Raw genomic sequence first — 121,896 nt, 5'->3', positions numbered from 1 at the left:
TTTTTGTTTAAATCAGAGTATTTTTTTTACAATGTACAATTTATCCCTCCATAAGACAAGATATTTGTATCTACGATGGCCTTTTTTTTTTATGAAACAAAGCAGAACCAACTATTTTAATTTGTCTTTTAGTTTGGAATAGGGATTACTTGTGTTAAGTGTAGAAAAGTCAAATGTTTTAATACTATTGCAAGATGAAAGAGTCTTGGGTTGTATGTACTATTAAAGATCTTTGGAAGTTTTTAGTACCCACATCTGATTCACGCCACCTCTAAAATAGGTAGTTTCACGATAACTTTGAAGTTCGGCTTTGATTGCTGATAAAATTGCTGTTAATAATTTAGAAATAGGTTTCATGGAGCACTTGGAAGACCCAGCGATATAACGTTGTTTGTTAGGACACTGATGTAGTTTAGGTATCTAATACAGAGAAGGAAGATCTAGTTCTTCATCATTGGTTGAAATTCCAAAGGATCATAGAACAGACCTATGAGAATCCAGGATTTCCTCCTTGGTAAGTGTCGTGGGGGTATTATGTTTCGTACTACTATGAGTGTCTTGTAAATGAATTAAGAATTAATGAGCACTCAGGTAATCCCACATACAAAAACATATTATTTGACAAAGGATGAGATTTTGGCGAATCACAAGTCCTTCATGGCTTCAATGAACATTACATTGAGCAGCAAATCTGAGGACTTACCTTGTTTGTTTTGGATACCTAAGCTTTACAAAATTCCGTACAAACAACGGTACATTGCGGGCTCATCTGCATGTTCTACAAAGGAATTGTCCATTAGATTGACAAAAATTCGGGTCGCAGTGAAAGAGGCTCTTCAGAAATACTGTTTACTCACGTAGTGGTATTAACCATATTTGTTTTTTAAAAAACTCTAAAGAACTTCTTGATAATTTTAAATCTCGATCGTTCTTTGAAAATAATTCTATCAAAACTTTTGATTTTTCAACCCTGTATACCACCATTCCCCCTGTAAAATTGGAAAATCGTATAAAAGAATTAATCCACAATGCTTTTCAATATAAAAATGGCAGCATACGCTATAAATTTATTGCTTTGGGATACCATACGGCATATTTTGTTAATAGTGAACAAAAAGGTAAAACATGCTACACAGAGGGACAAGTGATCAGTATGCTGGAGTTTCTCATTGACAACATATTTGTTACATTTGGAGGTAGACCTTTTTAGCAAGTTGTCGGCATTCCTATGGAAACGAACTGTGCGCCTCTTCTTGCCGACCCCTTCTTATTTTCATATGAGTCGGAGTTCCTTCAGACACTTGTTAAAAACAAGAAGAAGCCCGATCATTCAATTTTACATTCATTTATATTGATGATGTTCTTTCCATTAACAATCCAAACTTTTCAGATTGGGTTCCATTAATATATCCTCTAGAACTAGAAATTAAAGAAACAACAGATACGGCTTCCTCCGCCTCATTTTTAGACTTGTACCTCGAATTTGACATAAGCGGTCATCTCAATACAAGAATCTATGACAAACGAGACGATTTTAATTTTGAAATTATAGATTTTCCACCATCTTAGCAGCAATATACCAACTTCACCTGTGTATGGGATATACATTTCCCAACTCATTGGGTATTCAAGAGTCTGCTACTCAGACTTTATAAAACGTCACCAGTGTCTGAGTAGAAAGTTGATGAGCCAAGGTTATGTCAAAGAACGTGTCGTCCTGTTTCTTAAAAAGTTCATTGGAAGATACCAAGACCTTGTTGATAAATATTCCGTATAAACTTCACAAATAATACATTATGGGCTTGATTTATGGATTCTAGGCACTGACGTTGTTTCTCATCTTAGTTACGTGTTAAATTTCCCTTTGTTTGTCCTTGTATATTTTTAACCTTTACTGTTTAGTCCATTTTTGATTATATATATACTTATGACATGACTCTGTACTTATACATCCCGCCATTGTTTTATTGTGCTATGGTCAATTTTGAACTCTTGTCTTTCATTTTTGCTTATGTACTTTGTGTATATTCCATTTTATGTTTCTTTGTTGAAACAGTTATTTGTTTTTATAATGATTAAGATTATAATGTTGACTGCTGTACCCCAATTTTTGACGTTTTTACCTATTATGTCTGTTTGTTTTGCTCACACATTATTGTCAATATAAGGGAATTCAATGCGACTGTCATACAAGTGAGGGGTTCAGCTAGCGGTAAAACCAGGTTTAATCCACCATTTTCTATATAAGGAAATGCATGTACCAAGTCAGGAATATGACAGTTGTTTTCCATTCGTTAGATGTGTTTGAGCTTTTGATTTTGCCATTTTATAAAGGACTTTCCGTTTTGAATTTCCCTTGGAGTTCGGTATTTTTGTTATTTTACTATTTGAGTTTCAAAGTGAATTGTCAATACCTAATTCATTTATCAAGAAGTTTTTGTTATGTGAATAACACAATAAAATGTGGTTGTTTGGGGCTTTATCTGCGGGGACACAAACATATTTGTCATGGATGAAAGACAGGTGTTTTGCAACATTTGGGTCTTTAAAGATTGATGTAATATAGGTATTCATAGACCCATTCAGATTTTTATTACTGATTTGTATCAACGACCTCACAGCCTTAATCCTTCCGGAAAGAGTATCTACGTTTCTTTCTCGCGTTTAATCAATTGCCTGGCATAATCCTCGACTGAATCCATCAGTATTTTAAAGTTGTGTTTCCAATTGATGGATTTCGGCTCACGATATTTCAGCCCTTCGGATAAGACGTTTCGCAGGGAAGTGTTATTGACAATGCTTAGGTCACCAGTAATAACGTTAACGTGGCCAGCCGAATTATATATGTATGGGGAACTAGAACAAGTGCAATCAGGAGGTTTAGACTTGACGTTGTCACTATTGATATTCTGCAACAAGTGTTTGTAATTGAAAATTTTAGCTGCAATTGGTTTGGTATAGGTATAAAAAATGAAAGGTACAGACTGATCTTTAAAATAGGGAGTTATATTTCGAGTGAACTGATTTATGATGAAATCTATTGCCCAAAGTGATGTCCTAATTTCTGTGAACGTAAACATGCAGATAACTAATTTGATCATTTAAATGTGTTTGTATATATCATGATTCTTCGTTAATTTAACTGTAAAATATACTTACGCTAATATCAAGAGGTTTATACAGAAAAGTCTTCTCTCGTCTTTATATTCCTTAGACGCAGTTGTTCACTATTTGTTCATCAGTCTGGTGCGGTAATTTCTCGAGGATGATTTTCAAAATGTTCTGAACGGATGTTGAAAAGAGGTGCGCGTGCTTGCGTGCGCATCCGAAAGGAAATATTCGGAACTCAACTTGAAAAACCGCGAAAATTTAAAAACTTCTCAATTATTATGATTACATTGTACATCGATGATATTTTAAGTTTATATATTAAATATCAATCGGTAAAAATAATTAAAATAAATATACCAAAAAAGTTCTCCTATTTATTTAAATGAAAGAAAGCAACTAAACAAATCGATTTGATTTTAAAATATAAACTAAGAATATATCATATTTATACAGATATACATATAATTAAGATAGCATGAACAGGTTTTGAGATCTCCAAAAATATAGAGAATCATCAAACCCAAATTACTTAATAATTGGTTAGAATTGGTTTTTTTTAAAGATACTTAAAAAAAAAAAACACAACAAAAATTAATTTGAAAAAGCCGTTTTGTTATTGGTGATGTCTCCTGACCACTTGTTCTTGCCCAAAACTCCTTTCCATGCATAAACAATGCAATCCGGTCTACCCCCTTTTTCGTGGAAAAAAAGTGATTGATTATATAGCGATCATGGAAGCATGACAGGAGGAAGCCCCCTCACGCTTATGGCAGTCAGTGGACCCCCTTATAAGTATTATAAAAAGTTCTGGATTAGCCACTTATTATCCAATCGTTTATAATACTGCAGCACTGCTTCTTGTCCGATCTGCTCATCAAATATATCTATACCCTTCAATTTTGACAATGAGATTTTTCTGTCGCGATTGGCTGCCGTTAACCCAACGTTGAATCAACGTTGTTGTTTAAACGTTGATTTTAACGACGTAAATTCAACATTGAAACAACGTTGTAAAGTCAACGTTGAATACCATGACGTTAGGTCAACGTTGAATTTAGGTCGATCAACGTCACGACCAAATTTCAACCAAATTTCAACGTTGTTACAACGTCGAGTGCCCACTGGGTAAGTTCACGGAGAGGAAATCAGTCGCATTCACAAACTTTTTCCGAAAGAAGGACCGATTGCCAATCTCAATCTGCCTTTGAACAATCAACTTCTACTCCGAGTATGAAGCAGTATCGTCAAGTCTGACTTGAATATAAGTGAAAAGGAACCGGTGGTCTTATCTGGACATCATCACAAAGTAACACCTTTTGTTGGACATTAAAACGACAAAATCAAACATCGAGGACGCCACTTTACAGATTGAGCGACTAGATCCGCAGGATGGAACGTTAGGACGAGACGATTAATTTCGTCTGAGAATCACAAAGATGTGACATTTCGCCAAATCGGACGAGGACCAAGTACTAACTCCCGTCATACTTACCGGAGGATATCGCCGTCTTACAACGTTGGAGAAAACAGTTCCTATTATCGATACAGCAGTAATGGAACATTCTACAGAACACAACAATCTCATCCGAGATATCCTTCTTCTAGAGGACACGAAACTGTGCCAAACCCAGTTTCACGTGGAATGAATTTATTTAGGAAACATTATAGTGAAAAGTCGTAAGCTGGGACCTGATATTTCTCACACGACCAATAGTGGACATTTCACCTGTACATATTCAGTTTATGTTGGGATTTATTTATTTATCTTATATTCATATGCGATTAATTTATGGAATAGTGATATCAGATAGACATCCGACGGGGAGTATTCTGTTACGCCTTTCCTCAATTTATATAGTTCGTTTGATTATATTCTTAATCTGTTTATGTGTTCCAGTTTAGGAGGATTATTCATCTTTAACCTTATAAGAGCTTGTAAGAACTTTAAACAGCGTATCATCGTTTCCTTTCCCTTTCTTACACGTATCTCGAACTGAATATTGCAAGGTCATTCCAGAACTGGAGAAGTACAAACGTCATCTAGGACACAATTCGTGGCTAACCACAGAGTGAGTTACATTTATAACTTTGTATTTGATGCCTTCAAATCGTTCTTCACATAATTGAACTCTTTATACGTGACATACTGGAAACTTCACCTTTAATAACTGTAGCCTTATTTCGCGTTCTATGGACCTTGCTATTGTCTACACTTGACATTCATACATTATAAAATTGATTGAACACATTGTAAAATTGTATTTTATTTTGTATTTTCAGCTTTTTACCATTTGTTAGATTGGTTTGAGAATAAATTGTGAGCACCTGATAGTCTTATTGCTTGAGCCCAATCGTGGTTATACTTAATGGTCAGGCCATTACAACTGATATAATTTCAATCTTGTCAGTGGCTGTCTTCGGGACAGATTTTACAACATCAGCAAAAGATAAATAGGGAACTAAATATGAAATATCCATACTACCACTCTCATGGTAGATTGATTCTCTTGAAATATCATCAGTTTTGCAATAATAATGATCTATATTTATAAATTTACTGTGAGTGTGAATGAATTATCTTGAAACATCATCAGTTTTGCAATAATAATGATCTAAATTATTGTGTTTTATATGACCATTGAATGTTGCATCACTCATATAAGAATATGAATGATCACTGGAACTGGTAATGTTCTAACTTGACCTTGGTTTCATTCTTCAAATAAAAGATAAGTATAGTGTCAACTATTGATTCAATTCACTTACAGGAAGTACGTTGTAAATAATATATTCAGGTCTGTTTGTCTTGAAATTTCAAGGGGTGTCAGCGCGCCGTTAATCGTCTGCTAACGAACGTGCAGACGATTTTGTAAGAGAATGAGAAAATGTTCATGGCAATCCCTTAAGTTTAATAGCAGTACTAAGTGGCCAATTACTTGTAAAATCTGAATTGAAAAAAAACAATTGTACATTTGAATGGTAAAATAGACAGAAAACTGTTATTTTAATACAAGAAGACGTGTTGCTAAGCATCGGCCATCTTTCGAGTGGTTAAGTAGCGGATCTGTATCATAACCGACAAGTTTTAAAATGATCATCAATCATGACGATCACCGATTGACAAGTATTATATGACTTCATACAATTTTGAATCTTCTTGTTTTTTTTTTTTGTTAAATGTCAAATGCAAAACAAAATTTTACATTAAAGCAAAGTCTACCATAAATTAAAACATAACATCAAAAGGATACATAATTTTATTTTTATTGTGTTGTTGTCCATATTCTTTTCGGTTATCATGTATATAAAAGTATTGATTTTCTTACTGTTATTGGGGACTTCATCCCCAAATATTGGTAAAGATTTTTGAAAATCAGCATAGCTAGTGACGCCATTCCACACCAGGCATCTCATACTGATGTGGATATGTGCCACCCGATATATTTATTGTTTGTTTTGTTGTTTTCCATATTTTTTATCATTGTTTTTGGTGTATTTGTACACTTTTTAGACGTTTATTTTATTTATTTACAATGTACAGTATTGTTATCAATAACGATCCAACGCCCTCGTAAGAGTGATTGCTATTATCTAGACGTTCTCTATGTATATATATATATGTATATATTTATGAGAACAAAATAAGGCTCAAAATGCACTCAATATTTATATTCAATATGAATAATCACATTTTGTCGATTAAATTGACAAATTATTGTAGGTATTTAACAATGACGACTAATCACAAACACGAAGTATGTTTAAGTGTACATGAATGATTATCTTCTCATCTCATCTCATAAGAATCATGGCAGGATGCTATTCTATATTTAGCATCCGATCACTGTGATATTTATATTGAGATATGTCTGCCTATGTGTAGTGACAATTGCAAATTATACTTTGTCCATTGCATTTCTTATGATTAAGAAATACCAGGCGTTTAGTCGTGTAATCGTTTAGCATCTGCAGATTAAAACATGGTTTTCTACATTGTTCAACGGTGACTAATGTGACATGTTGCAACCATATATTCCACCCGATATGCACAAAATAAGAAAATTTTATTTAGGGTTTCGGCATTTTCTTTCACTAAAATTTATGCGAAGATATAATTTGAAGGATTACTAGAAACTATTTTAAAATTTACAAAACAGACACATTTTATTGACATTTTTTTAAAAGTTCTTAAGCATTTTCATTTGTGAATAGATAGTTGATGAATTGGTCTCTTACAAATTAGTAGCACCTATTGATTATTTAAGCATTACTTGCGCCGTTCAAGCCTAGTATCTATAATGCGTTAATTTACAACCACTAAGTCGAAGCTACTGCCGGCGGATGTTTCTTCCCCGAGGGTATTACCAGCCTAGTAGTCACCAAGTATGTGTTGACATGAATTTTCATTGATATGCTCATAATTATTTATAATTAACTGTTTACAAAACTTTGAATTTTTCAAAATATTAAGGATTTTGTACCCCATGAATATATTAATTTAGCTGTATTTGGCAAAACCTTTCGGAATTTTGGGTCATCAGTACTCTCCAACTTTGTACTTTATTTGACCTTTTAAACTTTTATGAATCCAAGGTCCCTGATGAGTCTTTTTTAGACGAAACGAGCGTCTAGCTCACAAAATTTTAAGCCTGGTATTTATGATGAATTTATTTTCGACCACTGTTAAAATCGGTCCTGCTAAACATTAGATTGGCCCCTTACTTTGCGAGTGGGAGAATCGATCACGGAGAAGGAGTGAATTATTGGGGTTATTTTTTTGCTGAATAATTATGAGACACTGCTTTTCCACATTATAAGGCAATATGGATAATTGACTTACGAAGAAAACAATCGCGCTACAATAAGCCATTTGGTCAAATGCTGCAAAAAAGAACATTCAATAGATCAAACGCGATTTTACCGAATAATTGATATTCAATGATACCTGTCAAAACAAGATAACAACTTTCTATTGTAAATATAAAAGACAAAACATTTATAGTGAGAGTATTACTGAACATGCTTTATCCAAGACAAAAAGAATACTAAACTAGACTAAGTGATGTCCCCGCAATCCACTCTGAAGTAACTGTATTATAACAAAGTCAATGTAGGACTTTCTTTAAGATATTATTGTGTCTGGGAGACACAAATGATGCCCCCGCAGGTGCAAAGGGTTATTTTAAAATACACAAAGATGAGCATAGGAGCACATAGGTCTATGGTCCACTGTAGGAGCAGTTACCCTGAAACGTTCTGCATCTCTTATGCAAGTATATACCTGGTACTCCAAAAATGACAAAGTTCAGCTATCTCCCAAAAGAGCAAATATCAATAAAAATCAAAACCCTGACCACATGCACACCTTCAATATATGTACAAACAGCCAGCAAAGTGAAAACTTCCTATCATTCAAAATGTAGGAGGATTTTTCTGGGATACCTATACATCTCTTATGCAAGTATATATTCCAAAAATGGCAAAGTTCAACTATCTCCCTAAAGAGCAAATATCAATAGAATCAGAACCCTGACCACATGCACACCTTCAATATATGTACAACAGCCAGCAAAGTGAAAACTTCCTAACACTCAAACTGTAGGAGGAGTTGTGTGGAATAGCTATATATACCTATTATGGGACGGACGGAAAGATGGACGGACGGAAGAACGGATGAAAGGATGAACGGACGGACAGGGGTAAAACAATATGCCCCCAAACTTTCAGTTGCGGGGGCATAAAAAAAAAGAAATCAAACGTTTAGGCCTATCAAATTTAATATCGTTTTTAAAAGCTGAACCTGTACGGGTTTTTCATTTGTGTGATTTTTTTTTCTTTTTGTGTGTTGATAAATTTAAGAAAAATGATATAAGAAATAAGGGATATGAAGTGCTAGTATTCTTAAGACAAATACCTTCATCTATTCGATAAACATAACCCAAAGGAAATAGCGGGATCATTACCTCCTTTCATTATAATAAAAAAAAGTCTTGTTTGTGATTGAGATTATATTACAATGTTGACTGCTGTACTTCAATTTTTTGACATTTTTAGCTATTATGTCTGTTTGTTTTGATCACACGTTGTTGTCAATATAATGGAATTCTATGATACTCATGCTACTATTATAACAGTGAGATGTTTAACTAGATATAAAACCAGGTTTAATCGACCATTTTCTACACAAGGAAATGCCTGTACCAAGTCAGGAATATGACAGTTATTTTCCATTCGTTTGATGGGTTTGACCTTTTGATTTTGCCATTTTATACAGGACTTTTCGTTTTGAATTTCCAATGGAGTTCGGTATTTTTGTTATTTTACTTTTTACATTTTCGAATGCGTTTCCTTCATTTCTAATTATGGTGTTATATTTGATTTACAAAGTTCTTTTTCGACGCCAAACTTTTCGTTTATTCTTTTCTCGCTCATTATTTGTAAAAGTTTCCTCATAAAACTCGAGCTTTTGGTTTTGCCATGTTATAAAGGACTTTTTGTTTTGAATTCCCCTTGGAGTTCGGTATTTTTCCTATTTTACTTTTTAATGTTTGGCAGGTTTAAGTATATGAGTCCTTTCTGACTTTTTTCATATTTTATTTGAAGAGTATGTCAGTTCATAGAAATAGGTCACAGTTGTTTTGGAATCCCCCAAAACGTCGTCCTTTTGCTGGGTGATATGTTTAAATATGCATGCACGGCAACGTTTAATCAACTAAACACAATATGGGCCGTTTCGAAATAAGGCTGACGAATCCGATGCTTAGTATAACATGTATAAGGAAAGTATCAGGGTCTCAGCAAGTGAAATAAAAACCCTTTTCACAATTCTTTCAGTAGTCTGTAGTTGACCAACTACCAGACAAATATGTACCCCTTTCCAACATGTCAACATTGTCCCGTACCGCAAGTCATAATTTTCCTGTGTCAATCCAATTTGCATGTCTGTCTTTTAGTTTAATTTGTACTTTGTAAATCAAATATTTATGAAATATTTGCCAATGGAAACAACAATCAATCAATTTATCAAGACATCTTTTGATTATCACAACTGATGCACATATCTTAAAACTTGTGAAAATGAGTCAAAAAGGTACCAAAGTGGTAAGCAAAACTCATAAGTCGAAGAAAAAAGAAGCCATGGCAATACAAGAATAAAACGACAAACAAAAAAAGAGACAAACAACAGTCCATGAATAATACTACACAGAAAACTCTGACTTTTTTTATCAATATATTTTTATATATGCCATAGTATTGTATTATGTAAGTAGCGAACGAATTCTTCACATCGATTCGTGAAATCATAGATGTTACAATGTCTAACTGACGTCTCTGCCGTGGCACGAACCCCTCCCTCTCCGGATGAATCTGTATCTGGACATAGTTTTCTATGGTTATGTATAAATTTGCATTGAATGATATCCTTTATCAACTTCATTTGAATTGATTTGCATTTGTAAAAAATTACCTTACTTTAAGTATAATCATGATATGTTACTGTCATTCCGTGACTTTTAGCAAAGATTGGTAGATTTATTGAAAATCAGCCTGGTGTGAAATAAATTCAGGGGAAAATAATCATAGCTCTTTAATATGTTCTGGACAAAATGTTAAACACAACGGGGAGGTAGCTAAACTAGATTTTAAAGCAACTTCACAAAATTCAACGCTAAACAAAAAATACGTTAAACAAATACCAAAAATTTCGAATCAATTGTTTTGGATACATTTGTTTTATTCACAAAACAAAAGTGTTTCCATTTAATCAATTTAATTACTCCTGCATATTTGGCCGATTACTTATAATATCTGAGAAAAAGACCTTATCCATGATATCATTGACAAATGAACTATGAATATAAGTTAAACGGAACATATATACTAAGCTTACACTTATTGGTTATGGACAATTTTGTGAACACAGTACGTATACTATCTGTAAAATGTCCAATGTAAATAGAGTCAAGGTTTGAGGAACTTTGTGTACATAACAATTGTTCTATAAATAGAAGATACTTGGCCAGTTATTATCTCAGAAACTGACCTTGTCATGAAACTTCATGTTTGTCGCAAAACTATGAAAATGAAGTCATGGTCACACTGACAGACATACATGCGCACATTCATGACATTGCAATCAGTATACAAGTCAAGTATAACTGTCATGTTACTTATAGCATCTGAGAAACTGATCTAAACATGAAAACGGATGAATGACCAATGGATATGGAAATGGGAGGTCGCGTGTGTTGAGAATCAAATTTCGAATATAATTTATTAACTAAAAAACATTTTGTTCAAATCAAAGACATTTCAGAGGAAAAGATTTTTGAAAACCGTACAAAGAACACTAATTGATGACAATATCTTATGATCAAATGATTGGTCAAGGAAATTGAAAATCACTTGATACAAATATAATATGTATTAAAGTGGTCCTTGGACAAGGAAAATGAGGACAAGAAAAACGAAATTATGCCAGTAGAAACTACAGCTCACAACTCACAACATTACCAAATATAGATTATAAATCGGTTGTTACATTTAGAAATTTGAATCTTTTTAATCTATCTTTCACCACAACTGCAAGAATAGCATCCTTATATTTCTCATACTGAGAAATTCGTCTTTGACGAGGCAATAGGAAACATTCCGGACTTTGACAAAATAAGGATGCAATGAAATGTTCATCTCATGGTAGAATGTACATTGTTTGTACAGCAAAACAAAGTAACAGATGTCTGTCTTTCTGTCTAAATCAAACATGGAATTCATATGCATCATGGGCTGGGGGATATCATATACCAACGTTAGGTCACTTTGACCATGACTTTTATATTTGACCCATGTTAAAGTAGATTCTTGTCTAATCCGTGTCCGGCTCGTAATTTGTGTACCATAAAACTTAGATTACACAAACTTGGTTATGCAATTGCATCATTCGCTGGGGGTGTACCATTTCTTAATGTTGGGTCACTCTGGCCTTGAATTTGACCTTTGAAACCGATAATACATTGTAGTCAAATCTTGATTGATTTGTGTCCAGCGTACGAACTTTTGTTAGGACTTAGGTTGACGAAACTGTGTGCACGGATGCAGGTAACTATTGATCTGCAGCACTGAGACTTACAAAACAGAAGCATAATACTAATCTTGATTTTGATCTATGATCTCTACGATAGGAAAACAGTGTCTTATTTGTGTATGATGCCTTGACCTTGAACTTTAACCGTGACTCCTATGATAGTCATTGATGTTCTTGTTATAGCTGTTTTCTGATGAACTAAGGTTCACTTAACTAAGTCAAACTAAATATGCAGATGCATAATGGAAAAGTCAGTAAAATTAGGTCATTTTGGCTTTGACCTTTGAACCCAGGACAGTTGATTGCCATTAACATTGAAGTCAGCCAAAAGGAATTGAATTTCTAACACATGTCATACTTTGAACGGTATAAAATTATTTGCAATATTACAGAGGTAATGCTTATATAAAATGAATGTCTGACTGTTACAGGACCAAATTATATGAATTGAACTATTCTTCCTGTTGTATGTGTAATGGACGTTTTCTCCAACAGAGAAAAGGTGGATTGTAAGTTTCAGTTGTTATAGATTTTTTTTATACATTAAAATTCTGTACTTATTATGTTAAACATGACACAGATATATGTTACACAAATACCAGGGAAGCAAAGGTAAAATCTTGAACTATAAACACCACAAAACGACAATAAACCTCCCTTTTTGGTTTTAAATCATCTAAAAAATAAATAAAAGCCAGTCATACGAATATGAATTTATTAGAAAGTATAAGTGAATATAAAACACTCAAATATTATATAGTATCTACAGTATATGTTGCATGTAAATGAATACGAAAAGTACTGGCTACATAAGGCTGCAATTTCGTTCCAGTGTATGCAATTCCCCATCTTACGTCTAGGATATTTTAATATGCTAATCTGTTTTTAAAGACTCCCAAAACAAGAGTAAAATTCTTCAGTGAGGAAATTTGCACTTAATGTAAATTTTCTGTTTTAGTTTGATAACTACTCAGAATTTTACAAAATAAATCAAATTTCAGATATTTTTAGCTACTTTTAAGCAATTCTCAATTAAAAAAATTATGGTATTAAAAACTTTTATGTAAACACATAAATATAGAATAATTTAATTGCAATGTCCTTGCTTGTGAGATAAAGAATACTTATCTATTTTTTTATCATCTGTTGGTTATAGTATATCATCAAAACGCTCACGTATTTTGTAGGCTATACTCAATAACAAAAATAAGAATACACTAAACGTCTGTTGATCTATAATACATGTGTAAGTTCATAATTTAATTTATTATAAAACCATTTTAACCGAATTTCTTACAGATAATCACAAAGAAAAACTATATATTAGGCTAATATTATACATAAGCATTATTGGTCAGTCTAGATTTAATGATGTGCCTATTTATCTATTTGGAATTGTACAATTTATTATTTGATTAATGTTTAAAAGAAAATCATAATGACAATCAGAGTATTTCATGAATTCACAAGTTCTAAAAAGGATTCATGAGTTATAGTGTATATTTTAAAATTTTGATGTATAATGATTTAATTCTGTTAAACTCAAATTCATTTCATCCTCTACATACTTTGTTACAAAAAGTACACTTTTTCTAGAGAAGACGTTGTTTGCACATGTAAGTTTTGCAGTCAAAAATACAACTTAATGGCATGGTACTTTATATTTTTAAAGCATACACATCTCAGCAAGAAATCATCAATAAACAAAAAGACATATAAAAAGTCATCGGTACATGTAGTTTGTTAAAGAAAACACGGATCCATAATTATATATATTTGGGCAAAACATGTAACAGTTAAATACTAGATTATACATGGATATTAAAAGAAATACAATTTACCATTATACATTTGCAAACATAATTACACTCTGATCTAGTCCTGTTCATGAAATATAGGTCGGATACAACCTTTTTTTCCACCCATGCTGGCTTTTGCAGTCATAGTGACCTACTTCCCAATTATGTATCATCTTTAGCTTGAAATGATCATATTACTTATGGTAACTTGTATATAAACTCATATGCTAAACTTGAAAAAGTAAATTTAAGCATGTAGATGTGACCTACTTTGTATGTACATGTATAATAATGTATCTAATCATACGTGTCACATCTTCTAACAACACAGCAAACAGTGACATGTTAAGAAATGTCAAATAGCAACGGTCTATTGACTTGTGTCATGACTCGAACAGTTTGCATATAATGTAAAAATAAAATAAATGTAAATCGCATTTACACGGATATTTGTATTTCTGTAATGATCAAATCCAACTGTACAAATTTTACGTTGAACTTCCTTGAAAGTTCTCTGAATTATGTGTATTTTGGTTTGTAGTACTTCTATTTATTTGTACTAGTAATCGATAACCTGTCACCTTACACGTTATAAATTTCATGCGTCCGAGGCGCTTTTTCGGATTTACCTCCATCAGCATCTTTAACAATACGATACAGTTATTTTTCCGCGTGTTTTTTCCCATTCTGCGACAATTATACTCAGTGAAAAGGAAAATAACAAACATACCGAACTCCAAGGAAAATTCAAAACGGAAAGTCCCTTTTAAATTAAATATAACCTGCCAAGTTTGTCATCAAATTGCAAAAACAATCCCCGGTATACAGATATACGGTAGTTGTTACCGAGATGGATTTGATATGAATGAGGAGGATACCCTAAAAGTGCTTCCTCAACGTCATTGAGGCGAACTAAAAACGTAAAAAAATATATATATTTACACATATTCTACAAAATTGTATATCAAACATATATCAATCATTCTGTACAAAATTCCAGTGATATTTTAAAATAGAACAAGGTAAGAGTCTGTAAGAGTATACAAATATTCCAACATACATTCAATGAGAGATTTCAGAAATAAAATTTAAAGATAGCTTTCATTCAATTCTTTCAGAAAAAAAAAGGACAACAACCAAACATGTAACTTAATAAAATAAGTGATATGATACTTGTTATCAACAAAATACGTAAATTGACAGTTAAATCTTTCAATAAAAATATTAATGTGTGCTATTTTCATTACACTACACATATCAATAAACCAGAATTTTTTTCCTTATCGGTAAAAGCATTATCTTATGATATGCAATAATATATACACAATTATTTAAATGAAAATTCATGAAAATACAAATGTATATCTTCAGCATTTATATATAGAAAAATACGCACTAGTCATTTGACGACTACAATATTTCATACTGTTCATAACCTGAATTTTTATTTCGAACATATAGTCAACTGGCTAAGGTTATAAATAAAGAATATATTAATATAAATAAGAAGATGCGGTATGAGTGCCAATGAGACAACTATCCATCCAAGTCACAATGTGTAAAAAGTAAACAATTATAGGTCAAAGTACGGCCTTCAACACGGAGCCTTGGCTCACACCGAACAGCAAGCTATAAAGGGTCCCAAAAAGATTAGTGTAAAACAAATCAAACAGGAAAACCAATGGTCTAATTTATATAAAAACGAGAAAGAGAAACACTTATGAACCACACCAACAAACGACAACCACTGACCAACAGGCTCCTGACTTAGGACAGGTGCATACAAATGCAGCGGGTTTTAACTGGCGCCAACCTTCACCCTAACATGAAACAGTGGTATAATATTACAACATAAAAAGACACACAATAAAATATCAATTGCAATGGCTTAAGTCGATCAAAAAGACAGTACACAAAAACAAGTATATATACACTGAACGAACTAGACATTATTGAGATGGTAGCCATCTCTGTGGGCCCCGCTGACCTTGAACTTTAACCAAGGAAGTTGTACAAACATTATGACACACCCTCTGGTGTTGGTTAATATACATATCAAGTATAAATTATGAAATTATAACGGTTCTCTAGATATAGAGCGGAAACAATTTGTTACGGACGGACGGACGGACAGACTGATCACTATAGGGCGACTCGCCACTAGGCGGGGCCCTAATAAGTTTGATCTATGACACAATATAAATAAAAAAGATATTTTACTATCAAAAAGACAACTTTAACCTAGAACAAAATGGCGATAAATAAAGTAACGTAAACAGGTAAATTTAAATATGATAATTTTGTTGTTAGGAGTACAGAAACATTTTTTACAAAATAAATTTGTAGTACGAGTACAGAAGTGAAAATTTTTTCCCCCGTCATACTAAATACTTATCAAAGGTGGTACAAAGAAATAGTAAGACGAGATATAACACAAAATAAGTAAACATTGAATAACAGAAATGCATTACAAATTGTGTCAACAGGTCAAATAAACACGAAAGTACGATTTGAGAGTACTCGCAGTTACTGAAAGCTAGTTTAAAGCCAAAAACAATTAATAATAAAAAATCATGCATCAGAGACTAAAACCAATTAAAACACATCCCAGGCAGGGATTTAGTGTTTAAACGCCATGGACAGTCAAAGAAGACATGACTTGTGCAATGCCAAAAGAAAAGTAACGACAGGCAGTAGGATAGTAAGGATTTAACCTTATAATAAATATGTATGATGTTATGTATAGATAAAACAATTTCTAAATAGAAAATAAACGTGAATGTGTATATATACATCCCAAAAAACCATTCGAAAAGAATACACATTTGGTTGTGTTTTAATTTGTTGATGACAAAATCGATGTTAGTGCCAATGAAAACAATATTCAAAGATCTTATTACAACATTAATAAGATAACCTTTACAAATAAGTTTGTTTAAAGGTTCGATAAATTTACACGGATCACATAGTGATTTCCGCGCTTGAAGTACAATATTTCCGTAAAATTTAGGATGTAAAATACCATTATTTAGCATGTTTAGTGTATACAAGTAACATGATTGATACAACAAACACATACTATTCATACCAAAAATTACAAGTAATAAATAAGTCAATGTTTGAAAATCTGCAATAATCAATTTACAACTTAATTCTTTTGTACTTTAATACCACCTTAAAAAGTATACAACAATTCACAACATTGTCAAAAAGATAACATAGAGAGCAATCTGAAATAAGATATTTTTCTTACACTCCAAATTTTTACTAACATATAGTCCTAATCAGCTGGCTAAGCTGAATGAAAAACGATATTGGGTACACAACAAAAAGAAAACAAATCTAAAGAGCTTTTAATCTTATCTTATTAACATAGTTGGTTACAGATAGTTTACTAGTTTGAAAATTTTATTACGAATTTTACATGGCATTAAAAGTATAAAATCAAACATATGCAATGTTGTTCTAAATATTATCAAAAAATGGTATTCGCCACCTTACAATACAATCAGATTAACGAATATCTGTCACTTTATAAAATAGTCTATATTTTCATCTACCAATTGATATATGTACACACATTGACACAAAATTATACATCTTTGTACTAATAATCTCATTTCTCTACAGTATACACATAGCAAAATAATTCAAATAGTCAGGTAATTTTCTAATATATAAACCACATGATATATAGCCATACAACATTATCAAAACGAGATATGTATATGCTTTAAAGAGATTTGTCAATATATCTACAAGACAGCAACCTAACAATACAATAAAGAAAAAACAAACAAACAAACAACAGCTACAGGTTATAAATAGAAGTATTTGACTAGTGCCGATACTTCAAACTATAAATATGATAAACTAATCTAAGCTGTTTTGCGGGTTTTGAATATTAAATGAATTTATTATGTATAAATTTGTACGGGTACAAACAATAAGAAAATATCCTTCACAGAAATTGATCATTTTGAAATTAATTTTGATTTGCCCCTTTTCCTTTTAACAATGATTCTATTTCTATGTGTCCTTGCTCCAGTGCTACACTAAAAGGACTTCTACCTTTAAAGTCACATTGATTGACATCAGCTGAACATTTTAACAATTCTATAACAACATCAACATGTCCATTCTCACTTGCTATATACAGAGGTGATACACCATTATTGTTACAGTGATTAACATCAGGTGAATATTTTAACAATTCTTTAACAACACTAACATGTCCATTGTGACTTGCGATATACAGAGGTGATGCATCATCATTGTCACAATGATTTACATCAGCTGAATGTTGTAACAGTTCTTTAACAATATTAACATGTCCATTCTCACTTGCTATAAACAGAGGTGATGCACCATTATTGTAACATTTATTGACATCAACTGAATGTTGTAACAGTTCTTTAACAACACTAACATATCCTTCCTGACTTGCTATATACATCAGCATCTTTAACAATACGATACAGTTATTTTTCCGCGTGTTTTTTCCCATTCTGCGACAATTATACTCAGTGAAAAGGAAAATAACAAACATACCGAACTCCAAGGAAAATTCAAAACGGAAAGTCCCTTTTAAATTAAATATAACCTGCCAAGTTTGTCATCAAATTGCAAAAACAATCCCCGGTATACAGATATACGGTAGTTGTTACCGAGATGGATTTGATATGAATGAGGAGGATACCCTAAAAGTGCTTCCTCAACGTCATTGAGGCGAACTAAAAACGTAAAAAAATATATATATTTACACATATTCTACAAAATTGTATATAAAACATATATCAATCATTCTGTACAAAATTCCAGTGATATTTTAAAATAGAACAAGGTAAGAGTCTGTAAGAGTATACAAATATTCCAACATACATTCAATGAGAGATTTCAGAAATAAAATTTAAAGATAGCTTTCATTCAATTCTTTCAGAAAAAAAAAGGACAACAACCAAACATGTAACTTAATAAAATAAGTGATATGATACTTGTTATCAACAAAATACGTAAATTGACAGTTAAATCTTTCAATAAAAATATTAATGTGTGCTATTTTCATTACACTACACATATCAATAAACCAGAATTTTTTTCCTTATCGGTAAAAGCATTATCTTATGATATGCAATAATATATACACAATTATTTAAATGAAAATTCATGAAAATACAAATGTATATCTTCAGCATTTATATATAGAAAAATACGCACTAGTCATTTGACGACTACAATATTTCATACTGTTCATAACCTGAATTTTTATTTCGAACATATAGTCAACTGGCTAAGGTTATAAATAAAGAATATATTAATATAAATAAGAAGATGCGGTATGAGTGCCAATGAGACAACTATCCATCCAAGTCACAATGTGTAAAAAGTAAACAATTATAGGTCAAAGTACGGCCTTCAACACGGAGCCTTGGCTCACACCGAACAGCAAGCTATAAAGGGTCCCAAAAAGATTAGTGTAAAACAAATCAAACAGGAAAACCAATGGTCTAATTTATATAAAAACGAGAAAGAGGAACACTTATGAACCACACCAACAAACGACAACCACTGACCAACAGGCTCCTGACTTAGGACAGGTGCATACAAATGCAGCGGGTTTTAACTGGCGCCAACCTTCACCCTAACATGAAACAGTGGTATAATATTACAACATAAAAAGACACACAATAAAATATCAATTGCAATGGCTTAAGTCGATCAAAAAGACAGTACACAAAAACAAGTATATATACACTGAACGAACTAGACATTATTGAGATGGTAGCCATCTCTGTGGGCCCCGCTGACCTTGAACTTTAACCAAGGAAGTTGTACAAACATTATGACACACCCTCTGGTGTTGGTTAATATACATATCAAGTATAAATTATGAAATTATAACGGTTCTCTAGATATAGAGCGGAAACAATTTGTTACGGACGGACGGACGGACAGACTGATCACTATAGGGCGACTCGCCACTAGGCGGGGCCCTAATAAGTTTGATCTATGACACAATATAAATAAAAAAGATATTTTACTATCAAAAAGACAACTTTAACCTAGAACAAAATGGCGATAAATAAAGTAACGTAAACAGGTAAATTTAAATATGATAATTTTGTTGTTAGGAGTACAGAAACATTTTTTACAAAATAAATTTGTAGTACGAGTACAGAAGTGAAAATTTTTTCCCCCGTCATACTAAATACTTATCAAAGGTGGTACAAAGAAATAGTAAGACGAGATATAACACAAAATAAGTAAACATTGAATAACAGAAATGCATTACAAATTGTGTCAACAGGTCAAATAAACACGAAAGTACGATTTGAGAGTACTCGCAGTTACTGAAAGCTAGTTTAAAGCCAAAAACAATTAATAATAAAAAATCATGCATCAGAGACTAAAACCAATTAAAACACATCCCAGGCAGGGATTTAGTGTTTAAACGCCATGGACAGTCAAAGAAGACATGACTTGTGCAATGCCAAAAGAAAAGTAACGACAGGCAGTAGGATAGTAAGGATTTAACCTTATAATAAATATGTATGATGTTATGTATAGATAAAACAATTTCTAAATAGAAAATAAACGTGAATGTGTATATATACATCCCAAAAAACCATTCGAAAAGAATACACATTTGGTTGTGTTTTAATTTGTTGATGACAAAATCGATGTTAGTGCCAATGAAAACAATATTCAAAGATCTTATTACAACATTGATAAGATAACCTTTACAAATAAGTTTGTTTAAAGGTTCGATAAGTTTACACGGATCACATAGTGATTTCCGCGCTTGAAGTACAATATTTCCGTAAAATTTAGGATGTAAAATACCATTATTTAGCATGTTTAGTGTATACAAGTAACATGATTGATACAACAAACACATAATATTCATACCAAAAATTACAAGTAATAAATAAGTCAATGTTTGAAAATCTGCAATAATCAATTTACAACTTAATTCTTTTGTACTTTAATACCACCTTAAAAAGTATACAACAATTCACAACATTGTCAAAAAGATAACATAGAGAGCAATCTGAAATAAGATATTTTTCTTACACTCCAAATTTTTACTAACATATAGTCCTAATCAGCTGGCTAAGCTGAATGAAAAACGATATTGGGTACACAACAAAAAGAAAACAAATCTAAAGAGCTTTTAATCTTATCTTATTAACATAGTTGGTTACAGATAGTTTACTAGTTTGAAAATTTTATTACGAATTTTACATGGCATTAAAAGTATAAAATCAAACATATGCAATGTTGTTCTAAATATTATCAAAAAATGGTATTCGCCACCTTACAATACAATCAGATTAACGAATATCTGTCACTTTATAAAATAGTCTATATTTTCATCTACCAATTGATATATGTACACACATTGACACAAAATTATACATCTTTGTACTAATAATCTCATTTCTCTACAGTATACACATAGCAAAATAATTCAAATAGTCAGGTAATTTTCTAATATATAAACCACATGATATATAGCCATACAACATTATCAAAACGAGATATGTATATGCTTTAAAGAGATTTGTCAATATATCTACAAGACAGCAACCTAACAATACAATAAAGAAAAAACAAACAAACAAACAACAGCTACAGGTTATAAATAGAAGTATTTGACTAGTGCCGATACTTCAAACTATAAATATGATAAACTAATCTAAGCTGTTTTGCGGGTTTTGAATATTAAATGAATTTATTATGTATAAATTTGTACGGGTACAAACAATAAGAAAATATCCTTCACAGAAATTGATCATTTTGAAATTAATTTTGATTTGCACCTTTTCCTTTTAACAATGATTCTATTTCTATGTGTCCTTGCTCCAGTGCTACACTAAAAGGACTTCTACCTTTAAAGTCACATTGATTGACATCAGCTGAACATTTTAACAATTCTATAACAACATCAACATGTCCATTCTCACTTGCTATATACAGAGGTGATACACCATTATTGTTACAGTGATTAACATCAGGTGAATATTTTAACAATTCTTTAACAACACTAACATGTCCATTGTGACTTGCGATATACAGAGGTGATGCATCATCATTGTCACAATGATTTACATCAGCTGAATGTTGTAACAGTTCTTTAACAATATTAACATGTCCATTCTCACTTGCTATAAACAGAGGTGATGCACCATTATTGTAACATTTATTGACATCAACTGAATGTTGTAACAGTTCTTTAACAACACTAACATATCCTTCCTGACTTGCTATATACAGAGGTGATGCATCACCATTGGAACACTGATTTACATCAGCTGAATGTTGTAACAGTTCTTTTACAACATCAACATGTCCATTCTCACTTGCTATAAACAGAGGTGATACATCATCATTAAAACACTGATTTAAATCAGCTGAATGTTGTAACAGTTCTTTAACAATATTAACATGTCCATTCTCGCTTGCTATATACAGAGGTGATGCATTTTCATTGGAACACTGATTTACATCAGCTGAATGATGTAACAGTTCTTTTACGACATCAACATGTCCATTCTCACTTGCTATATCCAGAGGTGATGCATCATCATTTGTTCTCTGATTTACATCGGCTGAATGTTGTAACAGTTCTATAACAACATCAACATGTCCATTCTCACTCGCTATATACAAAGGTGATACATCATCATTGTCACACTGATTTACATCAGCTGAATGTTGTAACAGTTCTTTAACAACATTAATATGTCCTTCCTGACTTGCTAAATACAGAGGTGTTGCATCAGCTTTGGTACACTGGTTTCCATCAGCCGAATGTTGTAACAGTTCTTTTACAACATCAATATGTCCTTCCTGACTAGCCCATAATAAAGGGAACCAACCAGCCTCATCACAATGATTAATGTCACTATTCCTACTTATCAACCATTTGACAAGGTCAACAGAACCCATAAAGCAACTTCCACCAAGTGCTATATTTTTATCGTGAATATCTTGAGTACAAACTAGTTCTGCCTGCTTTGATGTGTCAAGCTGGTTTAATCGTGTTACCATTTTTTCCGCAAATGTAGTAGAATTCATGTTTCTGTTTTGACATACACTGTTTACATAACCGTTCTCCCAGTCTTTTAGTAACCTATCTATATATTTATTTACATATTTATCAGGTATTCTTATCACAAACTCTATATCTGTGCCCATGTTTTCTGTTATCTTGCATAAAAATCTCTCTCCAGTGAAATCAGTATTAGCATGATCAATGAAAAGCTGTAACATCTTTTCCCCAAAGTATTTGGCCATGAAATCAAATAACTTATCATGAATTATTTTGTACGTACTATCCTCCTTGACCACATAGGTACCTTCAAGTGTTTCAAGGGATTTCTTTAAACGTTTGATGGATGTTCCTTTATTCAGTTCACATTCTTCTAGTAAATCTTTTATGACTGCTCCTATCTTTTTATCTGCTGTGGACAATTTTTCTTCTGTTAATGTGTTGTTAAACATCACACAAAGGACTAAGCTACAATACTGCATCTTACCAGCATCACTTTCTCCATACATTTGTACAACTTGATCTTTGAAAACATCAAAAGGATTTCTAAAAAAAGATCTAATGCTTACATTTTTCTGGAGGTTCTGTTTATGATATAAGCTACATAAAAGTGGGAAAAAGTCATATTTTTCTGACAATTCCTTTACTTCATCAATATTTTCCTTAAAGTACATTTCAGCTAAAGCATTTTTACAGCATCAGTAAGTTTCAATTCTTGTGAACTTAAATTGATATTACACATTTTGAAAATAGACAGACTGCTAAATTGTTCATCTTTGTAAACCTCAAACCTACATGTAGACATTATTTTACAACATTTATCTTTAAGAAGTGATGTAATGTGATCAAGTCTTTGTTTCCAATCAGTGTAAATTTGTTGATTAAGAGTATACCGGCCACAAACGTCATCAAATACAAATAATGTTTTTCTCCCATGTTTAAACCATTTTCCAATATCTTCAGGTTTGCTGCATGGAATAACAGTATAGCCATCTTCAATCATTTTCAAGGCAATATGTTTTGATAGGAAACTTTTTCCAATGCCTGATTTTCCTACCAGGGTAATGGAACTTTGTGTCAAAACTTCTTGCATTACATGTTTCCCTGCTTCTGTACTAACAAACTGTTGATCATCCTCCTTCCACTGTTCCAAGCGTCTTTCGAACTGCTCTGCAAACAAAAATATTTTTTTGTAGATAAATTTAGTATCATTTCAAAGTTTTATTTTTAAGGTGTACAACCATCAAAGCGGTTATACAAATAATCCCTTGAACTTGACAGTTGTAGGAAATTAACCCAGGCCTGCATTTTATTGCAAGAACAAATGTCTGAGTCCTACATATGTGTCTTGTGTCTTTCAAAATATAATTCTTTTTTTTTTATTTCGTGTCTTATAAACTTTTTTGAAAACTTTAGGTGACATAGTTACTCAAGCTTGTAAACAGGAAATGGGGGATGAACAGTTAATTTGTTTACTTTCGATGATGGTTATATTCTTATATACAATGAAATGTTCACTGTGGTCATTTTGTTATTGTGCTATGGTAAATTTTTGTATTTTTGTATTCTTGTCTTTCGTTTTTGCTGATGTGCTTTGTCTATATGTCTTTTTGTTTTTCTTTGTTGACATATTTGTTTGTTTTTATAGTGATTAAAATTATTACACAATGTTGACTGCTGTACCGCTATTTTTGGCATTTGTACCTATTTTGTCTGTTTGTTTTGTTCACAAATTGCTGTCAACACAATATAATTTTATACGACTGTCATACAAGTGAGAGGTTTAGCTAGGTATAAAATCAGGTTTAATCCACCATTTTTTACATAAGAAAATGCCTGTACCAAGTCAGGAATATGAAAGTTGTTATCCATTCGTTTGATGTGTTTGAGCTTTTAATTTTGCCATTTGATTAGGGACTTTCCGTTTTGAATTTTCCTCAGAGTTCGGTCTTTTTGTTATTTTACTTTTTACACACGTATACCTTATCCATGCAAAGTATGTCTCTTTTGCAACAAATGTAAATTATGTGCAGTTTTTTTTTTAAATCCCAATTTAGCAAAGACTAAAAGGGGAAAATAAAGGGTGGTTACTACCCCATTGTACCTCTTTAGAAATCTACTTTAGCATGTCTAGTATGTTACTATTTACTATCATTTCTGGTAAATGCAATTTCATTTCTGTTTTGTAGTAATATCTATAATAAATCCTTAATGTTCATACTATGCTTGTTTGTTATTTGTATCCTAGAATTAATAAGTGACAATATAAAAAAATAGGAGATGTGGTATGATTAGCACTGATACAACTATCCACCAAACTTCAAATGAGGTTGATGTAAGCAATTATATAATATTAATCATAAGCAACCGTACAGCCTTCAACAATGAGAAAAAAAAAACCACAAAGTATAGTCGGCTACAAAAGGCCACAACATGAAAAATATGGAACAATTCAAATGAGAAAACTAAGGCCTAATTTAAAACAAAACAAATTACGAAAAACAAATATGACAGACATGAACCAATGACAACCAGTAAACTACGGGCTCCTAACTTGAGACAGACAATCGTAGAATATGGCAGGTTTAAACATGTTTGAAGGCGCCAACCCTCCCCAATCTGGGACAGTGGTGTAACAGTACAAGTTTATTATTCCAAAGAATTATTTTCATTTTTTAAAAGTCTTTGTATTGACGGATTTCCCATATGACCCCCAGATAAACTGTGGCATATAAATAATTTCAATACTATCATTTGGTCATGATACAAGCAGTATTAAAGGATTCAGTATAAGTATACTAGATATCTGACATCGCTTGGACATTTTTTGTGAGGCATGCAAACAAATCATAATTACTGATTCCAATAAAGTAATACATTTTCCTGCGTTATCTTTTTTTCTTTGTTTCGTGTTAAAAGCAAAGTTTAGCATTCAGTCCTCCATCGAATGTCACCAAAGAAATAGACATGTTACACTTACCACTGGGTTTGTACTTATATAAGCAACACGACGGGTGCCACATGTTGAATGAGGAGGATTTGCTTACCCTTTCAGAGCTCCTAAAATCAACACCTTTTTTTTGGGGGGGGGGGGGGGGTCGTGTTGCTCAGTCGTGAGTCATCTATGTTGTGCTTTGTGTCTTCTTTGTTTTTCATCTTTTTCGTGGTATTGTCAGTTTGTTTTTGACTTATCAGTTTGATTATACGTATTTTATCTTTCGCTTCTCTCCTTACAATAAGATTAGCCTACAATTCATGTTCATCGATTTGAATCATTTGTCTCATTTATTTATTTATAACATACTAAAACAACTATTCAAATTACACAAAGTCCTAAAAAACGATTTATACTGCATTGACTTGTTGTATATTTCAACCATTCGTGTGCATTAGAATAGATGCTATCTAATTAACCATGGAGATGATCCCGGAAGAATTTCATGTGTCATATGACCTGATGTAAACATAAATATAAATATAAATAAACAAGCAAGCATGTGCAATTGTATGATGATGACTTTTATAGGTCTGTTTGATTTCATGTCATAGATCATGTAAATTTAACAAAAATATGTAAATTATCGCAATGTATTTGAATGATTTTTTGTTGGCAGATTCAGTCAATGCAAAGGATCTTTCCGATGGCTGCCCTGTTCCATTTTTCAATGTTGACATTCTTTTCTTTTCATAGCTTAACATGCTTACCGCATTACGAAGTCCATTCCAATTAAGGGTTCAATGACGTTCACATGAATACAGATTCAGATGAGTTGAATTATTGACTTAAATGCCAAAAATACATCCTCAATGTTTTTGAGCTCATTTTGATAAAATTGAACCAAAACGGACTGCTATTTGCGAAATATTATTTCACAATTACGTCGTTAAAAATATTTCAAAAAAAAAAAAAAACATATTTCGATTTTTTACAAACTTCGAAACTAGTGTCTCTTTACCATTTCAATTGATAAATCTTAAAAACCATTCCATTATAACTTTTGACACCACCTATCAATTTATGATATCATTTTCTACCTAGTATAAAAACAAGGAGATGTAGTATGATTGCCAGTAAGACAACTGTCCACCAAAGTTCAAATGACGTGGATGTAAACAATTATAGGCAACCGTACTGCCTTCAACAATGAGAAAAACCCATACTGTATAGTCAGCTATAAAAGGTCTCGACATGAAAAATGTGAATAAATTTAATTGAGAAAACTTACGGCCTAATTTATAACAAAAAAATTACAAAAGACAAGTATCACACAAAAAATATGTGTATTCCTGTTATTTTTACAATAAATGCCGTGTAATAGGATAAGTTTATGTTTCATAACGAGTGAGAATTTGATTCCGCTTGATATCAACTCGAGTAATTCAATCTCAAGTTAATTAGTAACGAGAGCTGATATCAAGCAATATGCAGTTCTCCAAATTTGTTTAACCTATTTATCTTACACAGTAAACATTCTCTTTTTGTTAAAAATAAAAGTTTGTGACTTGTTGATCTGTTTTATTCTTGTACATATCAGTACGACGTCATACGTCATGTTCTGGCGTCAAACTTTAACATCAGACATTTTAAAACTTTTTTAAAAATGTAATAAAATTTAAAAAAAAACTAGATGTGTCGAAACAACACGAATGGCCCCGCTCGCAAAAAAATGTTTGAAGCCATTTTCAGGGGTGGAAATTTTCAAAGTCCAAAGCCTGTAACTTTGGCAAAAATATGCTGGGCATAACCAAACGTTAACTCGATCTGGAACTCATCATAGTAGACTCACATAATAAAAACCGGCTGAATATGTGAAGGCGTTTAGAAAAGAAAAGTCTGTATACATTGTAACTATTATTTTCATGACATTCCAAAGTCCAAAGCCCGTAATTTCAACAAAAATAAGGGAAGCGGAACCATACGAGACTTGATCTGTAACTCACCATAGTAGACACACATACTAAAAATCAGCTCAATAGGTGAAGGTGATAATAATAAAAGTCCTTATGCATGTTACTGTTTGTTGTGGATTGACCGAATGACGGAATGACTGAATGATGGATAAAGTAACACTATATGGCCCCGATTTAGGCCATAACGACCTAAGTCGGCGGGGACATAAAAAAAAATTCAGGTGAAAGATATGATTGTTTTGAATCTCATTGAAGAAATCACATATCTATACCATTGAGGAAATGTTCATCGTTTTGATCTTTGAGAGTCATCCCTGAAAAATGGAAATGTCTTAAAATCACCAGCTCAGTAGTCAGCACTTCTGTGTTGACATGAATTGTCATTAAATGGTCATGATTATAAATGAACTGTTTATAATCTATGAAATTTTGGAGATATTAAGGATTTTCTACCCCAGGAATAGATTACCTTAGCTGTAATTGGCAAAACTTTTTGGAATTGGGGGGTCATCAATGCTTTTCAACGTTGCACTTTGTTTGACTTTTTTAACCTTTTTATTAGAGCGTCACTGATGGGTCTTTTGTAGACGAAATGCGCGATTGGTGAACATAATTTCAATCCTGGTATCTATGATGAGTTTTTTTATGATGCTGGACCAAATTAATGCATTTTTCGTATCACACTTTTTGCAGTGTGATACAAGAAATATATCTACATGCGAGCAGTAGACAACAGGCCACAACCATAAAAGAAAGTAATGTTCAAATGTTCATGAATAAACTTACCAAGTATATGTTTAGGAATAACTTCATCTTGAATCCTCGGAATATCTAAAATAAAGAATTACATTTCTTTAAATTAATTCAAATTTAAATTTCTCATATTCTACATGGCATTTTATCAAACACGTTTTTCGGTTGTTCCCATATTGTACTAGATGTCCCATGGAAGATTTAATCGTTTATCTGGCAAGCAAATATTATGCAATATTGATAATGAACTGAACAAAAGTGTGCATGCTGAAATTTTCGTCTGTCTTACTAGTCACGTTTGAAATTACGTTAGCCTGTTTTACTGGTCACGATTGAAATAACGTTCAAAGTCTCAAAGAAAAAAGTAATGCTACAATTATTACATAACATTAACATTAGTAACGATCCATGTTAATAAGGACAAGTTCAGATGAGCCCTGTCAGTTGGCCTTACAGTTATTCCTTTCACCAATTATAGTTTATCTATATTCATCTATAATTGCTTATTTTATCTGTAAAACAGACCTAACCTAGACAACTTTACCAATGAATCATGAGGTGAGGTCAGACATATTCTGCTAGTTTGACATGTCTACCATACAATTATGCCATATACCAAATATAGTTAACCTATTGCGTATAGTATCTAAGAAACTGACCTTACCATGAAAACTTACCATTGACCAATTAACCATGAAAATGATGTCAAGGTTATATGTATCTAACCAAACATGTACACCTAACTATCGTTCCATGCACATATTACATAAAACTTAACATTGACCCTATAACTATGGACATAAGACCAAGGTCAAGTGTATAAAAATGTTAAAGCTATAATATCGAAATACGAAAGTAAGAATGACCGGATGAATATAATGTATTCCCTATTTGCATGCATTGATAAAAAACGCAGCTTTTCTCCCTGTTTACATTTATTGCAAATCAGTTTTAACTTCAAGTTGTTAATTATCGTGTTAATTAATGTATATCTTAATATAACATTTTCAACAATTGCCAGTTTATTATTGAGGAATTTGTATGCACATACTTTAGTTACTTTTTTATTGCAGTTTATTTTTGCAATTTACACGTTAAATCTAGTTCCAATAAGTTTTTTTTAGATAACAGCAAGAAACAGTACAAATTATCATTTTACAATAACTCCAAAACAGGTAATCTCAAAATATCCGAGTAGATAGATCTTGTCATTCTGATCACTTTTGCAGAGTACACTTTTGACCTAGCTTCTATAGTTTTCAAAATAACAACAGAAAATTTTTCGACAGATTTTTCTGAAATTTTCAGGGTTAATTTAATCATGTGTTGATTATTGTTTAATTTTTCCTTTTTTCACCTATCTTTTTATTTTCATGTTTGAAGCTAAAAACTGCAAACAAGTTTTATTTCAGGGGCAATAACTCTAAATCAAATCTGCAGATTTTCCTCCAAGTTTCAAGATGGATACATCCTATTGATTTCAACCTTTTTTTGCAATTTGCAGTTATAACTGATCTCCAATAATTTTTACGATAACAGTCAAAAAAACTATAAAAAAAAAAACATTTCAAGGGCAAAAATCCAAAACAGGTCAACGCATTGTTCACTTGTATTCATGGTAAGTATATCTTGTCATGCTGAACCTTTTTGAGATTAAGGCTTTTAACCTAGCTCCTTTAGTTTTCATGATACACACAACTATTAAAATTGGAAAAAAAAATCTATATATCTATATATATGGGGCAATAACTCATAAACAATAATTAAGATTTCATGGTGGATACATCTTGTCATGTTGATCATTTTTACTTTTAACCTAGCTCCTATGTTTTTCCCCCAGATTTTCAGGATAGATAGAAATTTTTGTGCTGACCATTTTAATACAGTGTGGCCCTGTTAATGGGTCATCCTGAAAAAAATCACAAGCTTTATAGTTGACATTCCCATATATGTATAAACCAGACAAACTTTAGTTTAAATCAATGGAGCAGTTTCAAAGGTGAAGATTTTAAAAGAAAAGTTTGCTCACGACAGAAAGTGGATGACAAATGATTGACAATGGCCGACATGACAGAAATAAAGTGAGACAAAAGCTAACCTGGCGTGTGAGCTGAAGTGGAAATAATTTGTAAATAAAAATAGTATAACTCCAATAAATAATCAATAGCAGTTTCTGTGTTGTTGTTGTTGGTACTTAGTTGTAAATATAATGATGCAAATCAGTTATATATATAATTAACTGTTTAGCTAACAGTTATATACGAATTTTCACAATTTTTCAGTATTATAAATGCTAAAAAATATTCTTTCAAGGGCAATACCTCCTATAAAATTCAACTGATTGTCACATGTGGTAATTTTGTAGATCTTTAACTGATGATTATTTTTGTCGTTTACAGATTCTGTCAACCTAACATTCTTATCACAAAACTTTCAATTTTAGGAACATTAAAGTGAAAGAGTGTGCAAAACAATAAATTTGGAAATTATCCATTTATAAAGTAACAAAACACAAGAACGGTTAAAGTGACGCCATCAAAATTCAACCTTGATCTGTGTTTGGTGGTAATATGTTTCAGATCATTAGGTTGTGGCAAACGAAACTTAGAGAACAGAAACCAAATCCATGACATACGCACATAGATATTAGGTCAAAGCCAGAAACAACATGCCAAACTATCATTCTGTATATTTTGCAATAAACCATGTTTAACCCGACAACATTCTGCATGTGACTTTCCCAAGTCAATGACAGTAATTCAGTTGTTGTGGTTTGTTGTTTTGTATCATATTTGTTTTTTTGTTTTGTAACTTATTCAGGCCGTTAACTTTCTCGTTTGAAAAACTATAACTTTTCATATTTGTCATTTCGGGGAATAAAAGAACAGAGTTCAAATGCTCCCGATCACGAGTTCCACATATTTGTTCTGTCAGAGGGCAATAACTGAAAAAAATGTTTTTCTTTAAAACTTCTTATATATATAAATATCTTGAATATTTCTATAAATATAAAGAAATGTAGGCATAAGAGCGCTTAATTTAACAAAGCAGTTCTCCATATAATAATATTTTCAAGAGAAATAACTCTTTTAAAATAATTTGATCAGCACTGATTTTCAAAGTTTTCCGAAATATTGCTGATATAAACCTTTCATAATTATCTGGCTGCTATTGTACATATGAGAGTGCTAACAATGCAATATTTTAAAGAATTCTCATTTAAGGGTAACAACTCCTGACAAAAAAAATCAGCACTGATTTTCGAAACCAGTCACAGACAGTGCAGATATAAACCTTTGATATACATTTGATCTAAATCTGGCAAAAAAGTTGCATGAGAGTGATAAAAAAATAATTTTCCATAAAATATATATTTACAAGGAGAATAACTCTTTAAAAAATAGTTGATCAGCACTGACTTTAGAAACTGTCCGAGTCATTGCTGATATAAACCTTTGATATGAAATTGATAAAAATTTAGCAAGAATTGTACACTTCATAGCACTTACAATGCAATTTCCCATATAATTAATATTTCCAAGGGGCACAACTCTTTAAAAAAAAAAAGAGTCCTAAATTTTTAACTTGTCCTAGACGTTGCTTAGTCTCTGATATAAATTTGATCTGGCAAAAATTGTACTTGTAAGAAAGCTTTCAAGACCAGACTGACAGATGCATGGACGCCCAATATGTCTTTGTCTCCCGCAATGTGTAGCGCGGGCGATAAACTAAAAAAATCTAGTACATATAAGATGGCAAATTAAGGACCTTTGATCACAAAGTTTCTGCAGATCATCACTTTGAAGGGTAAAACAGCTACATGTATTTAGACAATGAACATCAATTTTAAATATTTACAGCAACTTCAAGGCTCGAATGAAATATAATGTATGGTTACCTTTTTCCTCCTGTCTGTCTTTTAGTTTCTTCATTCCTGAAACAAGACAAACTGCCTAGATGTATTGATGACACATACTCTTAATCTGTTCTATAACTAAAATCCAACAATATTTTGTTATAAAGGTTAACGAAAAAAACAAAATTCCTATCTCAAATCATATATTCAGGCTATTCAATCAATAATTCTAATGTAATCATTTTGTATCAATTGTTCTGATTGGATGCATGGCAATAAGCGTTAAATCCTCTATTTACCTGTCTGTAACCAAGGGTAGCCAACATTTTTGAATTCTGGATTGTAGAACAATGTTTCTTTTATCTAATTTTATTACATTCTGAGGCATACAAGAAGCCTGAAAATGTCCGGGGCTTACATTTGACGTATGAATCATATATATGATGTTATTATATATATGATGGGCTTACATTTGACGTCAGAAGCATATATATGAGGGCCTCAGGGAAGATTAGTTTATTGTAACTAACTGAGTTTACCCTTTTTAAATAAAGAATGTGTTATTATTATTATTATTATCTTGTTGTGTTGCTAAGACGATGACATTATTTTGCAGAATTTTCGTTTTATGAAATTCTACACTGAAATAATGACTGAAATGGATTGATTTGTTACTTTTGAAAAAAGAATAGAGATAAACATAGAGATTTGAAGCTGGGCCTACGTAAAACTTGTTAACCAGCTCCACTACGCATCACAATGTAAAATCAATTTGCTACAGTAAAACCCACATTTTACGTAGGCCAAGTTTCAAATGCAATACAGGTATCTCTTATTTGACAAAATTGAATTCTACAACATTCAACACAACTGACCAGGTGATAAAAGAATGCATATCTGCAGTAAATAAACTCATCATAGATACCAGAATTGAAATTTTGTATTTGCGTCAGACGCGAGTTTCGTCTACAAAAGACTCATCAGTGACGCTCGAATAAAAAAAAGTTAAAAAGGCCACATAAAGTACGAAGTTGAAGAGCATTGAGGACCAAAAATTCAAAGTTTTGCCAAATACAGCTAAGGTAATCTATTCCTGAGGTAGAAAAGTAATATATATTTACTAGTAGTATGGTATCAGACTAAAATGTAATGTAAATGCAAAGTACTTGAACCTTTGTAATAAGATCAAGGTTGTTGTTATTATTAATTGTAGTCATGATTATTGTATTGACAGCCACTCAAAAGCTATGCGTCAGTTTGTATGGCCCTACTGGTATATATGCATGATATTGAGTAAGTACCTGTCAAATATAAAAAAAAAAACACCTTTGTTTTGGTAGCAAGTAGGACATGGGAGACTTATACATCTATTGTTAATGTCCACATACAAGTACAACAGTGTTATGCTGATGAGTTTTATGACGTCTTGATTTCTGCAAAATGGAAACGTTTTATGAGAGTTATTCATTTTTGATCAGATGAAGAAGACTGAAAACCGCTTTGAAAGGTTAACTTGCCAAGAAGAAAATAAATGTGTATTCATATAATTGATATGTTTCTTCTTTTTAAGGAAAACATAAAAAAAAAACCTTCCCAAAAACATGAAAATTAGAAAAATATTCACATAAAAAGAAGTGTATTGCTGGCAGCTAAGAAAAAAAAGAAAGAAAAAGGAAGAGATATACACACAAACAAATAAATAAGTACCCTAGAGGAGGCGGGTTTCTTTTCATATGAGGGTTAAACAGACGTGTGGATAGAAAAGGCCTTCTTTTTCATATGAATAAAAACGAGATAAGGGTATATGTCAATCACACAGCAATCCAACGACAACGAATCAGGAAATTCGTCAACAGGATTCGTTACTCAAAATATTATGATAATAAATTCTTTTACTTCATACTTTTATGAACTAATCTATTCTGAAGAGTCCATCTTCCTTACACATGTTACATGTGTATAGTTATATTAATTCTTTCCCGCAAATTGTTAAGAAAGTAAATAATCGATCCTTAATTCAAGGTATATGTATATAGCAAGCAGTATTTGTGGATACTTATAATTGCACTGAAGAATTTTGAATGGGTATCGCTCCTGCATTTTCACACGCATGACATAAAAAGTAATTTATGCAAACGAGACAGTTACCTAAAATCACAGACATGCAAATCAATACAAAACATCCTGTCTTTGACAACACTGTGTTTTTATCATTAAAGTTTTTCTGTTTCGATTTCCTGAGGTTAAAGCTTGTAAAATAAATGAACAGAATTCCAATGTCCCCCGCGTCGCACATATTTTATCTATCCAAGGGCAATAAAAAAACAAAACATTTTGTTCTTTAAAACTTTTTACAAATATCTTACAGAAATGAAGGCTAGAGAGCAAATACAATGCAATTTTCAATATAATTAATATTTCCAAGGGGCAAAACTCCTTTAAAATTTTTTGATAGGCACTGATTTTCGAACTTTAAACCTTTGATAAAAATTGATAAAAATCTGGCACAAATTGTACACAATGCAATTTTTCATATACTAAATATTTCAAAGGGCATAACTCTTTTAAAGATAGTTGATCGGCACTGTTTTTCGAAGTTTTCAGAGACATTGCTAATATAAATCTATGATATAAGTTTTATTAAAATCTGGCAAGAAGTGTACACCTGAAAGAGCTAACAAGACCGGACGGACAGACAGACAGACACCCGGTATTTCTATGTCCCCGCAATGCGTAGCTCAGGGGATTATAACTAAGGAAAACCTTCCACATGGAACTATCAGGTACCAGGTGTATAATTTGTTTGCATAAAACAAAAACTTGCATTTGTTCAGTAGTTATCACCATGCAGAATTTAAAAAAGTGGAATACATATCAATAACAAGAGTGCACACACTAAAATGTGTCGCCTACTTTACTGACCATTGATTTTATGTTGAGAATCTTAAAGATAAAGGTTTCACTACAAGTATCACATAAACTTTACATTTTTAAAGATCGATGACAATGAGGTCAAGATCAGACAAATAATATCAGACCGACATGTACACCTTACAATTATTCCATACACCATATATAGTTAACCTGTTGCAAATGGTAATAGAAAAACAGACCAAAACACAAAAACTTAACATTGACCTATGAACCATGAAAATATGGTCAAGGTCAGATAATACCAGCCAAAAAGACATGTTCACCTTACAATCATTCCATTCAACAAATTTAGTTGACCTACTGCTTATAATGTTTGAAAAACAAACCAAAACACAAAAATTTAACAATGATCAATTAACCATGAAAATGAGGTCATTGTCAGATGATCCTACCAGACAGACATAAACACCGTACAATCATTCCGTACATAAAATATAGTTGACCTATTGATTATAGTACTTGAAAAACAGAACAGAACACAAAAATTTAACACTGACCAATGAACCATGGAAATAAGGTCGAGGTCAGATGAAATTTGCCAGACTAACATGTACCCCTTACAATCATTCTTTACATAACATGTAAATTACCTACTGATTATACTACTAGTAACTGAAAAATGGATCTTATCACGTTACTTTAATCTTGATCACTGATCCATGAAATAAGGTTGAGGTCAGGTGAACCTTGTCTGATGGACATGTAGACGTTGCAAGGAACCCATTTACCAAATTAAATACATATATCCTGTTATCCTATTACTTATATTAAGTGAGAAATTCACATGACAAACAAACACAATAATTTCTTTTCAAGCAGTCGCCAAACCATGAATATGAGGTCAAGGGCCATGGACATATGACAAAAGGAAACTTTCGTAAAATAGGTTATCTTTTTGAAAGGTATGAAACACCCAGGACTTCTACTTTCTGGGATATAAAGCTTTATACAAATAGATAACACCTCTGTCGCCGTCTAGTAATCCCTATGTCTCGCATACTGCTATGAAAGAAAAGAGGCAAGACAAATTCTTCCTGAAACTAATGTACGCTACGATCATCTAAAAATTAAATTTCTACTGAAATTCACAGTACAATAGTGAATGTGTGTACTTACACTGGATCTCGAACAGCATCGACGTATTTTTTAGAATGTTATCTACTATATATGCCTAAAGATGACCCAACACAGACTTGGAAGGTTTCGGTTAATTTACAATAATCATCCTCAAAATGAAAAGAAAGGCCATCCATTCTTCACTAAAACTCAAATTCTATTTAAAGCTAAGATAAATGATATATGATTTGTCTTTCTGATATTAAATAACCAAATTATATTTCCTTTGATGCACAATTCTATGAAAGCATGTAAAATTAGTGAAATTGAACACATCTATAACATGTTTTGAAGAGTTGTATTCCTGTAGTGAATTTTTATAATGTCAGGCACATCTTACGGAAAAGTGGCAAAACGTCAAAATGCATACACCATTTTATTTACACAATGTAAGCATAAAGTAAAATAACAAATGTACGGAACTCCAAGGAAAATTCTAAACGGTAAGTCCCTTCTATTAAATAAAACCATATGTAAAAAAATATTTAGCCTTACACGAAGACTAGGGATGTTCTAGATCTCTGTTGACCATGTAAACTGTATCGTGTATATAGTCACCAGACATGAATGTTATACTTTTACATCAGTGTTCATATGAAATCAAATGCCCTCATTGTTTAACGGAAGAAAAGAGTAACTATTCAACATATGAACACAAGAATTAATTAAATCTAAATTGTTCGTGCAACGCATTTTCTTGGTCTACCAATCTTAGATTACAGGTAATTCAGGAAAACAAAATGAATTCCGCCAAGCAGAGCAATGCTAACATTGTATGGATGATTTGTTTGCCCAGGAAATGATATTTTATGTCCAATCAAAGCTTTTTTTTTCCAATTTCTTAAAGACAACTGAATGCAGAGATATTGTGCCACTGTACCAAATTATAAAGAATTAACGAGTAGATATTTATTTGTATTAGCTTGAATCTGTTTTCAAACATGTTATCCCCTTTTTACAGATACTATAGACCTTATTTCTATTTGGGGATCTGCGACACTCCGACTATTGTTGTCATACAACAATAATTTTTCCTTTATGGCGTCACTCGTTTTCTCTTGTGACGTAAAACTTTTCAGGGAACTTCTGTGATGTCCAGTAATTGCGGACAAATAGTGATAGGGTGCATTGTCAGTGATAGGGTTTAACAAAAAAATCTTCTAAAAACTTTCAATATTTATAATTGAAGCGTCAATATTTCAAGTCACACGCCTTTCTTTCCTCTCTTTATTCTGATTTGTCAATGTTTTTTTGTTTAAACAGACTTAGGTCACCCCTTTTGCACTAAACATATTTGGTAACAAATCTTTTTTCAATTGAATCATGTGTTAAGTTTGTCCCCTGTGTTTTTAGCAAATTAAGTTACTATACAGAGAAACCATGTGACCAAGAGAAAGAGGAACTTTCTTTAATTTTGACGTACATGTACGAAAAGATGGAAACATCATCTTTCATAAGTCTGCATTTAAATATGTTTTTCTTAAAATGTTCTATTCAATTAAATTTTAACAGTATATAGTTGGTTAGAACAATTTTAAAATTTAAGGTTACGCATACTGTGGATACATTTTTATTCGTGATATACTACTCTTTGTGGTTTTTTTTTATTATTATTCAGAGATCCAAAAATTTAGTACGTATTTGAATTGTTTTTTTCATTTTTGAAACAGCGACCCACAAATTTACATATCACATGCACGTCTTTTTCTCTTTATCAATGAAAATTGATATCCCTGAAAATAAATGAATCCGGTACCTTATACATGTTATAAATTCATACACGCAAAGTTCTCTGGTGTATATATTTATATAAAAATTGCTAGATGCATATACTTTAAAAGACAAAGTACAATATTAATTTCAGACTTTGCTATATTTACCTATTTGATACAATTGTATTTCTTGATCTGACAATTCTGTCTCCTCCATTTTTGAAGCAACATCCTCATATTGCCCATGTCTAAGAGCTGCAAGAAGGTGTTTGTATGCATCTTCACCTTTGCGAAACAATTTGTGGTATAAAAGTCTATTACTCTCCTGTTGAGTAAGAAATGAATTACAAATTTCCTCTTTTTCTTCATCATTAAAAACATCCTCTTGGTAGAGGTAATCAGCTATATCTGTTTTGCAATCAACACCATGGACAAACATCTTGTAATTCTGTTGTAGTTGAAGTTTGTAATTGTGTAAAGCTGAAATATAACAATAGTTAGGGAAAAATGCTTTAAACCCATATTTTTATTATTTACTATTGAAACTTATCTCACACATAAAATATAACTCTTTTTGCAACTGTGATTGACTGATTTGTTAACATTTAATAATATGTTGGTGGTAAGATTATTTGTTTTGGGGAATTTTGATTATCTTTCAATACACATAATAAATAACTGTACCAGGAGAGCATAATATGTCATAAACAGTGAACAGTGAACATGTATGTAGAATTATTAAATATCAAATAATGAATTAAACAGTATGAACAACATGCCATTTGAAAAATTAACTAGCTTTTGAAGATAAAAATTCAATTAAAAGAGGCAGAAGATACCAAGGAGACATATAATACTCTAGGAGTCTAAGAGACTGACAACGACATGTCAATAAGGTAAAGATGACGAAAGACAAAAAAAACTACATAGACAACTATAGAATGAGCAACAACACAAACCCCACAAAACACTTTTGGAGATCTCGGGTGCTCCTAGAGAGCAAGTAAATGCTATTCCACAGGTACTACATGATTGTCAAACATCACAACTTTTGATAAGTGATTTAAGTCCTAAATCTTTGAACTCGTGCTTTAACACTTTTAACAGAGAAAAAACCAAGGAACTGATAAAAAAGCACACAAGACAAGGATTGAAATGTAGAACATGTCATCCTTTTTCATAATTTAACAACAAAAAAATACCAGTTTTATTTTTCCTTTTTAAAGTCATCCTTTCTGCTCATGAAATTCTCAGAAAAAAATGTACTTCTTCCAAAGAGCTTCTGACAATAAAATCAATCGAGGTCACTGACGGAAAGACCGGAAGAGTAGTGTGCATAATTTTAAATTATATTCTCAGGCATCTTGGTGAACAAAAAAAAACTTGATATATCTCACTTTAATTCAAAATGATAATTGTTTTTTTTTTCAGTTGATAAATCAAGCTTGTTTCACTAAATTCACTTGTTAATGGTTGCTTTTATGAATATTTCTATGTTTAAACATTGCAATGTTTCTGATTGATTTTAGGATGGATTAATGATTTTAAATAAAAACATTATATGACACTAAATATGAAGAATTCAATATCATTTTCATGAAACTACTAAAAAAAATTGCATTCAATTTCAAAAGATGAAGAATTTCTTAATATTAATACAAATTCTTTTGATATTTCAATTTCATTAAGGTGTACTGATTTTTATGTGTTTTATATGTTCTTTTTTTAAATTAAATGATTTTGACATTATTGGAAATAGAAATCTTCAAATCAAGGTGTAGTATATTTTTTATTGAAGTTTGACATAATAATTTCAAGAAAAAGGCATTTAAAATGCACTTTTTAACAACAAAACTTTAATAACTACAGTTTTATTTAAATTGGTGTTCATTCTTCATTGAGAAAAAAAATTCTGTTCAAATACATGTACAAATAGTTCACACTGTTTAATAGCAATATAATGGGGAATAAACCAATAAATGCCCAGGTTAGTGTTATGCACATTTGTTTATTGATTCCAGCAAACTGAGAATAATTGTAACTTGAGTTAATATAAATTATTGATAACATTGGATTATTATAACATTTATTTTATTAGTTAAATTGACCCTGTTTGCATTTTTATACATATTTTTTGTGCCTTTTCTTTGCCCAAAAATGCATCTGATTTATCCTTAATCATTCATCTTTGAGATATAATGTGCAGAATAATTCTATGTAGTGTAGATCAAAAGTAATTATAGGTATATTATTGAGGTCAAGTGCATTAAGTTAGTTGTGTAATAAAGTGTGTATTCAATTATGAAACACAAGAGATATTAACTATGGTCAATTAAGATTGGCATTGCAGTGATAATGATTCCAATTAGTACTCCCACCTTTGAGTGAAATAGTTTGTTAATAGTGACAGTTGTCTATCATACTGTATTGGTTCAGTCTTCTTATTTGCCTAAGGAAAGAATTGGAATAATAGCATTTTAAAAAAAGTGTGGGATTCAACTTTGATATCAATACACATCTTGTATTTTATTCAATAACTTATAATTAAACAATCATAAGATACTGATAATGTATTACTTTTTGACATTAATTCATAAGTAGTAATTTATTATAAATTTTGATTTACAAAGGAACTATGTGCAAGAGTTTATCTAAAATAAAGTAGCTGTGTTGCCAATATTGTCTTATTTTTAGGGAAAATAACATGTCAAAAGTTGGCAGTAGATGATTAAAATGGTTTCTGCAAGTCATAAAAACACATTATTAGTTTCAGGATATGTCTTCAACTTAGAATTCTTAGATTCAAAATCCGGAGGAATCACAGATTCATCATGGCTGAATCAAAAATCCTGTATCTTAGACTAAAATGAATCCAATGAACCCTGTCAAACAGCATTCTATGCACCAAATATAGTTATTTTTTGTCTATGGTATGTGTAGCTGAAAAAATAACTCAACAACATTTTTCGCACTGACCGAAAAATATTGAAATGAGGTCAGGTTTGAGGAACACTCCAACACAGACATGTACACCTTAAAATCATTCCATACATCAAATATGGTTGACCTATTACTAATAGTTTGCACTGTGTAAAAACAGCTGTTTCCAAATCACGCCTTTTTGGGGTGATATATAATATTCATAGATATTTTGTTTTGTTTACGTACTGCTTCCAAGATATGATCTCTATATTTCATCTCATAGAAACATAACTTGGGAATGTTACCAGTTTAAATGCACATGATAGCGGTGAAACTGAATTCTGATGAAGACCCAAAGTCAAGGGAGGGGTAGTGCGGAATTTAAGTATTAGTTTAAACTCTTAGAAGTTCGGGGCATATAAATGTTGAAAATATGCCGCACAGCCCTATGTTTTGACCGTTGAATAACATAGTAGTGCATATCAATTTTCCATTTCAGGATATAATGTTTTACAAAACTTCATAGTAAAAGTGGCACAGTTTTAGCCGTAAAGGGAGTTCCTATGGAAAATTGCATTGTCTACATGTACAGAAGTGCAACCTATATTGGATGAAAAAAGAGAACATATAGAATTTCACGAAATCTGGTTTATCTCAGAGATTTTAATAAAATTAACTCAAATATAAAGTTTTATTAATACTTCATGCAGATTGAGAAAATTCTGGGCCTTAACTATGATGACTCAGCATAAATTCACAGTATACAGTATGCATAGTTTACTTAAAGCCCTGAATGCAAAGTAAATTCATAATATATGCATATTTTAATACAAATTGTTTAGAAGTGCTTATATTTACTCTATGCAGTCATTGAAACTTATAGATCTTTGATGAATGTTGTTGTTGGTGTGATTTTTCCCTGTCGATAACCAAACAGTAAGCCGTAACACCTGAATGTGCTTTTTCGTAACTGCGGCATAAAAAAATACAAGGTAGAAATACAAAAATACCTCAATAAAACTAATAATAGTGTGTTCTATCCTATGTATGTATTAGATATTCCATATTCACAACAGCATCAGAATTATTTAGCAAATTTGAGGCTCCAATGGCAAAACAGATAATTTAACCTATAAATGCTATGACTTTATTATTATAAAGGTCTTTTGTATAGAAAACAATAACTGTGCTTGGCAGTTATGCAACAAAAAGAAACCCCAAAAAAACAAAGATGTTAGCAGTCAGTTCTATAAAACGTTTAGTGAATTCATACATCAGACTGGTAACTTCATACATACAACTTTTGCAAATATGGCTTTGTTTAAACACTTCTAATTCATATATTAGCTACATAATGTTAGATACATGGTTAGAGATGATCTTGTTTTGACAAGATTTCTAAACTGACCATTTGAGGAAGAAATTGTGAACTTTCATAAATAAATATGCATACAGTAAGATGTGGACTGGAGACAGAGGTAGGATTGGATACTTTATATAATCTTGAAAGTTGGAATGATTAACTAATAAACTTTACATTTATAGTATTCTGCAATGCTTTCAATTTGTTATCAGAATAGTTTCAAACAGGTTCTAGACATTTCATGTCAGAAAACATGCATATATGGTAAGCTGACAATAATTAAAGAATTGAAAAAATTGAAACAGGGTTGGGTTTAAAATATATTGAAAAAGAAAAGTTAGAGTATATGCAGTGATTTTTTTAAAACTATGATTCTGATAAAAAAGTGCTTTTCAAGAGTTTTCTATTTGAATAAATGTAAGTATAGGTTTCACTTTGTAAATACAGCTGTTTCACAAACCACGCCTCTTTTGGGGAGATATATAATATTCATATATATTTTGTTTTGTTTAGGTACTGGTTCCCTGATATGGTCTCTATATTTCATCTCATAGAGACATAACTTGGGAATGTTACCAGTATAAATGCACATGATAGCGGTGAAATTAAATTCTGAGGAAGTCCCAAAAGGGAGGTGCAGTGTAGAATTTAGGCTAAGTTTAAACTCTTAGAAAATCTAGGCATATAAATGTTGAAAATATGCCGCAGAGCCCTATGTCCTGACCTTTGATTAAAAATGTAGTGCATATCAATTTTCAATTCTAGGAAATTTTTTTTTACGAAACTTCATGTAAAAGCGGCACAGTTTTAGCCGTAAAGGGAGTTCCTATAGGAAATTTGACTGTCTATATTTACAGAAGAAAAAATATGTAAGCTTTAGAAAAAAGATATACATTTTTGGTATGGGATACAAATTGTATAGCGGACATCGACCAATACCTATACCATAAATATTGGACAATTCTATGTCAATGGGGTCTATAATTCCGTTTAACAGCTTCAGAAAGTCTCAATTTTGACCTTTTTTAACTGAATTAAATCACTATTCTATCTAAAAATTAATCAGCCGAATTTTTTTAACATGTATTTTCACCCCTACCCCACCTTTAACTTCAAGTAATAATTTTTACATGTATAAAATACATAGAAATAGATTTGGAAATTGTATGCAAAAATTTGCAAGTTATGAATATACATTGTCCACACTAGTTTTTTTAAATTTTAGCTCAGTTGCAAAACACTAGAGTTATTCCTTTTCATACAACTGGCTCTCTCTTCCTCCTTTTGGCTGAATATTTCATTTGTTTCGTGTTGTTATAGTAATTTAAAGTCATAAATAATCAATAAAAATGTTTAATGCTTGCATTATATATTAATTTTTTCTAACTATTAGTTTTGTTTTTATGATTCTTATTAATTTAAATACTCTCTATAGTCTATAGACCCTATATTCTGTGGAGGGGCATTAGAGCCAAGTTTTGGCCCTGAAAAATAAAGTTGTTGAGAACTACTTTAAAGTTGCACACAATGTTTGGAAATGCATTAAATCAAGAAAATATGAATGATTTACAAAAGAATTTGGATGTTATGACGTCACAATTACCTAATAATGCACATTATTTTCATGAAAACAGAGAACACTAAATGCAGTTTTCGTAGATATTTGTTTGTGGAAACATTGTTATCAGCCAAGAAACAACTAAATAAAGAGAAGCTTTATTCTAACCAAATATAGTTATTTCTTTTTTTTATAGAAGAGGAATTAATACACGAATTTAATATTCAAATCGATATTGCAGATCAGCTGTTGGTCGTTCTGAAGACGAACACTTAGTTTGATATTTGGTTATTTTGGACGTCGCCTTCATATTTCGATAAGTTTGTAAATTATTTTATTCTTGGATGCCAGTTCTTGCTGAAAACTTAAAAAGGTTTTACAAACAGCTGTATTCATTAGACAAATCCCAGCTAACCTTACTGTTTCCCTTGCCTATATGCCTCGACATAATGGTCCATATCTGTAGCCTTTTGGGCTTTTAAGTATATATTCACTTTACTTTCTTTATACGCCTTAATACGGCGTAAACAGTAATCTTTCTTGAAATTTGGTTTGACCTTTCTTTAGTAGATTGTTCTGTGCATAGATAATACAACTCTACACATTTTTATATTAGAAAGGATTTTTAAAGGCTTTGGTAATCAAATGGTTTAATTACTGGAAATTTTGGAAGCGTAGCTATAATTCGACTCTGAAATTCTGACAGTCCAATAGTTTGTGACAGTTCATTAGTTTGATATAAAATCCGTAATGTAATTGTATTTAACGGTTAACATGTACTGGGAATCTATATAAGACTCATATACAAATTCAGGATAAAATTATACGTTTTTTTCGGGGGGGGGGGGGGGGGGGGGAGTATTTTAAGCACAGGTGCATGATGTTGAATTATGCAAAGTTAGTAGTTTTTTTGTTTTACATGACGTTCGAGCTAGTTTTCTGCAAAAGAAATTGGAATCAGGTGAACGCCTATTAATTATATGATTACATGGGAAAGTTTAAAACTTTTTAACATGAGACCTTTTAAATGGCAAAGTTAAGTCTACATATGGCCCGACGCATCAAAAACATAACGCAATTTATGTGTGCGAAGACGAAAAAGTCTTAATTATGAGCAGTATACGTCCGTCGAACCACAAGATAAAAAATCTCCGTCTCTATGAAAAAAATATATTGAAACGTTACATGTCTAGGTACAGTATATTTATTTCAGAGACAAGTAACCGCGCGTGAGCCGAAACTGGCTGTCGGATTATAGGGATAACGGACTTGAGAAATGTCAAATTTGAAGACTGTCTGGTTATAGGAAGTCAGACTTGAAGAATTTTGAATTTTAAGACTGTCTGATGATAGGTCTGACCACAGAAATTTCAATGATTTAATAAAATTGCAACTGGTGTTTCTGAGATCACATTCGACCAGGCAAGTTGGTAAATCCTCATCAGGTACCCTAGCTAAATGTACTTTTATTTACTATAATAACTATGATAATCTTTTATGATTACCAAGTATATGTAATATGTAAGGAGACAGCAAAATATTTCATAAACTTGTAAATGCGCCAAGGAGAATAAAAAAAATCTTACGGTAGAAGATAAAACCTATTCTACAAAGGGAGAATTACTTACTCCAAGTTTTGAACGAAGATTTCAACAAGCTCGCAACACCTTGGTCTAGTAACCGATCAACTGAGGCCAAAAAATACAGATAACTCACTGTGCTTCCAATTATTGGGAACATACTGGAAATATCACTGAGAAAATTGCTAAGAAACATAATTGATATTCTTCAAAACCGGCTACAACGAGGTTTCACTCCTAGGTTATCTTCACTATACAGTTCCCTCATACTTCTAGAATCCAATTCAGAATCAATGGACCAAAAGATACTGGTTTTTGTTGCTCTATTGGATGCCAAGTCTGCATTTGATGTAGTCAATCTTAACAGCTTACACCGTAAACTATTCCTATCAGGAGGAGGTAGAACCCTCTGGCTCTTAATCCGGTTATTGTCACAACTTCTAGTAAATGGAATAGTCTAATATCCAAACCTTTCCCTGTACAACAAGGAGTAAGATAAGGAGGAATACTTAGCACTGAACTGTACAAAGTATATATAAATGATATACTTAAGCAACTAAAAAACAGCGGTCTTAGTACATGTAGTACCTACATCGGAAATATATATTGTGGATCTCCGACTTGTGCAGATGAGGTCGCTCTCATTGCCAATTCTCCTAATGACCTCAGAACAATGATAAGTACGGTTGGGAGTTATAGCACTCAAGAAAAACACTCAACCCAACCCATCAAAAGTGTTATAGGAAAGCACGGGCCACCATCAAAAGAAACAAGACTTCAACTTTAAAATAAAAAAAATACAGAAATGAACCAATCAGATTCAGCTGTACATATTGGCATAAAACACAGCTCAAACTTGAAAAAAAGGTCAGCATCCATGATTATTAAAACATCCCAAAGGCAAGGCGAACTATGTATACACTGATGTGAGTGGGGCGGTCCCAATGGAAAAAATGGGCTAAACCCAATATCATGTCTACATATTTTCCACATTTACGTACTTCCTGTTCTCTTCTTGGGAATTGACATTCGTCTACCAGACAAAAAAAAAAACAAAAACAAAAACAAAAACAAACACTAGAAATATTCTATCGAAAATCAATTTAACAGATCTTATCGCTTCACAATAACACATCAGATGCAGTCATTTACACTATAGCAGGAGTTATTCTAATCCAAGGTACTATATACAAAGCAGCTATAAATATAAACAACAAAATATGTGGTATGGAATCCTCAGTAGAAAAAAGATATTGCTGAAAGGCAACTCCAAAACCACATGAACTTATACAGAAATACAGAATCCAGTCAGTAGATACCGATGATAATATAATACTAAAAAGCTATGACTGACCACGCTATTCGTGACAATATTCAAATAATGCATTGAAAAACAAACAAAAAGCCTGATATAACTCTTAATTTCATGATTGTAGCATACACATGTAATTAAAAGAATTGATGGGATCAATTTTTGAATAAAAAATGTGTCTAAAACTAGATATGACACCTAGATGTTTGTGAGGTGACATTAATTGTTGTTCATGTAGCATTTTCATTGAATTTGAAGTAAATTCATCAGTTGCAGTATGACCTATACAAGTACCATCTGTAAAAAGCCTTCTGAATCCGGGCATACTATCAGATATATTATTTATGTATATTAAAACCAACAAACGTCCTTATACCACACCGCTGAGGCACACTGAGTTTAATTTTCCATGATTTGATAATAAATCTTCTATGACGACTCTCTGAGATGTCTAGACAAGTAACTTTTCGACAAGCATAACAAGTGTCCTTTTATACCATTTTTTTCAAGTTTATATAATAAAGCCTTTATCCAAACAGTTTGCTTTGCTACTATCACCAAAAGTTTTTGATGCAGTCAAACAGAAAGATATCTTGTCCGAAAGCTTTATTTATCAAGCAATGAAACGATATCAAGTACATCTTGTTTACTAAGTTGTGAAAGAAATTCAAGAAAACGGTCTTGAAAATCCAAAAAATCTTAACTAGTGCCATCTTAATTAGAAATTGACCCAACATATTTATTTGAAACAATAGACCGTTCCTTTTCCTCGCATTCAAGTTTAAATCTGTGATCCAGGTCCACTAGTGTCGACCTATCCAGCAATTCTCATCCTGCAATTATCTTGCAATTGCGTTTGGAAAACTACTTGAGTGACAATTTTTAGTTTTTTCAAAATCATTGTTTTTGACTTTTTTTGTATGAAAAAAATAAAATAAATATAAAGATTTTTATCCCATTCACAAATTTCTAACTTTAGTTTAAAAATTTCTATATCTAGTTTAAATAACGGTTTTATAACTAGCATTTACAATTAAAAAAAATCATGACGATTCAAACAAAGAGTTATTTGTGAAGTCCCAGATATGATTCGTATGTATGCATGTTTAACCCACGATTTTAAACTGTTTACTAAATACATCAAACTCATAGTTGTGACCTTTTGAAAATTGTTAACGGCATAACAACTCACAATATTAAGTCAAAACAAAAATTTGCAACTTTGAAATTGATACTTGACCAGTTATTCACATTTAGGATGTCTAAAAAACTATTTATCTATGATACAGTATGATAGTATCCGAATTCTGCTAAAAAATTCTTATGAACGACAAATTTCCTCCGAAACATGTAAAAACTCTATAAAATACGCATTGGGGTCACCCACTTTTAAACCAATTGTCTCGTCAGTTCTTTATGGCTAGGTACAAGAGACTGCTTCAATTCATAGCTATTAGATAGGACTACATTGGGATAGTAATTAATATCTGGGGTAAGCCTTCTTAAATGCCGAAAATTTCGCCCGAAACATGGAAAATAAGCCAGATTCTATAAAATACGCACTGGGGTCATATACTTTCCAAACAATTGTCTCGGTATTTCTTTATAGCAATGGACTAGAGACCCTGCTTCAATGAATAGCTATTAGATAGTACTACATCGGGATAGTATAGAATTTCTTGAGTAAGCCTTCTTAAAGGGCGAAAATTTCGTCCGAATAATGAAAAAAAAAGCCAAATTCTATAAAATACGCACTGCAGTCAGCCACTTTCCAACCAATTTTTCGGTAGTTTTTTTTTTACTAGGGATTAGAAAATCTGCATTAATGAACAGCTATTAGATAGTACTACATCGGGATAGTAAAGAATTCCTGAGGTTAGCCTTCTTTAAGGCTGAAAATATCGTCCGAAACATAGAAAAAAAGCCAAAATCAATAAAATACGCACTGGGGTCACCCACTTTCCAACCAATTGTCTTGGTAGTTCTTTATGGCTAGGGATTAGAGCCTCTTCTTCAATGAATAGCTATTAGATAGTACTACATCGGGATAGTAAATAAACTCATCATAGACATTAGGATAAAGAATTTCTGGGTTTAGCCTTCTAAAAGGCAAAAAATTTCGTCCGAAACATGAAAGAAAAGCCAAATTCTATAAAATTGTACTGGGGTCACCCACTTTCCCACCAATTGTCTCGGTAGTTCTTTATTGCTAGGGATTATAGATTCTGCTTCAATGAATAGCTATCAGATAGTACTACATCGGGATAGTAAAGAATATCTGAGGTAAGCCTTTTTAAAGGCCGAAAATTTCGTCCGAAACATGGAAAAAAAGCCAAATTCTATTTAATACTCACTGGGGTCACCCACCTTCCAAACAATTGTCTCGGTAATTCTTTATAGCTAGGGACTAGAGATCCTGCTTGAAGGAATAGCTATTAGATAGTACTACATCGGGATAGTAAAGAATTTCTTGGGTAAGCCTTCTTAAAGGCCAAAAATTTCGTCCGAAACATGAAAAATAGCCAAATTCTATCAAATACGCACTGGGGTCACCCACTTTCCTACCTATTGTCTCGGTAGTTCTTTATGGCTAGGGATTAGAGACAAGACTCTGCTTCAATGAATAGCTATTAGATAGTACTACATCGGGATGGTAAAGAATTTCTGATGTAAGCCTTCTTAAAGGGCGAAAATTTCGACCGAATAATGGAAAAAAAGCCAAATTCTATAAAATACGCACTGGGGTCGCCCACTTTCCAATCAATTGTCTCGGTAGTTCTTTAAGGCTCGAGATTAGAGACTCTACTTTAATGAATAGCTATTAGATAGTACTACATCATGATTGTAAATAGACTCTTCATAGATATCAGGATAAAGAATTTCTGGGGTAAGCCTTCTTAAAGCCCGAAAATTTCGTCCGAAACATGGAAAAAAGCCAAATTCTATAAATTACGCACTGGGGTCACCCACTTTCAAAACAAGTGTTTCGGTAGTTCTTAATGGCTACGGATTAGTGACTCTACTTCAATGAATAGCTATTAGATAGTACTACATCGGGATAGTAAAGTATTTCTGAGGTAAGCCTTTTTAAAGGCCGAAAATTTCGTCCGAAACATGGAAAAAAAGCCAAATTCTATTTAATACTCACTGGGGTCACCCACTTTCCAATCAATTGTCTCGGTAGTTCTTTATGGCTAAGGATTAGAGAAGAGACTCTGCTTCAATGAATAGCTATCAGATAGTACTACATCGGGATGGTAAAAAATTTCTGGGTTAAGCCTTTTTAAAGGTCGAAAATTTCGTCCGAAACATGGAAAAAAGCAAAATTCTATGAAATACGCACTGGGGTCACCCACTTTCCTACCAATTGTCTCGGTAGTTCTTTATGGATAGAGATTTGAGAAGAGACTCTGCTTCAATGAATAGCTATAAGATAGTACTACATCGGGATAGTTTAGAATGTCTGGGATAAGCCTTATTAAAGGCCAAAAATTTCGTCCGAAACATGGCAAAAAGCCAAATTCTATAAAATACGCACTGGGGTCACCCACTTTAATTTCCAACTAATTGTCTCGGTAGTTTTTTATGGCAAGGGATTAGAGACTCTGCTTCAATCAATAGCTATTAGATAGTAGTACATCGAGATAGTAAAGAATTTCTGGGGTAAATCTTCTAAAAGGCCGAAGATTACGTCCGAAACATGGAAAGAAAGCCAAATTCTATAAAATACGCACTGGGGTCGCATACTTTCCAAACAATTGTCTCGGTAGTTCTTTATGGCTATGAATTAGAGACTCTTCTTCAATGAATAGCTATCAGATATTATTTTATCGGGATAGTAAAGAATTTCTGGGGTAAGCCTTCTTAAAGGCCGAAAATTTCGTCCGAAACATGGAAAAAAGCCAAATTCTATAAATTACGCACTGGGGTCACCCACTTTCAAAACAAGTGTTTCGGTAGTTCTTTATGGATAGGGATTAGAGAAGAGACTCTGCTTCAATGAATAGCTATAAGATAGTACTACATCGGGATGGTAAAGAATTTCTGAGGTAAGCCTTCTTAAAGGGCGAAAATTTCGACCGAATAATGGAAAAAAAGCCAAATTCTATAAAATACGCACTGGGGTCGCCCACTTTCCAATCAATTGTCTCGGTAGTTCTTTAAGGCTCGAGATTAGAGACTCTAATTTAATGAATAACTACTAGATACAGTACTACATCGGGATTGTAAATAAACTCTTCACAGATATCAGGATAAAGAATTTCTGGGGTAAGCCTTCTTAAAGGCCGAAAATTTCGTCCGAAACATGGAAAAAAGCCAAATTCTATAAATTACGCACTGGGGTCACCCACTTTCAAAACAATTGTCTCGGTAGTTCTTTCTGGATAGGGATTAGAGAAGATACTCTGCTTCAATGAATAGCTATAAGATAGTACTACATCGGGATGGTTTAGAATGTCTGGGATAAGCCTTATTAAAGGCTGAAAATTTCGTCCGAAACATGGCAAAAAGTCAAATTCTATAAAATACGCACTGGGGTCACCCACTTTCCAACTAATTGTCTCGGTAGTTCTTTATGGCTAGGAATTAAAGACTCTGCTTCAATGAATAGCTATCAGATAGTACTTTATCGGATATTAAAGAATTTCTGGGGTAAGCCTTTTTAAAGGTCGAAAATTTCGTCCGAAACATGACAAAAAGCCAAATTCTATAAAATACGCAACAGAGTCACCCATATTCCAACCAATTTTCTCGGTAGTTATTTATGGCTACAGATTAAAGACTCTGCTTTAATGAATAGCTAACAGATAGCACTACATCAGGATAGTAAAGAATTTCTAGGGTAAGCCTTTTTAAAGGCCGAAAATTTCGTCCGAAACATGGAAAAAAAGCCAAATTCTATAAAATACGCACTTGGGTCACGTACTTTCCAAACAATTGTCTCGATAGTTCTTTATGGCTAAGGATTAAAGACTCTGCTTCAATAAATAGCTATTAGAAAATACTTTATCGGGATAGTAAAGAATTTCTGGGGGAAGCCTTCTTAAAGGCCAAAAATTTCGTCCGAAACACGGCAAAAAGCCAAATTCTATAAAATACGAAATAGGGTCACCCAGTATCCAAACAATTGTCTCGGTAGTTCTTTATGGCTAAGGATTAGGGACTCTGCTTCAATGAATAGCTATAAGTTAGTACTACATCGGGATAGTAAAGAATTTCTGGGATAAGCCTTCCTAAAGGCCGAAAATTTCGTCCGAAACATGGAAAAAAGCCAAATTCTATAAAATACGTACTGGGGTCACCCAGTTTCCAACCAATTGTCTCGGGAGTTCTTTATGGCTAGGAATTAGAGACTCTCCTTCAATGAATACATGTAGCTATTAGATAGAACTACATCGGGATAGTAAAGAATTTCTGGGGTAAGCCTTCTTAAAGGCCGAACATTTTGTCCGAAACATTGTCAAAAAGCCAAATTCTATAAGATAGGCACTGGGGCCACATACTTTCCAAACAATTGTCTCGGTAGTTCTTTATGGCTAGGGATTAAAGACTCTGCTTTAATGATGAACTACATGTATAAGTTAGTACTACAACGGGATGGTAAAGGATGTCTAGATTAGCCTTCTAAAGGCCAAAATTTCGTCTGAAACATGGAAAAAAAAGCCAAATTATATAAGATACGTACTGGGGTCACATACTTTCAAACAATTGTCTCGGTAGTTATTCATAGCTAGGGATTAGAGACTCTGCTTCAATGAATAGCTATTAGATAGTACTACATCGGGATAGTAAAGAATTTCTGTTGTAAGGCTTCTTAAAGGCCAAAACATCCGAAACATGGTAAAAAGCTAAATTCTACCCCGTTGTAGTACTATCATTAATAGATATTCATTGAAGGAGATTCCTTTATCCCTAGCCATAAAGAGCTACAGCGACAATTGATTGGAATGTGGGTGACCCCAATGCGTATTTTATATCTTTACTATCCCGATGTAGAATCTATCCCATCGAACTAGAGATAAAGGATACTACAGATACAGTCTGCCTCATATCTTGACTTACATCTAGAAATTGACAATGAGGGTCGGTTGAAAACAAAACTTTACGACAAAAGAGATGGTTTCAGCTTCCCAATTGTGAACTTTCCATTTCTATGTAGCAACATTCCAGCAGCGCCTGCATACGGAGTATATATCTCCCAATTGATACGATATTCCCGGGCTTGCATTTCCTATCATGATTTCCTTGATAGAGGATTGCTGCTCACAAAGAAGCTATTAAACCAAGAGTTCCAAAAAGTGAAACCATCCCTTCGTAAATTTTACGGACGCCATCACGAGTTGGTTGACCTTTATGGAATAACCGTTTCACAGATGATATCGGATATGTTCCTTATGTCGTAACTACAATACCATTCCCTTTTCACGAATGTGACCTACCGAATTAGACTTTTTACCGGATTTGTAATAACATAAGCACTCGACGGGTGCCACATGTGGAGCAGGATTTGCTTACCCTTCCGGAGCACCTGAGACTATCCAACAGTTTTTGGTGGGTATTGTGTTGCTTATAGTCTTTAGTTTTCTATGTTGTGTCTAGTAGCTATTAATTAAAGCAGAGTCACTAATCCCTAGTCATAAAGTAATGACAAGACAATTGGTAAGACAGTGGGTGACCCAAATGCGTATCTTGTAGAATTTTGCTTTTTTTCCATGTTTCGGACGCAATTTTCGGCCTTTAAGAATGCTTACCCCGAAAATTCTTTACTATCCCGATGTTGTACTATCTAATAGCTATTATTTGAAGCAGAGTCACTAATCCCTAGCAATAAAGAACTGGCAAGACTATTGGTTAGACAGTGGGTGACCCAAATGCGTATTTAATAGAATTTGGCTTCTTTTCATGTTTCGGACTAAATTTTCGGCCTTTAAGAATGCTTACCCCAAAAATTCTTTACCATCCCAATGTAGTATTATATAATAGCTTATAATTAAAGCAGTCACTAATCCCTAGCCATAAAGAACTGACAAGACAATTGGTTAGACATTGGGGGACCCAAATGCGTATTTTATGGAATGTGGCTTCTTTTCATGTTTTGGACTAAATTTTCATCCTTTTAGAATGCTTACCCCACAATTTCTTTAATATCCCGTGGTAGTATTATCTAAAAGCTATTCATTGAAGCAGAGTCTCTAATCCCTAGTCATTAAGAACTACCGCGATAATTGGTTGGAAAGTGGGTGACCCCAAAGCGTATTTTTCAGAATTTGACATTTTTCCAAGTTTCGGACTGAATTTTTCGGCCTTTAAGAATGCTTACCCCAGAAATTCTTTTCTATTCCGTTGTTGTACTATCAAATAGCTATTAATAAAAGTAGAGTTTATAACCCACTAGCCATAAAGAACTGCCAAGACAATGGGTTGGAAATTTGGTAACCCTAATGCGTATTTTTTAGAATGTGACATTTTTCCAAGTATCGGACCGAATTTTTCGGCCTTTTAGAATACTTACCCCAGAAATTCTTTGCTATCCCGTTGTAGAACTATCTAATAGTGATTTATTAAAGCAGAGTCTATAACCCATAGCCATAAAGAAATGCCGAGACAATGGGTTGGAAAGTTTCGATTATTTTTTTCGGTTGATAAGAATTGTTGTGTGCCAGAATACAGATACTGTCATACTTGATTATAGATAAATGGCTTTCAAGACACCTTAAATGAGAATTACTGGTGAAGTATGAATTTCATAGTTGCAAGTTTTTGACTCAGTATTGTGAGTTGTTATGTTGTAACAAATTTTGAAAAGGTCACAAATACGAGTTTTGAAGTAAGCAGAAATTTCACTGCCGGCAATAGATGTAAAGATGTGTTCAACATCTGTTTTATACCTTTAAGTCTTAAATATGGATTAAATCACGAATGTGAACTAAGAATTTGAAAGAAAACAAAATGTATTTTCGTTATCTTAATGTTGCGATGAATTCAAATATTGAATTTTAAATTTTTCAGTCGAAAATATGAGTAAAATATCGCAAAAATGTGTTCTGAAGTTGTATAGAGAAGTTAAATAGTCGGTACTGCATGTGAAAATGAATTTAAACCGAAATTGTACATTTTTCAGCTGTTAATATGAGCAAGGAATTGTATATTTAAATATAGAATTCCTTGATATGAGTAGAAAAATCGCAAATATGGGATAATTAGGCGTAAATACGAATAATATCTTGGATTAAATGTATCGCAATTTATTGAAATCGTCAACACCATTTTTCTTTTAAATTTGCTGGTTAAAAAACTGTAAATGTGAGTTACAAAATCGCCAATGCGAGTGATGAAGTTTTTATTAGAAGTTGTAATGTCGGTATTTCATGAGAAAATTAATTTTACATCAAAATTCTACATGTTTTAGTCGTTATTGTGAGTTGAAAAATCGCAAATGTAGGTAAAATAGGCGTAAATACGAATCAAATAATGGATTTAACAGATAATACTATATATGTTTGAATCGTGAACAGGATTTGTTTTTGTAAATGCTAGTTTCAAAACCGAAAACATGAGATAGAAATATGTAAACTAAATTAGAAATTTGGTAATTGGATATACAAGTCTTCGATTTTCTATATAAGTCTTTCTTTCAACAAAAAAAGTCAAAAACCATGATTTTGAAAAAAATAAAATTGTCGCTGAAGTAGTTTTCCAAACGCATTTGCAGGATGACGAATTGCAGGATAGCTTTTTTTTTAAAGATAATTGCTGGATAGCTTGACACTACTTCCAGGTCCGTCATGGAAGGAATATCGCGAGTAGGTTGATCGCTTTTGAATAACATGCTAACATTTATCTTTTACTGTTGACAGTTTGTCACTTTCAGTTAATTCAAATTTGCATTGGTACCGGTGTTAATGAAGGTAACAGTAAAATAATTTTATCGTTTATTAATTTTTTCAAATAATTAATTTGTAATATCCTATGCTGACAGTCATTTGAAATTGAAAGTAAGCAAGGCGTATTACTCTCCATCACTTGATCCCTGTCAAGTTAGTTTGCTTCCTTGAAATCAAATTAGATATTAAGGAAATGTTTACATTTAACTAAGGCATTTTTTGTGTGTAAATATGTGTGTGAGTGTGTATACACAAATCAAAAGTTAGTGTTGATGGCTCATTAGACATCTTTCTTAACTACATGTTAGTTGAAACAACTTACAAATCTCATGCCCGTAATGACAACAGGTATCTTCTTCTCTGCTTTCAGTAGTCTGCATTCTACTGACAAGCTTTTGAACATATCTATTGTTTGGTTCAGATTCCTTTAACACATCCTTGAACAAATAGAAGGTATCATATGGTCGTTCAGTCAAAATATCAAGTAAAATCTTGTTACGTTCACGCTGTGTGGTTGGTTTTATAATTTCTTCTCTGTCCTCTATCATCAAAATACATCTGGAAATCAGGTTATCTAGAACCTTCTTGTCAAGTACTGTGTTATCTAATAAATCGTCATAGTAACGAAAAAGTCCATGAAATTTGTGATCTGAAATAAGTTAATCTAATGTCCAATTATACAGAAAAACACCCTACAATATCTTCTGCATGTTAATTAGATTTTATCTTTGATATTCCATTTTGCAACTGAGAAAGTAAGTAATTACAAAATTTAAGGGTATTTAATGTGCAGTTTTCATAAAGAGCTATTGCGTTTTGTGCTATTTATCTAATTTCCTATCTGACCTTATACTACATTAGGGTGAAAGATTAAAGGGTTGTTCATTCGAAATTGTTCATTAAGAAGTTTTCTACATACACGGTTGCCCGTTACGTATTATGTACATTGCTATGATTTGTTGTGTCAATTTATTCAGATTTGATTTTATTTATGTTTTGGTGCATTTTGGTTCAAAATATTGTTATTTATTTTTCAATCTATATTGATATCTATGATACATTTATAAAAGAAAAAAATACATGATTAAACAGTATGAATCCTACAATATCTATAATTGCATAACAAAAGAATGTTACATCCCATCTGTATACCATTCAAAGGAGGTTAATATTATAAAACTAGTCTGAAAGTAAGCATAATTTTCCTATTTAACCGCTCAGATCACGTTTTATATATACATGTATATGGTGTTGCCTAACTTTAGCAAAGATTTTACCGCAGGAAAGAAGACGCATATCTATACAAAAGTCAATTATTGGAGTCAATATAAAGTCGAAAAAAATGTGGTATGGTTGCCAATGAGACAACTCTCCCCCAGAGATCAAATAACATAGAGGTTAACAACTATATGTCATCGTAAGGCCTTCGACTGCATTGTCAGCTATAAAAAAGCTTTAAAAACTAACAGCATTATTTATTTAGAGAACAGTGAACGAAAGTCGTTTTTAAAAAATAGCCGTTATATTGAACCACTATGCATGGTATAAAAATTGCCAGTTAATTCCTATATTAGCTACATATTGTAAACAAAAATTAAATAGATTTTACCTTTGACTACACTTTGTCTGTGTTTTTGTATTGTGTCTTGTTGTGGATGGTCTATTTTCTTCTCTGATTTCTAAAAAAAAAAATTGCCTCAATAACTAACACTTCATTTATTATTGTTATTTTCATTTGCACCGTAGAATAAGTATACTTAGATATATATACATGATATATTCATATACATTGGTAATCAAAGGAACTGTCCTTATGTAAATAAACAAGAATATGCGTCCATTGGACACCATATAAAACTAGAGGCTCTAAAGAGCCTGTGTCGCTAACCTTGGTCTATGAGCATATTCAACAAAGGACATTCTCCAACATTATAGACGAGAATAGAATTCATGACAAAAATCTTTGTTTTGCTGATTTTGTATTGATGATCATTTAGTCTGTGTAGTTTCGCCCTATCTTCTTTAGTTTTTACTAAAAAATATCCAAATTTAAGGGTAATCACTCCTATAAAAGGTGACAGTCTACTAAATATATCAGCAAAATTTGACTTGTAGGTAAATCTGTCTTGCTGATTATTTTTGTGATTAAAGTGTCTATCTATCTATTTTAAATTTTATCATTTAAGGAAAAATGCAAAATGCAAAAAAAAAAAAATCGTTATTAATGGGCAATAACTCCAATAAACTGTCGTTGGACGATTTCCTCTAAATCGTCTTAATTGTAGTTCTTGACTTGCTGATAATTTTTGCTTATTTAAGTTTCTATCTATCTATTATATTTTTTTTAGATATAAGGCAAACACGCAATAAATTGTAATTTGAGATACAAATCTATCAAAAGCTTGGCCTGCTTGGTCAGTGGTTCATGTCAGCATGATCTGTTCAGAATAACCATGCTTAAGGGGTCATTCATATAACGTAAAATGTTTTGATTGAAGGTAATTCAAACTTCACAATTATTTTAAGTAATCAAACTCTATCACTTGAACACAATTGTCTTTGCTAATTTACACATTTACAGAGAGAATAACTGCTAAACAGTAAATCTACTATGTGTGTATTGTCCATTACACAAAGTATATCTTCATCAAAAGAGGAGAAAATAGTACTCTGAAACTTGCAGAGGATATAAAAAAACTTAAATATTATTACGAATACACCCCCTACTGAAGCTGTACATACTACTTTGAATAACACCAAAAAATGGAGTTAAATTCATGAGAGAGCAGACGATAGAAGGTTCACTTTTAAGGTCTCTGGCAAGCTGGCATGAAAATGGTGAAAATGTTTCTAATATTTTTGCAAATAAGAGAAGAGAAATTATACAAAGAAGGCAATGGTTAAAATGATTGATGACCAGGGTAATGACATATCAGACCAATCAAAAATTCTCTCGGAACAACATAATTTTTATATGAGAAATGTAAAATCCCCAGGAAACGATGGATTTGCCGTCGATTTTTTCAAATTCTTTTGGAGATATCTTAGATCATTTTTCTATGGATATGAGTCTGGTCTTTTCTCTTATTTTCGGTATCAGAGTGTCATAACTAGAAAGGAGCTATATTAGTTACTGGCCACCTATCAGCCTGTTAAATACAGACATTAAAATAGCTTCTGCAACAATAGCAAACAGAGTCAAGTCTGTATTACCACATGTTATTAATGATTTTCAAAGGAGATTTATAAACGTGAGGCTCACGATGGAGAATACTAGATTATTGTACTATCTGTATTACCACATGTTATTAATGATTATCAAAAGAGATTTATAAACGTGAGGCTTACGGTGGAGAATACTAGATTATTGTACTATTTGATACATTATCTTGAATACCACAACACGAGAGCTATACTTTTATTGGTTATTTTTGAAAAACATTTGACTCTTCTTTTTACAAAAAAGCATTGAAAAATCTTAATATTGGTCCTTCGATGAGCAGATGATTCAAGACTCTCTACAAAAGTGCTAGCAATTGTGTAATCAACAATTGCAATTTATCTTTTTTTTTTAATCTTGAGAGAGATTGCCGATAAGGAGAAACGCTCTCTCTGTATTTGTTTGTAATTGACGTAGAGTTATTTTCTTAGCCCAACCCCAATATTCACGGTATCCTCATCAAGGAAAAACAAACACTTTTAAGTCAATATGTAGATGATACTTACTTTAAATGGTAGTGGGACATCATTACAAGAAATCATTATTTATTTTGCTTCTTTTTGCATGTTATTTTAATTAAAAATGAACAAATCAAAGATAACAGCTGTCTGGATTGGTAACACAAAATATTCTGATAACTTATTATGTCCAAATTTCAATCTTAAGTGGTCCCATACAAACTTACGACATTTATGAATACATTTATCTTTTGATTCGAATTGTATTCTTGATATTGATTTAAGAAAACAGATCAAAGAGGTTTCAGCTATAGTAAAAATCTTGCAACATAGAAAATTGACATTACTATGCAAAATCACTGTAGTTAAAGCTCTGGCATTGCCAGTTCTCCGTCACAATAAAATAAATTAAATACTTTGTTGAAATAGTTTTGTATGGAATAGAAATACTGATAGAGTCAATCGTAGTACTCTGATTGCAGATTTTTCACAGGGATGATTAAGTATGGGGAATTTGCAGTCTTTCTATACATATCTTAAATTATCTTTGGTAAAGAGATTTTTGATCAAACTCAGATGGTTCTTGACAGTATTTATTACTCGCAGAACTAAAATAGTTCGGTGGTGATAGTGTTTACACATGTCAAAGCCGAATACAAAGTTATGTGTTCAGGAAATGTTAAACTGTACAGCAGTGTTTGAATAACCTGTTTATATGAAATGGAAGTTATATGGTATACAATTTATTAATGAGATTGTAGATAGTCAAACCAAATCAATGTTAACATTTTAACAATCAGAACAAAAACGTAATATTGAAAAATTTTGATATACTACAGTTTTTCATCTAACATTCCAAAATATATAAATGCTTAGGGACGATTTTGAACCTCACTACATAAAATGTTTTCGTGATTTGTTATCATTCATATTTTGAATAATACTGTAGCAAGCAGTTGATATTTGTATTTTACCTCATCCAGAGATATGCATGCATACTAATGGTAAGTTTGCAGTGACTGTGTGTTAGAAGTAAGTGCAAGTGTGAGCGTTATGAGGTTTTTTTAGTAACTATATTCTTATATAATATATATCAATCAAAAACAAAATGGACAGCCTTGTACATATTATTCAATGTTTAACCAAACACCATAGTTAGGTGGTGAGTGTCAGGGTACTGTAGAATCCTGACTCCTGAAAACAAACAAAAGAAAAAAAAAATGCCTGTATTGCCGATAAGCATTTGCCTCGGCAATAAATAATCCGTTTATATTTTGATACGATTTTAAATTGAACTTTAAATGTTTCATAAATTAAAAACTAAGCCTTACATAACTTGTACACTCTTCTTTTTCTTTTGTCTTGCTTTCTTTTATGAATGTTTGCAACTGTGGTACCACAGAAGACTTCGCAGGCATTGAAAGGGACACTGTACTAGGCTTCAAGCTTTCTGAAGCTGGAGATATTGTAGAATCATCAGATTTCTTAATGTAGCTAGGTACATTCGTATTCTTTCCTGAAAATTGAAATTAAAATGTCAAATTAAAACATAAGTACAGCTTTGTCAAAATGATACATAAGCTTTTTTTGCAAGCCCTTCTCAACATTGATTGTCCCTTTGGTATCTTTCGACTCTTTTGTTCATAAAACTAAAATAATTGTAAATAGAATATGGATTGGGTATTAACATGAATACAGACTTGACCGTAAAATAAGTTTTTTTCTTTATATGAAATAGCTGAAAGATGATAAACCATGGTTCACTTAGCAACCACATGTTTATACAGGGAGCTAGAATTAATTCAATTGTAAACTTTTTTAAGGCGACATAAACAATTGTCTTATTTATATCAACATCTTTTCAAAATAAGACAAACGACCCGTGGTACAGTAAACATGTTTTTACCAATTAGGGACGCCATTGTCATTTAGAAGGATGTAAATTAAATGTCTTAGTAAGTCAAAAACAGCCTTAATTTTATCCCAATACTAAAGTAGCTCATGACAAATTGGTCATATAGGAATTTATGAATGGGATATAAAAATGAGAAAGAAAACGTCGTGTGCGAGAAAGGTTTTATAATTCTACTCTTATTGACCAAAGGAAGCATCTACATCTTATCTGTCTTATGTATAATAGCACAGTTTGTGCTATACATATTAATACTATAAAAAACTATTTCGAAGGTTATCATTCAATGATTCATTCCGTGTAACCTTACTTTCACAATTTTTCATAGGGAAAGTGGATTGGCGTAATGAGTTGTCACCCTAAAAAAGATAGACACGGGAATAGGCAAGTATTAAATGTTTTGTTTTCTATTTACATTTAGTTACGGAATACCAGTTCTTTACCTTAAGTATTGCCACAATGAAATAGACAAAGTATGGTTACAAACGAGAGGTGATATACGAAAAAGACACTCAAACTCATCGTTAAAGTCGAGAAAAAAAAAACAGACAACGCCATGGCTAAAAAAGGAAAAGACAAACGGACAAACAACAGTTTGCAAAACCCAACATTGAAAATAAAAGACTACTGTCTCAGGTTATGGTGAAAGTTGGCGCTTGTCAAAACATTTAAACCTGGTGAATTTTTATGCACCTGTCCTAAGTCAGGAGACTGTTGTTCAGTGGTTGTCGTTTTTAGGTGTGGTTCATAGGTGTTCCTCGTTTCTCGTTTTTTATATTGATTAGACCGTTGGTTTACCTGTTTGAATTGTTTTACACTAGTCATTTTGGGGCCCTTTACAGCTTGCTGTTCGTTGTGAGCCAAGGCTCCTCGTTGATGGCCGGACTTCGACCTATCATTGTTAACTTTTTATACATTGTGACTTGGATGGAGAGCTGTCTCATTGGCACTCATACCACATCTTCTTATTTGTATGAGCAACACGAACCACATAAAAAAACTGGGGGTAATCTCAAGTACTCTGTAAGAGTAAGCAGATCCTGCTCCACATGTGTCACCCGTCGTGTTGCTCATGTAAGTACAAACCCGGTAATAAGTCTAATTCGGTAGGTCATTTTCTGTCTTATTATGTACATGACACCAAAAATCTATTTGTCGATCTTAAATTCTTAATGTTCAAGTGCAATAACAATATGTTTTCAATTTAAATACATTTTATATACATTGTATAACCTAACTGTACACGAAAAAACTTGAAATAATATTGTTTTGTCTACAAATCCTATTAATACGAGTGTCTCATCAACGAATTTGAAAATTTCGTTTAGCAACGATTCTGATGACTGACCTTGTTTACATTGGAGAACTAAACTTTACCGACAATCTATATATACGACGGTAAATTGACGGCTTATCTGCATATTCTGCCAAGGAATTGACTTTAAGATTGATCAAAAATTCGTCCGCAGTAAAAGAAGGATGAAAGAAATACTGTGATAATATTTACTTGCGTAGTGGCATGAACTATAGTAACTCAAAAGAACTTTAAATCTCGGTCATTTTTATCAAAACTGTCTCTACCCTCTGCAACACATTCAACATGAACATATAAATAAACGTTTAAAAGTAATAATCTATGATGCGTTTCTCCATACAAAAAGATACCATAAGCTACAAATGTGTCGTTGGGCATACAATTTGGCATATTTCGTTAAAATTCAACCCGAGTTTCAATCATGTTACACCGAAGAACAAGTAATCAGTACTCTGGAGTTTCTCATTAACAACATAATTGTTAAATTCAGATTGTCGGCATTACTATGGGAACCAACTGCCTCTACTTGCCGACATGCTCTTGTTTTCATATTAGTCGGAGTTCCTACAGACATTTGTTAAAAAGAAAAAGATCTCAGAAGCTCGCTCATGTAATTTCCCAAACAGGTATATTCAGGAAGATCTTTCCATTTACAAATCAAATGTTTAGAATAAAAGTATAGTATTTTTAACAACGCATTATATGAAAATTACCTATAGTGCTTTAAAACATAATATCAATTCACAAATAAGGTTCTTTTAATATATCCTCGTGAACTAGAGATCAAATAAACAACATATACAGCTTAATATTCCTCAATTTAAGATATATACTTCGGGTTTGACTACAACGTTCCTCTCAGTACCAGAATCTACGACAATCGAGACGATTTCAATTTTTTTGAGTTATAATTTTTCCTCTACATAGCAGAATCATTGAAACTTCACCCATGTATTGAGGAAAACATTTCTACTCAAACGATTATCAAAAGCTTTTAGCTGCTAATCAGACTTTGTAAAACGTTATCTGTGTCTTAGAAAAAATAGTTATGAACCAAGGCTTTGTCAAAAAAGTACAATTCCTTTTTCTCAAAAAATTCATCGGAATATTTAATGCCTACCCATCAAAATAAAACTTAATGGTCTTGAGTTTGTAGGTGCTGACATTTTGTATCATTTTTTTAAAACAAGACAGTTTCCTTTTTATTTGTCTTTGATCTGTGCTGTCGTTAATGAAAGATGTTCGTTGTTATTCTGCGGTTTACATGTTGTAACGACTATTATATTATTTATTTGTGCGTTTCTCTGTTTTGAGCGTTCTTGCTTTTGCTTGTGCTGTATTCCTGTCACATAACGTTGTCATTTTAGCGATATTTTTTAACATTGCCATATAAGCGGGAGGTTTGGCTAGCCATAAAACCAAGTTCAACCCACCATTGTTCCTTCAAATGTCCTGTACCAAGTCAGGAATATGGCAGTTGTTATCAAATAGTTCGTTTCTATGTTTGTTGGCGTTTGTTTTTGTTGCACTTCAGTGTTTCTGTTGTTCCGTTGTTGTCCTCTTATAGTTGATGTGTTTCCCTCGGTTTTTGTTTGTAACCCGGATTTGTTTTCTCTCCATCGATTTATGACTTTTGAACAGAGATATACTACTGTTGCCTTTATTTCTTTTAAGGGTTTTTTTTTTGTCGTATAACTCGGTATTTGTGCATTCAGTTTTCCAATTTGTGGCGTACTAGATACGAGTTTTAGTTCGTAAACGACAATCGACAACCACCGAATAACAGGCTCCAAACTTGCGATAGGAACATACTAGAAACTATCTCTGTCTGATTTTTCCCATGACTTTTGACTTGTGAGTACATTGAATATGTGGCTGTCCTTAACTTTTAAACAGAATTAGATAAGTATTTAGAAAGTTGTTTTTACTTCATGCAAGTTTTCACGGATATTTCCATCTAATATTCAGATCTAGAACATAACAAGTAAATGAATTGGTTGAATCCAGTCATGTTGTTTTCCAGTAGTTGCGGATTAACAAAGTGTGACTAGTCGACCACGACAACGCAACCGTGACCGACGCAAGACAAAAAGGGCAATATATATGTATCTTCCCAGCTCACACCGAACAGCAAGCTATAAAGGGCCCCAAAATGATTAGTGTAAAACGACTCAAACAGGAAAACCAACGGTCTAATCTATATAAAAACGAGAAATACTTATGAACGCCATCAACAAACGACAACCACTGAACATCAGGTTCTTGACTTAGGACAGGTGCAAACAAATGCAGCGGATTTAAACGTTTTAATAGGCGCCAACCAACAAGTATGTTTTGTTAATTATAAGTTATAACACATTGGAAAGAAACAGAGGAATAATTAGTATAATTTCAGCACACATCGGTATAAAACAGGATATATTATTTCTTTCCAACACCTAAATATTTAATCTGTAATTAAGCACCACCGTCCTTAATTTTGCAAAAATTACCGATGCTTAATATTGCAAAGAAATAAACTTATGATTTACCTGGATCTTTCGCCCATTCAAGAAGAGTGTTTTTGAAATGACGAACATGACTCGATTTCTTTGCCATTCCAACTTTCTCCATAACGTCTTTAAATTTTCCATCTTCTGCTTTAGATAACTTCAGTACATCGCACTCACCTAAAACAAAGTTTGATAGATAATGGTCGATTAAGCATGTTTTATTCTGTTAAAAGTTAAATACATGTAGTTGCTTTTAAGTTTTTGATTGGTGACATTTTTGTTTTTATTTAAACAACATTTTCGGTTTAACTTTTACTGCACCAGATGTACATTTTCGCAATAAATGTTTCGTCTGTGATGCTTTAGGAAACAATATTTTGAAAATCAAAAAAGAATAAGAACTTTAAAGAGTTGATAAAACCCATAAAGGTATAACATAACACTGAATGCTTTTTAGGAATAGAAATTTCATTTTCCTCCTACCAAATGTAAACTATACGCTGATTCCCCTCTCGTTTATTTCTTCTTTTTTTGTCAGTGTGTTGCTTAAGAAAATAAGTTCACAGAAAAAATAAGATGCAAATATTTCATCTTTGTATTGCAATTTTCCAGAAGCACCTACACATGAAGCTTTTATCTCATTGACAAGTATATACAGCTTGTGTTTTAATACATAATTTCAACGTATTGTCAAAGATCGACATCAAATCCCTTAATTGTACATAAATTATTCAGATAGCATAGGTATCCACTTGCGCAATGCACAATAATATAACCACTGGTGTAACTAAAGAAACATTTTGGTTTCCAATGCAAAAATTAGGTTAAGACAAAGGAATTCGAGAGCAACAGTATTAAAAAAACAGCCGATAGGGAAAACTACAGATCAGCAAGAGAAGGGAGAGCATTCAATACACATGAAAAGGTATTAACAACCGCTCAAATGGTTGCTTAACAGTCCCAGTGATGTTACCATAAAGACTTTTACAAATAAACTCATTATATATACCAGGATAACTATTGTGTTCGCCAGACGCCATAACATCTCCATGACATTAATTGCATCCTGCATACATATCAAACCTTTAAAAATTAGTATAATGTTCTTAAATAAATACATTGATGATTGTCTATTAAATCGTTATATATATTTGCCCATGTATTCAATTGCTCCTTAGGAGAATTGAACTATTAAGTATAAAATGTATTAACTATTATGTTCATGTGTAGCTAAAAGAAACAAAATTTATTAGAACAATTTTTTTTTAATTAAATGTACTTACCTTGTTTGATGAAGCTCTCATAATACTGAAGAAGGCTTGCTCTTTTAAGAACACAATGCAGCTGCCTTTCTAACAAATTATGTGGTTGATTTGTAGCCATACCCTGAAGAACACAGTAACAAACATATACAAACTAATAATATTCAAGTATCATGCTTTCAAAGAAAATGTAATAAGTCTCGTTAACTTCTTTGAATTGCATGTGTTTGCTATTTATAAGATACACACTATAAACTTAGGAAATAATGTTTAAGAAAAATTGCAAGAATGTTTTTGATATTAATTTTTTCTACAATTGTAATGTATGAGCAGCTAATTTAGACAGTTGGAGTAATTGAAATATTTAGTATACTCAATTTTGTTTATTCTGTATTTGTGATATTTTAATTCGTATTATGTTTAAATGTTTAAAATCACGTTTATTGTCTAAATGATAAATGTAAAGCTGAGATTCGATCAGACATTACATTTATTCTTTTGTGTTTTATTCAATGAAATAATTGTATCGTGAACATTCCTTTCATAAAAAGACATTTAAAATCGACGAGGATAATACTTCCGTAGTGGCAAATAATATATATGTTTTTGTTTAAATTCAAAGCTAATCACCATATTGCACAGGTTTTCGTATTATGTCACGATATGTTACGAAATGTAGTGTTACTTATTAATGATTGTGTCATTTTACTATAAAATGTTTAGAGAAATGACACTTTACTTTTCATTTTACTATTACCTTATTTGAAAAAAAAATAAAATGTTACGACGCATTGTGTAAGCAATGAACAAACCTTAAATATCAAAAGTCGGGGTTTTGCGTTACGTTATGTCTTTTTGTCTTTTATCAGCTATTCAAGAGAGAGGCGAACGATACCAAAGTCATATTCAAACTTATGAATCCGAGGAAGGACCACAATTAAAGGTTTTATGTGTACAATGTATACAGCTGTGACATTCCATGAATCGATAACACCTAACAACAATATTATACACAGGAAAAGTGTGTACAAATAACGTAAAATATCGAGCGCAACGTTATGTTTTTTAACAAACGTCAACTATGTTTCTATCGAAACTAACATAATTTGTGTTCAAATATCATAAGGCGATTCTACGTATACAAATCAAATAAAAGGTCTTACAAGAATTAGCGGAAAACATTAATTTTAATAATAGTCAGAGCTTTTGCACGAGGGAGATATATCCTTAATTTAAAACGATTTCGCATACTTTGTAACCGAACATTTTAATCAAACAATATCCAATTTTTCATGCTAATAGAGAAGTACTAACTACCGGGTTTGGTGAAAGCCTCGGGGACCAACAGTTTTCCAGCAGAGGTATAGATCGAGTGGTAGTAATAACACCTTCGGTATCTATTCTACTACACCAGATGGGCATTACTTCATTATTTGGAAAAATCAAAATTAGTACAAACGTTATAGAACTGAACAAAACCAAAAAATGTGAAGTATTGCAAAATACGTACAAGAAATCAGAGCTTCGCATGAGGGAGATATATTCTTAACTTCAAAAATGATTCCTTATTTTTTATAACATCTGACTTAAAATTAAACAATATCAGTATTGCGTGCCAGTACCGACATCCTGGCTACTGAACAGGTTATACCTTGCGGGATTAACAGTCAACCTGCATTGGTAGTAATACCCTAACAACAATTAAATTGCAAGAGGCAGATTCCGCCAATAAATGTCTCTTTAGTGATGTCGGAGGCCACAATATTTGGGAAAATCTTAACTGTAAATACTGTTGAAGAGCTAGTCAAATAAAAAAACCGTATGCGGATGTATAGATACCATACACGTCAGGTGGAATAAAGACGTTCAATCTGATGTTTCGTGTATAGTTACTATAAAACTTTCTTCGCCACAAACTCTGAGCGGTCCGTAAGGCAAAATTCTGACTCTATCAAAAATAAACTTATTTGACAGGGACAGTCCAAATGTTCTCATTCATCCCGTTTGACCTACTGTGCAGAACTCACCTGTAGTACCAATATTTATTTAGTTGTTTTTCCCGTCCAAAATATGCGTGAAGTATTCAATCAATTTAATGTTGATAATTTTTCTACTTGTTTTTTCAGTCTAATTTTCAAACATAACATGTGCATATCTTCAAATCCGCAGTTTCCTTATGAATACTGTAAGAGAGGCATCCATACAAATTGTATTGCTTGCTTTTCTATTTGAAATGCACTGCAATATATAGTATACACAACATGATTTCCTAAAACGCTATGTTAGGAGCAAATTCCTGTTAATGAAGCCTGTATAGTGTGAATTTGCACGAGCGGAACGCATAATTTGAGATATGAAAATTCCATACAAACAGGCACAGTGTCGGATAATTGCTAAGAAATTGTAAGCTGATAATTGAAAAATTGAAATCATCACGTATGTCACTGATTCTATTTTGAAGTCGTCCATCTTTGTCAATATTAAGGACGACAGGATCAAGATATGAAGCTACTTTTGGTAATTTCCATTATCTAAGGTTCACCTGTATTTATGGGATGAAAGCACTCATTGAAATGTTATTGTGTGACAGGACATAATTGTTGTATATGAAAGTAAAATTAAAGGACCTTGCACGATGTTTTTTTGTTTTTGCAAATATTGTGTATGAACTACGTTTCATTTGAGAACAAAAACTAGTCGACTAAAAGAGTTGCACAAGCAGTACTCATTGGAATACCTACGGTATATTATCATATCAATCCTTCAAACTCAACACACATGTGGTCGATAAAAAACAGCACTGTATGGATATCAACTTCAGTGGTAGAATCAGTGTGTTTCTTCACTCAAACTCAGTTTTTTATGACCTTAAAAGAAGGAATTTGTATCTACGATTCCCATTTTTGTACAAAGACAATAAAAAGACTAATAAGATGATGTAATCAGTTAATCTAGGGAAATAGTAATGTAAAATATAGACACATCAAAAGGTCTGACATTACTATAAAATTAAAAGACATCTAATTCAAATCGCTGGTTAATTATATCTTATCAAAGTATTTCTGTAGGCAATAGTTTTCTGTAGAAAGAATTGTGAACATAACTTAAGAAAGATGTTTAATCAAATATTTTGACGACCCGGCTATATATTCTTTTGAATAAGAATATTTGTGAAGATTGTGTATCCAGTAAAAAGTCTTTTTTATGTTTATACCAGAGAGACGGATAAGTGATTTTCAAAAATCTCCTCTTGAATGAATGATGTAAGGCAATATTTGGGATTCCTAATTTTTTGGTTTAAACTTTTATTGGTAAAGATTTTCAGACTTCAACGAAAATAGGGTGCTATTTAATTTTTTTTTTAAATGTATATGGCATTGAATGACATTAAGTCATGGCATTAGTGTGTTTCTATATTTACTTGTATTGTTAGATAATTACATGACCTCTTTTCAACTTAATAACTGTTGCAACTGTCATACATGCGACAGGTTTAGCTCTGGCGTTGTCAGTTATTTTCGACTTGTAAGTTTGAATGTCCCTTTGGTAACCTTCGCCTCTCTAGCTATAAAACTAGGCTTGACTTACCATTTTCTTATGAAAATGTCAAGTCAGGAATATGGCAGTTGTTTTTCACATGTTCCGTTGATTGATAGCGTTTGATTATGTCAGCTTTTATGGACTTCCCCCGTTTTTAATTTGCCTAGTGTACGGAAAATTTTGTTATAAACGTGTACTTATTTCACATAATAATTTTTTTTTTTAGAATTTTTAAACCATTGAATTGAAAAAATACACTTTTTGACTTGAAGATCGAGCATGCAATATGACGGCATTATTTTTTATCAGAATAGAACAGTCATTTCAAAAAAAGAATGGTCTGTCATAGTACACCCCAAAGTATGTTCCAAGAATCTAAATCGTCTGACAAATTTTTTTACACAGTTAAAGTAAAATATGGATTGCAACATTACGTTTTTTAACCACACATTTACTTTGTAACTGCTGAAATACACATAAAGTTTTATATGCAATTTGAGTTTTACACGTCATATTTATATCAACCTAATTACAGCACTTACCTGTTTATTCAGTATAAAGTATCATTAACAAAATGTATTTGTTAATCCCATCTAAACAATCATTCTACATATTCAATATTTCGAAAGAGTTACATAAAATTAACATTACAACCGACATGTTTGGTTGTGCTAAATATTATGTGCACAAGTAATATGAATGCCTGAATATCAAAAAAGCAAAAAACAAGTTGTTGTTATGATCGCTCTGTTGTATTTAAAGTATTGCGATCTCTGTCGGTCGGGTAGATATTTTAAAAAAGACTTCCATTTAACAACGCGTTTTAAAGGTCATCTATTGACATTACATCAATTATTTTTCTACGTTTTTTGGGTTTAGTTTTATTTGTTAAATAGGCAGTACCTATATAGCATCCACTGATTCTTGGACATTTCAAAAAATGTTTGTTTACAAAAACAAACTGTTGTTTCCCTCAAACTTCAAGCAAGTGTAATAATATATATATAAAACCTACAAAAGTATCGAATAAACTTTTCTTTTTAAGTTTCCCTTTAGAGAACTGTGCGACTAACATACATATAATTTGTTTACATTTAGTACGAATCTATAACGTATTATCGACAAACAGTGTTCATTTAGTGCACATTTTTTCATTGGTTATCTTAATCTTATTAACGTTCTTATTAAACGTTTGTTGCCGAAGTTTACTGAATCGTGACATTTATAAAAATTCAATACATGACCATAGAGCATGTAAGAACTAGCGATACAATTTTTTTATATGCTCAACGCGTTCCGCTTTATTGTCGTAACTTTTCCTTAACCGTTATTACATGATTTTGTAGCCGACGTTTTAAAGAGAGCTTTCGTAGATAAGGCCCTTGCATACCGAAAAGTATCGGCCAATTAGAGTTCGGAAATGCAATAATTATATAACAGTATATTTCTGCAGATTTTGATAAAATAACGGTTTTCTTTTACAAGAAAGTCCACGTACACATGTTTTATAGTAAAACTAAAGCATGTAAGTATACAAAACAGATATATTATTCAACTATTGTTTTATTTGAACAATTTGACTTTAACCCTTTTGATTTTTAGAGAACATTTAGTGTAAATTTTCAGGTAGCTGTTGTTTTTTTCAAATGACTGTCATTTCTACGTTGTACATGTTAAGGCTTTTGCAATGAGACTTTCCACTCATTGCTAAGCAACATATACACAAAACAGTATTATCTTGGGATGCACATTAATAAGTTAATTTTGAAGTTTATCTTGTACAACCGTTATATTTGGAGGTCACATTTTTACACATTAGTTATTTTAAGTAGCATAAGCTACGAAGTCGACAACAAATCAAAATATTATGTTTTTTTTCAGATATTTATTACAGCGGAATTGTGAAAAAAAAAATATTTTGCTATTGCCAGTCAGTTTTGGTTTAATTTTGTCGAACTACGCTCAAAAACAACGATGATGTATTATTCGTTTGCATGTCAAACATTCAACTCATTAGAATCTATATTCATTTGAACTTTAATTCAACCCTTCACTGGGATGGGCTAGACATGAGCTAAGCATGTTTACTTATCAAAAAGAATACAATGACAACATTGGGAACAAGAGAAACAAGGCAACCTATGGGAAGATCCCTTTCAGTGACTGATTGTGCCAACAAAAATATTTCAAATATATATTAAGGTGGTACATAACACTACATAGAGATAACTCTGTAAAAATCAGCTGAACGTTTTAATCACGTTCTATTGTTAAGGGAATATTAAGCTTCTCAATGATCAAAATAAGTGTTTGTCAAACTGCTATATATCCAAAAAAAATTTCCGATAAAGTGTGTGGTTCAAGTTTTTTGAAATCTTTATATTTTTGTCAGAGGGTCAAAGTAAATGTTTTGTCAAAATTTTATGAAAATTAAACGAGCCAATTTAATTTTAGTCAAGGTGTATGGTACCACCTTAGACGTTGATTTACATATTTTTTTAATCTATGAAAAAGATATCAAACAGAAAAACAATATTTATACCTTATGTTTAATGTTTACATCAGGTCATATGATCTACGAAATTCTTCGAGGATCATCTCGTAGGTTAGTTAAATGACGTCTATTCTAAAATATACACGCAATGTTGATACATTATAAAGAGTTCATGTATTGTAAATTGTTTTTATGACCTTTTGTAACTTGAAGAAACGTTTTGTATGTTTCAATAAAATATGACATTTAGAATCTAATCAATGAACATGAATTTGACAGCTATTGTATTTTCAAGTGGTGCTTGGCAGGCGCTACTCAAATTAAAGGCAACATGACACAAAATTTATTTGAATACGTTCGAAAATCGGATATCATCTACCATAAAAATACTTATTTGTTTTTCTTTTTAGATCAATCTGGATTATATTTCAAAAATAACTAAGTTTCTTTCGCGAATAGATGTATTAAATATTAACCAAAGGAGTGTAGGGTAAACGTCCTTGACATGGCAAAATACATTATTTGTTTACTGACAACAAGGAACATATCTCGTACGAGCATTAATTGAACTAATAATAAATCCAAATTTTTGTATATTTTTATTGTTTCAGTTGGTTTATACATATCACTTATACATTGTATTATATTTGTCATGGTTCCAATGGCTATGTAAAAGGAACATTTATTTTAACTAAGGACGTATTTTATATTTATGTTCCTCACTTATAAATGCCATTACTTATATAATTGGAAAGAACAATCACAAATGGAATTTTTGAGAACAGGAGTGGTTCTCAATTCTGAAGTTGTTCTCGGCAAAGCCTAAATTGTTATCACTGGATTTATGCAGACAGATAAGATATTTTACGAAATAAATGTATTAACCAATTTTATGATCCGATAGAAAAAGAACCAAGGAAACCATGTGTGATACATGTATATCCGTGTAAAATTTGTAATAGTAGCATACACTATGTACACAGTGGTATACTAAGTAACACTTTTTCGATGATTTAAGAAAGATTAATTGAATTAAGTTAACATATTCACTGGTTGAGTGGCACTCCACATTCTTTTTCATAAAAGATGTGTGCTGTTGATTCACATTTTTTCATGGAATACCAATTTTTGTAGGATTTCGTCGGTATAGGTAAATTACGAATTTACATTTCAACGAAGTACACATATCCAATAGGTTCGATTGAAGGCTTTGTACAAACCATGAAATCCAGTGTCCCCCAAAATACCCAAGAGAATTGGTAGTCAAAGCGAAATAAATGCCAGACTGTTGAATAGTTGATATTTCTTCCCTCATTCAGATAAATGTGTTTATCACGCAGTTCTTGGTAAATTTTGAAGTGTAGATAGTTATAAAACCAGGGTTAACCCAACGGTTATCTTCTGAAAATGCCTATAATAAGTCAGAAATATAACTTATGTTTTCCATTCAACGAACAAATGGCATTCATATGGAAACATAATGTGCTCTTCCTCTTGCCGATTTCTTTCTTTTATTCATTTGAGGCAGACTTAATATATGATTAAATCAGGAGGAAAGAAAAGAAGCTAGTATCACCCTACAGTATGCGTATCTTGACTTGCATTCATAAAATGATCAAAAAGGGTCAATCTAGATCTTAATTTTGCGACGAAAATTTCTGAGATCTTATTTGTTCTACCACTTACTTTCGATTTCTATGTAGAAAATATTCCCGAATCATCTGCATGTAACTATATCAAAATGATATGTGGAATGATTGTCATTGAGACAAATATAAATCAGAGTCTTAAATATCGACAATTTAAGTACATACATAAGTATATCATTGTATATAGTATATATCTCCAATTTGAAACGATATGCTAGAGCTTAAGTAGCAACATCCATGCATCTGTCCTGGTATATAACATAACCGAATACGACTTGTAACTCATTTGGGACATGCCTTGATCAACATGGCGAATCCCACTAGTAGTTCATGATCCTTCCAAAAGCACTTGCAGTCCCCTCAACTTTTTCTGTAAAGGGTGTATGATGCTTTTGCTTTAGTTATTGGATTTTTTTTCTCACATACATCATCCATCTAATATCCATTTGGTCCCAGTCTATATTAGTTTTTCTTGTACTAGTTATTAATCAGATAAAATTTTAAAAACTATGATTCGTGATTTAAAGTGGCGCTTTAAATGCATAAATCCACTTGAATATGACAGGAATTGTATTTCAATATTTCAATAGAATGTTAAAGTCCTATTATCTGACATGAATAGACATAAATTTGATCTTTTGTTTTTTTCTTTATTATTTCAGCTAGGTACACTTTTCCCTTAACATTTGTTATCAACGTTTCATTTAATTTTAATTTAAATTGTATATTTTATGTTTGAATATCTGACCTTGGGACAGCAAAATACATTCTTTTTAATTGCAACAATTAAAAAAATATCTGTATACTTAACATTGTATTCTCTTACGTTTTTTTTTGTCATTTCTTCCGCCTCAAATTCCTGCATTTTTATGAACATTTTAAAATCTGAATACATGCCAGATGGTTATTTTCACACACAAAACTTTTAAAAGGGCAAAATTTCTGGAATTATTGAACATGAAATGGTTTCTTTGATTAAATTTAAAAGTTGTTTCGTCTAGAAGATGAAAATATGCACTTCGACAGTTAATGTAAATTTAGTTTTGCTGAAATACTTAATATTTGAAGGCTAAACCTAATACGAACATTTAAGAGCTGATGATATTAAAACATATTAAAAATAAAATCAAATGCACGAACACTCTGAAATATTCCTGAGAGTTACACATTCATTGAAATAAATGATTTCCAGAATGTTATAACAGCAGATGTCAATTAAACAAAGCCATGCTGGAAAGATTTAAGCAGCCCTTTCAGCAAATGTATCTACCTATTGGTTATAATAACATAAACAGAAATAATTTTCGACAATTTTTGTCTCTTCACTAACCAATTGTTAAGAAATGATATGTTACACTTTCAATGATGAGCCAGAATTCACATACTTTTCGCGGAAAGGAATGACTCATTGAAACAATGAATAATGCAGTAAGATTAAACCTATATGTCTTAAAAATCAAAAACTGTTCAATGGGTATATAAAGCTGACTAATACCAGTCTATATTATCTTTTTAATACCGATTTCACACTGATGTATCCAAATGGATGTGTCTACGAGAAGCAAAAAATAAAACACGTTTATTTTTATGGTTCCTTCTATATGATAGGAAAATGTAACGACAACGTTAGATGGAAATTCATTTTGGTATCCACTACCCATACACTGAAGTTGCAATGGCTCGGTCTACACCAGTGTCGAAATTCAAAATTTCCTAATCACAGGGCCCTTTCGGGCATTACAAAATTTAACACGATCATTCACACTTTCATACCAATCTTTCTCACTACGCTCGTTCTGATTATGTTAATTAGATATAGTACATTAGAACATACATAAAAGCATAAATCATAAAAGTCCAGTTAGTGAATAAAGAGAGATAACTCTGGATGTTGAAATAAACATTTTCTTTTACCAGGTAGATGATCATTATAATTGAGTACAATTATGCTGTTTTCTTTCTGCAAAGTAGAGCTTTAAAAATTCACACAACAAAGATAAAAATGTGTTGTCTTCATTTATTATTATCCATAAAATCAGGTTATTTGTACTTGATATTTTACATTGGTGAATTGGTTATCAACCTGAGATAGTAAAGTATTTCTCCTATGGGTATATTTTGGACATTGCAGAAAAAGGTAGCTGTACAGCATTTCTCATCACTTTTCAACTAAGAACTAAAACTGATTAACGCTAAAAGTGTTGCTGGACATTTTTGTTGCAAAATTCTTAAAGGGGAATTTGCTATCAAATTCATGTTCACCGATTAGACTCAAATTCTCATATTTGATTTATAACATACTAAAACGTATAATACAATTTATCAAAAGTCTAAAATACATAATTTTCAAGGCACGGGGTTCATAATATGTATCATTGTTTCGTGTGTATTTTTGTTTTGACGCCATCTAATCAACTATAGAGTTGACCTCCGAAGACTGCTGACGGTCATATGAGCGATATAAACATAAATATATATGTTGGCGTTGTAAGGAACCTATATACCAAATATCCTACTACTCATAATAAGTGAGAAATGCACATAACAAAAAAACTGAAATTTGTTTTCAGGCAGTTGCTGAAACATGAAAATGAGGCTAAGGACAATGGACATGACAGACGGAAACTTCGTACCATAAGGTATATGCATACAAGGTATGAAGCATTCAGATCTTTTACCTTCTAAAAATAGTAAACATTATACAAATAGTTTACGCCGCCGGGTAGTAATATCTATGTCTCACATACTGGGACTTTCGTTGCAGGCGAGACAAAAATGGCTGTACAAATTTATTAAAGGCAGACTTTATTGGAGGCGAAACACAGAATTGGTCTGCAGGGGTTTCGAGTCTGTTCAATGTACCAAGCAGTGTGTTCAGGGCATCTCTTTCTGACATACGTTAAAAACTGTGACGGAACGGTGTTTTGCACGAACGGACAAACCCACAGACCGACAAGGTGAATGCAGCGTATTCCAACTCTTGGTATTATAAAAACATAATTTACATTTTATCCATGTTTGATGTTCTTTTTGGAAATAAATCATTCATTTAATAAGGTATGAAAAGCATGAAAAAACAACAGAACTTTGACAGAAATGTACATGTCTGGTGCAGTGACTGCACTGTTCTAATTTGCTTGGCTTTGAAACTTCTAATGAGCAAATGATTAGAGTTTATAGTTCAGTTAATGATTAAATTGTATCATAGTTGTTTTTCTTAAATTAAGTAAAAATGGTTTCATTGTAAGCAATTATTGTACACATGACCAGTAAATTCAGACGGTTTTACTCTATCAGATTACATATATATTCAACTCCCCCTTATTTTTTCATAGTGAAAATTTATCAAGCAGAAAAAGGGAAACCATCTATAGCTACGTATTGCAATTTTGTCCGAATTAATTGAAGTTTAAAATTATTGTCTCTCATAGGATAGTTTGGAATGCATTTCATAGTACTTGCTAGATTTTTTCCAGCTTTTTTGTTTGTGCATGCTAGTGTGACTACACCAGCCTCGTGTTTATGTATGTGTATATATATATTTCAAATTGCATAAACCTGATGCCTAGATGCAGTCCATCTGAAGGTGAAGTTGTCGTTCTTTAGTACCAGCGTGAGCATTTTCACGCTGGTACTAAAGAACAACAACTTCGCCTTTGATGGAGATCATTATCTACAAGTTAATAGAACTGCTGTGGGTACCAAAATGGCTCCATCATATGCCAACATATTTATGGGCAAATTAGAAAAACAACTCCTTGAATCTTCAATCGAAAAACCGCTTTCCTGGTTTAGATTTATAGATGATATGGATATGAAATGGAAATAAAAATGACTATAATTTAGATACAATCATCACTCATGCCAACAACATACATCAAAGTATCAAATTTACTCATGAGAGATCTAAATCCAAAATCACCTTCCTCGATACTTCCAGCTCCCTTACAGATGGCATTATATCCACAGACCTTTATTATAAGCCTACTGATACTAACCAATACCTGTCCCTTAAAAGTTGCCATCCTGCCCATTGTACTAAGAGCATCCCGTACAGTCAGGCACTCAAAGTCAAGCGAATATGTTTCAACACAGAAACAACTAAACAACGACTAAGTCAACTCGAAACCCGCTTGAAGAGAAGGGGCTATAATCACAGAATTATTCAAAAAAGTTTTCAGAAAGCGGAAACTATCCAAAGGAGTAAACTGTTAGAATGCAAAGATAAAAAGAAAAAATAAGAGGACTCAATGTGTTCTTACTTACGACCCATCTCTCAAAAACAGCTTCGGTGTCATTCGTGAGCATTGGAAAACAGTTGAAAAGAATTCCAAACTATCCAAGATTTTTCCCGAGAACCCCCCCACCTCCCCCCCCCAAACCAGTCCCTAAATATCTTTCATTGTTCAACTTTTATCATTGATTTGTTATTTCCTAATTTGTGTTAGTGTTTATTGCCAGGTTACAGCACTGTTTATTTTTATACCACAACAAAACTGCATCCTACAGATTTCATTTATAGTTTTATCCACACAACAAAAACCTTCAAACAAGAATAATTCTGCAATACCTTTTTCAAATCTCTTAGTCTACACGATTTGTCATAATTTATATATAGAAAAGAATCATAAGCAGATAAATTAGATATACCATGTTATTAAAGGTACATAATACTGGTAAATGTTTCTTTCATCATGTTTATACAACTTAAACCAGTCCTTGGAGAACCTAAGAAAAAGACATTTTCAAAGAAAGAATTAAAATACATGTGTAATACAACAAAAGTGTACTTTCTTGCTCATCTAGCTCATTGTGCCTGACAGGTATTATCATCTCTTTGAACTATTAGACGTCTTCTAAGAAACAATTTTGGACAAGTAAACAAAATTTTTCACTAATGATACTGGGATGATCCTTAACTACAGTGTTCCAAGTAAGAAATGCCCACCACAAAGGACACAATTAGAACCATACAAGAAGAACATACATACATGTTCTTATAAACCATCTGGCATATTTAAATCACATATAATGCAGAAATGCAGCTTATGTGTTCATCTACTAATTTTGAATATTTGCTTAAGTCCAAAAGCAAAGTAGTAGGTCCACACTTAAAAATATTTTGGTTTGCCCAAATCCTACCCGAAGGTAGAGACAGTGGGTATGTAGGTAAGCATTTTCTTTCTTTTTCAGGAAAAAGAAAAATTGAAGTGTCAGATGTTTTTTTAGTCCTCATGCCTATTTGATTACAAAAAAAAACTTTTTTCACATCAGAACAATAACAGAATTTTTTGAGTAGGCAGCTTTTTTTCGGGTAGGTAGGGTAAGGGCAAACAAACATATTCTTTTTTTATGGCCTGGAACATATTTTAACAGAATCATTTGGAAATCCATATAACATGTACATGATGTACAAAAAGTGTTTCCTCCATGATAATCTTGAACATAAAAACCAAATATTGAATAACCGATACTACAAATTTTTAGTGCTTGGTACTGGTCCGATATTGAGGATGGCTGTCACTGTGGGACACAGTTTAACATAGAACACTATTGGAAAAACCCGTAAAAAACTTGTTTGTCAGAAAACACTGTCAAACATTCAAACATACTATACACACTGATCTGTGTCCACACTTGTTTTTTGACAAAAATTCTATTTAATTATGATAATTAACCACCAATGAGTACTAGACATCAAAAAAGTATATTAAATATCATTTAAACTTTGATTTTTAACAAAATAAAAAAACGCCTTGGCAATTGAAGGTCTCTTATATCCTTGATCGCCATTTGTATTGCTTACCACATATACATGTTAGAAAGCCAATCTTCATAGACCACTTTCTAATGTTTATTCAAAGAGTCCATATTTTTGTATCCACAACCACAGGCGTTAGATAAAAACGATGGACTTACTTTTCTGTATACATGCTTTTAAGTGACCTTTAAATGAATTTTGTATGTAAATTTCTTATTGCAAAGGGAACACTTATATGTTTTGATGTTATTATGTCTATTGAGCTGTCCCCTTAAGTCCCATAACGGGCTTGAGACAACACAACAAGTGCTACATTTGTATTTAAAGTGTGTTGGTCTTTGAAATGGATTGATAATTCGGCACTTGATGTTGATAATACCACTAACATGACACAGATAGTTGGTGTTCGTTGTTGTGTGTGGAACACTGTGTTGATTTGGTTTTTAGTGAACCTTTAATCTATGGCGTTTGAAATCGTGCTTTCTCTAATTTGCGTAAACACATATAGTATATCTGTGATACTGAACAACCTCTTGTTCAGAGTCATCTGAATCCTTCCGATTCCTCCTCCATAAGATATATACTGAAATTTTAAAAGTACATAAATTATATATAATACATCCAACTCAAATCATGTAAATGCAGAACCCTTTTTAAATAATCTGATACTTTACTTGACATGTGTTACTATCCAGATATCTAAAATGATGGTCCTACACATGCTGTTTAAAATTATATCATGGCAATGTCATACTTTTCATAGACGGGTAAAGACGTGTCGACACTTAATATGCCCCCTAAAGTGATTGAGGGTAAGAAATGTGGTCACTCTTGGTCTTTTTCCAAACGGCAGGAAAATCCTTGCCAATTAAAGTGTGGCGTCCATTTGCCAGTGTGGGATGTATAAATACGTAGCCACGTACAGTCAGAATTGGGAGGTTAAATCCGATGCCTCAATAGTGTAGAGAGAGGGCCACGCTGTATGCACGTTAAGAACCCTTGCAACTGATATTTGAGGGGTCCGTAGTTGACCTGTTCGTTACGGTTTGCCATGATTTGATTGTTTTCGTTACGTTTCGCCTTGTTTTGATTGTTTTAATTTCTTGTTGTAGTATGATTTTTTTCTTTTAGTTGTTATTGACTTTGAACTAGCTGTCAGTAACTGTGAGTACTCTCAGATCTGTGCTTAGTGTCTTTTTGTTGTTGGGATGTACAAGTACCCGTCCACGTCGACTCTGTGTTTTTGTTAGATTTAATTCTATTTGTATCCATCTGATGAGTTTAGCCTTTTTCAACTGATTTTTATAGTTTGTTCTTATGTTGTACTGTTTCACCACTGTCCCAGGTTAGGGGAGGGTTAGGCGCCCGCTAACATGTTTAACCCCGCCGTATTCTGTGTGTCTGTCCCAAGTCAGGAGCCTGTAATTCAGTGGTTGCCTTTTGTTGATGTGTTACATATTTGTTTTTCGTTGATTATTTTGTACATAAATTAGGCCGTTGCTTTTCTCGTTTGAATTGTTTTACATTTGTCATTTCGGGGCCTTTAATAGCTGACTATGCGGGATGGGCTTTGATCATTGTTGAAGGCCGTGCGGTGACTTATAGTTGTTAATTTCTGTTCAATGTTGGTCTCTTGTGGAGAGTTGTCTAACTGGCAATCATACCACATCTTCTTTTTTATATTGGATCTCTTGATGTTTTTTTTTTAATTAGCTCAAGTAATATCATACTATACGGTATTGTATTTGCTTCTTGTTGAATGTCTTACGGTTAACATATTCCCCCTTTTTTTTTATCACATACCATAACATAAGACCTTGATATTCGGGAAGGGGAAAGGCGGATATATTGCGGATTTTTCATTTTCATCTGTTGCTACGCATGCTCATTTTCTTTCCGCGGCATAACCGCGCGAAAATCTATTATCATTTTTGTATACAACTGTTTTCTGCATTTTGCGCAACATAATATTAATCTTGATACTGTTTCATTTAAGGTTAATTATATTAAGCTGTTACCAGGTCATGATATTCTTTTTCAAAATCCTCTTCCCCCGTCCCCGAAAATCAAATGATTGTCCCTTAACAGAGCATTATCAGGGTTTTTTTAACAGTAGCGACACACGTCTAATCGTCCACTCAGCCAATAAAATCTTTGATTTGTCGAGCAATTTTCTAATGAATTTACACCATATATCCGCAGCTTTGACATATTCGGCTTTGAGCTTTCCTGTTGAAAGTTTATCCAGAAAATGCTTCGGGCTAATGAAATTTATAAAGTGTGGTTTTTATTTTTATCCATACAGATAATGAAACATCATATATACACAAGCGAACTGAAATACATCAGAGTGAAATTTAACTGTTCAAAGGAGATATAATGTTAGCTTATAATTGTAAAATAAACAGCAGAAATATTGTTATCAACATACGAAAACATGTTTTAATAATGTTACAAATAATTGTAAGGGTTAAGGGTGATAAGTATATTTATGTAAAGCCATGATTATTCTTTTATTAGTATAAAATTTATTTATCCAGACTGCACTTTCTCTGTTTTGCTTTGCTCGCTGTCGATAAAGTCTGGATAATTTATTGTTGTCCCTGGTATCGGGCCGCAACCTTAGAACCAGAGCAGGCGAAAGATGCCCTTTTTAATACATAGTGCCCACAACCCACATCCCCGTGGTACCAGTAGGCAATTCTATGGTATTTGATTGGTTGATCGCCCACAGGGTTATAGGTCGTGTTTCATCTTATATTCCCACGACAAGCACATGCGCATACAAAGTAAATAAATGGCGGCCTCCAGTAAACGAAGGAGAAAGTCCAGGGAATAAAGGGAAAAGGGGACGATTGAAGTTTTGCATTAACAAAGGAAATGCCCAATTACAATATATAACCCTTATATAAATATACGATAAAGGTGAGAAAGCGTGACAATGATAACACGGGGAGAAATAAGGCTGGGAACATGTCGGGACCTCCCTTTGGACAAACAGTGAGACAAAGTCTATATCTTATCATTCCCAATTAATATAACAGTGTTCGTACATACAGTCTCAGTCACACAATAAATTATCCACACTTGAACGGCCGCGACCGCGAGTAAAGTAAAACAGAGAAAGTGCAGTCTGAATAATAAGAAAATAATAATCATGGCTTTACATAAATATACCATGTATACGTATCACCCTTATCCCATACCCTTATTTGTAACACTAGGGGACAGACAAAGGACAGGACTGATGAATAACGGATAGACCATGAAGAATAATTATTTCTACCACTGTGTTATTATAGATATAGGAAGATGTGGTATGAGTGCCAATGAGACAACTCTTCATCCAAGTTACAATTTATAAAAGTAAACCATTATAGGTCAAGGTACGGCCTTCAACACGGAGCATTGGCTCACACCGAACAACAAGCTATTAAGGGCCCCAAAAAATTACTAGTGTAAAACCATTCAAACGGAAAAACCGACGGTCTAATGTATATAAAAACGAGAAACGAGAAACACGTATGAACTACATAAACAGACGACAACTATTACAATGTTTATCATAAACGAGGGTCGTAATGAGGGTACCTTCATGCCGAATAACGGTAACAAATCTATAAAAATGACGTTAACGGTAATTTTGTATGCATGACGACAAAATGAACCTTTTCTTTATGACGATAAAAAAAAATCAACTGATTTTGACGAATCACGTTAAATTCTTTACTAAAATAACGGTAACGGTTAATTATGTCATACCTCTGACGAATCACGATAAGGATATTTTGACGAATCACGATCAGGATATTTTGACGAATCACGATAACATTTTAACCAATTTGACGCTAACGGTAGCTGAAAATGACCGTTTGACGCCTGACGGTAAAGGACATTCCTACCCTCATAAACATGATTATGTGTTTTTATATTTTAAAATGTGATGTCATAAAAATATATATGACATATTACAATCTTAAATAATGATCAAAACGAAAACAAATAACGTCTTGTTGTATATATAATTTTATTTACAAATCTATTGTGTGCAAGTGTTGCCTTCTGCTTGATTGGTATAAACAGGGCAAGACAAACACCTGTTCGATAATATTGCAATAGCAATTGAATGCATATTGCATCTGGTAAATTTTATAGGTGCATATATATATTATTTAGATATATAAACATATGAATGTATCTACACATGAAAGTGTATATATAAATTGCAATGACATATCATGACCAGTGATATTATTTATGAGTACCATACCAATACTTAAAGTATTCACAAATTATTCATGTTGAATATCATGAATTAAAATGTTAGTTGCAAAACTAAATGAAGTAAAGTCTATAAAGTTATTTTATTATCTGTGATTATATGTTATTATGTTAATGTACCAGTAGAAGTACATGTAGTTGTCAAATATAATAAAAGTTGGACCATTGTGATGTTAAATTTTTATGAAGCGCAAGAAGCTGAGCGTTATTATGTATATTTTAACCAAATCAGACACCCCGTAGCTGCTTGATATGTTAATCGTATTAAATAATTGTGTAATTCGAAAAATAAAAATGTCAAGACCATGTGACCATAGGATCGCTACCTGTAATTACCTATTAGTCCTTAGACTTATGAATTTTTCTTCCTGATATATCATAGACCATGGATATACCAGTATGGCATAACCAATGTGAGGAATGCGGGTAAAGGTTCCCAACATCAGCCAAGTTACACATACACAGACGCCACAACCATGGGCCCATGATACAGTGCCGGTACTGCCCCTGGACCTGTAATTCTCATGATAAGTACAGTCTCAGACAGCATGAGACATCAAAACATAGCTATCATCAGTTCTACTCAGGGGATACACCAAGACATCGGGTCACTTTAATGTCAACAGTTTAACCTGTGGAAAGTACTTTTCCTATAAGAAATACTCCAGTTACACTTTCGGCTACACTTACAGTCTGAGGCAACAATCCAGCAAACTACTGAACTACTTGATGACCAAATGCCGGATTTTGCAGAACTACTCAAGGAACCTAGAACACCATCGCCATTGAAGCGGTTGAGAAATTAAACCAACACACAGATACTTTCACCATCACTCATAGTGCCATCCGACATTCTATTCAGCATGTACCTAAAACCGATATCACCGGAACAACTAAAAGACCCTATGAAACACTCACCATCAGACCGGCCATTCATTACACCACCAGAAACTCCAGAACCATCAGACACACCTGTAGACTTCACAAATACCAACTCTGCATTCTGACCAGAACCATAGATTTATCTAAGAGCAACACCATATCACCAGTATATGCATTGTCACAACAAGTAACTTTAATTAATTATGATGAAAATGTTGTACCGATGGATTTATCAAAGATAACATCAGCCCCATTACCAACACCATAACCATTATCATTACCATCACCGTTACCATGATCAACTGAAGCCTTGTTAGATGCAGAAGTACCTTTGCATCTTACCGTGCATGTGAAAAAAACCAAACCATGGAACCAGCAGAAATCGACTGCACACGTCCAACAAATAAATGGAGTGACCGGAAAGAAATCCAGGTTGACCACAACGACAAGATGTACAATGATTTATCTCTTGATCCCATGTTGTTTTTCGCTTTTTCATCCTCCTACCTTAAGCACCCTTTAGCGAAAACCCTACAAGAACAAATAAACCTATGTAGGAAAATCCGCGCCTCTTGTTACCAGAGGAAGCTAGTTCCCATCGGGACCAGCTGTATTATGAAGAGGAAAGATGTTATCTACCTGACGGAACAGTACTAGAACAAATGTAGATCTTCGTGACATTTGGACTTCCCACATCACCGAGGAATAGGTATAAGTTAGGATAGATAGGATTTTGTAGGTAGCATCTCCTTATTGTTTTTAGTTTGAGGTGAACTCTTCCCGTGGGTGGGGGTAGTGTTACAAATAAGGGTAAAGGTTAAGTGTATTTATGTAAAGCCATGACTATTCTTTTCTTATTATCCAGACTGCACTTTCTCTGTTTTACTTTGCACACGATCGCGGCCGTTAAAGTGTGGATAATTAATTGTACGAACACTTTTATATTTCTCGTATCGTGTCCGAATTATATTATTATTGTATGTATTTATTGTTATATAAATTGGGAATGATAAGATATAGAGTTCGTCTCACTGTTTGTCCAAAGGGAGGTCCCGTGTTATCATTGTCACGCTTTCTCCCCTTTATCGTATATTTATAAAAGGGTTATATATTGTAACTGGGCATATCCTTTGTTAATGCAAAGCTTCCATCGTCCCCTTTCCCATTATTTCCTGGACTTTCTCCTTTATATATATATATATATATATATAGACTGTCCTGTTACTTAGATTATTTTACTACGTCTAGACTGCATTTGATTTACAACCGAAATACCAAATACCATGATTGACGCTTGACGTTCCAAGGGCGGTTGTCCCTGTACCGTTTTATGCTCTTGGGATTATTATATTTGTATGACATGTTTCTTATACCAGATGTAAATTAAAATGATTAAGAGTTGATTTTGACTTATTTTTATTATTATTGTAGTGTGTTTTATATGAAACCAGTGCCTTTACAAGCCATGCTACCATTGGTCGAAGAACAGTTTGAGGTCTACAGACCCGAACCATAACAATGTTTGCTTATTCCGTTTGACAATTGCAATATTGTTGCAACGAATCGTCCAGTATAAAAAAAGTGAGCAGATAACGAAGCGTACATAGTTAGAAAATAAACAAGAGTTCAAGATGAACTTGATTTTTTTGTCTTCTAGCTAGCAATAATACTTACAATCTTAACTACTTTGATTAAGTTTTAACGATTAGATTTTCAAAATGTATGATAAAAAAGGCACGCAACAAATATAAGATTAAAAATCGTAAGCATGCTTTTATAAGTGCTAAGGTCGCGCGTTATTTTTTTAACATAACCCTTTAAAAATGATGTAAATGTTAAATTAAATAGCAGTAAGAATCAAGTGATATACCAAAGAATATATTTAAGGAAAATATCATTAGAAATATTATTTGACTTTCCTAAAAAGTGTCATTTTTCCTTTTGACTGACCTCAGTTGATTACAGCGTGTTCAATTCGAACGCGTCAACTCCGGGTTCGTTTGTATCGGGGTTATACGGGAGGAAAACAAGCCATGAAAACTTTGACAAAATATTTCTACTGACGCTTTTTCTGACTGACAGACAGAGGCGAGCGGTTACTAGGCCTGCGTTTGCCTTCAAAACTTTACAAATTTGACCCGTGATTTCTAATTTTAAACATCGCAGGTTAAAATTAGAAATCACGGGTCAAATTTTTAAAGTTTTCATAATCGTTAAAAAATCGTGAATCAAACAGGTTTGGAACAACCCCACTATATAGGATGAACTAGGGATTTTCTCACAACGAAGGATCTACTTAATCCTGAAACAAGGGACTGTCAAAATAATATGTAAAACGCACAAAAATTCAGAGAAAGCGCAAATAAATCATGGTTTGGCGGGATTCTGCTTGACATTCATTATAAAAGGATGGATAGATTTTGTCTGTCTAGCTATACAACACTACATTTGACAGCGCAAGTAGATGTATGCAAAGCCGCAGGTATATACCCTTTATTATTTCCCGTCGATGTTTTAAAAAATGTTAACTATATGTCACCAAAATTGGAACAATAAATATTTTGTTAAGGGCTGGCAGTATGCCCTCGTGTATTGATAAAAGCCATAACCCATGTAAAATCAATCTTACAAATCTTGTTTCACCGGAAGTCGCCATCTTGGATCCCCACTAAACCTAGGTTTGCGCGGGGTAAGTAGGGAACCGATGTCAAAGGTAACATTACGTCATGTAGGTACGTTCGCGGTCTGTTCATATGGATCTCGAGTGAATAGAGTTTGAACTCGGGTTCCAAATTAAGGCGGCCTTGGAGAAAGGATGTCAACTAATGCATAAGGCTTTATAAATAAATAAAGTAAAATAACTAATGTATTGTATGGCAATTATATTTTATAACTATTTTTTGAGAGCTATCTTATGTTATTATATTTCAAAATTCTTTCAGTTATGTTTCTTTTTATTCATCAAAACGTGTGCTTCCCTAAATAATCCATACAAACACTCCGTATTCTTTCAGACTGGATTTCTATGCGCTACCAACCCGTATTAAACGTTTTACTTAGTATTCAACATGACACGAAAGAAAACGAAGAGAACGACTTCAAGATTTCCAAATGTGTTGACAACTCTTATTACCTTAAGAACACACAGTTTTTTTTAGCTCTGGCTTTTGCTCAGAATCTGCTGACCTATTTCACAACTGGTAGTGAAATTGCAGCACTTCTAAACTGTCCAGGTGTACCATGTGGTAGCTATACAACACTACAAAACGGGATAAAAGACCACAGTAGAGAGGCTATAAAATGTCCAGAAAAACCGATGTAGTTACATTTTTTGACAACAACCATGTATATTTTGACTTTCTTTTCATGATATTATATATGTCCTGAACATGCATGAATTATTTTCCTCTGGACGTTAATTAACAAACAATCAATCTGTTTCAATTACTAATGGTGTTCTGATATTTTGTTATAATACCTTTTTAATTTTTTTGGTCCACACATAAATGATTTGCCATTATATATACACCGGTTTCTATTATATAGATATAAAAAGATGTGGTATGAGTGCCAATGAGAAAACTCTCCATCCAAGTCAAAATTTATAAAAGTAAACCATTATAGGTCAAAGTACGGTCTTCAATACGGAGTCTTATTTTGAACCAAATTCATATTATAGGTTCCCTAACGTAAGTGTAGAGTAGTTACAAACTTCAAATCTCAGACCAGCGTGAAAACAGCGTTGATTCATGTGATACCTGACAGGCAATCACTTCTGCAGTACAAAGAAATCCTTTCGCCAAAGAATTGGTACAAGACCGATAGAGAGGCAAACATAACAGTTAAAGCTGAAATCGTCCATGAGTTCGACAAACAAGATAAGGAATATGACAGTTGTTATCCATTCGTTTGATGTGTTTGAGCTTTCGATTTTGACATTTGTTTATGGACTTTCTGTTTTGAATATTCTTCGGAGTTCTGTATTTTTGTTATTTCACTTTTTTTCAGAAACTTTAATTATGAAATATGAATTGTAGATTATTAATAATATAATTAAATTTGTAATGTTAAAATGATGAGATAAAAAAAATACCATATATAAAAATGTTAATTAATCTATTAAATATGTTTTATATTATTATTTAGTAATTTTACTATCGAAAATATTAGCGTATTTAATGTCAGTGTCAGTGGAATGAATCCAAGTAAGAAGGTGGAGATTTTGTGTTGGATATATTTTTTTTGTGGCAGTTCAGTGTTTCTGTTGTTCCGTTGTTTTCCTCTTATAGGTGATGGGTTTCACTCGGTATTGGTTTGTCACCCGGATTTTTTTTCGCTTAATCGATTTGTGGCTATTGCATTAAACAGCGGTATACTACTGTTGCCTTTATTTAATAGAAAAACAAAATTGTGGATTCCAGCAGGTCATCCAGACAATGCAAATTGACTGAAAGTGTCCAAAAATATTGACAGACTCGAAAAGGTATGTTTAAATATGTAAATAAATAATATGCAATCGATCTACAAGTCTTCTATTCAATCAGAGTAATATGCCTTGGGCAGTGATAACAAATTTTACTAAGAGGGGCCTTGGTTTTGGCACCAATTCCTATACACTTGGCATGTACCCAAAAGTTTTCCTTTAAAGAGCATCCTACCCACATGGCTCTAGAGTCTAGCTGACCTTCTCCACATACGGGGCAATTGATTGTCCTTGTTCACGTCGTACAGTGCTTTCAAGAAAGAACTGGTTGTTTGTGTCTCCTGTACACTTGTATTTTTTTTTAAATGAAATGAAATAAAATAAGAAGAAACTGATCTTATTGAGAAATGTTATTATAGTAAAAGAAAATGAGACACAAATTAGAAATGAAAATGGCATACAAATAAGAAAATAGAAAATTGGAAACAAAATCAATTACAACATGTACAAATCTATGAAATAATATAAAAAAAACTCACAAAACTTATGAAGATATTTTTTTTATCATATAACCGGATTTTTTTTTTTACTTCTGGTGTATGGCGGGGAAATTAAACACACTGTTAATTATCTCTGTTGGTATTGAGACAGTAGCACTAGTACTACATGTAGGCTCAACAGTCCCAAACCCATCCGTATTGTGCTGGTAGGTATTTCCACAAGGAGCCCTGATTGTTAGACTATACCCAGCTCCTCTTGATTCTTCAATACCAATAGCCTAAAATAAACACAAATGATATTAGTTGTTTTTAATGAATATAAGATATACATGTGCTTGCCGTATTTTTCTAATGTAACGTTTATTTAAACCATTTATTCTGGGATATAATATATTGCATCATTATACTATTTCCACGTTTAATAAACAGTTGTTTTAAGTACATGATCATCTTCTTTCCATTTTCAACATCAACGTAGCTGATGATGGGTACATCAGTGCATCAGCAAGGACATTTTTTAGTATATTACGAAAAACCAAATACCTGTCTTAACCATACGAGGTTGAAGAACACAAAATATTAAGTGGAAAAAAGCTGAATCACGACCTAGTCAATTTTATTTGAAAATGTAAAGATAATCGAGTCCAATACTTGACAATTATTGTGGAAAACGATTTAGCAACAAAACAAAAACTGTGTCTAGTTTTCAAATTTCCTTCAGACAGATCAGAATATTTTGATTTGGAAAAACAAACTAAAGCGCAGATTATTGAAGTAATTTATAGAGAACTTGAAAATATTAATGATCCATCTTTTAATGAAAAATGGAAGAATATCAAAAACTAAAACAAAACCATCATTCTGACTTTTTAGGGAGATCCAGCACTTGGAAACTTTGTACTAAAAATCAGTTACAATGTATTATGACTTTGTTTAAACATACTTTATTGAAAACTGTTTCCTCTCTTCTGGAGAAGGTTTAATTTAAAGCCCCTTTGTTGGTTAGTCTCTTCAACGGTGTCTTCCTCAGAATTGATTTGAGACATTTCTTTTCATTCTTTGTTTTCTTTGTCCACAATAAAGATGTTTAGGAGTTGGCATTCCTGTGAAGTGAACTATTTGCATTTTAGTTCAGATTAAAAAAAGGTAAAGAATTTTCTACATGCACAATCTTATAAATGGTGTGAACATAGCAAACAAGTGGCCTATATATTTCAAAATGTAACTTAATACACAAATTCATCGGTCATTGATTAGGTTCTATCGAAAATAAATATATTCATAAGTTTCTACCATGGCTAAAAGTCGTTTTGTGAAGTATTTTAGTTCAAAATTATGAAACAGTCGAAATCATTTTAATTATGTCCTCATTATTCAACATCAGTGTTAAATCATTTTAATTAATAAGAATAGCGTGTTTTGGGATTTGTCAACGGTCTGTTTATGTTTTTAAAGCAAAAAAGTAAGTTTTAGGCAATGTGCGTTTCATACTTATAGAAGAATATTTGTTTAAGTAGCGTGATTTTGATATTTAATTTAATCTCCTGACCTTTCAACTCAACAAAATGGAGGACATGGGAGTGCACTGTCAGTCCACGAAGTGATATTTTGAGAAAGCATATTTTCATTATTTTTTGGATAAGGTAACATGAAAACGAACTTCCGGTAAGAGTAAGCAGTGTAAGCAGTTTGTTAATGTGTTACCTAGACCATGAATTAGGACACATTTTTGACAGAAAGTTCTAAGGTACTCACTATTCTCCTTGACATGATGCGCTTCTTAGGCTGGCACAAATAAAATGACACGATTCAGATCGGTCCCCAGATTCGCGAATTAAAGAGTATTCCTTTAAAGGTGCGTTGTTCCCAACCTGTCAAAGACAGACACGAGGTTTCATCATTATTTAACTGCGACATAGGCGTTCGCCAGAGAGAAACTTTGTCACCTTTTCTGTTTGCACTTTACACAAATGATCTTTAGAAGCAGAATTCATCACTTGCAAACCTGGAGACAAAACTGTTAAACGGTAATTATGACTTGATCGCCATCTGTATTGGTTTCCACATATACATGTACGCAAGCAAATTTTCATAGACCACTTTCTTGTGTACTGTCAAAGAGTCCATATATATGTACCCACAACCACAGGCGGTAGATACACGATGGTCTTACATTTCTTTATGGTGGTATGCCTTTTTTATATGAGCTTTATGTGAATTTTGTATATAAATATCTTATTGCGTAGGGAACACGTCTCTGATTTGATGTAATTATATCTGTTGAGGTGTCCCCTAACCGGCTAAAGCCATCACAACACATTCTATGTGTGTTTGTGTTTGATAAGGATTGATAATTCTGCACTTGATGTTGACATGATGACACAAACATGAGACAGATAGTTGGTGTTCGTTGTTTTGTGTGGAACACTGTCCTGGATTGGTTTTTGGTGAACCTTTAATTTATGGCGTTTGAAATCGTGCTTTCTCTAATTTGCGTAAACACATATAGTACATCTGTGATACTGAACAACCTCTTGTATAGAGTCATCTGAATCCTAAACAGTTTCCTCCTCCATAAGATATATACTGAAATTTTAAAAATACATACATTACATCCAACTCAAATAATGTAAATGTAGATCCCTTTTTGAATAATCTAATACATCACTTTACCTGTGTTTATATGCCGATATTTATAAACATACTGCAGATGATTATATTATGACAAGGTCATACTTTTCATAGACGGCTTAATACATGTGGACACTTAATCTGCTCCCCCAAAGGTGACTGAGGAAAAGAGATATGGTCACTATTGGTCGTCTTCCAACCGGCAGTGGAATCCTTGCCAAAGTACGGAGTACGTTTGACTGTGCGGGATGTATAATATGCAGCCACGTTTGGTCAGAATTAGAAATTTTAAATCCGATGCCTCAATAGTGAAGAGAGAATGCCACGCACGTTAAGAATTCTTGCAACAACTCTTTGAGAGGTCCGTAGGTGACCTGTTGCAAAATAAAATCCAATATACCCTCATTGCCAAGTGGCAGTCTGAATTTCCCGGACGGCCTCTATGAGAGGACATACCTGTTGTGTTTATTGTTAATTGGTTCTCCACTGAACGCTAAGCAACCAACAATCAATCAATCACTTAATCTGAAAGCAGTTAGTGATTTTTAGTTTGTTTTGAAAAATTTGGTTTATTTATAAGTGGAAACTTTACATTAAACTTGTTTTCAGTAACTGGTTACTTTAACTACTCTTAGATCGGTACAGCAGCTCGCGGCTTTTTGTTAGTTCCTTTCGTGCTTTATACCGGTATCAAGGACCTATAACCCATTGGTTGTTTTTCTTTGCTGTTTAGCATATTTTGATTGTTTTCGGAACGGTTTGCCAAACAAAAAATCAAGGGAATGACGTTAATATGAATTAAAGCATACTGTTATTGAGGGTTATTTTATTTACAAGATGTACTCATATTTCTGCCAAACCATATATTGATTGATTATTGACTTTTTAATGTCCAGTGGCAAACATTTCATGCATTTTCAAGACAAAAACAAATTAACAAAAATGCTGTTATGGATACCTTCCGGGATGAAGGTGGTCGGGAGAAATTTGAACTGAAAATGAGGATACATTGGATAGGGACAGAAATTTGCGTTGGAACAGGCCACCTTTATACACCTCAAAGATTTGGTGTAAGGGTTCATAACGTGCAGAGAGCGTAACACTGGCTTTACACGAGGCATCGAATATAACGGCCCAATTGTGACCGGAGGTGGCTGCGTACTTGAACATCCAGCATAGCGAAACAGACGACCCTCTTGGGCAACTATATGATTATTCTCAATTCACCTGGGGGAGGACGGTAGATTATGCACAGCTGTTGAAATATTACATGTATTATACACTTTATTTTTTAAGTTTAACATAATTAAATACAAAATTAAAGACATTTTAAGGACATAACCTTTAAAACTATATCCTGTTAATTGTAAGGATGCATTTATGACTTACCCAAAACTAGGAGGTGTGTTCTGAAAGGTTGATCGGGGGAAAAACGTGACATTTAGACTGCCACTGGAAATGAGGGTAAAGTGGAGACAGACAGAAATTTAGCATTGAGACATGCCAACCAAATATACTTTCGAAAGTTGTATCAATAATCTTGAGCGTGAAGAGAGCTCAGAATCGGATATAAAGACCCCATTCCGATCGGACGTTGACGCGTATTTATACATCCAGTACTTCCAAACGGACGCCTGTCTATTCCAAGAGTTTCAGAGTTACTGCTGATCGGGAAAATTGCCGGTAAAATATTTGTATACATCAATCACCGTTGAGGTTTGTGCCAAAATTCTATTTCAAAAATGCCTGAATTAAGAGGTTACAAACATGTACAGTAAAACCTTTAAGGAAGTGATAACCTCTCACAAATTTTGTTTGTCCAAAGTATTTTTCTAAAATTACCATTAGCGGGAACAATCATTCGCGTTTTCTGTTATCCAAATGTTGAATTAATATGACATTGTTACATTTGTTTCCAGGTGTTCTTCAATGTTATAATCTATTTCGGTCGTAGCGGACGGGGGGAAATCTGACTAAATTAACCAGAAGCCATTTTGCAGCAAACACGATCATGGCAACACACATTATTAATTGATTTCTGTACCGTCCGTCGATTTTAATCTAACGCTAGTTACGCGTCTTGGTAATTATGGTGTACAGTTCGTTGGCAAACACAATGCACTAGTGCCAACATCGTTTCAAATCATAACATTTAAATGTTACAATTAAAATACAAGATTTATTGTATAACTTTAGAACATTGAAAATAAAAATATATGTTCATTTAAACCCTAACGTTGACAATTTCAAATTAAATAACTAACTATTTTCCAAGCACTTTTTGTACATCTACAGATAATATTAAATCATTAAAAGTTAAAACGAATTAATAAGCCAAGTAATCCATCAAACTTTAAACAATTGTAAAGAAAAACACTTTACTTGACCTTCCAGTCGAGCTTTTCAAAATAAGATACAAGTGTTTTTTTTTTATAATAGTTGTTATTGCCTTTAAACTAGCTGTCAGTTACTGTGATTACTCTCAGATCTGTACTTTGTGTCTTTTTGTTGTCAGCGATGTATAAATACCCTTACACGTTCGGTCTCTGTTTTTGTCAAATGTTTTTTCTGCATTGTGTATTTGAAAGCCTGCTATATCTACTTTCAATTGTTCATTATCATTTTTCATTGTCATCAATTCTAATGTTTGACTTTCAGCTCTATGCAAGAGTTTTTTTCTGTTTATTCATTTTAATTCTCGAAGTAACTTTACGGTTTGTCTTGCTTTATCTCCTTTTTTATTACATTTCTGACAGAATAATATCATATTTTGTCCTGTAGAGTTGCCGTTTTTTTCCATTTTTTACAATAATTTCCCTTTGAAGACGTTCATCTACTTTCTTAAGTTTCAAAGAAGAATATTGCAACAAGATTTTAGATTTAATCATTTCATCATCAGAATAAAATGTTTCTGTCTGTACACTCGTGTTACATGTATACGTTCGTGTTCAATCCTACAAAAAAAACTTGCAGAGATTCTTCCTGCCCACCTTCCAGTTATTTGCAGTTCTGGAAAAAGTTGGAACTTGCTTCACAGGTGGTTCAAAGGTTTTTGATTGATCATGAATGTTTTGGTAACCTGAAACTATTCAATTTTTCTTCAAATAGGCGATGTATTTTTGACTGAATAGATTTATGATTAGTGAAAGCAAAAACAGAGAATAAATTTGATATTAACTGAGTTGGTTCCTAAATGTCTATCTTAGGGACTTATCATTATTTACCTGGAAGGGCTGGTCATTTTGAAATCAAACATATAAAATTTTCTTGACCTCCCATAATATTTCACTATTTTTATTTTATACCCCATTAAAAACATTTAAACAAAATGTGATCCCCTCTATTAAACATGCTAAAATGTTAACATGCTAAACACTTACCTTTGACACACATAATATGTAGGATATACTGATAGTCCAAAAGTTCACAGCTGTAATACCACCAAATCAAAGTACGTCACATCCGGTTTCATACGAAAAAGGGTTGAAAAAAACAAAATGTTCCCTCGAACTTGACAGTTGTAGAAAGTTAACTATGCATTTCATTGCAAAAAAAAATCTGAGTCATAAACATATATCTTTTGATGTTTCAAATCACTGTTCCTTTTTCATTTGGTGTTTTTTATAACATATAAAACTTTAGGTTACATGGTTACTAAAGCTAAAACTAAACAGGAAAAGAAGACTTGATAGAGGAAAACAATGGTGGTATTACTTCTATTTAGGGAAACTGCACATGCACCTTTGACCTTGTATGTACTCTTTTTTTTTTTTTAAAGTTTCATGCTATTTTTACAGAAAAATTGCAAATATGAAATATGCTCTGTGGATTGAGTCCCAAAAACATATTTAAAGGAAAATTGCCTTGAAATAGGGTTCTTCCATGAATATTAGTTGGTAGAGCAAGCCCTACTCGGTGTTTTGGGAAGATTTTCTGATTTTTATTTTTATTTTCTATATTGGGCTATAAAAGAAAACTTGTTCCTAAGTAATTCTGTGAAAAATATACAGTAAAAAATGTTTTTTTGAAACAGTAACTACACACTATTTACTTAATGGAGCTATTATAAGTCCCTCTCTTGAACACTGCGTAAACTTAAGTTTTACGTTAGGCCTTATTGGAACCTCCATGGAGTCGGTAAACTTTTATATGAATAGTTTATTCAGCTTGAACAATTCAATTACTCATTTATTGTCACATTTCTTACATAAATGTTAGATAGCAATCCCAAAATTTTGATTTGTTAGCCTTAAAATTAAAAGTTTGAGGGAATGAGTGGTATAAACGGACCTAAAGGGATCTTATTGGGAAAACAAAGAGGTACATTTTGTATATTAGTGGTGTTTATCATCTTAGAATCATCTTTTGTTTCATATTGAGCTGTTTGTATGCAGATTATATGCATATTTGATCATTTAATGGTGAATTTATTGGTCAACACTTTATTCTTTCATGATGCGGCGTGATTTGGATTTTTTAAAGAAATTTTGCACAAATCGCTGTAGGTTTCGTTTTAATTTATACTAAATTTCTCTCATACTGTTAAGCTGATTATAACAAAACTTGACATTAATGCTTGAAATGACTATTCAAATATAGAATCAAGGTGGAAGAATTGTTATTAAATGGGCTTGAATCAATTCGACAAAGACAGGAATTGGCAGCTATAAAAAAAACTCTCTGCATCAGATTTTTTCGAAACGGAAATAGTTGAGATAGTGAAGAATGTTTACACTTTACAATACAATAAAATCAATTCTTCCATGCCAAAGTCTAATGCGATTGAAAAGTCAGATAAAAATCAAAACCAAGGAGAATCAGACACTTATGAAGCTCTTGAAATGCAAGGTATCGGAGATGAGGAAATTGAATCTTCAGGAGATGAGTCTGACCCGTTTGACTTTATAACTTTTAAGCTTTTAAGTCCTGAGAGAGATGTTGATGTGTGATCAGTGAACTTGATTTTATCAGTTACATAGACAGTACATACATTATTATACATATATATGGTAATGAATAAATTTGTTCAATAGTGGTAAAAATATATTTTCATTGGACTGTTGTAATGCTCTTTTTAACTAAAAATATTTAATACCCTTGAAGTATGTAAACTACTTGTATCCATGTGCAAAAAATTGATCCCCCCGCGTTGAATTTATAAAAAATTTGAACCACCCCTTTCTCACTTACAGAAAAAAAAACTTGACCCCCCCCTACATTTTGACCAGCCCCCCCCCCCCCCCCCTTTTCCCCTTCCATGGTAAAAAATGGTAAATCCCTTAATACAACTCCAGTTGATAGTTCGAAACTTACTATAGATGTATGATAGACAGAAAATTGTTGTTAAGGCAAGCTGGATCAACTGGAGTATACGGAACAAATAGTGCACAAGTGTATTTTTATTTGAGTAAATTGGTTTTGCATGTTATTGATAGCTTGACACGTCGACAGGTTTCATAATTAACCCACTTAGGTCGACAGGTTGACATGGTCGATAGGTTGACAGGTTATTATGGTCGACAGGTTGACATGGTTGACAGGTTTTATAATAGGGTTTTGATTAACCCAAGGTCGGCAGCTTAACATGTAATGTTTATGAGCTATATTAATGTTTTACCAACCAAGTGGAATCAGATGAAACATGCCAGACATATATATATACACCTTACAAACATTCCATAAACCAAATATAGTTTACCTATTCCTAATAGTATCTGAAAAACAGACACGAGGACCTGGCAATTTAAGGTACGCACATACCCAATATAATTATCCTGTTACAATTAAAAAGTTAACATAACAAAATATCTTTACTATTTTTTAAGTAGTCACTGAACCATGAAAATGAGGTTTAGGACAATGGTCATATGACAAACGGAAAGTCTGTAACATAAGGCATCTATATACAAACTATGAAACATGAAGGTCTTCTACCTTTTGAAATATAAAGCTTTTAAGTTAAGAGCTAACGTCGCCGCCGGATCACCATTCCTAAGTTTCGCTTTCAGCGACAGAGATCGCAGGCGAGACAAAAACCATGATGGAGCAGTTTTTTGGATGCAATACTCCTTTCTTAAGGAGGTACACCTCTGAGGAGCCAAAAAAAATTTCTAGAATTAATCTTTCTTCTTCACCTGATTTTTGAGTTTATATGACTGTAAGAAAGTAACTGATGAAGAAAAAATCATATGGTGGTGCACTTCCTTTTTTGCTACAGCCATTTGAAAGTACCCATTTGTTATGATTTTCCCTTTTTTCATCAATTTTTACCCCTTTTTGAGCTATTATCATGAAAAAAATCACAATTTTACAATTAAACTTTTTTTCATACTTTCACTAAAGATGAAGTGGACCAATCTGAATAAATTTCACAAAAAAAAACTATAGGTAGGTGTTAATGTTAAAAAGTTTTATAAAATGTTGTTTTTTTCGTGTCAAATTGACCATGTTGTCAATTTTGTAAATAGGAACTTTTACAAAAATATGCACGGATTAAATGCTAATGTTATTACTATCATTTTAATCTGTGAACATGTCAACTATCTTTTTTAACTTTTTTTTATTCGAGCGTCACTGATGAGTCTTTTGTAGACAAAACGCGCGTCTCGCGCAAATACAAAATTTCAATCCTGGTATCTATGATGAGTTTTTTCGTAATGATAGTGATTTGGTAACAAACTTTTGATAACTAAATCAGTCACTTTTACAGCAAATTTTCTAGAATAGACCAATTTGTTAATTTCTCCAGCTTTAAGATATGTATTATCTAACAATAATTCGGGGGCAGGTTTGAAGAAAACATCCCGTTTTATTTTTCCCAGCTGGCCGGCATGTAGTTTGCCAAATCCTTCATTCTGTAATCTTTCCAGTTCCACTGAAAATTGAAAAAGAAACAATCAAAATTATTCACATTTTTACTTTATTTATTTGCTTTTTTGTTGCAAAAAATCATTGGACCTTGTGACATTATTAAATTTAAAATTAGCAAAACAATTGTTTTTACACAGTCCATATATGATATATTTTTTACTGTTTAATACTAAAATCGAATAGTTTTAAGAAAATTGTTTTAATGTAATTAGTGTATTAAAAAAAAGTTAGTCCCTTCATGTAAACGCATAGCATGATACTGATTTTTTTATAGATGTTGTTATACATAGAATACAGAATGGATACGGGGAATGTATGTCATGATTATGTTATACTGTATTTAAAATTATTACACTTTATTTGTTTCCCAATTGTTTATCCTTTGGTATTGTATTTGTATTTATAATGTACGTTTAGACTTTGTAAAATAGTATTTAGTTTTAAAGAGAATAAAGTAGTTATCTATTTGTAATGCTTATATGCTTAGTCCTGGAATCCCAATTTATGTATTTTATATGAATTTTATATAACTTGCTTACTGTTTGTGAAAAACAGCGTCTCCAGCTTAAAATTATTAACTAACTACGCCTTTTTGGTTGGAGGATCACATTGTTTATGTCACTTTTTTACACACTTTGTTGTTTTATTATTTGATCTTATATCGCAGATTTACATCAGTTTAAAAATAAATTATATTAACAAACTCACATTTAACATATGTTGTCGAAGCTCCCTTTATATATCTCTGTATCTCCCTCACTGATAATAATGGTCCTTCCGAATGGAAAAGGCATCTCAAAACTTTCTGCCTAAAAGTTTTCACTTTTCCAAGTTTATTGTATTCGTGTCTTGGGCTGTTCATAATTGCATATTAATAATAAACATAGTACTAAATTTGTAAAATAAACACATTCAACCATCTATTTATTTAAATTTTATAATAACTTAACGCTGAGGCTAGTTTAGGATGTACCAAATGTCATTATTTTTAAAAGTTTCGCATCAAATAACCCTAGATAGATTGGACATTTCTGATATTCATAAATATGTTTCATACTTGGTTTTAAATACCACGTATGACAATAATGAAATATTATTATAGCCGGATCAATTTAAAAGGGGTAATACGTATTTCTGTCTGAGCAATAATTGTCTCTTCAGATTGAAATGAAAAAGAGTAAATTATTAAAAAGGATTATTTAAGGTATAAATAAAATGCATGTATCAGTTTGAAATATATGTTTATTTTACACACAATAAATAGGAGAACGAAAACTAGAACAGTCACTGATTCAGACATGGCCCCTCATTTCCTACATGAAAGAAGATATGTAAAACTAAAGCCAAATTTATGTCACAATTGCCATAAATCACCAGCCAATGGCGCCCCCTGACAGCAAATCCGGGATCTGCACATGATGCGTGTATATATATGCAGTGTTTTGCTTGAAAGGTATTTCATTTAATTTGAGTATCGACATTAATTTGTTAATCGAGTGACATCATTCAATTTCTGTATTCAGATTGCAAAATTTAACATTTTGAAGGACACATATATTTTGCAAGTAACTATAACATGTGTAGTCAGGTGGTTTTCTGGGTTTTGTAGAAAACACAAATAAAACATTTCTCAGGTTTTGGATTCGTTTTTTATTACGACATGGAAAATAATTGGTAACAAAAAAGACCCTGTTATGAAATATAAAATTATAAACAACGGTTCAGGAATAATAGCATGAGTACAATGAGAACTCAATGAATTTCCAACTAAAATAAATTATACAAGTTCTAAACCTTTTCTCTATTTCATTATTCTAACAAAATATGTTAATGTAATATAATTGAATTAAATCGCTTATTGATTTTACAAACTATTCAATTATTTTATAATGTCTTGAAAATATAATTACATGCAAAACTAGATTCTACACGAAACAAACTAAATGGCTAATGTTAAGCAAAAGAAAAGCAATTAAAAATAAGCATAAGCAAACAAAATAATAAGCATTGATAGCAAAAACATATAAAACCTAGTCAATGCTTACCTCACACTTAGATGCAAAGGTCAAAACAATAGGATCGAATCAAACATGACTCATCAAAACATGGTAACACCTGAATATATAATAAAGATTATAACTATTGTGCCCCAAAATGCACAATTACACAAATACACAGATTGTACATGAAATCCTACTTTTAATTAATATTTACTAGTTTTATGATAAAAATACTATTCAGATAGTTTATATTAATATTTAATGGTTTTAAATATTAACTTATATAAGTTTTAATACTTTTATAGTTTTTTAACCATTTACTCAATTTAGCTGTATTATCCGTCAGTCAATCAATCATTCATCTCAAATACACTAGAATTATTAAATAAATGATAATTAAATATATGTTAGTAATCATAACTACCTAAATGAAGAATATGGTGACAAAGTAAACAGTAGCTGAGTATAAAGTCTCCAATGGACATCAGAATATAAATTATTTTGTATATCTCAAAATGTCTGCCTTCATGCTGAATACAAGTCAATAGGAATACCTTTTTTTAAGAACAAAGATTTCCCTCCACAGATATACATGTGATTTAAATGACCAATGAAAATGGACAAAGTGACCAACACTGACCATCAATACAATGAATAAACATTTAAAGGGTTCACATACCAGAACTCAGGTCATCACCTTAATTAGCATATAAAGATAAACAAAACAGCATGCTTTCATTCTTTTATTATTGAAATAAGATACTATTCTGTAATTAATTAAACAGATCCAATAAATATGTTCCAATGGATATTTTATTATCAAAACAGTAATTTCATACAAATCAAAGTACAATCCTGAAAGTTAAAAATATATATATACAAACCATTGAAATTTCACCCTTCCACATACTCCCCCCAGCTGGAAAATGACGTCTCGTCATTTCAGGTTGGAGCATGTGAAGAAGACTTCAGTATCTCTAAGATGGTCTTTCCTGCCTCAGACTGCAATCCTCCCAAAAATCCTCTGTCTGACAGTGAAGTGATGCATTGCACCTTCTTTTCCCAATCTGGTAAAGGTGGCCTCTGTGCAGACTTTGTCATATCGAAATCTCCTGATCTGAACCGGAGGGGAACTCTCCGTTCTCTGGTGGAACGACGTGGTTGAACTGGTTGCTCATCATCAGATTCTATATCAGTATCCTGAGCTGTTTCCTCATCAGGCGGTTCCTCCTGAACAGTCTCATCAGTTGAAGCGCTTCCTTCCTGTACAAGCTCAACATCTTCTGTGATACTAGAAGTACCCACAGATGACTGGGCGTCCCCTTCTGTCTCGCTTGTATCTAAGATATCCTCATCAGCATTACTAGGTATAATCTGTTCAGTGATGGATGGATCACTGACAATACCAGTTCTTGTGATGACTCTATAATCCCATTCTGACTCCTCATCTGAATCTTCCTTTGAGTCAGGTTGGATAGTTCCCAGTTCCTGTGTCCTCTTGGCAGGTCTCTTTCTTGGTTTTGGCTTCGGTTTTTGAGTAGATGTAGGTTCTGGTGTGTCGCTAAGAAAACCAATTGGTAGCAGAATGTTACGGTGGAGCGTCCTTGTACGTCCCTCTCCATTTTCCTTCCTTACCATGAATACAGGGATTTCTTCATTCTGTTGGCTTAGCACTGTGTAGGGATCCTGTTCCCATCTATCCGCCAACTTGTGTTTCCCTTCAAAGCTAACAATCTTTACCAATACTCTATCCCCTACTTTTACTGTCCCTCCTCGAACTCTGTTGTCGTAATGACTCTTTTGTTGATTTCTGGCCTTATTTGCAGATGTAATTGCCAACTCATGTGCCTGTGTGATTCTGTCCTTCAGATCTCTTATATACTTTGTTGTTATCTCTTGTTGGTTCTCTCTCAAGCCTAAAGCTGCATCAATCGGTAACCTAGGGTTACGTCCAAACATCAACATGTAAGGCGACTGTCCTGTACTCTCATGTCTGGTGGAGTTGTAGGCGAAAACCAATGGACTGACATGACTCTTCCAGTTGATCTTCTTGCTGGTGTCTAGTGAGCCAAGCATATCACACAGCGTTCGGTTGAACCACTCACATTGTCCATTTCCCATAGGATGATAACTGGTAGTTCTTGACTTGGACATTCCTGTGATGGCACATAGTTCTTTAATGATGGTACTTTCAAAATTTGCCCCCTGGTCCGAATGAATTCTGTCTGGTATTCCATAGTGTAAGATGAAATTGTTGTAGAACGCATCCGCAACTGTCTTGGCTAGCTGGTTCTTGGTTGGAATTGCCATAGCAAATCTGGTGAAGTGATCCGTGATGACTAATAGGTGTTGATAGCCTCCCTTAGATGGTTCAAGGGTTAGGAAGTCCATGCACACTAACTCCAATGGTGATGTCGTTGATTGACTTACCAATGGTGCACGTTGGTTGGTAGGTGACTTCCTACGGACACATCTTCCACATTCCTCTATCCATGTCTGTATATCCTGGTGCATTCCGGGCCAGTAAAACCTATCCTTGATCAGTGATGTTGTTCGATCTCTCCCAGGATGTCCCATGTCATTGTGTATGGCTTCCAACACAGTTGGTACATGTTCTAGGGGTAGTACCAGTTGACATCTTTCTTCTTCATTTACAAAGGTTACACGATGAAGTACCCCGTCATACAGTTTCAGATGGTTAAACTGCTTTAAGTGTGGATTCGGTCCAATGTCTTTCCTGGTAGGCTTGGTGTTTTCTCTGACATACTCCACAATACGTTGTATGTCAGGATCCTGCTCTTGAACTTTCCTCCAGTCAACAATGTTACCAATTCCACTGCCTCTTAAATCAAGATCTTTCAGTACGGTATCTGATGTCAACGTAAGACTATCAATGTAAGATTCTGGCATGGCTACATTACAGATGGCTTGGATGGAATCACTGTTGATGGGTAACCGACTAAGTGCGTCCGCATCTGCGTTGGTTCTGCCAGGTCTGTACTTGATATCAAAAGTGAATGCTGCCAATCCTGCTAGCCAACGGTGTCCTGTGGCATCTAACTTCGCAGATGTTAATACATAGGTGACTGGGTTGTTGTCCGTGTACACTGTGAAGTCTTGTCCATATAGGTAATCTCTAAACTTATCACATACTGCCCATTTCAAAGCCAGAAATTCTCTTTTGTGTGGTGGATAATTGCGTTCAGCCTTGTTGAGTCCTCGACTGGCATAACTGATGACTCTCTTCATTCACTGTTGTTCTTGATAAAGAACTGCTCCTAAAGCATCTCCAGAGGCATCAGTATGAAGCTCATATGGTAATGAACCATCTGCATAACCAAGGATTGGTGCACTTACAAGGTGGTCTTTCAGTGTCTGGAATGCCTGTTGGTGTTCCTCATTCCACTTCCACTCTCTGGATGGCTTGGCTTTGGGCTTCTTCTTGTTTGGGGACGGAATCAGGTCGGTCAAAGGTCGGCTGACTTTGCTGAAACTCTGTATGAATCGTCTGTAATAGCCGACAAATCCCAAAAATCTCCTGACTTCCTCTGGACTAGTTGGTGTTGGCCAGTTCACTACCTTCTCTGTCTTCTTTTGGTCTATTTCCACTCCTTCTTCTGATACCACGTGTCCTACATACTTTACCTTGCGTTTGAAGAATTCGCACTTGCTGGGGTTCAGCTTCAGATTGGCCTCTCTTATCCTCTCAAATACTAGGTGTAGATTATGTAAGTGCTCCTCGTATGTCCTACCATAAATGATGATATCATCAATAAAGATACAACATATCTTCAGGTTGTAATCTGCAAGGCAATCCTCCATCAGTCTCTGGTATGTCGCTGGAGAGTTCGTAAGTCCAAAAGGCATCCTGTTGAACTCGTAAAAGCCAAGAGGTCCTACGGAGAAAGCAGTACGCTCCTTGTGGTCTTCCAAAATCTCCACCTGATGGTAACCGGACTTCATATCGACGACTGAGAAGAAATTGCTGCCAGCACAGCAATCTAAAAGCTCTTCTATTCTCGGGAGTGCGTAACTATCATGTTTACTCTGCTTATTTAACTGTCTGTAATCCACACACATTCTTAGCTGTCCATTCTTCTTCCTAACGATGACAATAGCTGATGCGAATGGTGAATGTGATGGTCTGATAACTCCCATGTCCAAAAGTTGTCTTAGATGAGATCTAACTTCATCGTACATCGATGGTGGAATTCTTCTGTACCGGTGTTTAAATGGAGTCTCATCAAGCAGATCTATTCGATGTTTAACTCTGTTGGTGTGTCCTAAATCGTTGTCTCCTCTACTGAAAATGTCTGTGTATCTCAATATGAGTTGTTTCCCTTCATAAAGTTGTTCATCTGTGAGATCACTTTGGGTAAAATCCACTTCTTCAAGTAACTTCAGATCTTTTTCAGTTGTATCGGTTGGTTGTGCTTCAATAGTAACTGGTTGAACTTCACAAATTATGGCCTTTGGTGGTATGGTTATGGTTCTGGTTGTGATGTTTGATAGTCTGACTGTAAGTGTTCCATTTTCTTTGTACTGATAAGTCCTAAAAGTTGGTTCTGCATCAATTTCTCTGTAATCTTCTGCCAAAATAGTTGATTGAATGATAGATGGAGTTGTTTTGTAAGGTATCTCTTTGTCATAGTAGCCAGGAACTTCAGTGGTGGTATTCGGAAGTATGGTTATTCTTTTACATGTTCTTATTACTGCTACTCTGTTGTTGTTCTTGGTTAACTCTTTTCCCTCATTGCTAGACATCTGAAGGTCATATACCATGGCGTTGTTAAAGCGGCATTCTGCAAGTATCTTGCTCCATGTTCCTCCTTCAGATAAAACATCATGTTGTCTAAGATGTTGGTTCCAATTAAAGCTGGTATGTGTTGGCTATATCTGCTATCAGGTACTACTAGCATTACATGTTGGTTAGTGGTGTTGGTATTTCCAGGTATCTTGATATTAACCTCTATATATCCTGTATAGGGCAGCTGAGATCCTCCAGCGCATTCAACTTCCAAGATGCTATCTAGATTTTTCAATGGTACTGTTGCTGATAAGTGTTCGGTATAAAATGATTCTGCAATGGTCGATACGGTTGACCCTGTATCCAATAATGCTGATATTTTCCTCCCATTCAAAAATATAACAGTCTCAGTAGGTGTTCCAAATATTCCAGGTGGTGTTTTCACTATGTTGTTACTTACCTTGGGACCTCATGTTCTTCTGTTCAAGCCTAATGCTGGCGCCTCATAGGCATAGGCTTCCCGGAGTTTAAATTCTGTCTTGTGTGATCTAATCTTACACGGCATCCTATCTGTATGTGCCCTTCTTGACCACAACGTCTACAAAGAATTGGGTAGTTTTGTTGATTGGTTTCTCCTTGTTGGTAATTTGGCTGCTGTTGTTGAGGTTGATTTGCAGTTTGTTGTTGTCCTTGCTGTCAATTGTACCATTGTCTACCTCTATTATAACCTCTGTTATTGCCTCTATAACCTATAAAGTTGTTACCTCTATAATACTGTGACTGTTGCTGTGGTTGCTGCTGTTGTTGTTGTTGCTGTCTCAGTTCTGTAAACTCGTGAGTTAATTGCTGTACCATTCCCTTCAGCTCTTCATAATCATGTGCGTCTTCTTTGGTGGTAGTAGTTGCTGCTTTGGCTGTATTAGGTTTCAACTTCTTTGGTTGATGATCTTTCTCCAATTGACGCAATGCTACTCTTAGTTGGTTGAAATCTTTAATGGTGTCATACTTGTATCTACTTATATCCTTAAGTTCTTGTCTTAAACCTGTCCATAACATGGCGTGTAACATGGAATTCATCTCTTTGTAACTGACAATGCCTGTCTCAAGTCCTTTTCCTAATATATCCTGTAATCTATTACTCCAAGTAGTAACATCTTCATCATCTCGCTGCCTTGCAAATGGTAAATCTCCTTTGTTGTCTCCACCTGAAAAGCATCGAAACTTAGGCGGGTTAGAAAATACTGTAGTTGATTTTTCTTGTTGTGGTTTCTCTTCTGGTTTTAACTTAGGAACTGTTCCTGTTTCTTTTGATGGTAGTGTCAAACTCATCTTGGTTGGTTTCTTTTCCTTCTCAGATAATTTCTCTTCGTTGAAGTGACTTATCCATTCATTCAGTTCCTTTGCATTACTTCCTTTTGGTTTGAGACCCATGGATTCAAATGTATCAAACATCATCTTGAATTGTAATAATTCTTTCAGCGTAGGACTGGTTGGTTGCATCGGACTAGTTGGTTTCGTATCACCAGGTGAATCGCCTCCACTAGCCATGATGACGTCTTATACCAAATATCAAATACCAAATATCAAATATGTACAAATAATCAAATGATAAACAAGTCTGAAAATAAAATACAACAATGTATGAACTGAATAATCAGTGTTGTATACTTACCTCTAGATCTGTAACTTTAATAAATTAAAGTCTGCAACACGGTCACCGATATAACCTAAATATACGGTCTACGCTCGCAATATCTACGTAAGTAATAAGTACTGAATCTAGTAAAAGGTAAAAAAAAAAATAATAGCCCACTCTGTATCAGTATAAACTAAGTATGTATCTGTAGATCTGATTTAATACTCTAATACAAGTCAAATAACTAAAACTCCTAGACTCTAAACTTCACTCAATGTAACCTATCCCTAGCCTTCACATGAAAGAAAAGCAACTACCTGAATCCTATAGATGTAAAAATATCAGCTGAAATTCAAAGTGACAATCAGGTATGCAGGTGATAATGATGTTAATTTAAGGATACATGCAAGTGTGCGGATTCATTCAACTTTTGAACAAGTCGAGTCGTTTTATATCAATTATTAAGTAATTAAAATTTAATTTCTGAAATGATTTAACTTTTAAAGTTCAAATACTCAAATCAAATTTTAAACTTTTATTTTTAAATAAAGTTTAAGTAATTCAACCTTTTAAATTGCTATTATTTAAATCATGTACATGTATACACACTCAAGACAATAATAACAATAGTCTAAGCATAAAACATCACAACATGTAAACATACACAAAAGCAACACAATATACAATATACTACACTACAACATATAACATATATATAATACCATATGTATACCAAGTATCAACACACAAAATATATATAAACACTAATATAGCACTATATTATATGCGGTGTAAGTGTAAATGTTTGTGCGTATGTATGTGTATGTGTACGCAAGTTCACTGTGTAATTGTGAAACTAAATCGAACTAATATTGTTTGCAGAGAAAAAAAAAAAAATTCTGCAAACTAAACTAAGTCTCAGGGTTTTCTAATCCTATAATATATATATCGCAATGTCTCAACTTCATATACCCATCATTATGTTAATGCATGTAAATAATTTTGAAAAAAAAAAAAATTATGTAAATTAACAAAGTGTAACTAAGTTTAATGTGTGTAAAAAAATAATCAGAACTGTATGCTGTAGTGTATTGTAAACCAAAAAAAAAATGTTTGTTTACATTAGACACGTGTACTTCTGGTTCCGGTCGTCGGTGACCTTGAACTTGGGTGTGTCTGTGGGTGGGGTCGGGTACGTAGGGGGTGACACTAATGTACAAACTCTATCAGAGACTAAGTTTACAAGTTTCACAAAACGTGTAAAAAAAAATTCACAAAGTTCCAATCCAATGTCTATACTCAACACGGTATACTATAATCTAAGTGTTATTCAAGTAATAACGATGTGGCTCACTTGTTTAGCAAAATAACAACACTGTTTCTAATGCACAAATCTTGACAGTCCAAATCGCTGTTGTTTTCTCAAAATTACTATGTTATTTTACATAAATATCAACCAGTACTTCAAGCGGTGTTACACAAACATATACGTAGATGAATGTAATACATAAAATATAAATGCAAACCTTTACAATGAATAAATATATCAATCTCAAGCAGTCAGTCTCTGCAGAAAACAAGTTTTTCCTTTTACCGGATGTTGTGTAAATTTCGGTCGAGTGCACTGCTAAAAGATGTTATGCTGATCCCGGGCTAGTTTCCAATATTTCCGATAATCACAATAATCACGTTGGGCGCCATTTGTAGTCAGGTGGTTTTCTGGGTTTTGTAGAAAACACAAATAAAACACTTCTCAGGTTTTGGATTCGTTTTTTATTACGACATGGAAAATAATTGGTAACAAAAAAGACCCTGTAATGAAATATAAAATTATAAACAACGGTTCAAGAATAATAGCATGAGTACAATGAGAACTCAATGAATTTCCAATTAAAATAAATTATACAAGTTCTAAACCTTTTCTCTATTTCATTATTCTAACAAAATATGTTAATGTAATATAATTGAATTAAATCGCTTATTGATTTTACAAACTATTCAATTATGTAATAATGTCTTGAAAATATAATTACATGCAAAACTAGATTCTACACGAAACAAACTAAATGGCTAATGTTAAGCAAAAGCAAAGCAATTAAAAATAAGCATAAGCAAACAAAATAATAAGCATTGATAGCAAAAACATATAAAACCAAAGTCAATGTTTACCTCACACTTAGATGCAAAGGTCAAAACAATAGGATCGAATCAAACATGACTCATCAAAACATGGTAACACCTGAATATAAAATAAAGATTATAACTATTGTGCCCCAAAATGCACAATTACACAAATACACAGATTGTACATGAAATCCTACTTTTAATAATATTTACTAGTTTTATGATAAAAATACTAATCCCAGATACTGTGGGTTCATTATTGTTCGTAGGATACCATTTTTTGTGGATTTCGTGGGAACAAGCGAACCACGAAATTAAATGTTCAACAAATATCAAATTTTCTATAGGCTTGTATGCAGACTTGGGCAAAACCACGATATTAAATATCCACGAACATGTAAGTTTTCGTTAATCCACGAATTAAATAAATGAATCCATAGTATACCAGGAAAATAAGAGACCGCCTTTGGTCAGGCTACATTTATAAAACATGAGCCATATACATATATGTACCTGCTCTAATATACTGAAAGATCATTCTTACCTTAACTTGAATATTATTCAACATTGTAATCAAGTAATCATCAATGAATTGCAGGTGTGTACATCCAAAATGAATTGACGCTACATATCGACGAACGCTGAACACGACATTTTTTTTGCATTGATCCATGACGCTTGGGTTGTTCGTGACGTATTATAAAGTAATATATTTCAAATTTTTCTTCAGAATGTCAGCTTTCCATTTATATCTAAATCAAAATTATTTACCTTTGGTATTCGAAGTAGAAATCGGCCATTATTAAATCTCCATAGCGTACGTTTTACATTTCCGATTTCATCATTCAAGTTCCGCAGTAAATATTACTCTGGACAAACAAGTACAAATATATGCACGACCAACAACTTGTTCGTATTTGAGATCAAAATAATCATGCCTCGCGCAATGACGAAACGAAAACGTTTTGTCAATCAATCGCCGATATTTGCCTTAATTTCATAGGGGAAATAGTGCTGCAAAGATAAAACATACATCAATTAAAAGGTATTTTTATAATGGTTGTTGGTTTCTTAACTTGCAGTGAGAAATATTTCATGCATTTTCAGAATGAGAACAACAATAAACACAATAGGTAGGATCTGTAATTAGATGTGGACAGACATTTTGACTTGCAACAAGTCACCTACGGACCCTTCAAAGGGTTGTTACAAGGGTTCTTTAGATGCACCGAGCGTGGAACCATCTCTACACGAGGCATCGGATTTAACGTCCCCATTCTAATCAGACGTGACTGTGTACTTACACATCCAGCACATTCTAACGGATGCCCCACTTTGGCAAGGGTTTTACTGCCGGTCGAAAGAAGACCTGTAGTAACCATATTTCTATTCCCCAGTCACCCATGTGGTTAAAGGTATTTTAAGTCTGTAATAGTATGAAATGGTTGATGCTCGTATAAAAAGTATTGTAGGCCCACTTACTGTCATCATCTTTTAAACCGTAATTATTATGGCTTTTTTCCCACTCTTTCAAAGCAGCTTCAGCTTAGAATCAAGGTTAACCAGTACATGTGATTAATTTCAATAAATGTTTTTTTGTTTTATTTCATCCGAAAATATTTTGAATTTGTCTATGATTAGGGACAGACAGTTGGTTGTTCAGATCATTTACAGGTTTTTCCACGAGTCATTGACAACGGGTCTGTCGTTTAGGTCCTGTTTGATTACATACTTATGACGTGGCTCGTTACTTATACATCCCGCCATATGTGTTATGGTCAATTTTGAATTTTTATGTATTTTGTCTATATGCTATTTTATGTTTCTTTGTTGGACGCTTATTTGTTTTTATAGTGATTAAGATTATAGTACAATGTTGACTGTTGTACCCCATTTTTTCACCTTTTTACCTATTATGTCGGTTTCTATTGCTCACACATTGTTGTCAATACAATGGAATTCAATGCGACTGTCATACAAGTGATTTTCTTGCGCAAGAAATAGTAAATGGAAAGCATACGCAGTGATATTATGGATAATACTATGCGTTTACGTCATCACGTATATTTATTCTAGGCTCAAAACTTATGTTAGTTGAAATCTGAGTTCAGACTACCTACCTCAAATGGTATGACTCCGGATTCATAGCCATTTAATCCGGAATTTGTGTGAACGCAAACCAATATCGAATTAATATTCAAATTAAATCCCATTTAGTTGTGTCGTGTGAATAGGGTGTAGTATAATGTAAATGAACCAAGACATGTGTAGGATAGCTGGTAAACACAATGCATACACTTTTTTTTTAAAATTCGCACCATATTGCAAAGATTTAGACTGATTGATTGATAGATGATTGTTGGTTGCTTAACGTCCAGTGGCAAATATTTCATGCATGTTTAGGACGAAAATAAATTAACAATAAATAAAATAGGTAGATTCTGTAATGAGAAGCCGTCCGGAATGAAGGTCGGGGAAATTTAAAATTTGAACACAGGATTATGAGGGTATATTGATAGGGAAAGCAAGTTTTCCTTGCAACAGGCCACCTTCAAACCCCCCCCCCCCCCCCCCCCCCCCCAAAGAGTTGTTACAAGGGTTCCTGATGTGCTAAAAGCGTGGCACTCTCTCTACACGAGGCATCGTATTTAACTTCCCGATTCTGACCGGCCGTGGCTGAGTTCTTGTACATCTGGAACAGAGTTAGATGTTATAAGGTTGCAATATTTAAAACTACAAACAAAAATAAAAGAATTGAAATTTAATTAACATACATTCTGTTAATCAATCGTTTATGAAAATTTAAAATATACTATCAATAAACACAAACGTTAGACAAGTATTTGCTGATGGACATTTCTTTTATTGAGTCAATCTCTTCTTCAAGTCTAACTTTCCGAATATATTGCTATACAAAATATAAGCACAGACTTTTAAAACCAAACGGTATAAAATCATTAACGTAATAATTAAAAGATTATTGTAAAATATTAATTACTTTTTTTTTGAGATGCAAGGATTTAAAATCCTGGTGAATTGATCCATGCAAGCATATTTTTTTTTTCATTCACTACAGTTAATTTTAGATACTAATTTATTTGTATGCATCCCTGATAATTGGTGCTCTTATGTTGCATATAATTTTCCTGAATGTATTCATTGTTTTCTATGTTGTATTGTGTACTGTTGTGTGTCTGTTTGTCTTTTCTTTATTAGCCATGGCGTTGTCAGTTTATCTCTACTTTTAGTATCGTTTGCCTCTCTTTTAAATCCGTGGGACATAATATGAAATAATTAATTATATTCTATAAATGAAAATTTAGTTTCAGTTTAAACTTAATAGTTTTAATCAATATTCCCTTGGTCTGTTGTTATCTCTCAATGAAATAAAATATTTTTGACAGAGATATCGTTTTCTTTAATTATCTTTCTACTTTCTGCCCACTGTGTTTCCGACTTCAGATAAATATTTTTAACAGTAACAACGTTTCTTTTTGCTTTCCAACATTTGCCCAGGCTATGATGGAAATTACAAAATATCACGTGATACACATTCTGAAATAATCATTAACTCTTGGACATAACATATTGCCAGTATAATTATTCCTAGGTGTGTTGCCACAATGCACAATAGTACATTGTATTAAATGCTACACACAACGGGGACTGTCTCAAAACATAAATTATATAATTGCCTTGTCATAATACTTGATATTTAATAAACGTTCACATAAAAACGAATATGAATTGTCAAAAGGCAAATAGGCTGGAATATATAAGTGATGTTTTTACTGCAGTCTAGTCTTTACTTTCCGATCTACAAATGAACTTATAATTGTTGATATAATACAATGTCACGTGGTAGCCTATCCATAGAGGGACCGTATCAAAGACATAGATAAGTAAATGTATAAATGATCGAAAATTTTCGAGACGCTCCGAGAATCCTGTTTCCGAGGGTATCTGAATGGTCCATAGAAGCTTCCAAAACTCGCCAATATATAGGGTTCACGCCAAAATGTGATTCCTTTCTTTGAGGGCTTTCTCAAAATTCCCGAATTCTATCAGATCTCCAATCACAGGCACTTAGATTGGACCCTCTTTTTAAATTTCATATTTGAAATTTATTTAAATTGGAATACAAGGGCATCGGTCATACAATACTCTTATCGTTAAATCAAACGATAATAGCAAGAATACGTTAACAAGGGGGGGGAATAAGTAAAAGGACAGAAGAAATTAAGAAATTGTACTTAAATTTAATTAAAAATGAAATAATAAAAAAGGAGGCATTCCCCAAGCGAATGTGACTCCAATATGATAGGATTGGGTCGCTAATATTCTTTGTACCCTATTTTCTATGTAAAGTTGTTCTACTAACGTATGAGTCAGGGGCAAAAAGGGGGAGACAAACTATGCCCACTCCCATTTTAAGTCAAAAATTGAAACTGAAAAAGATAGAGGACAATGACTAACTTTTAGACTATTACACTACATAGAAAAGAGATTTTTTTTTGCTTGTCACTTCCGGAAGTTTGCCCCCCTTTCCACACACACACACACACACACACACTTTTCAGTCTACTCCATTCTTTTAAAGGGATTATTCCTATACGAAGGTATACACAGACGTGCCGCCGGAATAATCTCAGCCGCGGCGGAGGGGGCATTATTGTTAACCCTTGTCCGTTTGTACGTCCGTCCGTCCATATGTCTGTCCGTACGTACGTCTCAAAATTAGTTTCTGTTCTCTAACGTTAGTTTGCCTCAACCAAATGTTATGAAACTTATACACAATGTTTATTATCACCAAACTCAGATCAAGTTTAAATTTGGCTGGTGTCACTTTCACAGTTCTCGAGTCCATTTATAAATGGAAAAATTTCTAAATTTGTCGTTTTCGCACTCTAACTTTATTTGCCTCAACCAGATGTTATGAAACTTACACACAATGCTTATTACCACTTCAACAATGAACAAACCCCATACCGCATAGCAAGGCATAAAAAACCCCAATGTCAATATATAAAAAGAGGGCTGCTTCGAATGCCATCGGTACCGCTGAACCAAAATGTACATATGATACATATGCGGATAATTGGCCTGTTCCATAGAGGTATACAGCCAGTAGAAACATAAATTGAAGCTGGTACTCCAGGAATTTATAGGAGTATTTTAACCCAATTTAACACAAAGCTTCTAAAACATGTTGTACTCGTCGTTTGATATTTTAGGAGACGATTTTCGATATCAGCTTGGATTTAGTTTAAAGACGTCATACACAGTCTATGAAAACATGACCTTAAGCAATGCTAAAATATAGGCATCGACAGGATGTAGGACCGTAAGTGTTAAGAACTGTAGAGCAATACATATTTAGTTATGGTTTAATTTCTTGATAACAAAATTAATTTTAGTACCGATGGCACAATACCAAAAGATCTTGTTTGCTACATCGCTTAATTGATAACCTTTGATGATAAGTTTATTCGAAGGATCAATAAGGTTACATGGATCGAATCTAAATTAACAGGCTCTAAAACAACATTACCATAACAATTAGGGTGTGATATCCCGTTAGTAATATTAAGTTTTCTACAGATACAGCCAAACTTCCACCTATCTTTGTATTTATATAATAGAATTTACCAAAGGGTAATGCCTTTTCATATAAAGCAACTATTATGTTTATTTCATTTAAAAACAAAGATTGTTCATACAAATGCTTTGACCACATTGAACATTTATTTTCTTATTTATTCCTGTAAAGTTTTAGACTCCACTTACAACATGTACAAGCATAAAGGCAAAAATTAAAAATTCATTTGAAAAGTGTCGAACGGAAGATAATGTTTATAGCTCTGTCTCTTTTAGTACAGCGCTGTTTTGTTCATTTATGAAAACGGTTTCAATTCCTCTGCCACTGAATGTAACATGGTTCAATTTAGTGATTACTAGGGTCAACTTTCTTATGTGTTTGTTTTTATTTTCGTCTCTTGTCTCTGATTCCTATCTCCCTTTCAAATCTAAGTTATTTGATCTTAGCCGCTAAACTAACAAATTTTGACCCTTCACAAATTTGAGGCTATACTACCTTTGTTAATGAGCAATATTTTCTGTTTGAGTGTTGACAATAGGAATTTCAGGTAAAAAAAGTAAAAATTATTAGTCGTAGACAAATCAATTACATATTGGTCATTTGAAAAAAAAAAAACGATTAAGAAACTGATCATCAATGTCAATTTTTATGTATTCAGGTAAAAAGATCCCCACGACTTCAGTTTTCACAAATGCGGCAACATCATTCGTTTAAGGGTTGAAAAAAATATACGACTTCATCCGTAATACCATGCATTACGTCAGCTTTTCTTTTAGTGTTTGTGTTAATTTTTAGGGCATACCACGAAGTTTTTATTTTCATTGCACAAGTATTTATTAGTTTATTTTTTCTCATTTTTGGATATTTCTATTTGAGTATCAGATATATTGTTATTAGTCATATGATACAAAGTGAGACCTTACAGAGAACAGGCTCGTGAATCAGAGATGGCGACATTCCTTACGAGGGTAACGTAAAAGTATGAACTGTGACAATATGATATAACATACAAAATTATCCCCCCCCCCCACTTTCAAAAAAAAAAAAAAACGAAACAAAACAAACAGATTTTTTCATCAGAACTAGGCTATATATTCGGATCACCTTGATTAAGGTTGATAATTGCGATACCTTTAATTCTGAAATAGGTTAAATATAATGTTGTTTAAAGTATAAGTGATACTATCGACGACCATATAATCAGCTAGAGTACAAACCGAGAATTGCATTCACATTGATGCGCTGAATTATCCTTGTTCCGAGGTTGAAACATACTTGTTGACGTTAAATACTAACGTGTATTTTGTTGTACTTACCTAATAAGTGTACGGAGATGTAACATGATTGCCCATTAGACAAATATATACCAGAGTCCAAATGACGTGGTTTTAAGCAACTATAGGTCACCAAACAACTTTCAACAATGAGCAAAACATGCGAAACCCATACCAAAAAGTCAGCTGTAAAAGGCTCCTATATTACATTGTGAAACATTTAAAAACTTTATTTTATTTACTTATTACATATACATATCTAATAGTTATATAACAGCTTCGGTTGTCTCATGATATTGTTTTCGCCTCGAACTCGGAAGGTCTTGGTGGGTCAAACCAAAGACTTTAGAATTGATATGTGCTGATTTTCCGCTAAGCAGGCGGCTTTAGGAGAACGGCTCGGAGTCAGGATAATGTTTCCGGCTTTGGTGACATGTCTCCCTGTGGACTGTCTTCATTCATCTGGTTAAACGACAAACTTTAAATATCCGGCTCAGATCACATTTACGTGTTCTCGTCCTGAATATGCATATATTTTGCCTCTGGAACAGCCATCTACAAATGTATCATCATCTAATTGTTATATATCGACCAGCACTGTGTAAATTCATCAGTGAACAGAGCTATTTATATTTTATTCATTTCGAATAATTTGTAATAGTTATTGGTGTTATGTTATAACACATAATACATAGCAAAATACAGTTTATGAATAAAACGAATATGTGTATAATTCAAGTAAGGTTTATCAGAAGGAATTGACAAATATGGCCGCCGCACACAATTTTCTCTAAGTACAGACAAACTTGTGCACCTGGAAAAGTTTTAGTGCAATGCCGGATTTTGAGTGTAAAAATTTGAATGCATTTCATGTTTCAAAAAAGTGTTTAAACAGTTCTGGATTTTGATATTCCTTGTGTGCCGTTCCCACAAAATTTGCGAAAATAAACTTAGTTTGCAAATGTTTGAGATGTTCCCCTTTGTAATAGTAGCAGTGGCATGCTTTGATTGTTATCGACAATAGATGGACAATGGAATGTCGTTTACGTTTTGAAGTAGACTTTTTTAAACAAAAGTTGCCATTTAAATAAAAAAGATAAAGTACTAATACTAAACTGGAATATAAACCAGTAAATTGTAATTTTGTTGAAAGGTGAAAAGATCTTTTGCATTCAATAAAATGATACTTCTTAACTCAATAAGGCTATATCACAAAAAAGATACAGTTTTGTCAGAAAATAATGTAATTATTACACAACAGGACAAAGTTTGTAACCGTTTTGATATAATTTCTATATAAATTTAGCTTGTATCATTTGCAGCAAATAAGTAAAGATTGATAACGAGCATCCTAGTGTTCTGGCTATTAAAAAAATTAGCAATAGTTGGCTACTAATATTTGTTTTTCTGTTTTACATATTGATGAGTGTTTTGTTATTAAATGTAATAATAAAATTAACGTAAAGAAGGCTACCGGTATTATTGGAATTTCTCAAAGTTTTTACATTTTTGTAAAAACGCTTATTACAAACCCTTAAACAATATTTTAATGTTTATTGAAGAGTAGTGTATTATAGAACAACCAATCGAAGAATTCAAATATAGAAAAATATTCAACGAGTGACCGAACAACACATTGCTTCACGAATGCGCGTAGCGCATGAGTTAATTATCAGTGTTGTTCGGTCTAGAGTTGAATATTTTTCGATATTTGAATTCTTTGATTAGTTTTTTTTTTATTACATTGGCAAAAGGCTTTTTAATGGAATTAAAGTAGAAAATGTAAGGAACTATATCTTTTTCTACGCATTCGCAATTTGTTTTGATGCGACGTCATCGACAACATCTTGACAACGCATATTTTTGTATGACGTGAGAGGAGTGAAATACCATGATTATTTCACATGTGAAATTATCGGTTTCATGTCACTGGGAAATCACGGTAATTCATTGCAACCAATGTAATAATTTTCATTAATCAGCACACAATTTATCCGAATAATTCAGTACTTTCCCGTGATCGACTTTCCCACTCGCGAGGTAAGGGGGCAATCCACTTTTTAAGTAGTCCAATTTTAAGCGTTGTCAAACGTAGTGCTTAAATAATACATGGATGCTAGTAAGTTGTAATAGATTACTTCAAACATAATTATTCCCCTATTGCCGCCAACCGATAACTATAAAGGCTACAGTGTACGATATGGAATTATTTCAGTGATTAGATGTATTGAGTACTCTTTAAAACAAATTAGTTATAAACCGCAATTAATATATTTCTTATTAATTGTTTGAGGTATTTTCATAACACATAGATGTTCAACACCAACCCGTTGATTACAATATTTAGTAAAATTGATTACGATAATTACCTGTTCAATAATTAGCTTTCAGTAAAATTGATTACGAACACTTGATCTGTTCCATAATTAACTTTCAGTAAAATAGATTACTATAGTTACTTGTTCCATAATAAAGATCCAGTAAAATTGATAATACTATCTATCTGTTCCATAATTAACTTTCAGTAAAATTGATTACGATATTTACCTGTTCCATAATTAACTTTCAGTAAATTTTTAATGATATTTACCTGTTCCGTAATTATATTTTAGTAAAATTCATTACGATATTTATCTGTTCAAAAATTAACTTTCAGTAAAATTGATTACGATATTAATCTAATTCTTAATTAACTTTCTGTTATATAGATTACGATATTTATCTGTTCCTTAATTACCTTACATTAAAATTCATTACAACATGTACCTGTTCTAAAATTAACTTTCAGTAACATTGATTACGATCTTTACCTGTTCCATATTAACTTTCAGTAAAATTGATGAGGTTATTTATCTGCTTCATAATTAACTTTCACTAAAATTGATTACGATATTCACCTGTTTCATTCTCAACTTTAAGTTAAATTTCGACTTTGTTCAAGAGAAAAATATGTCATTTACCACTTATCATTGACTAGTATCATTAAATAAGAAACGCTGTTGAATGTATAAGTAGTCTATTCATTCAAACATCTTTGCATCAAGTCCTACTTGTATGTATATCAGCAACTATCAACTATACTTAAGGAAAATACATGCATGTGTACTAGAATAGATGGATATATTACTTCAACTTTAGAAACCGCCTCGGTGGTCTTAAAGTAGTGTGGTACAGGAAGTCGTGGATTAAATCCTCGGCCGCGTCGAACCAACAATGATCAGCCTGGAGTCAGAATACGATGTCCGGTTAGGGAGCCATGACTTCCTACAATACCATGGCAAAAAAAAAAAAAAAAAAACGAAAAAAAAAAAAAAAAACAGTACACAAAACATAACAGAAAACTTAAGACTGAGCAACACGAACCGGTAGCAGAGTATAGTTAGTAAATTTTAAATGGTGAAGAAGACACGATGCGAGCAAAGCCATAAAATCATACTTTATAAACTACAGCTGGCTTAGAATGTTACAAAATTTTCTATAAGTAAATATTTAGGGCGTAGGTGACGTCGACCGTAAACTTTAGGTTGCCTGATAGTTGTAAACCTGATGGAAACTGGGATGCCTATGTTTTTTTGCTGTGTATTCTACTTTTACGACATATGGTCTATATAGGCAAAAGTGAGAGTTTGTGTGCATGTCGAACTGGTTAAACAAAACCATATTTCGTGACTGTACAAATTCAAGCTATGTTGACCATGTGTTGTTCACTGTTGTTTGTCTTTGTACGTCTCTTATCTCGAATTTTTTTTAACGGCTACCGTTACCATGGAAACAGCAAAAATGTGAAAAATTTCAAAATGCTTCAAACGTTATGAAACTTAATATAAATGTTAACTATCAAGTAAAAATGAGTCTTTTTGCTTTGGATTTTCCAAAATGGCTGCCGTTGCCATGGAAACAGTAAAAATGTGAAAATTTGCAAAGTGCTCCAAACTTAAAGAAACTTTACAGAAATGTTAACTGGCATATATATATCTAACATTCGACTTTGGAATTTTCAAAATGGCTGCCGCAACCATAGCAATTCTAGTTGTTGGTTGATGTTGTCTGGTGTATTGTTTTACATTTCTGACAATGTGAATATAAAGTAATAAATTAAAGATGGAAAGCCAGTTGTCGGTTATTTTCCACACATGAAGGCGAAACTAGATACCCAAATGATGATTGTGGCCAAGTTTGGTCAAATTATGCCGTGTACAAAAAAAAATGTAGTTTCAGAGGAGAAGATTTCTGTTATTAACTTTTTCCATATGTAATAGTTATTGAAAAATCAAGTCGGTTTATGTGTTTACTAATAACACAGCTTAAATATATTATCTTTTTGTTAGACTTAAACTTGTTATTTTCATTTTTTTTTTATTTTCCACATTTAGAACAAATTATCGAAATTTAAAAAAATCTGAAAGCACGCAATCTCTCTAGATTACTCTGAACGCCTGTTATTTAGATGTTAGTAGTTTTGAAAAAGGGAAACACATTAGGCCACAGAAAGGACGTCCAGTTGACTTATACAGGAAGAAGATGATCATCCATTGGGAAGTATAAGTACATATGTGATAATCGAACACAGAATATTATCCAATCGATTTCATTGCTGACATGAAAACATGACATATTGTACAGATACTAATGTATTGCCCTGTAGGTGTCTTCAAGTTATTTTTTCGGGTTTCTGCCTCATTGACATAAGAGGCGTACTCTTTATTCATATGATACTGAAATGTTCATATTAAAGACCAAATGTCTTTGTTCTTGGGTTTTGGTCTCATTGTCGTATACCTTTATCTTCTTTTATTCGTGAAAAATGTAAAAAGATAAGATAATATAATATTAGATAAGAAGAAAACTATTTGTGTAAAATCTAATAAATCAGA

The 121,896-nt window shown here is 32.8% G+C and overlaps 1 protein-coding gene across 1 annotated transcript; it reads right to left on the bottom strand.

The window, feature by feature from the left end:
- Window positions 1-17,143: 17,143 nt before the first annotated feature.
- Window positions 17,144-78,319, bottom strand: LOC127712865 (ankyrin-3-like). The gene is made up of 7 exons (XM_052219470.1): window positions 78,217-78,319; window positions 56,275-56,601; window positions 28,748-28,792; window positions 23,944-24,220; window positions 21,888-23,596; window positions 18,067-18,390; window positions 17,144-17,169 (listed from the first exon to the last, which is right to left on the bottom strand). The coding sequence occupies exons 1-7, from the start codon at window positions 78,317-78,319 to the stop codon at window positions 17,144-17,146; spliced, it is 2,811 nt and encodes a 936-aa protein (XP_052075430.1).
- Between the last annotated feature and the right edge of the window lie 43,577 nt (window positions 78,320-121,896).

Source organism: Mytilus californianus, unplaced genomic scaffold (genome assembly GCF_021869535.1).
Source record: "Mytilus californianus isolate M0D057914Y unplaced genomic scaffold, xbMytCali1.0.p SCAF_8, whole genome shotgun sequence".
In the NCBI taxonomy this organism is placed as follows: Eukaryota; Metazoa; Mollusca; class Bivalvia; order Mytilida; family Mytilidae; genus Mytilus; species Mytilus californianus.
The sequence above is the reverse complement of the archived record's forward strand: the minus strand, read 5'-3'. Positions and strand labels throughout refer to the sequence as shown.

Excerpts from the sequence above, each read along its gene's own strand:
- LOC127712865 (XM_052219470.1), bottom strand. The coding sequence starts at position 78,319 with ATGGCAACTTTTAAGGGACAGGTATTGGTTAGTATCAGTAGGCTTATA. Across the intron at positions 24,221-28,747 it reads TATTCCTAAACATATACTTG|AGCAGTTCGAAAGACGCTTG; the intron begins GTAAGTTTATTC and ends TTTTGTTTGCAG. Across the intron at positions 18,391-21,887 it reads CAATCAATGTGACTTTAAAG|TTGATGTCAATAAATGTTAC; the intron begins GTAGAAGTCCTT and ends TACAACATTCAG.